Source organism: Monocercomonoides exilis (assembly GCF_001643675.1).
Source record: "Monocercomonoides exilis strain PA203 chromosome Unknown scaffold20-1493094, whole genome shotgun sequence".
Taxonomy (NCBI): domain Eukaryota; phylum Preaxostyla; order Oxymonadida; family Polymastigidae; genus Monocercomonoides; species Monocercomonoides exilis.
This window is the reverse complement of record NW_027150565.1, coordinates 1,268,675-1,373,312: the sequence shown is the minus strand read 5'-3', so window position 1 is coordinate 1,373,312 and position 104,638 is coordinate 1,268,675. Positions and strand designations below refer to the sequence as shown.

The window sequence follows — 104,638 nt, the reverse complement described above, 5'->3', positions numbered from 1 at the left end:
TCAACCATTCAATTTCACATTTATTCAATCCCTCATGAACTGTTTTCTCTTTTTCTTTTTCTTTTTCTTTTTCTTTTTCTTTTTCTTTCTCTTTTTCTTTCTCTTTCTCTTTCTCTTTCTCTTTCACTTTCACTTTTGAAATCGCTTCACATCATTGTGTTTCTCATTATGTTTTATCTCAAATGTTCGTTGGATGATTTCTTATTTTCTTTTTTTATTCATTCATTCAATTAATTGATCATTTGTTCATCACTTTATTCATCTATCCATTTGCACTTTCTTTTCTCTTTCTCCCTGATTTTCTTTTTCTCTCTCATTTTGTATTCTTAACATTTTGTTTTCATTCATCTTGTATATTTCCAATTAAGAAATTGATTTGAGATGGGTAATAGAAGGGAATGTGGGGAATGATAGTTAAAGAAAAATAATAATTAATAATGAAGGCAGGATAGAAAGTGAAGGGAAAGAGGAAAAAGTGAAAAGGAGAATTGAAAAAGAGGAGAGGAATGAATAAGTGAAGAGAAAAGAAGAGAAGGTGTGAAAAGAAAAGAGAAGAGGTTCTATGAATGAGAAATAGAAAAAGAGAAAAAGAGAAAAAGGAAAGAAAGAAAAAAAGAAAAGAAAATGAGATAAAGAAAAAGATAAAAAAAAGAAAATTAAAAATAGAAATAAAAATAGAAATAAAAATAAAAATAAAAATAAAAATAAAAATAAAAATAAAGATAAGAAAAAAGAAAAAAAGAGAAAAAATAATGAATAAGATGAAAAAGATGAAAAGAAAAGCTACAGCACTGGGTTTTTCCAGGCGGTCACCCATCCAAGTACTAACCCAGCGTTGGCCGCTTAACTTCGGAGGTCTGAAGGGATCCGGTGCGTATGACCAACTATGGCCGTAGCTCACACACACTTCCTCAACCATCCCTTTTATAATCTTCCCCATCTTCCCCATCTATCCTTCTTTTCTTTCTTTCTTTCTTTCTTTCTTTCTTTCTTTCTTTCTTTCTTTCTTTATTTCTTTATTTCTTTATTTCTTTCTTTTTCTTTCTCCCTCTTTTCAATTTCTTTCTCTTTCTCTTTCTCTTCAACTATAACTTTCTTCTCCTTTCTTTCACACATTCACATTCACACCCTCCCACTTTCTTTTAATTACCACTTCACTTTTTCTCCTTTCTTTCCCTCATTCCTTCTTTCCCACATTCTCATCCTCTCTCACTCTTTCACTTTCAAAGTTCATTCATTCATTCATTCACTCACTCACTCACTCACTCACTCAATTATTCATTTTATCAATTCAATCAATATTTCACAATTCTTTCAACCATTCAATTTCACATTTATTCAATCCCTCATGAACTGTTTTCTCTTTTTCTTTTTCTTTTTCTTTTTCTTTTTCTTTTTTCTTTTTCTTTTTCTCTTTCTCTTTCTCTTTCTCTTTCACTTTCACTTTTGAAATCGCTTCACATCATTGTGTTTCTCATTATGTTTTATCTCAAATGTTCGTTGGATGATTTCTTATTTTCTTTTTTATTCATTCATTCAATTAATTGATCATTTGTTCATCACTTTATTCATCTATCCATTTGCACTTTCTTTTCTCTTTCTCCCTGATTTTCTTTTTTCTCTCTCATTTTGTATTCTTAACATTTTGTTTTCATTCATCTTGTATATTTCCAATTAAGAAATTGATTTGAGATGGGTAATAGAAGGGAATGTGGGGAATGATAGTTAAAGAAAAATAATAATTAATAATGAAGGCAGGATAGAAAGTGAAGGGAAAGAGGAAAAAGTGAAAAGGAGAATTGAAAAAGAGGAGAGGAATGAATAAGTGAAGAGAAAAGAAGAGAAGGTGTGAAAAGAAAAGAGAAGAGGTTCTATGAATGAGAAATAGAAAAAGAGAAAAAGAGAAAAAGGAAAGAAAGAAAAAAAGAAAAGAAAATGAGATAAAGAAAAAGATAAAAAAAAGAAAATTAAAAATAGAAATAAAAATAGAAATAAAAATAAAAATAAAAATAAAAATAAAAATAAAGATAAGAAAAAAGAAAAAAGAGAAAAAATAATGAATAAGATGAAAAAGATGAAAAAGAAAAGCTACAGCACTGGGTTTTTCCAGGCGGTCACCCATCCAAGTACTAACCCAGCGTTGGCCGCTTAACTTCGGAGGTCTGAAGGGATCCGGTGCGTATGACCAACTATGGCCGTAGCTCACACACACTTCCTCAACCATCCCTTTTATAATCTTCCCCATCTTCCCCATCTATCCTTCTTTTCTTTCTTTCTTTCTTTCTTTCTTTCTTTCTTTCTTTCTTTCTTTCTTTATTTCTTTATTTCTTTATTTCTTTCTTTTTCTTTCTCCCTCTTTTCAATTTCTTTCTCTTTCTCTTTCTCTTCAACTATAACTTTCTTCTCCTTTCTTTCACACATTCACATTCACACCCTCCCACTTTCTTTTAATTACCACTTCACTTTTTCTCCTTTCTTTCCCTCATTCCTTCTTTCCCACATTCTCATCCTCTCTCACTCTTTCACTTTCAAAGTTCATTCATTCATTCATTCACTCACTCACTCACTCACTCACTCAATTATTCATTTTATCAATTCAATCAATATTTCACAATTCTTTCAACCATTCAATTTCACATTTATTCAATCCCTCATGAACTGTTTTCTCTTTTTCTTTTTCTTTTTCTTTTTCTTTTTCTTTTTCTTTCTCTTTTTCTTTCTCTTTCTCTTTCTCTTTCTCTTTCACTTTCACTTTTGAAATCGCTTCACATCATTGTGTTTCTCATTATGTTTTATCTCAAATGTTCGTTGGATGATTTCTTATTTTCTTTTTTTATTCATTCATTCAATTAATTGATCATTTGTTCATCACTTTATTCATCTATCCATTTGCACTTTCTTTTCTCTTTCTCCCTGATTTTCTTTTTCTCTCTCATTTTGTATTCTTAACATTTTGTTTTCATTCATCTTGTATATTTCCAATTAAGAAATTGATTTGAGATGGGTAATAGAAGGGAATGTGGGGAATGATAGTTAAAGAAAAATAATAATTAATAATGAAGGCAGGATAGAAAGTGAAGGGAAAGAGGAAAAAGTGAAAAGGAGAATTGAAAAAGAGGAGAGGAATGAATAAGTGAAGAGAAAAGAAGAGAAGGTGTGAAAAGAAAAGAGAAGAGGTTCTATGAATGAGAAATAGAAAAAGAGAAAAAAGAGAAAAAGGAAAGAAAGAAAAAAGAAAAGAAAATGAGATAAAGAAAAAGATAAAAAAAAGAAAATTAAAAATAGAAATAAAAATAGAAATAAAAATAAAAATAAAAATAAAAATAAAAAAAAATAAAAAAAAATAAAGATAAGAAAAAAGAAAAAAGAGAAAAAATAATGAATAAGATGAAAAAGATGAAAAGAAAAGCTACAGCACTGGGTTTTTCCAGGCGGTCACCCATCCAAGTACTAACCCAGCGTTGGCCGCTTAACTTCGGAGGTCTGAAGGGATCCGGTGCGTATGACCAACTATGGCCGTAGCTCACACACACTTCCTCAACCATCCCTTTTATAATCTTCCCCATCTTCCCCATCTATCCTTCTTTTCTTTCTTTCTTTCTTTCTTTCTTTCTTTCTTTCTTTCTTTCTTTCTTTATTTCTTTATTTCTTTATTTCTTTCTTTTTCTTTCTCCCTCTTTTCAATTTCTTTCTCTTTCTCTTTCTCTTCAACTATAACTTTCTTCTCCTTTCTTTCACACATTCACATTCACACCCTCCCACTTTCTTTTAATTACCACTTCACTTTTTCTCCTTTCTTTCCCTCATTCCTTCTTTCCCACATTCTCATCCTCTCTCACTCTTTCACTTTCAAAGTTCATTCATTCATTCATTCACTCACTCACTCACTCACTCACTCAATTATTCATTTTATCAATTCAATCAATATTTCACAATTCTTTCAACCATTCAATTTCACATTTATTCAATCCCTCATGAACTGTTTTCTCTTTTTTCTTTTTCTTTTTCTTTTTCTTTTTCTTTTTCTTTCTTTTTCTTTCTCTTTCTCTTTCTCTTTCTCTTTCACTTTCACTTTTGAAATCGCTTCACATCATTGTGTTTCTCATTATGTTTTATCTCAAATGTTCGTTGGATGATTTCTTATTTTCTTTTTTATTCATTCATTCAATTAATTGATCATTTGTTCATCACTTTATTCATCTATCCATTTGCACTTTCTTTTCTCTTTCTCCCTGATTTTCTTTTTCTCTCTCATTTTGTATTCTTAACATTTTGTTTTCATTCATCTTGTATATTTCCAATTAAGAAATTGATTTGAGATGGGTAATAGAAGGGAATGTGGGGAATGATAGTTAAAGAAAAATAATAATTAATAATGAAGGCAGGATAGAAAGTGAAGGGAAAGAGGAAAAAGTGAAAAGGAGAATTGAAAAGAGGAGAGGAATGAATAAGTGAAGAGAAAAGAAGAGAAGGTGTGAAAAGAAAAGAGAAGAGGTTCTATGAATGAGAAATAGAAAAAGAGAAAAAGAGAAAAAGGAAAGAAAGAAAAAAAAGAAAAAGAAAATGAGATAAAGAAAAAGATAAAAAAAGAAAATTAAAAATAGAAATAAAAATAGAAATAAAAATAAAAATAAAAATAAAAATAAAAATAAAAATAAAAATAAAGATAAGAAAAAAGAAAAAAAGAGAAAAAATAATGAATAAGATGAAAAAGATGAAAAAGAAAAGCTACAGCACTGGGTTTTTCCAGGCGGTCACCCATCCAAGTACTAACCCAGCGTTGGCCGCTTAACTTCGGAGGTCTGAAGGGATCCGGTGCGTATGACCAACTATGGCCGTAGCTCACACACACTTCCTCAACCATCCCTTTTATAATCTTCCCCATCTTCCCCATCTATCCTTCTTTTCTTTCTTTCTTTCTTTCTTTCTTTCTTTCTTTCTTTCTTTCTTTCTTTATTTCTTTATTTCTTTATTTCTTTCTTTTTCTTTCTCCCTCTTTTCAATTTCTTTCTCTTTCTCTTTCTCTTCAACTATAACTTTCTTCTCCTTTCTTTCACACATTCACATTCACACCCTCCCACTTTCTTTTAATTACCACTTCACTTTTTCTCCTTTCTTTCCCTCATTCCTTCTTTCCCACATTCTCATCCTCTCTCACTCTTTCACTTTCAAAGTTCATTCATTCATTCATTCACTCACTCACTCACTCACTCACTCAATTATTCATTTTATCAATTCAATCAATATTTCACAATTCTTTCAACCATTCAATTTCACATTTATTCAATCCCTCATGAACTGTTTTCTCTTTTTCTTTTTCTTTTTCTTTTTCTTTTTCTTTTTCTTTCTCTTTTTCTTTCTCTTTCTCTTTCTCTTTCTCTTTCACTTTCACTTTTGAAATCGCTTCACATCATTGTGTTTCTCATTATGTTTTATCTCAAATGTTCGTTGGATGATTTCTTATTTTCTTTTTTTATTCATTCATTCAATTAATTGATCATTTGTTCATCACTTTATTCATCTATCCATTTGCACTTTCTTTTCTCTTTCTCCCTGATTTTCTTTTTCTCTCTCATTTTGTATTCTTAACATTTTGTTTTCATTCATCTTGTATATTTCCAATTAAGAAATTGATTTGAGATGGGTAATAGAAGGGAATGTGGGGAATGATAGTTAAAGAAAAATAATAATTAATAATGAAGGCAGGATAGAAAGTGAAGGGAAAGAGGAAAAAGTGAAAAGGAGAATTGAAAAAGAGGAGAGGAATGAATAAGTGAAGAGAAAAGAAGAGAAGGTGTGAAAAGAAAAGAGAAGAGGTTCTATGAATGAGAAATAGAAAAAGAGAAAAAGAGAAAAAAGGAAAGAAAGAAAAAAAGAAAAGAAAATGAGATAAAGAAAAAGATAAAAAAAAGAAAATTAAAAATAGAAATAAAAATAGAAATAAAAATAAAAATAAAAATAAAAATAAAAATAAAGATAAGAAAAAAGAAAAAAGAGAAAAAATAATGAATAAGATGAAAAAGATGAAAAAGAAAAGCTACAGCACTGGGTTTTTCCAGGCGGTCACCCATCCAAGTACTAACCCAGCGTTGGCCGCTTAACTTCGGAGGTCTGAAGGGATCCGGTGCGTATGACCAACTATGGCCGTAGCTCACACACACTTCCTCAACCATCCCTTTTATAATCTTCCCCATCTTCCCCATCTATCCTTCTTTTCTTTCTTTCTTTCTTTCTTTCTTTCTTTCTTTCTTTCTTTCTTTCTTTATTTCTTTATTTCTTTATTTCTTTCTTTTTCTTTCTCCCTCTTTTTCAATTTCTTTCTCTTTCTCTTTCTCTTCAACTATAACTTTCTTCTCCTTTCTTTCACACATTCACATTCACACCCTCCCACTTTCTTTTAATTACCACTTCACTTTTTCTCCTTTCTTTCCCTCATTCCTTCTTTCCCACATTCTCATCCTCTCTCACTCTTTCACTTTCAAAGTTCATTCATTCATTCATTCACTCACTCACTCACTCACTCACTCAATTATTCATTTTATCAATTCAATCAATATTTCACAATTCTTTCAACCATTCAATTTCACATTTATTCAATCCCTCATGAACTGTTTTCTCTTTTTCTTTTTCTTTTTCTTTTTCTTTTTCTTTTTCTTTCTCTTTTTCTTTCTCTTTCTCTTTCTCTTTCTCTTTCACTTTTGAAATCGCTTCACATCATTGTGTTTCTCATTATGTTTTATCTCAAATGTTCGTTGGATGATTTCTTATTTTCTTTTTTTATTCATTCATTCAATTAATTGATCATTTGTTCATCACTTTATTCATCTATCCATTTGCACTTTCTTTTCTCTTTCTCCCTGATTTTCTTTTTCTCTCTCATTTTGTATTCTTAACATTTTGTTTTCATTCATCTTGTATATTTCCAATTAAGAAATTGATTTGAGATGGGTAATAGAAGGGAATGTGGGGAATGATAGTTAAAGAAAAATAATAATTAATAATGAAGGCAGGATAGAAAGTGAAGGGAAAGAGGAAAAAGTGAAAAGGAGAATTGAAAAAGAGGAGAGGAATGAATAAGTGAAGAGAAAAGAAGAGAAGGTGTGAAAAGAAAAGAGAAGAGGTTCTATGAATGAGAAATAGAAAAAGAGAAAAAGAGAAAAAGGAAAGAAAGAAAAAAAGAAAAGAAAATGAGATAAAGAAAAAGATAAAAAAAAGAAAATTAAAAATAGAAATAAAAATAGAAATAAAAATAAAAATAAAAATAAAAATAAAAATAAAGATAAGAAAAAAGAAAAAAGAGAAAAAATAATGAATAAGATGAAAAAGATGAAAAAGAAAAGCTACAGCACTGGGTTTTTCCAGGCGGTCACCCATCCAAGTACTAACCCAGCGTTGGCCGCTTAACTTCGGAGGTCTGAAGGGATCCGGTGCGTATGACCAACTATGGCCGTAGCTCACACACACTTCCTCAACCATCCCTTTTATAATCTTCCCCATCTTCCCCATCTATCCTTCTTTTCTTTCTTTCTTTCTTTCTTTCTTTCTTTCTTTCTTTCTTTCTTTCTTTATTTCTTTATTTCTTTATTTCTTTCTTTTTCTTTCTCCCTCTTTTTCAATTTCTTTCTCTTTCTCTTTCTCTTCAACTATAACTTTCTTCTCCTTTCTTTCACACATTCACATTCACACCCTCCCACTTTCTTTTAATTACCACTTCACTTTTTCTCCTTTCTTTCCCTCATTCCTTCTTTCCCACATTCTCATCCTCTCTCACTCTTTCACTTTCAAAGTTCATTCATTCATTCATTCACTCACTCACTCACTCACTCACTCAATTATTCATTTTATCAATTCAATCAATATTTCACAATTCTTTCAACCATTCAATTTCACATTTATTCAATCCCTCATGAACTGTTTTCTCTTTTTCTTTTTCTTTTTCTTTTTCTTTTTCTTTTTTCTTTCTCTTTTTTCTTTCTCTTTCTCTTTCTCTTTCTCTTTCACTTTCACTTTTGAAATCGCTTCACATCATTGTGTTTCTCATTATGTTTTATCTCAAATGTTCGTTGGATGATTTCTTATTTTCTTTTTTATTCATTCATTCAATTAATTGATCATTTGTTCATCACTTTATTCATCTATCCATTTGCACTTTCTTTTCTCTTTCTCCCTGATTTTCTTTTTCTCTCTCATTTTGTATTCTTAACATTTTGTTTTCATTCATCTTGTATATTTCCAATTAAGAAATTGATTTGAGATGGGTAATAGAAGGGAATGTGGGGAATGATAGTTAAAGAAAAATAATAATTAATAACGAAGGCAGGATAGAAAGTGAAGGGAAAGAGGAAAAAGTGAAAAGGAGAATTGAAAAAGAGGAGAGGAATGAATAAGTGAAGAGAAAAGAAGAGAAGGTGTGAAAAGAAAAGAGAAGAGGTTCTATGAATGAGAAATAGAAAAAGAGAAAAAAGAGAAAAAGGAAAGAAAGAAAAAAAGAAAAAGAAAATGAGATAAAGAAAAAGATAAAAAAAAGAAAAATTAAAAATAGAAATAAAAATAGAAATAAAAATAAAAATAAAAATAAAAATAAAAATAAAAATAAAAATAAAGATAAGAAAAAAAGAAAAAGAGAAAAAATAATGAATAAGATGAAAAAGATGAAAAAGAAAAGCTACAGCACTGGGTTTTTCCAGGCGGTCACCCATCCAAGTACTAACCCAGCGTTGGCCGCTTAACTTCGGAGGTCTGAAGGGATCCGGTGCGTATGACCAACTATGGCCGTAGCTCACACACACTTCCTCAACCATCCCTTTTATAATCTTCCCCATCTTCCCCATCTATCCTTCTTTTCTTTCTTTCTTTCTTTCTTTCTTTCTTTCTTTCTTTCTTTCTTTCTTTATTTCTTTATTTCTTTATTTCTTTCTTTTTCTTTCTCCCTCTTTTTCAATTTCTTTCTCTTTCTCTTTCTCTTCAACTATAACTTTCTTCTCCTTTCTTTCACACATTCACATTCACACCCTCCCACTTTCTTTTAATTACCACTTCACTTTTTCTCCTTTCTTTCCCTCATTCCTTCTTTCCCACATTCTCATCCTCTCTCACTCTTTCACTTTCAAAGTTCATTCATTCATTCATTCACTCACTCACTCACTCACTCACTCAATTATTCATTTTATCAATTCAATCAATATTTCACAATTCTTTCAACCATTCAATTTCACATTTATTCAATCCCTCATGAACTGTTTTCTCTTTTTCTTTTTCTTTTTCTTTTTCTTTTTCTTTTTCTTTCTCTTTTTCTTTCTCTTTCTCTTTCTCTTTCTCTTTCACTTTCACTTTTGAAATCGCTTCACATCATTGTGTTTCTCATTATGTTTTATCTCAAATGTTCGTTGGATGATTTCTTATTTTCTTTTTTTATTCATTCATTCAATTAATTGATCATTTGTTCATCACTTTATTCATCTATCCATTTGCACTTTCTTTTCTCTTTCTCCCTGATTTTCTTTTTCTCTCTCATTTTGTATTCTTAACATTTTGTTTTCATTCATCTTGTATATTTCCAATTAAGAAATTGATTTGAGATGGGTAATAGAAGGGAATGTGGGGAATGATAGTTAAAGAAAAATAATAATTAATAACGAAGGCAGGATAGAAAGTGAAGGGAAAGAGGAAAAAGTGAAAAGGAGAATTGAAAAAGAGGAGAGGAATGAATAAGTGAAGAGAAAAGAAGAGAAGGTGTGAAAAGAAAAGAGAAGAGGTTCTATGAATGAGAAATAGAAAAAGAGAAAAAGAGAAAAAGGAAAGAAAGAAAAAAAGAAAAGAAAATGAGATAAAGAAAAAAGATAAAAAAAGAAAATTAAAAATAGAAATAAAAATAGAAAATAAAAATAAAAATAAAAATAAAAATAAAAATAAAGATAAGAAAAAAGAAAAAAGAGAAAAAATAATGAATAAGATGAAAAAGATGAAAAAGAAAAGCTACAGCACTGGGTTTTTCCAGGCGGTCACCCATCCAAGTACTAACCCAGCGTTGGCCGCTTAACTTCGGAGGTCTGAAGGGATCCGGTGCGTATGACCAACTATGGCCGTAGCTCACACACACTTCCTCAACCATCCCTTTTATAATCTTCCCCATCTTCCCCATCTATCCTTCTTTTCTTTCTTTCTTTCTTTCTTTCTTTTCTTTCTTTCTTTCTTTCTTTCTTTATTTCTTTATTTCTTTATTTCTTTCTTTTTCTTTCTCCCTCTTTTTCAATTTCTTTCTCTTTCTCTTTCTCTTCAACTATAACTTTCTTCTCCTTTCTTTCACACATTCACATTCACACCCTCCCACTTTCTTTTAATTACCACTTCACTTTTTCTCCTTTCTTTCCCTCATTCCTTCTTTCCCACATTCTCATCCTCTCTCACTCTTTCACTTTCAAAGTTCATTCATTCATTCATTCACTCACTCACTCACTCACTCACTCAATTATTCATTTTATCAATTCAATCAATATTTCACAATTCTTTCAACCATTCAATTTCACATTTATTCAATCCCTCATGAACTGTTTTCTCTTTTCTTTTTCTTTTTCTTTTTCTTTTTCTTTTTTCTTTTCTTTTTCTTTCTCTTTCTCTTTCTCTTTCTCTTTCACTTTCACTTTTGAAATCGCTTCACATCATTGTGTTTCTCATTATGTTTTATCTCAAATGTTCGTTGGATGATTTCTTATTTTCTTTTTTTATTCATTCATTCAATTAATTGATCATTTGTTCATCACTTTATTCATCTATCCATTTGCACTTTCTTTTCTCTTTCTCCCTGATTTTCTTTTTCTCTCTCATTTTGTATTCTTAACATTTTGTTTTCATTCATCTTGTATATTTCCAATTAAGAAATTGATTTGAGATGGGTAATAGAAGGGAATGTGGGGAATGATAGTTAAAGAAAAATAATAATTAATAACGAAGGCAGGATAGAAAGTGAAGGGAAAGAGGAAAAAGTGAAAAGGAGAATTGAAAAAGAGGAGAGGAATGAATAAGTGAAGAGAAAAGAAGAGAAGGTGTGAAAAGAAAAGAGAAGAGGTTCTATGAATGAGAAATAGAAAAAGAGAAAAAGAGAAAAAGGAAAGAAAGAAAAAAAGAAAAGAAAATGAGATAAAGAAAAAGATAAAAAAAAGAAAATTAAAAATAGAAATAAAAATAGAAATAAAAATAAAAATAAAAATAAAAATAAAAATAAAAATAAAAATAAAGATAAGAAAAAAGAAAAAAGAGAAAAAATAATGAATAAGATGAAAAAGATGAAAAAGAAAAGCTACAGCACTGGGTTTTTCCAGGCGGTCACCCATCCAAGTACTAACCCAGCGTTGGCCGCTTAACTTCGGAGGTCTGAAGGGATCCGGTGCGTATGACCAACTATGGCCGTAGCTCACACACACTTCCTCAACCATCCCTTTTATAATCTTCCCCATCTTCCCCATCTATCCTTCTTTTCTTTCTTTCTTTCTTTCTTTCTTTCTTTCTTTCTTTCTTTCTTTCTTTATTTCTTTATTTCTTTATTTCTTTCTTTTTCTTTCTCCCTCTTTTTCAATTTCTTTCTCTTTCTCTTTCTCTTCAACTATAACTTTCTTCTCCTTTCTTTCACACATTCACATTCACACCCTCCCACTTTCTTTTAATTACCACTTCACTTTTTCTCCTTTCTTTCCCTCATTCCTTCTTTCCCACATTCTCATCCTCTCTCACTCTTTCACTTTCAAAGTTCATTCATTCATTCATTCACTCACTCACTCACTCACTCACTCAATTATTCATTTTATCAATTCAATCAATATTTCACAATTCTTTCAACCATTCAATTTCACATTTATTCAATCCCTCATGAACTGTTTTCTCTTTTTCTTTTTCTTTTTCTTTTTCTTTTTCTTTTTCTTTCTCTTTTTCTTTCTCTTTCTCTTTCTCTTTCTCTTTCACTTTCACTTTTGAAATCGCTTCACATCATTGTGTTTCTCATTATGTTTTATCTCAAATGTTCGTTGGATGATTTCTTATTTTCTTTTTTTATTCATTCATTCAATTAATTGATCATTTGTTCATCACTTTATTCATCTATCCATTTGCACTTTCTTTTCTCTTTCTCCCTGATTTTCTTTTTCTCTCTCATTTTGTATTCTTAACATTTTGTTTTCATTCATCTTGTATATTTCCAATTAAGAAATTGATTTGAGATGGGTAATAGAAGGGAATGTGGGGAATGATAGTTAAAGAAAAATAATAATTAATAATGAAGGCAGGATAGAAAGTGAAGGGAAAGAGGAAAAAGTGAAAAGGAGAATTGAAAAAGAGGAGAGGAATGAATAAGTGAAGAGAAAAGAAGAGAAGGTGTGAAAAGAAAAGAGAAGAGGTTCTATGAATGAGAAATAGAAAAAGAGAAAAAGAGAAAAAGGAAAGAAAGAAAAAAAAGAAAAGAAAATGAGATAAAGAAAAAGATAAAAAAAAGAAAATTAAAAATAGAAATAAAAATAGAAATAAAAATAAAAATAAAAATAAAAATAAAAATAAAAATAAAAATAAAGATAAGAAAAAAGAAAAAAGAGAAAAAATAATGAATAAGATGAAAAAGATGAAAAAGAAAAGCTACAGCACTGGGTTTTTCCAGGCGGTCACCCATCCAAGTACTAACCCAGCGTTGGCCGCTTAACTTCGGAGGTCTGAAGGGATCCGGTGCGTATGACCAACTATGGCCGTAGCTCACACACACTTCCTCAACCATCCCTTTTATAATCTTCCCCATCTTCCCCATCTATCCTTCTTTTCTTTCTTTCTTTCTTTCTTTCTTTCTTTCTTTCTTTCTTTCTTTCTTTATTTCTTTATTTCTTTATTTCTTTCTTTTTCTTTCTCCCTCTTTTTCAATTTCTTTCTCTTTCTCTTTCTCTTCAACTATAACTTTCTTCTCCTTTCTTTCACACATTCACATTCACACCCTCCCACTCTCTATTAATTACCACTTCACTCTTTCTACTTTCCTTCCCTCATTCCTTCTTTTCCACATTCTCATCCTCTCTCACTCTTTCACTTTCAAAGTTCATTCACTCACTCACTCACTCAATTATTTATTTTATCAATTCAATCAATAATTCACCATTCTTTCAACCATTCAATTTCACATTTATTCAATCCCTCATGAACTGTTTTCTCTTTTTCTTTCTCTTTCTCTTTTTATTTCACTTTCTCTTTCTCTTTCACTTTCTCTTTCTCTTTCTCTTTCTCTTTCACTTTCACTTTTGAAATCGCTTCACATCATTGTGTTTCTCATTATGTTTTATTTCAAATGTGCATCAGATGATTTCTTATTTTCGTTTTTTATTCATTCATTCAATTAATCATTTATTCATCTATTTATTTGCACTTTCTTTTCTCTCTCATTTTCTTTCACTTTTTTTATTTTGATTATTTTATTTGAAAAGTTTTTTTTTAATATTTGGTTATCTGGAACAGATATTTGATCAAACTGAACGATTCAAATTTCTGCTAGAATAATATTATCTTTTGTGATGTTTAAAAATTCATTTTTTATAACATCAAAGGAAATGAGTCAATATCCCTTTTGTATTAATTTTTAATAATGACACGTCCAAGTATGTGTAATTGTCCTCTTTTTCAAATGAAAAATAAACTGAAGCAACACTCAACATCTTTAAAATTAAAATTTTGTTGACAAATGAATAACTCTTTGAAAAGAAAAAATGACGATTCACACAACTAATAAACAATTTGTTCTTTTAATTTTGACAATTTTATTTGATCAAGTGATACAAAATTGGTAAAAATAGATAAAAACTTCAAAGCAAAGCGCCCCTAGACTAAATATATAACAATAATTTAAATAATTTTAAAAAGTCTTCTTGGGTGTTTATACGCAAAAATTTGTGAGGAAAGATGTATGAAAGCAAATATTTTCTAAAATATGCTCCAAATTTTGGAGTCAAAATGAAATAAATAAGCATAATGTCAAAAAATATCTCATAAGAACACGAATTTTTGACTATTCACATAAAGTTGTAATATTAAATAGCACAGCCTAATAATGTTCCAATATAAATCAATGAATATGTTTTGCATTATATTTTATGCAATCATGTTATTTCTGCACATTTTGCTTTTTCTGCCATGCTTTCATGACATTCTTCACCAAAATTTGAATCTGACATTTTTTTAATCGTTCAGGGAATCTCAAGAATTATTAATCTTTCTTTTTCAAATCCATTGAATCTTAGCTATTATTTCTTCAATTCTGATAAATTGTTTCGTTTTTTCCCCAAATGATATAATTCATCCACAATTGATAACTGATAATCATTCTGAAACACATTGTCATTTTCCACCTCTTGCATTCCTTGTTCAACACTCATTTTTCTTTCTTTAAATTTATTTCTTTTTATAATTTCAATCTTCTTCATTATCAAAAAAAGTTTTCAATTTTTCAATAATTTCATTCAGAAAAGGCCTATCGTTTTGTTCATCTGCCCACATATTTTCCAAGAACTCAACCAGCTCTTCTCCTTCAATTCCTTCTGTCAGCGGTCGCACCCCATCTCTCATCATCTCCTGCGCTTCCTCCGCGTCACACTCGCTCAAAGGCACTTCCCCTGTTGCCATTTCATGGAAAATCAGTCCAAGTGTGAAAACAACTGCTTTTTCAACTTCATCATCTTCCACTTCCTCATTTTCATCGCTTTCATCTCCCATTTCTGGAGCCTTCCATCGCCTCAGTTCATTATTTTGCTTTTCATCTTCCAATTCCTCTGTCAAAACAAATATTTCATTACTTCCTTCCTCAACAAAGATTGTATATGGACACAGCTGCCTTGCCATCATTTCCGCCCTTTCGTCTCCAACTGAAATCAAATGCTCAAACAGTTCTGCCACCGCCAAAACCACCTCCTTCCCATCAACAACATCCATCGCTCTTGTTCCCATTGTAAAATTACCTTGCACTGAATGAATCACTGAATGCAATGTTTTGATGTTCTTTTTCTCCTTTTCTCGAAATGGCTTCTTTGCTGATATAACACTTAATGAATGCGGTTGCAACACCCCAGAAACAGAAGCATCCTCAGACAATGGCAATGGAGATTCCAAATCTGGCAGATCATTTTCATTCAGAATTTCATCAGTCATTGATGGAGGCTCTGGAAGAATTTCATCATTGTCTATCAGAAGTGGAATTTGGCTCGTCATCCCTTCCAGAATCGTGGATGGCATCTCACTCATTTCAAAGCTTTTTCCATCGTTTTCCCTTCTCCTTTCTGCATTTTCATTTATTTGCTCGTATTCCGATCCTGTTTTCTTCGCTTTCTTTTCCGCTTCATTCAGTTTCTTTCGCAAAAGTACAATTACAACAACAAACATTACTGCAAAAATTAAAAGAACGACAACGCAACAAATAAAGGCAATAATGCCCCATTCAATTTTGTTTTCTCCTTTCACAACATTGCCATCTCCATTTTGTTCAGTTTCACTTTTGTTCTTCAAAATGAATGATTCAGTAGACGATGGATTGTAGGTATTCCCAAATAGAATGCACACAGATACTTCTGCTTCTTCTGGAGCTGAATCAACAAAGCCCGAATTAATAACAGAGAAGATTTTTGTCTCCGAAACGCAATCTTCGTCTTTGAAATGGAACGTTGAAATTGACTTTTCATTGTTAATGGTAGTCACAATTTGAAACAAAAGATTGCATGGAAGAAGCAAATTCCCCATAAAAATGATCTTCGTTGTGTTTTCTGTTTTTTCCATTTGTGCAGAATCCAAAACGGGTATGAAAAATGCTGATCCTCTTTCTCCTGCAATTCCTCCCAAGTTGCATTCCTCGTCCAAAATCCAAAGCGATGTGTTTGGTAATATCCCATCTCCACCTTTCAAGCTTACAACATCCAGCAGTCCTGAATCTGAACAGATGATGTTTCTCCTCGCTGAAGGATATCCTTCAATTGATGGCTTGTTGTTGTTGAACATTCCCATTTCAATTACCACATTTCCTCCACTCATCGAAAGTCCTCCCTCTTGTGAATTTGATATTGTTGTATCTTTCATCACCACTGAGCTATATTCTGTATCCACAAGAGATCCATTCCATTCACAAAGATCTGATTTAATCTCATTGTTGTTATTTTCTTTTGAATTTTCTAAATCCCCACTGAAAACGCATGAATCCATGAAAATTTCAGAGCAAGAAAGCAAGGATACAATTTTCCCTTTCTCAGCTTTTGACGAGGAATTGCCTATTTCACAATTTGATATATTCACATTTCTCCTGTTGCTGATACAAACAAGAGGCGTATCTCCTTTGCACGAAACATTCAAAATTGTACATTCATACAAAGCTGATTTCATTGTAACGCTCTGCGCTTTGTTCTCTGCTCCATCAAAACTGATGATGCTCTTTTGGCTTACTGCCTCACTAATCACCACTTCCTTCATCGAGATGTCTTCGCACAACACAACAAACAAATCCTGAAGTGACACAACATTCGCAATTGAAGCAGAACGTAATTGGACAATTCCTTTTTCGAAAGAGCATAACGAAATAGTTTCTATCTGTTCAATGGAAATTTTATCAAAGTCCAGCATCCCTCCTTTCATCCGAATAAGTTCATTAAAACCAACTTTTGAATTCGTATTCTCTGGCTTAAACGCAACATCGACGATCAGCATGCTGCCTTCATCAATTTCCAGAATTGCCTTGTGATCCGATGAAAATAAGTCTGCAAACAGGAATTCGATTGATTCCAGGCGATTTCTTCCTTTCGTTTTAATCAGAGCTGGGCCAACAGCAGGAATAGCTGATAACACAACCAGCTTTGCTTTTGCGAAGCTTTTCGACTGAATGGTGATATCGCTCAGCTCAATCTCCTTTTCAATCTCACTTTGCTCATCAATAGCCACAATTCTCAGGAAGTCACCAACAAGATGGCTGGCACCATATCCAACAGACAGACAGGGATGAGTGTTTGTGCCACACTGCCGATCGTTCGCTCCGCTATTCCCAAACACATTAGAGACAACAATCATGCTTGCCTGGAAGAATGTCATCACTTCAATCAAATCAACTGGCTCGGAGAGTGTTGGATCAATCCCATACATCGCATTCAGGCGAATAAAAGAGTCCGCTCTCAAATCCATCACAAACTGTGTCTCGTTGATTTGGTTCGAGATGTTTGTGCATTCAATGAAAATGTCTCGGCCAACAAATGCCTCATTGCCAGAAAATGTGATATTTTTGAAAAGAAAGTTCAATTCTCCTCTTTCCTTACACTCCAAGAATGCTCCTCCTCCTCTTCCGCTTGCAACAGAACAAGAGCATTGCGCTATTCGTGAATCTTCCACTTTCAGCGAGCCATCCAAACTCAGTACAAAGAAAAGAGAACCGCCTTTCTCAGACGAAAGAGCTTTGCACGATTCGATTGACGAATTTCTCACTATCATTTCAACACTTTCACTGCTGCAATTGCTGCTGCTAACACACGATCCATCATCCTTCCTTGAAACAGAAAAGAATGTCGATTCATTTATATTTATCATTGTTTTCATATTGCGTCTTGTTGTTTCTGCTGCATTCTTCACGTTAATTATGCTTCCGCTCTCAATTGTGGATGAAAGAACATTCATTTTGTTCATTCTGCATTCGCATTTGCCAAATACATTGAATACGCCTCGCTTCGTATGGATCCTTTCAACATTCAGTCCATCAACAATCAGCGTTCCTTTCCCCATTTCCGCAAACACATAGTTTTGTGCCATATTGCCCGTGCTTGTTGAAGAAAACCAGCACTCTTCAAACGTTAAAGTTCCATCTTCGTTTTTCACAATGGTTTCTTCTCCATTTTCATGTATAAACTCCACTGATAGAATTATCCACGAAAATGTCAGAGCCTTATTGTTTCTGATCAATCCTTTTCCTTCCACTGGTTCTTCTTGGCTCACAGCCAACATCGAATGGCTGGCTTCCACTTCAGATGTTGTTCCAGAGCATATCTTGAAGTCGGAAAGAACAAAGCTGTCCTTCAAAACTGTCGTGTCGTGAATTATTATCTCCTTTTTTGTCTCGCTTCCGTCAATCTGCTGCATCCCTTTCCAGAAAGAAAAGCACGGATCGTCTGGACTTCCACACCTCTTCACATCAAAGCCAAGTGAAGAAACGTCTATCTGGAAATTCGAATAACTCACAAGAAATCTGAAGAGGTTGGCATTGTTGAAGACATCGTCACTCCCCACAAACAGATTTGCTGCATTTTCCATTGAAGAATAATCAAACACGAATGAAGATGATGCCACAGTTACATTCAAATCAAACGACAAAATGTAAATATGCTCCCCAATTTTCGCTTCATTGGCTTCCAAAACAATTGCATCAAAAACAAAAGGAGTTCCGATTTCTGAGTTTGAGCAGTCAACATAAAGAAATCCACCTTTTCCAATTGTCTGTGAGCATTCACAATTTTTTCCTATTGTTTTGTTGATCATCAATTGCTGCTCTGCTTTCAACGTGATTCGAAGTGCTCCGCCTTCTGCCCCATTCTCTGTTTTGGCCCCAGAAATATTGCATGCTTCAATTACAGCCGAAGAAGAAGAAGCAGAAATCGGCGTGAAATCAAACTTCACATCTTCAATTGTACAACGAATCAGCGAAAATGTTCCTCCATTCACAGAAATCAGCGAAAACGAAATTGTGCCTTGTTGCCTCGCTGAAAATGCACAATCAATCAAATGAAGCATCCCATTTTCAGGAGAAGAAGATATCAGAACTTTACGATTGGTGCTGAATTCCAACGGCAACACGAAATCAACAAGGCAAAATTGAAGATTCTTCGAATTGACAATCAACGCTGAAGAAAAGTCGGAACGAATAATTTCAGAAGCAAAATCAAGCTTTGCATGTGCTTCAGAGACTGAAGATTTGACCTCGAAATTGGACAGATCATATTCATCTTGAATGATTGCGTTTGAGCCAATCCATATAATTCTATGCGAAGAATTCAAATTGGCATTATTCACACCCCTCCAGAAAGTGTTGCAGGGAAAATTCAAGCTGCCGCATCCCATCACTTCAATTCCATTTTGGTCAACAAACACCTCATTCGAATGGTATGTCACCAGAAATAGAAGCAGATCAACAGGTTCACCAAAAAATCTTTTATCAATTCCTTTCATATCCACAACAGAAACGCCATTTTCGTCTAATATGTTTAAAGAGAAGCTATGCCAGCTCGCTGTTTGATTCAAATCAGAACAGCTGATAAATAAATCCCTCCCGTACAAAGCTTTATTTTCAAAAAACACAATTTCTCTGAAATTTAAGTAGTTTGTGGAATCGTCGCTTAAACAAAGAAAAATGCCTCCTCCTCTTCCGCATGTCTCATTAGCTTCGCATTCACTTATTTCAACATTTTCTATGTCGAAACTATTCTTAAAGGCAAGCTCACATTCAACAACGCCTCCATCGCCATTGCGCGATATGCATCTCACAAATTCACATCCTCGAGAAATGGATGCCCGCTCCACGTTCCTCAGCACAAATATTCCTCCGCATGAAGCAGAGCAATCAGAAATATTCGCTGCATTGATTTCAAATCTTTCTCCTTCAATTTCCTGGATCAATCCATCTCCTTCTGATACAACATAAGATGCATTCAGATTGTTGATAGACATCTCTCCTCTCTCCAACCGAGCTATTCCGAAGCTCGACAAAAAAGTCAGATAAGAAAATGATACGCTCTCAAGCTGTGCCTTTCCTCTTTCTCCAACAACGATCCAAAGCTTTCCAGCTTCTTCAGAACCTTCGCTCCCTCCAAACTCACAATTCAGGATTGCCACTCGTCCCCCATTCATCCGAATAACGCCAACATTACCTTCTGCCGGAGAGGCAGGAAGTTTGAAAATCAGTCTGTTGAGAAGAAGCACTGTTGGCGTTAAACCATCAACCACATTGAAGAAACCGTTGCTTTCAACTCTCAGCTCGGATTTGTCAGCTACTCCGCGGATGGTCAGCCGCTTCCCATCTCTTCTCATCTCTCCAGAGACCCAGTTGTGGTTGTTGATCTGAACAGTCGTCTGGTTCTCTTTCAGGTTGCTGACACCAACCTCCAATCGATCGCATGGATTTGCATCGCTTCCACAGTTCGGCAACGTGCTTTTTCCTGCCTCAACAAAGATGATATCTCCTGTTCCAGAAAACAGATATTTCTTGATTGAATAGTCAATTTCTGTGCTTTCAACGGAGTCCATAACCCAGAAATTTGGCTCAGGTGTGCTCAATTCGTCAATTGTCCCAAACCACAGATCTTCTTTGATCAGCGTTTCTGGATTCCCGCAAAGCAGAAACAGATCACTTCCCTTTGAAGCAAGATTTCCTGTGAAAGTGTTTGACTTCATAGAATACTGAACATTCGCATCGAATTTCAGATGCAGTCCTCCTCCATATCCCTGTGCTCCCAGCGCAGTGCAGCTCTCCACTCTGTTCAGAGTGAATATCAGTTCTCCTCCATTCGACACATTGAATGCTCCCATTCCACCAAATGGAATCTCGCCTTGGCACATAGCTTTCGAAAACACACAGTTGCTGATCTCCACTCGCTTTCCCTGTCCAATAACGCCTGAAAAGACTGAGCCATTCCCGTTGTTGCGAGTCACGTTCGACAATTCACTTGAATGCATTTTCATTGCGCTTCCTTCCCCAAATGAAATAACGCTGCCACTTTCCAGTGATGAGCCATTGACTGTTAGCTTCTTGATGTCGGCTGAAGATTCTTCGGTCAAGTGAATCAGTCCATTATGTGTCAGACTTCCAACCGCTTCAAAAGTGCATCCTGCAACAGATAATGATGTTCCTTGTCCTCTCAGCTCAATTGCTGCAATATCTCCAAAATCAATTCTTTTCAGCTCAAATTCAGTCAAATGAACTTCGCCTCCTGTTGCACAAAGAATGCTGAATTCGATTGCCTCGCTTTCTATTTGCCTTGTTGCTGAGCAATTAGCAATGTTCAAAGTTGATTGCTGGCACAGAATCAGAAACAAACGAGGCGTTTCAACGAAGCTTGGAGGCAAGGAAAACGTAATATTCGAAATTGAAACATCTGCTTCTGTCTCGATCAAACCATCCCCTTCCCCGCTTCCGTTGCTGCAAACAAAAACAGAAGTATTTTTTGTTGTCGCCAAAATAGAAACAGAACACGAGGCAAGCCTTGTGCAGCTATCCAGCTGGAAAGATGGGAGTACTTCAACAACACCTTGCTGTTGCGCTGATCCAAATCTCAATTCAACAACTTTGCTGATTGTGTGGCAAGGCGCAAATGAAAATCCGCACCCTGAGTGATCATGTCCTCCATCTGCTTCGCCTCCAACATATCCGCTTCCAGAAAATGAAGTCAGAAATGCAGTTAAAGGAATCGCATAATCTCGATTGCAGGAGACTCGCTCATACCCCATCAAATCCATTTTATCCATTTCCCTCCAAGCTATTTGGAAGTTATCTGTTCGAACTGCTTCAGTTAAGTTGATGGCATCCACAAATATGTTGTTTCCTTTCCACGCTTTGCATTCAAAGAATATCAGATTTTTCAGTGAATAAACTCCATTATTATCTGAAATATGCAGATATATCCCTCCTCCTAATCCTCTTCCACTGTTTGATTCTTCGCTGCTTGGCACATTACAACTGCTGAATCTGGTGTTCTTCACAGCAACGTTCATATTCCCCTGTTTCTGGATAAACAAAGATCCGCCCTTCAGCTCGTTTCCGTCTTCACATGATGAACTTATTTGGCATCCGTCAATCACAATCCCACAGCTTTCTCTATTCCCATATGCACTGAACAGACCACCATTTCCGTTCTTCATGGTTATTCCGTTGATTTCACAGCTCTGTATCGTGAATGAACTTCCTCCCTCAAATAAAAATGGACTGGTTGAAAACGTAATTTGGTTTGTTTCTGCAACAACAACAAAATCATTTGCAACAAAAATCCCTCCGATTATTTTTGCAAAGATGAAATTGATTTCGTTGCTTTCTTCTGAATTAGTAATCGAAAATCCGCAACTGTTTAATGCTAGGCTATTTCCGTTACACTGAATCAAAGACGTTCTGGAGTTGAGCGATAATGGCAAAACAAAAGTGATATTCGTTATTGTCGCTGGCTGAGTGACTGTTATAAAAGAAGATGAATCTGTTGGAGGTGGTGGAGAAATCACAATTTTTGTGTTCTTTTGCGCACATTTCACTTTCCATTCGCAAACATTCATTTCTGTCTCTTCGCTCCAAATAAATGAAGGATCAAGCAAGATGTCTTTGTTCAACGAAGAAAAACGAAGATTGGCTGTGAACGCAATTGTTGAGCAAGGATAGCCCGAGTGGCCACATCCACTGAAGTCTCTCTTGTTGTTTCCTCCAACGACTGCTGGCAGAGGAAATGGAGCAATGAAATAGAGAGCCAGAGGAATTCCATAATCTTCATTGCCATTTTCGAAGCCCATTGCATCATCGTATTCTGCTGCATTTGTCGAGATCGTAACATCCACTTTTCCTGAATTCATCAAATCTGCCAAATTCCCCTCATCAAAAAACATGTTGCTTCCTCCTTTCGCTGCATAATTTTTTTCAACACCGCTCGTAAAGCTGAATGAAGAAACCGAATAATCATTGAACTGACCAGCAGCCTTCACAAACAGCCCACCACCAAATCCACATTGAGTTCTCGTATCACTTGCTCCACACTTTGAAAACGATGTGAGCGTTCCATCTTTTCCGATGCTCAGCTTTCCGCTTCCAGCAAACGAAGCATATATCCCTCCTCCACAACCAGAGCAAGCCAAACAGTTGTAAAATGTTGACTCTCTAATCTCAACAACATTTCCTGTATTCATCACAATATTCACTGCGCTTCCATTTCCATTTGCGAGTTCAATGGATTTCATGTTGATTTTTTCCACTTTCACTGTTTTCCCGTTTTCAATCGTTATGGCTGCCTTGCTGCTGCACTCAATTCCTTCCATTGTTGAATTCTGAAGAGTCAATGAACCTCCGTTTGTGCAATCAATTATTCCTTCGTTTGATGCGGAAGTTGTATTCGAAATGTTGCATAACTCAACGTTAAGCTGCCCGTTCGTGCGTGAAATCATCAGAGGTGCTTCTGTTAATTTGAATCCTTTCGCCACAAGTGATTTCACTGCGCTTGTTCCACCCATGCAAATAATAAAACTGAAAGACAATGTTGTGTCAGACATAAGCATCAGTGCACACTGCTCAGACAAGAAAGATCCTGACTGCACCAGAAATAGAGCTTCCCTTCCAGATAGCGAACTCGGCAGATAAAACTTGATGCTCGAAAAAGAAGTTGTTGCTCTGCTAACAATCATTCCATCTTGATTGTTGGTTAAATTATCGTTAATGATGAGCTGTGTCTGAGCTCTAATCCCTCGAACACTTGTAGTGCATTCATATAGAGATATCTCTCGTGAAAGAGTGGAGCTGCCATCAACAGCAATTGACACATCGCTTGATGTTTTGTGTTGCAAGAGAATATAATCAACAGTTGAGCATTGCTCGTCAGCAAATCCACACATGTGCCAATCTCGTTTGTTCGTATTTCCAACATAAAACTCGCTCGGTTTGCTTCGGAGATAAAGCACAAGAGGAATCGCAAACGAACGATCGCTATTTTCATATCCACACAGATCGGTAAGTGAATTCAGTTGAGGACTGAACTTCAACCGCTCTGCATTAATCACTTGGCTGAAGTTCGCCGCTTCAATAAAAATGTTGTTACCGAATTGCGAAGCACGGCAGTTGGTGAATGTCATTTTGTCGAAAACAAAATCATTGGCTGAATTTTCCAATTTCAGAAATATTGCCCCTCCAAATCCGTTGCTTCCAACTCCCTGTGCACCTCAATCAGCAAAAGTTAGCGAATCAATTTCTCCAAATCTCACTTTTGAGCCAGGTTGCATCATAATGGAAAGGCATCCTCCATTTCCACTTTCACATTTGCACCCATCAAACGAGATATTGTTCAATGATAATGATTCCTCATTTATCGGGTTGCATTCAATGACTCCTCCATTTCCAGAGCTTCGAATGACCTCTGTGAAGTTCGTGTTAGAAATTTCAGAAAATGAGGAAATTGGAGCCCTTATGAGCTGAGTGCTTGTTCTCAAAGAAGACACAATACAGGAATCAATTGAAATGCTTCCCAAAGCAATGTCAAATAATGGCTTGCTAAAAGAAGTGGGCTGAGCCCTAGACGAAGTGATAAGAAGATGCTTCAGGTTAGCTGTTCCAGATGAACCAGAAATAGATAATATTCCAACTGTTTCTGCTACAGCGTTGTGATCAATCTCCAAAGAAAATACACTCAAATCTCCGGCATTAATTGAAAACAGGGCTGCAGAGTTTGACAGCATGCTTGTTCTTACGACTGATTTGTCTGTTCCATTACCAATCACTTTGACTTTATTGCTGTTGATGGATAGCACAGAAGAAGGAGTAAAGACTGATTCAAGCAAAAATATTTTGCATTCAACATCGTACCTCATCTTTCCAAATGCGTGTTCAATCGTTTTGCATGGAATCGAGTCGTTCAATCCACAAAGCTCATCCGAATCGTTTCCATTCTCATGTACATATCGAGTCAGAAGCATTACCTTTACAGGAAGCCATCCATTGTATACTTCGCTATCAGCTGTGCCACCGTAAAACACTCGCTTTTCTGTTGTTGTTGAATATGATTCGAAAAATGGATTTGAAGTCACTCCACCTCCATTTATTCTCACATCATTTCCCATCCCATTTTTTGCTATGTTTCGATGGAAAAAGCAGTATCGTATAAATTGGGTCTGAACAGCTTGCTCCGAAAGTGCATCAAAGCACATTCCAGCTCCTCCGAAAACTGTTGAATTTGTAAATGTTCCATTCAACGTATTGAATATAAACGTATTTTCTGTGATCAAAAGTGTTAAAAGATTTGCATTCGATAAATATTCACTAAAAAATAGACAGCCAGAAGTGTTTTCTGCGTAATTATTCGCAAATTTACTGTTTGAAAAAACGAATGTTCCGGACGATTGAAGAAATTTTGGACGTAAGTAGCATGTCATTCCAAGAGAACCTGAAATGGAGCAATTTTCAAAAACAACATCTTTGTATTGTTCATTTTTCATATGATCAACGCTACAAATAGCTCCTCCATGATATGCGCAACACTTTCTGAAATTTGATGAATCAACATTAACATTTTCCAAATTTGAAAGAAATAAAGCACCTCCATGATTGAACTCTCCATTTTTAATTGTGCTAACACTGTCAAATAAACAATAACGAATGTTGATTGATGCCCCAGGGGTAGAAATGGCAATGGCACCCCCAAATCCTTGCTGGGGTGTATTTTTCCATTCACACCAAACAAATGAATGCTCTCCTTTACCCAAAACTTTCCTTTCCAGTGATAATGGATTCTCTTGCTTTCCAGAATATTGCTCATTGGACAAGTGATGACAAGATATGAAAGTACTGTTGAATGAAGAAAATGCAGCAAACGGCTGATTTATTGATTGAAGAAGCCCTCCATAATACACATCGCAAACTCTGGAGAACGAACAGCTGCATATAGTCGCTGTATGACAAAAAGCACGCGATTTTAAAGAACAATGAAGCATATCATAACAAATGGGATTTGACAAATTTTGGAATTTCGAATCTGTTACAGAAATGCAGGAACAAGTCTCGCTTTGAACGAAACATGGCATCACAACCATGTCTGAAAAATGGCATCCCGCAATTTCCAACGACCAGAATCCATAAGAATAAATTGAATTTCCTCTTGCAATTTGAGGAACTGCAGTTGAAGTGCTGATTGTCAGACTTGTGTTTTGAAGAATAATTACTCCATCGTCAGCTGTTATAGGGCTAATTGTCGATGTGCCAGGCATATAAAGCAAGCAACATGCGATAGACAACGATGATGAAGACGAGCAGATAAATAGAGGACTGTATTCGAGCTGACGAAGCTCGACAAAAACACACGATGATGAGGCATTATATAAATTGAATGTCGAAGAAATTGCGCAACCGTAGTGCATGCGCAAAAAATTTTCCCCCACAAAAATTGAATCATATGCGACATCATGAGTAAAATTCTCAAGAGGCTTGTAAATAACAGAGTTTTGCTTCCGTGCATTGTATGATGGATTTATGGTGTAATTGTATTGCATAAATTTTCGTTTCGTTACGATGCTGTTACAATAATCATATGAAAAAAGCAAATAACTCTCTATGAAACACAAAACAAAACGAACATCCATTTCCAAAAATAAATATTTAATTATACTTTTCGATAAAAGGATAAGAAAAAATTTTTTTGCTAAATTTGAATAAATTATATGGCGGACAGCTCAACAACACACGCACATATACACACACATACAAAAAAAAAAAAAAAAAAAAAAAAAAAACTAATAAATAATTATACATACTTTTTAAAGATTAATATCAAGAAATTTTTTTATCACAATTTCGACTTTTCTGTGATTTATTTTTTAAAAACAACATATTATTATTTAGTCATGAATATTCACCAACAATTTTTATTTCTCCCTGCATTTTAAATAAATTGTAATCTCGATAATACCCTTAATTCGTATTTTTGAATAAGTAAAAATTAGTGCATGGGACCAGGAGGAGCAAAGCAGTATACATTAACGCCTGAAGAATGCTCTACGATTAACAAAGAATTGACAAGAGTGCTTCAGCCCATTGGAAGAAGAATGAACGAAACTGTTCAATATTATGTTCTGTGGAGAAATATTCTTATTTTGAGGAGGAAACGAGAAGAGGCACCTTTGATGGTTGCGGGGAAATTGTCAGTCCCTATTCGACCATTTTGTGGATGGGTTGATAAAGAAGGAGGGGCTATTAAGACCTGGAAACGCAGATGGATGGTTTTAACCACCGACAGAGAGATGTATTATTACACTGACTTAGCAGCTAAAGACAGAGGGGAATCAAAAGGCAGTTTTTCTCTAGAAGGATATGAAATTGTCGAAGGTTTTCAGACTTTTTTTGAAACAAATAAATTATTATGATAAATATTTTTGCTTATTAAAATTAAGATCCAATTGCTGCACAAACGCAAAGAAATAGAAAAATTGCAGATATGGTTTGAATATACAATTTAATTTTTTAGGTTATTTCATTTTTACGATGAACAATAAAAATTTTTCTTTTAAGATTGGCTGGACAGATAGAACATCAATACCCCAGCCAACAAGATATCCTCCAAACACAATAGAATTGTATCATCATAAAGATCGTTTGTGGCATTTTGCCCCTCTTTCTTCTGCTGAAAAGAACGAGTGGGTTAAATGCCTAAGAAATGCACTTATTCAAGTCACTTGTGTGCTTGCATTTTCAATATTCAAATATCTTATTTTTGAAAATATTGGATTCTTATAATTATTTATCAAAATTTTGCGACTTCATTTTTTATTTTTTTTGGTATTTGTGTGAAAAGCATATAAATCTGATTTTGCTTATAGCACATGCTTCTATCGCGCAATGGCCCACTCTCTGGAAGCTGCAGACTGCAGGAACAAAATACCAATTTGGCAAGATGATTTTCGCCTGACAATATTCCAGTTTGCGACAGAGCAGATCGAGCCAGACTTGTTCTATGATAAGTACAAACGGCTGACTGGATCGTTTTTGGAGCAAGCTGCGCAGTATCAAGCAATCAGAGTCGAGTTCCATTCATACTGTATGTTTTCAAAACAATAAAAGAATATATTTATATATATTAATTTATTTATCCTTCCTTTTCAAAATGTGAACATAAATAAACGAATGTGTTATTATTATATTTTTAATTTTACGTAATGTTCTTTTTGAAAACGGATGCTTGCTTTTCTTTTCTTTTCTTTTCTTTTTCAATCATTCTATCTTTCTTTCAAATCCTTTGTCAAATGAAAGTGCGTGAACAAATTCGTACAGCAACCAACGACCTCCTCTTGCAGATCAAAGAGAAGAAGCGTGATACCGAGGCGCGCATCATTTCGAGGATATCTGAAATATCAGCGCTGCACAAGACAGTCAAAGAAGAAGTCGGAAAGGCCAACATCGATCTTATCAAGCGCTTTATTGCCTCGCATCTCGCACCAAACATTGAAACGACGTTCAATTTGATCGAGCAGCCCATCAAGCAATGCTTTGTCGAAGCTGATCGGCTGCTGAAGTCTCATTGCGAAGATCTGATGAACGAGCTGGAGAGAAAGACAAGAGACCGTGTGTTGATTTATTTATTTATTTATTTATTTAAAACAATAATTATTTATAAGGCCGCCTTCGAGAAGCCGCAGAGCTGATCGAGCCTCTCATCCAGACTGCTGTTGACTCTGCCTCTCTGTCTCCGCTGCTCCAGGCTTGCACCGAAGTCGGGCTGCGAATCGAGTCAATGAGGAAATCAATGACGTCGCATCTGAATGCGAAGGAAATAACACACACGCTTTCTCACCTGATGACGATATTTGTGGTGAGAGGGTTCACCACACTGGAAGTAGAGCTTTCGCTGTCGCTGTCATCTGACCCAACACGAGGAGAACCTGACAGACTGCCGAAGATTGTCGGAAAGATCTTGGACTCTGTATTTGATGTATGGAGGAGAAGAGAGAGGAGGAGTTGATTGTGATTTTTGTTATAGCTATTTACTAAAAATATTTTTTTTTTTTTTATTTTCTTTTTTTTATTTCGAATGTTATTTGCAAATGTTTTATTGTAATGTTCAATTATGCTATTTTCATTTATTATTATTATTATTATTATTTTATGATATTTCATCTCTCATCAACTCCTTTTACTTATTTATTTATTATTAATTTATTTATCATTTAATTTATTTTATTTATTAACACTCACAGCGGTTCAAATTCGATGCCCGTGTGATGACCCAGCGTATCACCTTGAATCTGATGCACGCCATCCTCGATCTGCCCTTCTTCCGCGCTGCTATGGCTGTGCTCGACGCTGCAAAGGGACAAATTAGAGAGATGGTGCCAACATCGATGATTGAAATCTTCAATGCGGATTGCGTTTGTGTTTTTAATTATATATGTTATGATATTAATTGAAATTATATTTGTCTTTTTCTTTTAACTTTGCTGTTTTATTCTTCTTTTCTTTTTGATCAACTCATTTTTGTATATGTTTTTATATAAATCTTCTTTCTTTCTTTCTTTCTTTCTTTCTTTCTTTCTTTCTCTCTCTCTCTTTCTCTTTCTCTTTCTCTTTCTCTTTCTCTTTCTCTTTCTTTCTTTCTTTCTTTCTTTCTCTTTCTCTTTCTCTTTCTCTTTCTCTTTCTCTTTCTCTTTCTCTTTCTCTATCTCTATCTCAATCTCTATTTATCTTTTGTGATATCATTTTATTTTTGCTTCATTAACATTCCAAACACATTCAGATTATGAATGACATTCTCTACACGTTCTCACACACCACAATTGTCCACACGATTGGCGCGAAGATGGCAAAGATACCAGCACGCCCTGATTTGCCTCCGCTTCCTCCGATTTCAAAGACAACTGAAGAAGATTGGCTCGAAACAAACTGCCTGCCTTTTGCATAAAAAAATAAAAGAGAGAGAAAGAGAGAAAGAGAGAGGCGGGAAGGGAAAGAGGGAGAGATTAAGAAACTGATGAGAAGAAAAGGGAAAAGGAACTTGGAGGAACAAAGAAAATTTTTTATTTTCTTTGGCTTTATGGAAGAGATGAAGAAGATAAAAAATAAATTGATTTTGAATAAATGTGAATGCTTCGAGAAAAGAGCCTGATTGAACAGGCAGAACCTGTACAATTATTATTGTAATGATCATTTTGTATAGCGAAATTCATGTTTTTGGCTTCATTCTCGTTTGTGTGATCCGAATAACTGAACATTTTTTTGTTTTCCTTTTTAAACTGAAATTAATTTTCAGATATTTTTTATTTAAATCTTTTAAGGAACATCTCTTTTCAAATGAATTTTTTTATTTTTAATTAATTTTCCTTTGAACAGTGAAAGATCTATTTATCACGTTTTTAAAACGAATAAAAAGGTTCACTCTTTTATTATTGCTATCTGCCTTTGAAAGCACTGCAAGGTGGGATTATTCATATCGATATTTAATGTTTTTTGTCTCACATTTTTATTTTATTTTTTATTTTTATTTCCTTTGATTCGAACCTTCTTCTGTTTTGTTGTTCTCCGTTTTGTTAAAGAAACTGTTTTCTATGTTTTTAGAAATTCAATTTTGGATTTTACTTCAAAATTTCCAATTTTTTTCAAAATCACTTCATGACGAATATTATCCTGATGAACAACACCTTTTACTCAATTACAACTCAAAATGATTTAGCATCTTAAGGAAAAACATATTGTAAGCTCTTTGAATGAAGAGAGAAAAGATGATTGTTGAAGAAGAAAGAAGAAGGGAAAAAAAATTATTCTTCGTTCATACAAATAAAATATCTTTATTGAGTTCAAAATTGTTTTACAAGCTTAATCGATCCCGTTTTTTTGAAGTGCGCACAAACTGTTAAAAATACAATGTTGCTATTAGTCATTCTCCTTTTAACATCAATAACAATTAATAAATGATTTTCTTCTTCTTTTTTTTTCTTGCTCAAATACAAACAAGAATGAATGATAAAATGGAAGTTTAATAAAAAAAATTTTTTTATTGAAATAAAATATATTTTTAAGGTGTAATAATAGTGCGGACACACACAAATACGAATACAAACACACACAAACACACACACATTCACTCACTCGCTCACAAAATCGAGTTTATAAGAAAATTTTCAAGTTCCTTCTCAGATTTTCGAGAGTAAAAAAAAAAAAAAAAAAAAAAAAAAAAAAAAAAAAAAAAAAAAAACAGAGAAAAGTTAAAGAAAAGAAAAGAAAAAATGATTAAAGTAATTTTCACTTGAAAACAACTTTTGTATTCTGTAATTAATTATGATTGATTGACTGACGTATGAACCAATGCGAAACAAGCTGTTCATCTTTTTGTTTTTCATTCGAGAAAAGCAAAATGAACTGCTTAAATATGAAAACCATTGGAACTATTAAAAAAAGAAATTGGCAGAAAGAAAAAATTTTAGTGATACAAGCAAACAAAAATTTTTGCAACATATTTCAAACTAGTTATTCTTCAAACTTTTCAATAACATTTCAAAAGACAACATTTGAGAATAAAAGCATGCTAACACACTAAAAATTGAATAAACAAAAAGAAAATCTTTAAAAAAAATATTTTTCATTTATATAAATAGCACATAAATACTCCAAGAACAAGAAACTTTCTTAGAAAGTGGAGACAACATTGCACACACACACAAACACACAAAGAAATAACAAAAAAAGGTAACATTTCATTAAACAATTCATCATCCATATCACATAAACACGATTAAACTATAAACACATTTCTTTGATGTGTTGAAAAGGAAAAAGATTTTATTTGTTTTGAATAAAATAGAAAATTTAACTGAACTTAAAATAAAAAAATCGATTAACATATAAACAGAAACAAGAAAGAAGAAGAATAAAAAGAAGGACAATTAGAAAATCATAGTAAATATCCGGGAAATCTGAGAACTCATAAATTAATACCATAAAAGCATTATACAAAGAGAGAAAGAAAGAAAAAGAAAAAGAGGGAAGAGAGAAAGAAGAAGAATAAAGAGATAGTTAGAAGTATAGAAATAACAAAAGAAAGATTTATACAAAGGCAATAAAAATCATTAAAAACTTAATAAAACAAAAAAGCTTAAAGTTCAAGAACAAAACCTAAAAAAAAAAAAAAAAAAAAAAAAAAAAGAAACGAAATATTTCTTTCTTTCTTTCTTTTCTTTTAAAAAAGATTCAAAAAAAAATAGGAAATGTCAAATTTTTTATCCATTAACATTTACCAGCCTGATGAAGAATCGATGGTGGAAGAGGAGGAGGACGTGAAGGAATAGCAGCAAAAGTTTGAGCACGCTGCCTTTGTGGAATATCTGAACGAGCAGGAAAAAAGGGAGAAGAGGAATTATAAGAAGAGAATGGAGAGGAAGAGAGGGGAGAAGAAGAAGAAGACGATGAAGATGAAGATGAAGGGGATAAAGAAGAATGAGAATTAGAAACAGAATTTAAATTACAAGAAGACGAAGACGAAGACGAAGACGAAGTAGCAGCAGTAGTAGTAGATGATGATGAAGGAGATGATGCAAAAGGTTGTGAAGTTGCCTCAAAAGGAGATGTTTCTGATGCCATTGGCGAAATCTTATCCAAAAATGGAGACTGATCTCTTGTTGAATCTGTTGTTTGTGTCAAATCATTGGAATTATTCAAATCATTAGAAGAGGAAGAGGAAGGAGAAGGAGAAGTAGAAGAAGAAGAAGAAGAAGATGGAGAAGAAGATGATGAAGTGACTTCTGTATTTGAATGTGATGTGGACGTTGTATCTGCTGCTGTGGGAAGGCGAGGCGGTGGACGAGGTGGTAACCTGGCAGGCAGAGGGAGAGGGAGAGGAAGAGAAGAAGAAGAAGAGGTTGAAGAAGAAGAAGAAGGTGAAGTGATGGGAAAAGAAGAAGAGGAAGAGGAAGAGGAAAAGGAGGAGGAGGAGGAAGAGGAAGAAGATGGTGATAATGGTGATGGTGCCGATGTTGAAGTATTAATTGAAGAAGAAACAGAAGAAGACATGTTGATGTCCATATTTGAAGTGTCTGCAGTGTTTGTGGTGGTATTCTCCTCTTCAGGAGAGCAGACATTTGAAAGCTTTGAATTCGAAACAGAAAAAAATGAATGTGTTTCAACGGGATTCAAGTTATTTCTTTCTTCTTTTCTTTCTTCTTTTCTTTCTCCTCCTCCTCTTTCTTCTTCTTCCTTTGAAGCGTTACTATCAGAAGAAGAAGAAGAAGAAGATAGAGAAGAAGGTAGAGAAGAAGAAAGAGAAGAAGAAGCACAAACAGAAGAAGAAAGAGGCTTTTTTGAAGGAACCGAAATAGAACCTAATTCCATGTTGAGTGAAGGCGGAGGAATTGGTGGTGGACGCTTGAGACGAGGAAAAGAAGCAGTTGGAGAAGAAGAAGAGGAAAAAGAGGAGGAGGAAGAAGAAGAAGAAGAATAAAATGGAGAGGAAGAAAATGAAGAAGAAAAAGAAGAAGAAGAACGACGATCAACAACAGTGAGTGAACGATGATGCTGCAGAAAAGAAGAAGGAAAAGAAGGTTTGTTGGAAGAAGAAGAAGAAGAAGAAGAAGAAGAAGAAGATTCAGAATGGAAGGAGGAAGGAATAGCTGAGTTATATGATGTACATATTGAAGTGGAACGAGAAGGTGAAGAGGAAGAAGAGGAGGAAGAAGAAGAAGAAGAAAAGGGTGAAGTGAAAGAAGAAGAAGAAAGAGAAGAAGCAGAAGAAGAAAGAGAAGAAGCAGAAGAAGAAGCAGAATTTTCACCAGAGCGACTGAAGATGATGTCATTCAATGGAACTGATTGTCTGACAGGCAGCAAGAACGAGGTGTGTTTTGAGCGGCGAAGAATTCGCAGGCCAATTCGATTGTGCGAAGGGAAGATGTGGAAGCGGCTCTGAGACATCTGACGGGACGAATGAGATGAAGAAGAGGAAGAAGAGGAAGAAGAGGAAGAAGAGGAAGAAGAGGAAGAAGAGGAAGAAGAGGAGGAAGAGGAGGAAGGAGAAGAGGAGGAAGGAGAAGAGGAGGAGGAGGAAGAAGAAGAAGATGTGTTAGAAGATGCATTTGGAGTATCAGAGAAAGAAGAACCAACCTCGCTTTCTTTGAACAAATAAGAGGAGGAGGAGGAAGAAGAAGATGATGATGATGATGATGATGAAGTCAATGAGGATGTGAATGAAGGCACAGAAGGAGGAGAAAGAGAAGAAGATGCAGCTGAATGATGATTAGGTGAGGTGCCAGGTGCAGAAGATGGGACGAATTGCAAAGGGAAGACAAACTGCCTCTCATTCTCGATGAGTGTGCTGTGTGATGATGAAACTGATGAAGATGAAAGAGAAGAAGAAGAGGAAGAGGAAGAAGGAGAAGGAGAAGGTAATGATGAAGATGTGGAAGAAGAAGATGATTCAGTTGTTGTTTCAATCGCATCCTTCATAGGAGAGGAAGAGGAAGAGGTAGAGGAAGGTGATGATGATGATGATGATGATGATGATGATGATGATGATGATGATGATGAATTTGAAGAAGATTCCGCCAAAGACGGAGAAGAAGGTGAAGACAAAGAGGAAGGAGAAGCAGGAGAAGAAGGTAAAGGAGGGGTGAGGGAGATGAAGAGATATTCAGAATCGAACGAAGATTGGGGTGAATGGCTGGCTGATGGAAGTTCAGAAGACATCAGCTTGGGAGAGGAAGAAGGAGAGGGAGAAGGAGAAGGAGATGAAGAAGAAGAAGAAGAAGATGATGATGATGATGATGATGATGAAATAGAAGAGGAAGAAGAAGATAAAGATAAAGAGGAAGAAGAAGAAGAAGAAGAAGGGGAAGGAGAGCGAAACGACGTTGACGAGCGAGACGAGGAAGGCTTCTGAGTGGTTTCCTGTCTGAACGACTCGTATATCTGGAACAGAGCAGGGGAGAAAGAAGAGGCGAGAGAAGCAGAGAAAGTCGGAGGGACATCTGGATTGAGCGGCATTGCCGGCACGCGCCGCTGGAAGGAGGTGATGAGGCGCTTGAAAAGGGGAATTTCGAGCAGCTCGCCGGCAGACGGGCGGTTTAAAGGATTCTGTGGTGGGAGAGTCGAAAAAAAAAAAATTATTTGTTTTATATTATATTTTTTTTTGAAAAATATAAAATTAGAAGGAAAAAGATAAATAAATGGGGAAAAGAAAGAAAGTTAGAAAGTTAGAAAGTTAGAAAGAAAGAAAGAAAGAAAAACCTCATTCAAAAGCGCATTGATGACGGCTGTGATGCTTTTTGATGCTGATGCAGGAAATTCGATGGGCTTATGGGAAATTACTGCCGCCACATCAACTGATCCATCGCTTCTTTGATAAGGCCAGCGCAGCGTGAGCATTTCATATGCTATGACGCCAACGCTCCACAAATCTACAGCTTTTGTGTAACTATTATGAATAAAATTTTTTGAGCATTGCATTTTTTGTTTATTTATTATTAAACATGATTTTTGTTCACAAAATAATGAAAATATGCCATTTTAAAAAATCATTAAATTTAATGTCAAGAAATAAGATTTGATTAGTAATTATAAAAAAAGCACACGGTTCTTTTTTTAATATTTCTGGTGCAATATAGGGACCTGTTCCGCAAAATGTGGTCATAGTGGAAGATGAGTGTTCAAGTTGCTTTGCAGTCCCAAAATCAGCTAAGCAACAACAATAGCCAAATGCACAAAATAAAAAATTAGTAGGCAAACTTATTCGGAGTGTTCCATCTTCATTAAATAAAAGATTTTCGGGTTTTAAGTCTCTATGGCAAACATTCTCGTGATGCAGTGCAGCAACTCCATGCAACAATTGACAAAGATAAAAGTACACTTCCTGTAAAAATGAACTCATTCGAATTTTTATGAAAATAGAAAATTAAAACAGATACTGGTTCAGAAAAAGGTCTTGGCTTTGAAGCTTTTCGTTTAAGCAGTTTGTCTCGAAGCGAACCCCCACCACAATAATCTAAAACAATGTATAAAGTATTAGCAGTAAATATGATATCGTGCATATGGACAAGAAATGGGGAGTTGTATTGCTTCTTTAGGAGTGTTGCTTCAGCTTCTTGATCTCGTTTCATTCGACCACGTTCCAAATGTGATTTCTTCCATGCAAATACTCTTTTATCAGATTTACGAATTACTCGAATAACAGTTCCCGAAGTTCCAGTTCCAAGAACAAGGTCTTCTTTATCTTTTTCAAAATATTATTTTCGAAAAAGCATTCAAAAATGAAATTGAGAAAGAAATGGCGAAATTTTAGGTTAAAAATATTTGAACAGCAAACAATCTCCCTTTGCCGCCATTAATCAGTTATTCGTGGTCGGAAATTAAATTAATAAGCACAAAATGTATTTGATCAAATGTTATATATTTAAAATTTCTTCGAAATATTTTGATAATGATAATTTCGAGACAAACAAAAAACTTAAACAACCACTTCAATAGCGCATGAGTGTCAGACTGAAAAATTCATTCAACAAAAAGAACAATTTTTAATTTTTTAAAATAACATTGAATATTTTTTTTTGCACTTGTTTAAGAAGTATTCAGGGAAATAATTATGTTTCGTTAATAAAATGGTCTCACATATAACTCATTGAAAAACAATTAAAATAATAAAAATTACTCATTAATAGTCTTTTTGATATTAAGTGATTACCTTTTATTCTTCAAATTATGTTCACTCTTCATATGGCTGATCCTTTTAGAAATCAGACTTTCGTTCGAGTTTAGAACAAATATTTAATCTCAATTGGATTTTTTTAAATTTTTGTTTCTGCAATAACAACATCAAAAACAACGTGTATTATCAGTTTCGTTCAATTTTTCAAAATCCCATTGAGATAAAATATTTGTTCAAAACTTGAAAAAAAGGATGCTTTCATAAAGGATCAGCCATATTAAATTTATCAAGTTAATAATTTTTCAACAAAATAATTTAGGTGAAATATTGGTTTTTGGCTGAATGTTAGAAAGCGATAAATATTATATCCAGTCAATATTCGAAATATAAATTAAAAATTGAACTTCCAATATAATTATTTGTCAATAAACATGAGTAATTCTTCATTTTCTGAAAAACATCATCATCCTGAAATCTTATTATTTTCAAATGTGTTCACCTCACGTTATTCAATATAGTTAGTGTTAATAATGGTGGACACTTTCAATAACTGTGGACAGTGGCTTTATCTCAACAACCGTTGATAGTTATATTTTGACAATTAACCAAATTATTCCCTCAATGTATATGAACTTATAAGACATACAGAAATGAAACAGTTTGCTCCGCAGAATTTTGAAAAAAAACATTTTCAATTTTCGGAGAAACCCAAAGAAATTAAATTCTCACAGTTTCTCCGAAAATTGAAAATGTTTTTTTCAAAATTCTGCGGAGCAAACTGTTTCATTTCTGTATGTCTTATAAGTTCATATACATTGAGGGAATAATTTGGTTAATTGTCAAAATATAACTATCAACGGTTGTTGAGATAAAGCCACTGTCCACAGTTATTGAAAGTGTCCACCATTATTAACACTAACTATAATGCATCTTTCAATCAAAGAAAATTATTAGAATAAAATTTTGGTTACAAGATCAACAAAAAATAAATGAAAAATTCTGAAAGCGCATCAAAAGATTTAATTAAATGAAACATATTTTGGTTTTTGAGTATTTTGTTTTGATGCAAATAATTTATTTTGAAAAAATAATTTGAAACCCAATAATGTGAGGTGATTTTATTAAAAAATAATTAGATTTCAATGATGGTGATTTTTTCTGAAAAAAACAGATGAGGAAATTGGTCTGAAACCACCGGTAAAAAAATTCCTGTGATAACGGTTTTATTTATATATTCAATATTCCATAAATTTTCGAACAGTTTCAACCTGATATAATCACATCAAATATAATCTACATCGGTAACAATATCATATTTATTTGCAAGAACATTTTCGCCCTTTATTTTCGTTCATTTTTATCAAACATAATCGCAGTGATAAATATCAATAATCACATTTTTTTCTCGATCGATTATCGTATCTGCGAAAAATCAAAATTTTGATCAAAATTTAAAATTTTCTCAAATGCATTCAAATAAGTTAATATTACATAAAAAATAACAAAAATAGTTATTTTTAAAGAAAGCAAAGTGTTCATGAATAATTTTTCAAAATAGAAATTTCTCCAAAAATAAATTATATTTTTTCTATTTTTTGTTTTTTATGTGTGAAGTGTAACTGCAAAAAAACACAATCGGATTTAATCACAAAATTTTGTGCAAAACTCGATGCGATAATTCCAATTTTGACTGTAATTGTGGGACAGATCAACTTATTTTTTCTAATTTATTCATAAATATCAAAATGTTTTTTCACTCCAAAATTCATTAATATGTGTCATTCTTTTTGATTCTAAAAATTTTCAATCTAAAATTTTGAATTGATAATTTGGATCAAACTCCAAGGAATCAATTAGAGATTTTCATTAAAATCATTTATGCATTTCTCTGTTTTTCAATGACAACATGCATTCGAAAGACAATAAAGAATGAATGCAAGCAACCATTTTTCAAAAATTCATTTGAAATTAACTGTGAATTTGAAAATAACACAAACCACCAATAAATATATGATTTCAAAAAAAATCACTCAAATAATAAGAGATGATAATGATAAATGAACTCACATCTGATTATTGTTTTAATGTCTTCTTTTCATATTAAAATTATACGGCATAATACACGTATTGATGGGAGATTTTTTTAAAAAAATTCTTTCTCAAGGATCAAAAAAAATTACAAAATACAAGTCCATGCAAATGATTAATTATTAAATATTCTTTTTGTTTATCACAACGTTTGAAAGAATAGTAAATGGTTGGACAAAAACATTCAATGAACCAGTTTCTGTTTTCTGTTCTTTTCGGAAAAATTGGCGACAATAATTTCTGAATGAAAATGAAACAAATGAAAGAAAATGTTTTTTCTTCGAATAATGAACATTTAATGTTGTTTTTTAGAGATTTCTATCACTTTTTATTTTTTAAAAAAGTCTTGTGTTTTGTAATTATATTTATCATAATAAATGCAATGTTATTGGTGAAAAGATTCTAAATTACAATTTGTCATTCGGAATAATTTCTGATAAAATTTTTCAAATAATCTCAAACTTTGAAAAAAAATGGAATTATATTATCATTGCACAACTTATTTGAAAAGTTTTTCACATAAATAAAAATAACTTTCATTTTTAATCCCAAAGCAAAGAAGAACAGAAAGAAAAATATAAACTTTTTTATTGGTTAGAAAAAAAAAAAAAAAAAAAAAAACAATGCGACTCAACTCAACTGAAACGTTATTTATTAAAAAGGCAACCTTATGTCTTAAAAACTTGTTTGATTATTAATTTCAAATTTTTATTTGCTATTTGAGAACTTTTTAATTTTTTTTTTTTTTTTTTTTTTTTTTATTTTTTTTTTTTTTTTTTTTTTACTTTTTTTTAATAAACTTTTAAATTATTAAACAAATTCATATTTACCTCAAACATCTCTTTTTCTTTTAAAAAAATGATGAAATAAATAAATAAATAAATAAATAAATAAAAAGTTGTGAAGTGTGAAAGGTTGTAAAAACACAAAATAGAAATGCCTAGCAATGTTTAGAAATCTTTTAAACTTCCAGAAAAACAAATTCGCTGAGAGACCAACACTTCAACGATCACGAAAATAAATCAAACAACACTTTGGCCTTATTGGGAGGAAAACTCAGGACAAGTTGAACAACTTTGAACAACCATTTCTGGTTGTTTTTCGCTGGCCACGTGTTGATACAAAGCCATAGCCAGCTGAAAAAAAAAAAAAAAGGAAGGTGTTGAAAAACAGGACAGAGAAAAAACGCAACCCTGGCAAAATGACCAAAAGGAGCGAAATTGTGATTTCAAAGAAATGAATTGAATGGATTGATGTGATTGGCATTCAAGCATAACAGATTTCAACAAATAGAAAGTGATTTTTGAAATAAAACAAAGTTGAATGAACCCATCAATCACCTCCTTGAAATGACAGCTGATGACTTGCACATGACACACTCTTTTTGCAAACAGACTGATCAAAATGAAAGATTCGCTGTTCCACATCAAAGTGCATTTCCAAACAAGATATCGCACAATGAAAATTAAAAGTTCAGAAAGAAAATTAGAAGGTGCAAAGCAAATTGAACAGTTCAAAAGGTGTGAAAGCAATATTTCGAAGAATCTTTTTTCGGTTTCAACAGAAAATCATTTGCTCGAAAAGCGACAAGGCAACAATCAAAAAATTTGAAGATAAAAAATTGATGATATTGTCTCAGCATAGTCGAAATGCAAAAACTTATTGCAATTGTTTCTGGAGATTTTTTCCTGTTGCAAGCTTGTGAAAGCAGCTGCAAGCATTGGACAAAATGTTCAATTCAAATTAGTTCACACAAAAATCATAATCAACTTCAAAAAAAAGTTTTCTTTCTTGGAAATTGACCAAATGGCACAGCTCCTTTAAAATGCATCAATCCCAACTTCATAGGCATCAATCTCCTCGACAGCTGGATTCTTCAACACTTCTTCTTCCTTTTTTTGTTTCTTCTTCCTCTTCTTTTTTCCTTTCTTCGTTTTCTGCTCTGTCTCAGCATTTATCGTTTCCAGATCGCGAATATATTCTTCAATGTTCGTTGCTCTCGCTTCTCTTTCTGCTTCATTAGCATCGTCTGAAAGACCTTGAACATCCATTTCCATGGATGGCTTTTCCTTTGTTTTTGGTGCATTCTTCAGTCCATGAACAGCTGCTGCTCCTTCATCTCTCGCTTCTCTTGGTGCCAGACTTGGCTCTTTCGAGTTGCAGCTCAACTCCTCGTTATCATTGCCAAAAGAAAAGGAAGATGCCCCTGAATTCACCAACAAACTCGGATCATCTCCATTCATCCGAAAACTCTCAATGCAATTTTCCCCAAGCGAATTCTCAACCACAAACTCAATTCTTCCTTCACTGCGCATCAAATCCCCTCCAACTGCTTTTGTCTCCCTTTCATTTCTTGTGCCCAATTCTTTCCATTTCTTCTTCTTCCTCTGCTTCCTTTTGCTGTCTGCTTCACTTTTCTTCGAATCAAATGAAATCTGATCGTTTGCAAAATCCTTTGTTGCATCTCCATCCTCTCGGTTGTTTGAATGCAACTCAATGGTTTGCACCTCCACAAAGTCTTTTGAAGAAATCACAATTGAGCTGTCTGACTCTTGCGTGCCTTCAATCATTATTCCTTTCCTGAGAGTCACAAGCGGAGGATTATTGCCATCCATCAAAAGTGGTGTTTGGCTTTGCATCTTTTCAAGCAATGGCGATGACACCTCGTCCATTTCAAAACTTTCATTTTTCTCTTCCTTGCTCAGCTCGCAGTTTTCAATCATTTTCATGTTTTCCAAATCTCCTTCCACAACTTTCTTTCCTGATCTCTTCTGCTTTTTGTTCAATATCAAAACAATCACAAGCACAAGCACAACAACAACAACTGCACAAGCCACAAATGCATAAATGCTCCACCCATTTCCCCCTTTCTCTGACTCCTTCACAACATCTTCTCGCAAATCATCCCTTCCAACTGTTCTGTTCTTCAGGATCAATGGCTCTGTCCATGAAGGAGAATTTGAATCTCCAAACAAAACTTGCACACTCACCTCGATTTCTTCTCCACAGCTGCTGATCAGATCTTTTCCCACGCTCCCTTCAACTTCTCTTTCAGATAAAAACTCATTTGAATCAAATTCATATTTTTCAATCTCTTTCTCTTCTCCCTTCCTCTTCACAACCGAGAACCACAGATTGCATGGAACAAAAAGCATTCCTTTGAATGTCAGCTTCATTCGATCTGTCTCTTCTTTTGCTTCCACACTCTCCAGAACAGGAATGAAGAATGATGAATCTCTCTCTGAAATAATCCCATCGAAACTGCACCCTTCATTCAATATCCAAAGTGAGGTGTTTGGCAAAACTCCATCTCCTCCTTTCAAACTCAGCACATTCAAAGATCCTGAATCTGAGCAAATGATATTTCTTCTCAATGATGGATATCCTTCAATCGATGGATTATTGTTTTCAAATAACCCCATTTCTATTATCACATTTCCTCCAGACATTGTTATTCCACCTTCTGGTGAATTCGAGATTGTTGTATCTTTCATCATAACCGAACTCTTCACAACATCCACAAGAGATCCATCCCATCTGCACATCTCTTCTTCTGTATTCAAATTCTGCCCCCTTCTTTCCTTTGAGCTTCCATCAAAAACGCAACTGTCCATTTTTATATCCAAACAATTCTCCAATTTCATTAATTTCCCTTTTGTATTGTTTGAACCGACTCCACCTATCGTGCAATTTGCCAATTGCATCATCTTTTTCAGTGAAAGGCAACATATCAATGATTCTTCATTTCCTTCAACTGTGATATTTTCTGAATGAAACTTTTCCATGTTTAATTGTCCACATTCATTTATATCAATCAGAGATTTTGAAACAGTTGAATTGCAAATCGTTAATGAATCAATTACAGATGGAAGTTGTGATGAAATAAATAATGCTGATTTTTGAAGAATGAGATTTGACACTGTGCATTCCATAAGTTGTAATTCTCCATTTACCATGTTAATAACGTGGAAATGAACATTTGCAAAAGCAGCATCTCCTTCTTCCATCAGTTGTTTTGAGCCAAATGAGCAATTCATTATCTCAAGAATCCCTCCTTCTGGTGACATCAGCGATTCATGCAAAGAGATGAAATCTGAATCAAACACGAAAATCACTCTCAATAATGAGACTGTTCCGGTTGTTATCAACAATGCCCCTCTTGTTCTTTCAATCCCCGATTCCACTTCAACTTTGCACATCTCTCTGTTCTTCGAGCTCAAACTCATCTCCTCCAGATTAATCTCTTCCCCAATCACACTCTCATCAACAACGAACATTTGACTGATGAAATCTGAAGTCAGATGCGCCAGGCCATGCTCAATCGAATAACATGGAAGTGTGTTTGTGCCGCATTGTCTCTCGTTCGATCCACTCACACTGCTCACAATGATCGTGTCGCTCTGATGAATCGTGATAAACTCAATCAGATCTGCATCGCTCGGGTAATCACACTCATCTCTCCCACATATCCCATTTATTCGAGTGTAATGATCTTCTCGAAGATCAAGCTCAAATTGGCTTTCATTGATCTGCGATCTGATCCTGTAACATTCAATGAAAATATCATTTCCCACTTTTGCTGTGTTTGCACTGAACTTCACCCTCACAAATGCAAAATCAAGATTCCCTCTTTCCTTTGTTGCCAGATACACTCCTCCTCCTTTTCCTGAACTGATGCTGCAGCTGCAATGGCTGATTGTTGAGTCAACCATCTTCATCGATCCTGATGCACCCAATGTGAAGAATATTGTCCCTCCTTTTTCACTTGCTTCTGCTTTGTCTTCTGTGATGTTGCTCGCATTCACAACCAAACAAATCCTTTTCTCACTTGCAGACTCCAAAATGCTCGCTCCATTGTCACTTCTCTTCACTCCTGAAAATGACGATTTGTCAATCTCGATATTCACACATTCTTCATTTATCTCCAATCCTGTTTCAGATTTCTTGATTGACATTAAGCATCCTCCGCTTTCATTCAACAATTTCACTCGAACATTCACAAAATGGCAAGAAATTCCAGAATCGTGAATGGTAAATAAACTGTTTCCAATATTGCACGATTCCATCAACAAATCATTCACTTCCACAGTTCCTCCAATCGCATCCACAAACACACAATCAAATCCATTGTTCACTCCTGCTTCTGAATGGAATGAGCATCCAGTTATCACCAAATCTCCATTTCTATTTGAAATAATCGTTTTGGCTGAATTGTCAAATCTAGATGTCAGCTGCAGTTGGATATTTGTCAATTCAAGATGAATATCATTTTCCATGAAATATTCCAGTTGACTTCCAATTGCCTTTTCAAAATTCAAAGTTGCTTTCACATTCTCTTTTCCCATCTTTACACTTTTTTTGATCTGATAATTGGACACATTGAATGAATCTTGAATGATAGTTGATCCTTCAATTTGAATCGTTTTCTTTCCAATCTCCTGTTTCATATTTTCCATCCCTTTCCACATCGTTTTGCATGGCTCTTCCTCACTTCCACAGCGTGCAACATCAAATCCTTCAGATGAGACAAATATCTCAAATGAGCTGTATGGAACGAGGAACATGAACAAATCTTTGTTTGAATGAAAATCATCACTTCCAATAAACAAATTGCAATCATTTATCATTGAGGAATAATCGAACTTGAATGAGTCATTTGTCACTGAACAATTAAAATCCCTTCCCAAAATGAACACATTCTTTCCAATGGTTGCTTTGTTGTTCTCAAAAGTTACACCAAAATCAAAAACAAATGGCTTCTCATTCAAACAATTTCGACAATCCAAATACAAGAATCCTCCTTTCCCATTGCTTGATGAAAGCGAACAAAATGAAGCATTTGTTGATACAATGGCCAATTCTTCATTCCCTTTCAATATCACTCTTGCAACACCTCCTTCACCGCTTCCAGTGTTCACAATATTTGAAAAGTTGCTGTTTTCGAACAAAACAGAAGAAGACATCACCAATGGAGATTTGGAAAATGAACATCCTGATAAACTGCATCCATTCAGTGTGCAACTTCCAGTGGTTGTGGTTATCAATGAGTATTGAACAGTATTTGTTGCTGATTGGATGTCAAATAAACAGTTTTCGAGTTGAAGAATATAACTTGAAGAGATCAAAGAATTCATGCTTGGCACAAATTGACATGGAATCTGTAACTTCAAAGATAACAAGCTGAGTGGCTGAATTGATGAAATAACAGATGAAGACGATGATGCAGAATCTCCATGGATTGTCTCTTCAAAATTGATAGGAATATGTTTGGTTTCATCTCCCTCATTCACACACCCATCAATCACAAGTGCATCTGTGAAGCAATAAATATCTTCAATTGTTCCTTCATCTTTCACTTTCACTTTCCTTTCACCTTCTGTCCAACTTTTGTCAATGTGGTCAATTCCACTTTTCATTGATTGGCATGGGAATATCTCTTCTCCACATCCCAAAGCGTCATCCCCACCAGTCGACACAGACACCTCCATCCACTTCAGAGAAACAAGAAATACTCGAAGATCCATTTCCCCATATTTTCCATCTTCCCCAACAAATGCATTCCCATCATCCACGTAATCTGTGTTAACAATTGCAAATCGCTCTGTGTTCACACTGTTCACCAGATTGCTGCTCTTCACAAACATGTTCTTCCCAACTGTTGCCCTGCACCCAGAAAATGATATCGATGAAAGTTGAAATGCTTCTTCATTCAGACTGCAATCCAGATAAATCCCTCCTCCTTTTCCTCCCTCACTCATATTCTCACAAACACATCCAGCAAATGAGCTCTCTTGAATTGTCATATATCCTCCTTCGCTCAATGCTATTTTCATCGCTCCTCCTTCTTTGCTCTTCTCTGACAATGCACCTTCAATTCTGCTTCCATTTATCGCCATCCCAACTCCAACGCTCTCTCCAAATACGGCTGCCTTTCCCTCCACTGCTGCTGTGCTATCAATCTCCAATCCTTCCAGTGTACAATTCAACAGTTTCACTTTGTATTCCTGTTCATTCACATTTGATGAGGAAAGCGAAAATGAAAATAACGAAACTGCTGATTTCACATCTGAAATTGTGACAGAGTCCAACTCAACCATCTTCCCTGTTGATTTTATCAAGAAAAATACTATCGTGTTTTGTTTCCCTTCTGCCACACTCATCTCACAGTTCTTCATGTGCAGCTCGCCATTTTGAGTGCTCGATTCAATCACAGATGTGATTGTTTTGTTAAAACTTGAAGGAACAACAATCCCAATGAACTCCAATTCTGTCAACGATGATGATTTCAACACACATTCTTCAGGTCCGTTAACTTCCCTTTGGCATTCAATATTTACAACAACCTCCTGTTTTGCCTTTATACACATCTTACTCACATCCACACATCCTGCCATCAACGTATTTGAAATAACAATAATCTCCTCTTTTGTGTTCTGTATTCTTTTCAAACGCTCCATTCCATTATTAATATTCTTACAAGGTGCCTTCTCCCGCCCACAATACACCTCCTCAACACCAGATATTCCATCAACATACACTGAGTCAGCAAAGTATCCATCGAAGAATATGAATAAATCGACATCCCAATTACCAAATGCTTCTGTTCTGTCATGTCCAACAACCGAGTTGTCTTTCTGAATGATGCTTCTCATGAAGGCAAACAAGGGTTCCTTTACAGAAGTGACAAATGATTCACACACAAAATACATATCTCTTCCAACACTCGCCTTGTTGGCTGAAAACACGATATTGGTGATGGAAAAGGAGGATTCTGACACTTGTGAGCCTTCATTGAACTCGATCATGAGAGCACCGCCTCTTCCTCCAGAACTTGTATCCTCGCTCACAGAGCATGTGGAGAAGATGGTGTTGCTCACCGAAAAGGAGTTGGCAGGGGCAGATGAGGCGAATGAGATGCACCCGCCATTGGTGGCAGTCTGTTGGCTCAACTGTTCTGAGTTGATGTTGGTGATGGTGCAGTTGGCGAGGGAGAGGGAGAGGGCAGGGGAGGTGGCAGAGGAGAGAACACAGCTGGTGGGGGTGGATGTGGAGGTGATGTGAGTGATGTTGGAGGAGTTGAGGGTGAGGGGATTTGTGAGGGATGTGAGGTGGAAGATGCTTTGGCTGTTGAGGGTGAGTTGGGTGATTGCTGTGTGGTTGAGGGCGAGGGAGCCAGCAGTGAGGAAGAAGAGGGGTGTTTTTATTGTTATGGAGGTTGTTCCGGTGATGGTGGTTGTGTTGAGGTTGAGGGAAGGGGAGTTTTGGGAGAGGTGGAAGAGGATGGGGGTGATTTGATTTGTGGAGTTGTGGACGACGGTGAGGGCAGAGACTGTGAGGGAGCCCTGAGTTTGCTGGAAGAGGGCAGAAGAGGCAGATGGATCTGGCGAAGAAAATGATGATGATGATAATGATGATGAAAACGATGAAAATGATGATGTTGATTGTGATGATTGTGAATGTGAGTTTGGTTGTTGGGGAATGCCACTTGATGCGATGGTGGTGGCAGTTGTGCCATTTCCAGTGATTTTTGTATCAGCTGCGCTGAATGTGAGTGTTTGAAGAGGAACAAATATTGAGGTTAGGAGAGTGAGGGAGGCGTCTTGGAGGATAGTGAAGCCATTGAGTGCATATTCGATGGTAGCACATGGAGTCTGTTGGGGTCTGCCACAGATTTCCATATCTGTTCCATTGTTTGCAACTATTTTGCTCGAAGGGATAAGAGGAAGCCAACTGTTGTACACAGCGTTATCAGCTGTTCCACAATTCCATACTCTTTTTGTTGGTGTTGTTGAGACGCAACTCTCGAATGGAGATTGAGTGATGCTGCTGCCATTGAAGAATACATCATTTCCTCTTCCATTTGCAGCTGTGTTTCCATCGAAGAAACAGAAAGTGATAAATTTTTGTCCACTCATCCAGGAATATGTCCTGGTGCAACACAACGCAGCACCACCGTAGGAGGATGTATTTTCGACTTTGTTGTTGATGAATTGGCAATCGTTGACTAAGAATTGATTTGGCTTTGTTCCTGGAGTGTAATGAAATGTTAGAGAACCAGCAGAATCACCACCAGAATTTGCAATGCACTTGCATTTCGTAAACAAGAATTGACCGCTTGATGGAAATTCATATATCGGGAAATACCAACAAGTTCCAATATTACTTGTTATTTTGCATCTTTCAACTTTGTTTTCTGAGAATGACCAAACAGAATTTGATTGCGGAGAACCAACATGGGCAGCTCCCCCATGAGCAGCTGAACAACTTGTGAAATTGGATTTAGTTATGTTCACATTTAATAAACCTTGGATGAATAAGGCTCCCCCAAAATCATTGGTAAAACATTTACTAAAAGAGCAAGTTGAAATTATAAGATTTGCATTTGCACAATATACATAAAGCGCACCTCCATGACTTGATCCGCCAGTTGAATCATTCCATTCGCACCATTCAAATTTATGGCTGTTTACATCGAATGAAGTCAGTCTTCCAGGAGTTTTTCTGTGAGTTTCATTTCCTACATATACAACAGCAGCATTGGCTGAAGAACGTGTTTGATGGATAAAGGAGGCGTTGAAGGTATAAAGAGAAGTGAATGGGTTGTTGATGTTGGGGAGAATGGCGCCATCGATGGGGTTGTGAGTGTGGAGGAAGAGGGTTGAGTGGATGGAGAGGGATGAGCGAAGGGAGAAAGAGGGGATTGTATTGGTGTTGGTGTTGGTGGAAGATAGAGAAGAGGAAGAGGTGGTTGGGATGAAAGGATTGAGTGAGCGAGAAGGAAGGGATGGAAGAGATCGAGGGGATTGGGGAGAGGAGATGTTGGAGAAGAGGGTGTTTGAGAGATGGAGATTGAGGTGGATTTGGAGGTGAGGATGGGATTGGCGATGTATATGGAGAGGGGAAGGGGAAGAGAAAGAGGAAATCGAAGGAGAAAATAGGAAGGGATTGCTGAGAGAAATGAAAGAGGAGAAAGAGGAGTGGGAGATGGAGAAGGAGGCAGGGATTGGGAAGTGGGCATCTTGGAGGTGATTGTTTGGGATGGAGAAGAGGGGGAAGGAGAGGATGGCTGGTTTAGATGTTGCGAGGGAGAAGTTTGTGAGGGCAAGGGATGCATGGCCAGAGAGGAAAAGTGGATTGTTTGTTGCTGGATGAATTTGGCAAGCGGAAGAGAAGATGGTGGCAGCTGAGTGGTGTTGGGCAGTGAGGAGTGGACAACCATTGGCAGAGATGATATTGAAATGGCTTACGCACAAGGAGGTGTTGCTGATGGAGATGCTCGTTTCAGCACACGCAAAATGACTGAATATTGCATTTCGAACGCTCACAGCCTGCCCATCGCTGACAGAAAATTCATTCGCACTGAGCACAACATGCATGCAAAACGTTATGGCCAACAAAAATAAAGCCATCGAGTTTCCTCTCATATTCCAAAAGAAAAACAATTTTCTAATATCTTTTTGAAATAAAATATAAATTACATAAATGATCCATTATTATTCATACTGTTTTTAATATCTTTTTTTGAATAGAAATTTTCATTTAAAAAGTTATTTTGTTTTTTCAATTATGGACATACTATTTGTCGTGAAAATGATAACAACGTTTTGAAGTATTTTTTTCTGGAGAAATATTTTTGAGAATTTCAAAAAATATTTCAATGCTTCTTATTTTAAACATTAAAATAGCATCTGAATAAATAAAAGAAACAAAAGAATTGCATTTCAAACGTAATCATCCAATTTTTTTCTTCATTAGCTAGAAACAAAAATCATCAAACATCACAAAAAACGGATAAAAAACTTTTTCATTTGTTAATAAGCATGCTTTGAAGGTCAAACAAGTTCAAAAGCAATAAAAATTCACTGCAAAAATTATAAATCTACTCAGAAAGAAATAAAACTTCAATTTTTCCCGTTGGAACAAAATCCAAATTTGAGTAAAGATGCTCAAAAATTGGAGGTGACGAAGAAGCAAAAGGAGTAAAAAAAGAAGCAAAAAGCGACGTGGACAAAGAAGAAGTTTCAGACACCCTGCGTGACGACTGAGGCAAACGCGAATGGCCAAGACGCATTTCAGACGGTGATGCGTGTCTCTCGTGTGCTGTTGGATAATTCAAAGAAGCATCCCAAATCGAAGTCTGCAACGGAGCTTTAGAGTCATGTTTGGATCTTTCGTCCACTGAGCCATGCGAAGGCAGAGACGAAGCAGAAGAAGAGGACGCAGACGAGAAGGTTGTCAGGCTGCAAGCCGAGCGTGGGGGTAGGTATATGCTCGAAGGCGATGACAAATGAAGAACTCTTGACGAATGAAGATGATAGCTGTACTCTTCTTTTGGGCTGTTGCTGCTTTTTTGAGAGTTGCGCGTGCGAGATGAGCGAGATGCAATGCTGTCGAAATGCGATGCTAATTCAGTGAAGGATGGTTTAGATGATAGAAAATTGGCTGAAGACAAAGAAGAAGCAGCAGAAGAAGAAGAGGCCGGAAGAGATAAATGTGATGGATTGGACAAATAAGAGTGATGAGAAGAAAGAGAAGATGGATTCATCGAAGCGTTCTGTTTATACGAAAGCTGAGAAAAACGAGTTGTTGAAAGTGTTGAAGTAGAAACAGTGTGGGAAACTGACGGAGATGTGTTTGAGACCGTCAAAGGAAAAGAATAAGACAAAGGTGATGATGATGAAGATTTGACAGACGGATTAATAGAAGATGCAATGGCAAACGCACCGCCTGGCGCAAATTGAGGCAGAGGCGGGTTGTTACGCGACGGATGGTCTTGAAATGAGGCTGGGGACGGGCGCTGCGCTTGAGCAATGCACTTCTGCGAAGCAGATGATGCCCCAGAAGGCCTGTACACATCTTGAAGGTTGACAAAGTGGAATTCATTGTGGATTTCTTCGTCTTCAGATGAATCCGGATCGTAAAAGTCGTAATCTCTTCGATTCATCTGATGCTTTTCCACGTGGTGGATAGTGTGAACCGCGAGCGGAGCTACTTTTTGCTGCTGAGAAAGAGTATCAGATGGCACAAGATGAGTATGAACACACATTGTGTGACTCAAAGGGAGATCAAAAACAGGATGTGAAGGAGAAACTTGAGAACATTGTTCAGAATTCATTTTTGAATCATAAATAGGCTTGTTCGCATCGTTTTCAAAATCACTGGCGTGTTTATTGATTTTCGTGCATTTTGACTTTTGACGAGCCGATTCGAGTTTTTTATAGATAGAATGAATGGAATCTGTCAAAAATTGTTTGTTGACATCAATTTTTGTATCTGAGCAGCACTTGTCGTTCTCTCCGTTTTCTTCCGTTTCTCCTTCTCTTTTCCCGTTTTGCAGCACCACGTTTGGCGCAGCTGACTGGATGTAGTTTGCTGCACTGATAAACGAAGCCACCCAGCATTCAGCTTGCCCCGTCCGTTGCGACCGCGGGATAAACGAGTTGATGAAAAACAGAATGGAATTTGGAGAGCTCACCAAAGAACGGCTGAGAATTGCAATGAGAAGAGGTAAAAATATGTCTGCTGTTACCTCTTTCTTCAGCTCCTCCCTCATCCTCTGCGCTTCTGTCGAACAGCTGCCCTGCGAATCCTTTGTGCCAGCACAATCAGAAAGAAGAGCTGACTCCATCTCCGAAGGAGAAGAGGGTAGCTGGGCTGAGGACGGAAGCGGTGTGTTGATTGCATTGCCGAGGATGGATGCAACATTGGAGCCGATGGATAAATGCGGGGAAGATGGAATAGGAAAAGAGGCTCCTTTGATAAGCAAAGATGAATCGGTTTCTGAGCAGTCCTGTGCTTTCTCACTAGCTGCTTCAGCCATTTTCTTTAAGTCAAAAGAGAAATTTACTGTACTTTCTCTTCGCTTTTCTGTTTGGCTGATTTTTGAGTGTTTGCTCATTGAATATACATCCGACTGCTTTGCAGCAAAAAGAGTGATAAACTGAGTGCCTGCAGAAATGTGAGAGTCGATTTCATCTGCAAAATCATCACTTTCACCAGAAGCGTCTGTCTCTCTGCTTTCGCAGTCAGACACACTGCAGATTCTGCTGGAGTGAGAGCAGCAATAGGAATCGTCTGGCTCTTTATGAGCGATTAATTCATTTTCATTTAAATATGAATTTAGACTTGATGAACTTTTTAAGGAAAAATGAGGGAGGGATAAGCATTCAACATCAGATTTGCAGCTTTCATGTGAAGTGGAGCTGCTGCGGGATGAAAATTCTGAGAGTGCAAAGTCAGGCAAAGACGGAAAAGACTGAAGAGATGAAAGAGATGAATGAGCTGAGAAAAATGAATGAATTGATTGGCAAGATGTCTTTGAAGAAGAATTTGTCTGTTGAAGAGAAGAGAAAGAAGGAAGAGAAGGAAAAGAATTGCGAGCTAATGAATCAGAACATTCAAACGAGAAAGTGGGCGAAAAATTAATTGATAAAGAAACAGAAGAAGATGAAGATGAATAAGAAGATTCTCCCTTAACACAACAGCTAAGAAGAGGAAGAGATTTGGAGCGAAGCAATGGAGCAAAGCGCTCCCCAGCATGAAACGAAGCGTAATCAGACGACGATTCAGAGAAAGAAGGAAGAGAAGGTAAAGAAGCTATTGAAGAAGAACTGTCAAGTGAAGAAGAAGAAGAATAAACTGAACTTTTTGTTCTTCTTTCGTATTCATCAGTTCGAAGAGATAAATCACATAACTGAGAAATTTTCGTTGAATCGAAACATGCTGAGTTAGAAAATGAACCTGCACAAATAGATGCAGAAGGCAAAGAGATCTGTTCATCTTTTGCTTCATTGTTTTCTTTATTGACAGCTTTTTCTTCTTCTTCTTCGGCTTTAATCACAAACTCTTGAAGAATGCAATCAGAACATTTCTGAGTCTGTTGAATTTCATGTGACAACACACTTTGGCTATCAATCATAGAATCAGTAACCAACTGTTGACCATAGTTGAAGTCTTCTTCTTTAGCATCTCTATCACAAGCGCTGTTGTCCCTGTATTTTTTATTTTTAGCTCTTTTTTCATTGAACAACAGAGCATCCGTTGCACCTTCGATGATCATCACAGACGCTGTGCAGATGGCAGAAAGAGAAAGATGAGGCGAGTCGAGAAAGCAGAGATCGTCCAGAATTGACGCGGCTGCTTCGTAAAACGGAGGAACATGAGATGAAGCAATCAGATGAAGAGGCGGCGGCTGAGAAGGAAATGGGGATAGATGGAAGCATTTCAGCTCATTTTGAAAAAGAGGAATGCTCTCGAAGGAAAAACGTACATACGAAGAAGAGCGAGAAGAAGATGAAAGCGATGATGACGCAGACCGATCAGACTTGCGAGAGTGATGAGAAAATCTCGAAGATCTTGAAAAAGGAACCCGTAATGGTGAAGGTGATAAGGAGGAATATGGAGATGGTGAAGGAGAGGGAGAAGGGGAAGGAGAAGGAGAAGGAGAATTTGAGCTAAATGCTTCTTCAGAGCTTTCTGAACTGTCGATATGAGGCTGTCGTGTGTTCAAAGTCTTTTCCTCGGTGTATGAGGAGGAACTGTATGATCTGCGGGCATGTGCTCTGTGAGCTGTCAGCTTTCGCGACTTTCTTTTGTGCGAGTTTTGCTTTGAGTTTCGAGTGGTTTTATCGTGCTTGTTTGAACTGTGGCGTCTACTGCTTTGTCTGTTTTTATATTTGGCTTTGTATTTTTCACGATCATCTTCGTCAGCATCTTTCCTTGATTCATCTGCAGAAGAAGTGCTTTCGTCCAAAAGATGGTCCATCAGCTCAAAATAGCCGTATCCATCGTCTTCGTCTGATGAATGCCGGTTTTCGTTGTCATTTTCAGGTGAAGAATCTCCTTCTTCAGACAAAACTTCAGAGTAAGTGGACGAATGCTTCTTTATCAATTTCCTGATGTGTTTGTCTTTTTTATTGCTTTTATGATGCTCTTTGACTTTACGTTTCGTGTCTCTCGCATTTCTGCTTTCTTCATAATCATCGCTAATTCTTCTGTATATTTCTACTTTTTCATCGCTCTCGGAAAACTCAGCTTGTTGAATTCGAAAAGCTCCGTTTGTGTTTTTCCTGTGTTTGCCTTGAGTGTAATCTTCTGATTCAAAAGAATAGTCTTCATTCCGCTTCATACATCTGTTCTTTTTGTCTGAAAAGTTGCCGGAATTGCGAGATTCGCTCTTTTCCGTTTCTTTTCCATTTCTTCTATTTTGTCTGTCATTCGTTTCATTTTTGTCTGAATCTCTTTTGATATCCGAATTTTGATTTAATGACTTCATTTGTGTCTCTTTCCATTCAAACCACTGAAGGCCATCCTTCCAATTCATCCACAACGGAACAAATGGAAAGAAACCACGAGAATCTGAATGAAGAGTTTTTGCTTCTTTGCCAGAGCAATCTTCTTGTGATGGATGATGCTTCTTTGATGGATTAATGCTAATGTCTTTATTCTTTTGATGACACCCTCGTGAATTGTGAGAACTCTTAGACTTGGCTGATGAGAACTGCATCAATTGCAACGATGCAAATGCTCCGATGTCCGGAGGAAATGTGTCTTGCATTGATTTTCTTTCACTTGACTCATCAGAATCATCATCAATCTGTTCAATTTGTTTGTAGTACTTTTGCGGTATTCCAAGAACATCCATCGGAACACACTGCATCCACATTGATTGAGCGGAGAACAAACTGTCAGCCTCTGCAGCTGCAATTGATGGAGATATGATAAGGCGTTGATCGCTGGAAGCAGTGTGTTCTTTCGAACTTTCATTCTTGTGTGCTAAATCCGGATCCTGTTCGTTGGAAGAAGAAGAAATTGATTTTTGAGAATCCGAAAGGGTATCCGATTGAGTGAAAGGAGGGCTGAGAAGAAAAGGAAGCAGAGAAATAGTAAGCATAAGGTTAGTCTGAGGAAAAGCTAAATTGAGAACCCCTTCATTCTTCGCTTTCTGAAGGCTTTTCGATGCTTTGAGTGTTGTTAACACAGTATGAGATAGCTCTTTAATTTTCTGCTGAATAAACTTCAGTATTCCACCTTCACCGTGCTTTAATGTATTTTCACTGTTTCTCTTCCTCCTCTTTTTCTTCTTCTCTTCAGATATCGTTTCTTGCGTTACGTTCTTTTTCTTTGAATCATCAAGCACTTCAGATGTGTGCTGTGTCAGAACGTATTCGTGCAGTTCTTCTTTCATTGTGCTGATGGTTTGCTTGAATGGGCTCTCGTCGTTGCACAGCAACTGAGCCAGCTCCTGGCATATGCACAAAGAAGAGCACACATCAAAGTCATTCAGTGTGATTTTCGATCGAAGCGTCGGGTAATTCATCGAGTCCTTCTCAATCAGCCTCCATTCATTTGTGACATCGTTCCAGTTGTTTTCTTGGATGATCGAAAATCCAGCTGGAAACGATTCGTCTGTCTGAAGGCACAAGATCAGTGCGGCGATGCGGAGGAGTAATTTTGCTTGAAAGTCATGAGAAGTTATGCCATGTTCAGGAGACGCCGACAAATAAAACTTGAGCGGAATAACTTCTTCAAGTGATGTTATTGTCAGGTTACTTGGAACTTGAGGAAATATAAAAGTTGTCGGTGAAGGATTGCTAAGCACAGAAGAGAGAAGAGATTCAAGAGTAACAGATGACAGTTTTTGTGTTTGAGACAGAAATATATAATCCTTTTTATTCTCTTTTTCTTGTTTTGCAAGTTTCTGTTTCAAATATGCTTCAATATCTTCGTTTGTCAAAAGAGAGCAAATAGAAAGCATCGTTTCAGTTGAATCTTCAGAAATTAAAAGACGAAAAAGCAGATTATCATTTGTTAAATCGGCCGCTCTAATAACCAATTGCCTACAATGCAAAAAAATAATAGACTTTATCAAACTCAATTGAATATGCAAGTCTGAGGAGAGTAATTCTTCCACCGATGGACAGTCATCTGCATTTATTCTCGAAGATTTTGAAAATTGCTCTTGAATTTGTCTATTCTTCTGTTCAAGTATTGCTGAACATGAGCACAAAATGTTAAGCTGAGATAAAAGAAATATTTTATGTATTTGCATTGCAGTTCTTACCGAGCGCTCTTGACGAAATTGATTTCGTTGATGAAGATAATGTAAAAGAGACGAAAATTCTTGATTAGAATGAGTTATTTCTTGTTTTATTTCGATGCCACAATTATTGAAGTCATCAATTGAATCAACAAGGGTATTAATATAATTATTTACTTCTTCTTTTAATAGAAATTTCTGTTTTCTTAAAAAATTTCGAAACTTCCCAGTCTTTTATGATGAATAAAACAGAAAACATAAAGCATAGCGAACACATAAGAAAATAATATTCAAAACATAAAATGTTACGAAAATGCAAATATGGATTGAAACAGACAATTGTTTGTGATCGTTTCTGTTTTTGTGTATTTTTGTTAAATGACATTCCAATCCGATATGGCCAGTCTGCTTATAAATATTATAATTATTCGATTAATTATTAAGGAAATTACGTTTCAAATGCATGAGCAAAGACTAGATTTAATTTGATCTTTTCCCGTCACTTTTAATACATATCCCATTGTAAAATACTGGATAAGAAGAAAAAAGAAAAATGTCCAGAGTAGCCAATTCAAGTGTTCGCATGAAACGCATGGTGGTTCGATATGGAGCAACAGGGGATGTTTGCATTTAAAAATATTGAATCAGCATTCATTTTGATAATGTCCATTTTCTTATCATTAACCAAGGATTCTCGCAAATCTGATCCTTATGCTTTGGCTGATTCGCGTTTCAAAGGCAAACAAATGGGAATTTCCCCGCCAAAAAAAGGAAGAACTGATGCTGTTCTTCTTCAGAAGGATTATAAACCACTTTTTGCTGTATGCTTCAAATGCGTATTTGGAAATATCATAAATATTTTTTATAGGATGACACATATATTGATCAAGAAGCCAGAGAACGTCATGAAAAATATATTGCTTCTAAATCTCTTCCTCAAGTTCCTTTTCGTCCTTCAAGTCCTCCGAAAAAAGCGTTTGCAAATCATTAACTTCATTCTTTTCGCGAATTGCAAGTCTCAACTTTTATAACCAATTTAAAATACAATTTTTAGGGAGGGAAAGGGAAGCATATATGGAACAATAAACCCTCCTCCATCTTATGAACCATCAGGAAGTTCAGAAGTGAAGAAAGGAGCGGTGAAAGAGCAGCCAAGGAACTTTCTCACCAGTCCTCCAAAAAGAGGAGGATTTGGGTTTTACCACACAACAATTGGGGGATCTGAATTTGAATATTTATCTGAACCTTATGGAGGAGTTCGTAAGAAATATGTTGGACTTCACGAAACACAACCTATCTCAAATCAAAGGTTTGTATCAATGTGCAAAGGCGGGGGTCTGTTTGACACCAAAATATATAGCGAAGAGAACCGAGCGCAAACTGCACCGCGCTACGGAATGCGGGCGCGCGGGCAGAAGCCGCCTGGTTTTGTGCAGTCGCAGCCATTTCGAGGGATGTCATCACGAGGCTCGTCTATTTGGCGCTTCCCAGAATACATCAGCCCAACTGCAGACGAGGAGCAGTGGAAGAGAGTGACCCGGCCAGACAGAAGAGGAGGCAGCAGCGCAGGGGCAGGCGACGACAGCGACGATGAGGTGCACATTCAGGACTGGAGATCGTCGCGATCGAGGTTGTATGCGCTTTCTCGTTCGGGAGCCAGCACGCGGCCTTCAACTTCTGCAACATCTTCTTCATCTTTCAGGTCTAACTATTCGGGCGCTCGTCAATCTGCTGTGCATTCTGTTTGTTGAAATCTTTTTTTTTTTTTTTTTTTTTTTTTTTTTTTTTTTTGCACTCAGAAATTCAAATATTTTATATAAAAATTTAATTCATTATTATTATTTTTTCAATATTATTAAATTTAATATATTTATTTTTATTTATTTTTTTTTTAATAATTTTTGCCCCAGAGAAGAAACTCGTCAATGTCGCAGTCCATGATTTTGTCTTCTTCCGCAAAATCTGAAAAGTCTTCTGTTTAACAAGTCGTCTCACTTCAAAAAAAATAATTATTGCCTTTTCTTTATTCAAATGTCTTTTTACATTCATTTTATCAGATTGTTTCTTTCTCTCTTTTTTTTTATTTATCATTCAATTTGTCTCTTATTTATCTTTTGAGGGACGTTTATGTTTTTTGACAAACTTTTTATTGTCTTTTTATTTTCATTTTTCATTTTTCATTTTTCATTTTTCATTTTCATGTATGTTTGTATGTAATGGAGCATTATGTAAAAAAGTGTGGACATTCATTTCATTTTTCAAAAATTACTATTTTTTCAATTGTTATTTTTGAAACGTCAATCTTAGAAAAGATTATTTTATTGCTTTCAATTCATTTCAATAAACAGGAATTCACATTTTCAATGTTATTTTTTCTAATGGAAAAATGAAATTAAATTAAATTAAAATTAAAAAAAATTCAATAAAGTTCACGAATTCAAGAAATGAAGGCATATCTCTTTGAAACTCACAAGATAAACAGAAATGTTCAACACTCAAAGGCAAAAATTCCATTTAATAATTGTTGAACCTATTTCAAAAAATCCCTAATTCTCATTGGATGAATCCTAGAGCAGATGCAGCAACAAAGTTTAAAAAATCGACTCACGCTTGCAAAAGAATCACCAAATGACAAAAAAATCGATTCAAGAGCATCTCATTTGTAATGTTCATCCAAATTACAAAAAACTTTGACGACTAAGATTGTATTTGCAATCACACAATGATGAAATGAATGAGTAACAAAACACAAACTTCAAAAAAAAAAAAAAAAAAAGGAAATTGATGTGCCATTCTCCAAGAAATATTAATTGGTGAAGGAAAGAAAGCATAAAGGAAACATCTTTTAGTAATCTATCAAATTTTCAAAGAGATGAAAATTACAAAAAACAACATTTCATTCCCATCTTTTCTCTATCTTTCGCTCAAACATAATAGGCTTAAAATCCAATCATAATAAGTTTCTTTTCTTTCAACAGAATTCGAGACAGTGATAATAACATAGAATGTGGCTCTCTGCAATTGAAAAATGTATTTCTAACTAACATTTTTTTTCTAATTGCAATCAAGTAATGCATTCAACATTTCACTTCAATTTGCAGAAGGGCAAGAAGCCGAAGAGGCCCACGACAAATATGAAATATAAAAATAAACTGAGCAAAAAAGCTAAAGCATCCATTAAAAAGCAAAAAAAGAAAAAGAAAACACTAATTTAACTAACTCATTTTCAGCTCACCATCCTCATCACAGAATGTGCGAATTCGAGTGCAGATACGTCGGATGCACCTGCTGCGACGTCGAGTGCATCTCCATCTCTCTCCCCATCTCCAGCACCGGTGCCGGCAAATACTGGCCCGACCCCATCTGCCCTGCCCTCTGCTGCTCCGGCACCTGCAGAAGCGCAGAAAACTGGCTGAAGAGGCGTGCTGGCGTCCCAAACATCGGATTGAAATGGGCGCCTCTGGAGTCAAGCGAGCCATTCAGCGAGCCCATCGAGCTTTTCTCTGCCATCGACGAGCGCCGGTAGGAAGAGCCCGACGACCGCTTCTGCATTCCATCAGAGGATCGCATAGATTCGCCCCGGCGGGAACTGGACATGGGAGAGTAGCGGTGGTGCGAGCCAGAGTGCCGATAAGGAGAGCGGCGGAGGGAGGAGGAGGAAGAGGAAGAGGAAGAAGAAGAGGAGGAGGATGATGATGAAGAGGAAGAAGATGAAGAAGAAGAGGAATTCATCGAAGAACTTCCGTGTGATGGAGAGCGGGAGCTTCTGGACGGGCTGGGCGATACCGATGAATGTCTTGAAGAACGTCTTCTGTATCTGACTGAGCTGTGGTGGTGCGACGAATGGGGCGAGTCTCGTGAGTCCCTCGATGATGTGCGGGGCGAAGGGCGCATAGAAAGCGGCTGGGGCTGCAGTGAAGGTGGCTGCAGATGAGAAGGAGGCGCATACTGCTGACTTGTGGGCATCATGTATGTGTGCCAGTTGGGAATAAGCTGAGACCGTGAGTTGTCGCGGGAAGAGAGAGTTGTTGTGGGAGGTTGGAGAGGCAAAGGCTGTGCTTGTAATTGAGACTGAATTTGTGGCTGGGATTGTGAGAGTGGCTGAGGTGGTGGCTGCATCTGAGGCTGGGGTGAAGCCTGGGAGAGCGACTGAGGCTGGGGCAGGCGGAAGGTGGAGGGCTGTTGTGACTGGAGAGAGGAAGAGAGAGAAGATGAGAGTGAAGAAGACAAAGTGGAAGTGAGTGAGGAAAGGGCAGAAGGCAAAGCAGAAGGGATGATTTGTGAAGTTGTCAGCTTGTTCTCCTTGTTGACGAGGGTGGAGAACGGGATTGTGTCGCTGACTGGGGGCAAGGTGCGTGGGTGGTCTGAGGAACTGAGGCTGCTGTTAACATTGATGCTGTTATTATTAATAGTATTATTACTATTACTGTTATTATTACTGCTGTTGTTGCTATTGCTGTTATTGCTGTTATTATTCCTCTCCTGAAGAGGAGTTGGCATTTGTGACTGGAAGAGCGAGTGTTGAGGAAAGAGGCTGGGCGAGTCGCGTGAAGTGGTGTCTGGATGAGAAGATGGAGAAGAGGAAGAGGAGGAGGAAGAAGAAGAAGAAGAAGATGATGATGATGATGATGATGATGGAGAAGTGAGATCTTGTTGAGAAAGACGACGTGTTTGCATTGTGTTGAACACATCTTGTTCTTTACGAGGGATAAAATGTGAATGAGAAGAAGAAGAAGACGAAGAAGAAGAACTGGAAGAAGCTGATGATGATGGATTGACAGGAGAAAGAGAAGGAGACAAAGAAGAAGCAATAGACAATGATAACGAAGGAGAAGGCAGCAGTAATGGAGTGGGTAACAAAGATTGTTGTGAAAACATTTGTTGTTGTTGTTGTTGTTGTTGAGCTGCTTTAAACAGAGAAGATTGCTGGGATGACAGTGCATCTGCCTCCGAACTGGAGGAATCGAATGAAGTTGGAGACATCGAAAGAGGAAGTGGGTTCAAAGAAGAAGAAGAAGAAGAATGCATCGAAGGAAATGAGTTGAACAAAGAGCGTTCTGAAATGTCTGCTTGTGTGTTCTGCTTCACATCCATTGCTGCCTTTGAGAACATGTCCCTTTGCGGTGTTAGCAGCATCGATGAAGAAGAAGAAGAAGGCAGAAAAGCAGGAGAATTTTCAGGTGTTTGTGAAGAAGAAGAAGAAGATGATGAAGATGAAGATGATGACGATGACGATGATGTGCCTGCAGTTATTCCGAATTCATCGCTGTAGAACTTGTTGAAGGAGGACTGCACGATGGGCGGGATGATTGACAAGAAGAGAGAAGAAAAGACGAACATCTGAGAAGATATGGAAGTGTCTGTGGGAGACAGAACATTGCAGATAGAGCGAAATGCTGATGCCAGCTGGGAATGGTCGGTTTGGATGGGATCTTTGGGATGAGGGGAAGAAGAAGAAGTAGAAGAATGAGAAGAAAATGTTGATGACTCAAGTTGTGAGGAAGATGAATATTCTGCTTGTTTAAAAGAGGAAGAAGAATCGTGTTTTTCGAGTGAAGGAGAAGAGGAAGGAGAAGAGGAAGAAGAAGAAGAAGCAAAAGGCTGGTGAGAAGAGAGAAACACAGAAACGAGGGAGGAGATGGATTCTTCGAGTTTTTGAATTGATTCAGATGTGATGGCAGAAATGTGAGAGGGAGAAGATGAAGAGGAGGAGGAGGAGGAGTTATCAGGTGATGAAGTGGCAGAAGTGAATGAAGAAGTAGATGATGATGATGATGATGAGCCATATTTCACATGATCCAGAAGTGCATTTGAGAGAGAATCTTCAAATACAGTTGGTGTAGATCCGTCTTTTGCCTTCGTAGTTGAAGAAGAAGAAGAAGGAAACGGAGCAAAAGCTGGGTCGATCTTTCTTCTCCCTCCTTTCTTTGGCTGTGCAGGCAGCGCCTTCTTGTCTAAGCGTGTGCTTGGCTTTGCTGTTTTCGGCCTGAGGTTCGCTTTCAAACTGTCAGAAACACCTTTTTCTTCGCTTTTGATATCTGACTTGGAAGAAGATGAAGAAGAAGAAGAATCCGTTTTCTCTGATGACGATGAAACAAATGAAGAATTCATTGCACTTGCTGCTGCTGCAGATGATGCTCCACTTCCCATTCCTCCTCCTCCTCCTCCTCCTCCAGCCCCTCCCCCTCCTCCAAACCCAGCGCTTTCTTCCCCTTGTCCCTTCCTCCCTTCTCTTTCGCCAAACACTTCTTCTCTCTCTGCACTCTCCGCTTTGATCTCATTTATCCGCTGCAGCAATTTCTCCGCTCTCCTCAGGCTCTCCTGCTTCTTCAGCTCTGTCAGTATCCTCAGCGTGTTTTGCTTCCTCTCATCTTCCCCCGCCTCCCACTTTTCTCTCTCTTCCCCACTCAGCATGCGCACATTGATCGGATCGTTGCCGAGTTTCGCGTTGTCAAACTGCCGAATAAACGCCTCTGCGTCTTTCTCTTTCCCGAAATACACTTTTGTGTGTGCGATGTCCCGCTGCAGCGCCACCACACCCGGCTGCGACGACCACAGCGAGAAAACTGGCTCGAAGATGTTCAGAGGGACGGTGATGATGCGGTGCGAGCACACAACAAGAATCGCCTTGGAGCGGTCGACGGGCTCATCTCCTGATGAAGAAGACAAAGATAAAGACAATGAAGAAGAAGAAGAAGAATGAGAAGAAGAGGAAGAGGAAGAAGAAGATTTTGATGAGTCTGATGAGTTTTCTTTGTGGTCGGCATTGCGAGTGGAAGAACGGGATTCCGATTTGCGGCGAGAGGGCGAATGAGCTTCTGAGTCAGACGTCATTTCGCCTTCTTCTTTCTCTTCTCTTTCTCTCTTCCTCTCTCTCCTTCCTCTCCCGCTTTTCTCCTCTTTCCCTCCTTTCCCTCCTTTTTCTCCTCTCCCTCTTTTCCCTTCTCCTTTCCCTCCTCCCTCTCCCTTTCCTTCTCCTCCTTCCTCCTCCTCCTCTTCATCATCATCATCATCATTATCCTCTTCCTCCTCCTCTTCCTCTTCCTCTGAGCTTGAATCTGCTGACTGCTTCGCGGGCTTCTTCGAGCGAGTGTTTGGGCTCTTCGTCGGCTTCCTCAGCAGCCCCATCGCGCTGCTCCTCGACGCCATTCTGGTCGGCCGCTGCCTCAGCTTCGGAACAGGCTTCGGCTTGGGCTTCGGTTTGAGTGAAAGAGCTTCAGTTTTGTCTTCCGTGGAATGCTCGGAAGGTGGTTTGAGCAAACCTCGCTTCTTGCTCCGAAGAGAGGAGGAGAAGGAGGATGGAGAAGTGCCTGAGGAGGAAGAAGAAGAGGAAGAAGAGGAAGAAGAAGAAGAAGAAGAAGAAGAAGAATTCGAAGAAGACGCTGCTGCAGCAGCAGCTATTGCCGCAGCCAGCCTTGCTTTCCCCTTCGGCTTCGCTGCGCTTGGGCTGTGTGACTTCGCCTTGCCTGCTTTCTCGTGGCTGAACGACTGGCTGAACAAGTCGGCAGTCAGCAGCTCAATCTGCGAGCGCCGCGACGGCTTCCGCTTCTCCCTCTTCAGCCGGCGCCTGTCTCGGCTTGTGCTCTGCGCAGCGGGGTCGGCTTTCTTTGGATCAGATTTGTCGGCTTTGTCTGTTTTGTCTGCTTTATCGTTTTTATCATTTTTGTCGCTTTTATCGCTTTTATCATTCTTTTCTGTTTTGTCTGCCTTTTCTGACTTGTCGGTTTTTTCTGTTTTTTCGGCTTTTTCAGTTTTGTCTGACTTTTCAGATTTATCAGATTTATCAGTTCTTCTTCGAGATTCGCTATTTCTTCTATCTTTTGATCGCTTTTCATTTTGATCTTTTTCTCTGTTTCTGTCTTTCTCTTTATCTTTATCTTTCTCGCTTTCCTTTTCCTTTTCCTTTTCCTTTTCCTTTTCTTTATCTTTATCTTTCTCCTTCTCTTTTTCTTTCTCCTTCTCCTTTTCGTTCTCTTTCTCTTTCTCTTTGCCTTTCTCTTTTCTTTCACCATCGTCTTTAACACTTTCTTTTTTCCCTTCAATTTCATTTCCACTTTTGCTTTCGATTTCGATTTCTTTCTTTTCTTCTTTTAGAAATTCTATTTCTTCTTCTTCTTTCTTCTCTTTTTCTTTTTCTTTTTCTTTTTCTTTTTCTTTTTCTTTTCCCTTCACGTTCTCATATTCCATCTTCATTTCCTTCTCAATTTCTGCCTTCTTTTTACTTTCTTTCTCTTCAGCTTCTTCTTTTTTGGCATTTTCTTTGTTTTCTTTCTCTTCCACAATCAGCAAGTTCTTCTCTTCCTTTTGCACTTTCAGTTCATCTTCTTCTTTCATTTCTTCCATTTTCACTTCTTTCGCTTCTTTTGCCGCTTCATCCATCATTTCTTGCTTCAAGCTCTTTTCTCCTTCTCTTTCTCCTCTTTCTCTTTCTCCTCTTTCCCTTTCCCTTTCCCTTTCCCTTTCTCCTCCTCCTCCTCCTTCTTCTTCTTCTTCTTCTTTCTTCTCGTCAAACAAATCTGCAGCTTCAGATTTGTGTTTGTATTCTCTGCTTTCTCCAAACTTTGCTTTTTCCTCTTCTTTCAACTCTTCCTTTTCATCAGCTTCTTCTTTAGCTTTCACAACTTCTTCAACTTCCTTTGGCTTTTCTTCTTCTTTTTCTTCTTTTTCTTCTTTAATTTCTTTTTCTTCTTTCTCTTCTTTCTCTTCTTTCTCTTCTTTGTGATCATTTGCTTCTTCTAACTCAACTTTTCTTTCTTCATCTTCTTTACTATCATTCACCAGTTTACCTTCATCATCATCATCATCATCATCAGTCTGTCGTTGTTGAACCTTCTCATCTTCTTCATTTCTTTCACTTTTTCTTTCACTTTCTTTTTCCTCTTGTTTTTCTGCTTTTTCCATTTCTTTATCGCCTTCTTCTGCCCCTCCAATACCTCCTTTTATTTCTCTCGTTTCTTCGCTTTTATCATTTCTATTATTTTCTTCTTGTTGTTTTCCTTCTCCTTCTCCTTCTCCTTCTCCTTCTCCTCTTTTTCCTTCCTCTTTTCCTTTTCCATATGCGCTTTTTTCTTCTTCCCTTTCTATTTCTTTTTCTTCCTTTTCTTCTTCTTCTTTTTCTTCTTTTTCTTCTTCCCTTTCTTTCTCTCTTTCTGACTCTTCAACTTCCACGCTTTCCTTTTCTTCCTTTTCTTCATCTTCACCTTCGTTTTCATTTTCATTTTCATCAACATTTTCATCTTCTTGTTTTTTTCTGTCTTCTCCTTCCTCTTCCATCGCTTCACTTTCTCCTTCTTCCCCTTCTTCCCCTTCTCCATCTTCCCCTTCTTCTTCTCCTCCTCCTTCTTCCTCTTGTTCTCCTTCCAGTTCTTTTCCTTGTTCTCCTTCCTTTTCTTCTTCCTTTTCATGTTCCTGTTCCTGTTCCTGTTCCTGCTTTTGCTCTTGCTCTTGTTCTTGCTCTTGCTCTTGCTCTTCTTCATCCTCGTGCTTCTTCTTCCTCCTCTCTTCATACTTCCGCAGCTCTTCCTTCAGCGTCGCCTCTCTCGCTTTCGCTCGCTCTTCATAATGCTTCTTCCTCTCTGCTGCCCTCAGCTCCTCCTCCTTTTTCTTTTCCTTCTCTTCCCTTTCTCTTTCCTTCTGCATCTCTTCTGCTGTTGGCTGCAGACGCCTCTTGCGCAGGTTTCCAAACGAAGTAAACATGCTCTCCTTTTCCGATGCACCGTCTGACTCAACGCTGCCTTCGCCGCTAAGCTCAGCCTTGCTATTCGCTCCTTCTTCTGCTGGCTTCGCATATGAGCGCCTCTCTTTCATTTCGTCTTTGCCGTCTTTGCCGTCTTTGCCGTCTTTAGCGTTCTCTTTCTCCTCGCTGCTTTCGTCGGTCTCTGTGTCCTTTCTCCTGTCCTTCTTCTCCGCAGGCGCATCTGCAGCCGAGTTTGTGCTCTTCTTCTGCCGGTCAGTCTGTCTGCTCTTCCGCGTGCCCCTTAAGCTGCTGCTGTCGCCTGCAGGCAGCGCCGGCGACCTCGCAGACGTTCGCAAGCGGGAGTTGGGCAGCTTTCTTGGCGAGGCAGCTCTGCCATCAGCCGAAGCGCCTCCACGCAGCGCTGATCCACGGAGAGTGTGAGGAAACGAGCGACTCGACACTTTCATCGTTTTCTTTTCTTCTGTCGTAAGCTCTTCCGTGAGCAAGCGATATTCGCGTTGCGTAATTCGCTGGTTGCGCTGTTTTTTCGCGGCTTTTGGATGCATTTGAAATTCTTCTTCAGAAAGTAATGATGGAAGTTCAGAATTTTGGTTGCAAATTTTTTCTGATTCTTTTGTCTTCGATTTATCGGTATTTGTTCCAAATTTTGCATTATCTTTTTCACTGATGCTGTGTTTAAGTACTTCGCCAGATCCATTTGGATTAAAAGTGAGATTTTCATTAATTGTTGATGATCCTTTGTCACCGTCAAGTTCAAGCTGTGATTTCGACTCCTTATCTTCTTTTTCTTTAAATTTCATCGTTTCATAATTTTTGTGAGCTTCCAAATTTTTGGAATTTTCCTCAATTTCTAATATGTTTTCATGAGAGTTATCTTTTAATATCATTTCAAAAATTGAAGCATTTTCAGCAGACAGCTTCTTAACATCTAAATTTTCATCACTCTTTCCGTCAAAAAGTATTTTTTGAGTTGAGAGATCCTTTCTTGTTGAATACTTATTTGTTTCAACAAATTCTCTTTCATCACTGTGGAAAGTTAATGCTGGTGATTGATCTATTTTTAAAAATCCGCAAATGAAAAATAAAATAATTAATTTGATATAATTTGTTCAAAAAAATGAAAAACCTTTTTCCTAATGAATATCAATAATATATTTTGAAAAATTATTCATAAAAACGTAATTAAATGTTATTAAAAATCTCAATATAAGCAAGCAATAATTTGCTAATATGCAATTGCACACAAGATGTTGAATATTTGTTGAATCGCTCATCAAAGCCAATAAACAATCTTGAAAATATTGGTTTTATAAGATATGGGTCGAAAAAAGAAAAATTAATAAGATATCCATTTTTTCCTGTATATTTTTGTTGTTAACGGGGAAAAACATTGAACAGAAAAATCATTTGGATTATTATTTTTTAAAGAACAAAAGTGTTTATCAGATTTTCGATAAATAATACTGTCTTCTAACAATTCGAACAAAATTTTCGAGTTTGTCAAAATGAGCTTGACAAAGCAATAAATTAAATAAATAAATAAATAAATGAGTAAATAAGTAAGTTCAATAATAAATAAATAAAAAATAAAAAAAAATAAAAAAAAAATTTAAAAGGATGTCATACTATCAAAAATTGCACATAGATAACTTGTTGTGATCTGGATTACATTTAGAAATAAAATTATATTTTCTTTGATTTCATTTTTAGTGTTAATTTGAGATTTATGTTTTTTAAAGAATTAATAGTAAAAAAATTGAACTGATAAAAACACAACCCAACCAATGAGAGAAAGATTATATGTTTTTTTAATGCAGAAAGCCCTTTTAAGCTGTATCAAGTATTGGACAAAATGTTCAATTCAAAATAGTTCACACAAAAATCATGATCAACTTCTAAAAAAAAAGGTTTTCTTTTTTGAAAGTTGACCAAATGGCACAGCTCCTTTAAGAAGCATCAATCCCAACTTCATTGGCTTCAATCTCCTCGACAGCTGGATTCTTCAACACTTCTTCTTCCTTTTTTTGTTTCTTCTTCTTCCTCTTCTTCTTTCCTTTCTTCGTTTTCTGCTCTGCCTCACCATTTATCGTTTCCAGATCGCGAATATATTCATCAATGTTTGTTGCTCTCGCTTCTCTTTCTGCTTCATTAACATCATCTGAAAGACCTTGAGCATCCATTTCCTTGGATGGCTTTTCCTTTGCTTTTGGTGCATTCTTCAGTCCATGAACAGCTGCTGCTCCTTCATCTCTCGCTTCTCTTGGTGCAAGACTTGGCTCTTTCGAGTGGCAGCTCAACTCCTCGTTATCATTGCCAAAAGAAAAGGAAGATGCCCCTGAATTCACCAACAAATTCGGTTCATCTCCATTCACCAGAAAGCTCTCAATGCAATTTTCTCCAAGCGAATTCTCAACCACAAACTCAATTCTTCCTTCACTGTGCATCAAATCCCCTCCAATTGCTTTTGTTTCTCTTTCATTCCTTGTGCCCGATTCTTTCCATTTCTTCTTCTTCCTCTGCTTCCTTTTGCTGTCTGTTCCACTTTTCTTCGAATCAAATGAAATCTGATCGTTTGCACCATTCTTTGTTGCGTCTCCATCCTCTCGGTTGTTTGAATGCAACTCAATGGTTTGCACCTCCACAAAGTCTTTTGAAGAAATCACAATTGAGCTGTCTGGCTCTTGCGTGCCTTCAATCATTATTCCTTTCCTGAGAGTCACAAGCGGAGGATTATTGCCATCCATCAAAAGTGGTGTTTGGCTTTGCATCTTTTCAAGCAATGGTGATGACACCTCGTCCATTTCAAAACTTTCATTTTTCTCTTCCTTGCTCAGCTCGCAGTTTTCAATCATTTTCATGTTTTCCAAATCTCCTTCCACAACTTTCTTTCCTGATCTCTTCTGCTTTTTGATCAATATCAAAACAATCACAACCACAAGCACAACAACAACAACTGCACATGCCACAAACGCATAAATGCTCCACCCATTTCCCCCTTTCTCCGACTCCTTCACAACATCTTCTCGCAAATCATCCCTTCCAACCGTTCTGTTCTTCAGGATCAATGGCTCTGTCGATGAAGGAGAATTTGAATCTCCAAACAAAACTTGCACACTCACCTCGATTTCTTCTCCACAGCTGCTGATCAGATCTTTTCCCACGCTCCCTTCAACTTCTCTTTCTGAAAGGAATCCATTTGAATCAAAATCATATTTTTCAATCTCTTTCTCTTCTCCCTTCTTCTTCACAACTGAAAATGACAGATTGCATGGGAAAAGAAGCAATCCTTTGAATGCCAGCTTCATTCTATTTGTCTCTTCTTTTGCTTCCACACTCTCCAGAACAGGAATGAAGAATGATGAATCTCTCTCTGAAATAATCCCATCGAAACTGCACCCTTCATTCAACATCCAAAGTGAGGTGTTTGGCAAAACTCCATCTCCTCCTTTCAAACTCATCACATTCAATGTTCCTGAATCTGAACAGAAGATATTTCTTCTCAAAGAAGGATATCCTTCAATTGATGGATTATTGTCAATGAACTCTCCTTTCTCAATTATCACGATTCCTCCACTCATTGTTATTCCACCTTCTGGTGAATTCGAGATTGTTGTGTCTTTCATCATCACAGAACTCTTCACAACATCCACAAGAGATCCATCCCATCTGCACATCTCTTCTTCCACATTGAATGAATGCTCATTTTTTTCCTTTGAACTCCCATCAAAGTCGCAACTGTCCATTTTCACATCCAAACAATCCTCCAATTTCATCAATTTCCCTTTTGCTTTGTTTGAACTGACCCCATCTGTTGTGCAATTTGTCAATTGAATTGTCCTTTTCATTGTCAAGCAAGATATCAATGATTCATCATTTCCTTCAACTGTGATATTTTCTGTTTTGAAATCCTTGATTGTCAATTGTCCGCATTCATTTATATCGATAAGAGACTTTGAAATTGTTGAATTGCAAATCGTTAATGAATCAATTACAGATGGAAGTTGTGATGAAATAAATAATGCTGATTTTTGAAGAATGAGATTTGACATTGTGCATTCCATAAGTTGTAATTCTCCATTTACCATGTTAATAACGTGGAATGGAATGTTTGCAAAAGCCACATCTCCTTCTTCCATCAGTTGCTTTGAGCAAATTGAGCAATTTATTATTTCGAGAATCCCTCCTTCTGGTGACATCAGTGATTCGTGTGAAGAGATGAGATTCAAATCAAACACGAAATTCACTCTCAATAATGAGACTGTTCCGGTTGTTATCAACAATGCCTCTCTTGTTCTTTCAGTCCCTGATTTCACTTCAACTTTGCACATCTCCCTGCTCTTTGAACTCAAACTCATCTCCTCCAGATTTATCTCTTCCCCAATCACACTCTCTTCAACAATGAGAATTTGACTTATCAGCTCTGATGTCAGATGCACCAGCCCATAATCGATTGAATCACATGGAAGAGCATTTGTTCCGCATTGTCTCTCATTCGATCCATTCACACTGCTCACAACAATCGTATCACTTTGATGAATCGTGATAAACTCAATCAGATCTGTATCGCTCGGGTAATCACACTCATCTCTCCCACATATCCCATTTATTCGAGTGTAATGATCTTCTCGAAGATCAAGCTCAAATTGCCTTTCATTGATCTGCGATTTGATCCTGTAACATTCAATGAAAATATCGTTCCCCACTTTTGCTGTGTTTGCACTGAACTTCACCCTCACAAATGCAAAATCAAGATTCCCTCTTTCCTTTGTTGCCAGATACACTCCTCCTCCTTTTCCTGAACTGATGCTGCAGCTACAATGGCTGATTGTTGAGTCAACCATCTTCATCGATCCTGATGCACCCAATGTGAAGAATATTGTCCCTCCTTTTTCACTTGCTTCTGCTTTGTCTTCTGTGATGTTGCTCGTATTCACAACCAAACATATCTTTTTCTCACTTGCAGACTCCAAAATGCTCGCTCCATTGTCACTTCTCTTCACTCCTGAAAATGACGATTTGTTAATCTCAATATTCACACATTCTTCATTTATCTCCAATCCTGTTTCAGATTTCTTGATTGACAAAATGCATCCTCCGCTTTCATTCAACAATTTCACTCGAACATTCACAAAATGACAAACAACTCCAGCATCGTGAATGGTAAATACACTATTTCCAATATTGCATGATTCCATTGACAAATCATTCACTTCCACACTTCCTCCAATCACATCCACAAACACACAATCAAATCCACTGTTCACTTCTGCCTCTGAATGGAATGAGCATCCAGTTATGGACAATTCTCCTCCTCTGTTTGAAATAATTGATTCTGCTGAATTGTCAAATCCAGATGTTAGTTGGAGCTGGATATTTGTCAATTCAAGATGAATATCATTTTCCATGAAATATTCCAGTTGACTTCCAATTGCCTTTTCAAAATTCAATATTGCTTTTTCATTCTCTTCTCCCATTGAGGAAGCCTTTTTGATCTGACAATTGGACATGCTGAATGAATCTTGAATAATTGTTGATCCTTCAATCTGAATTGTTTTATTTCCAATCTCTCTTTTCATGTTTTCCATCCCTTTCCACATTGTGAAGCATGGATCTTCTTCACTTCCACATCTTGCAACATCAAATCCACAAGATGAGATAAATATCTCAAACGAGCTGAATGGAATCAGAAACATGAACAAATCCTTTTCTTGATGATAGTCATCACTTCCCACAAACAGAGTTTTATCATCAATCATTGATGGGTAATCAAATCTGAATGTATTAGTTGTAACAGAACGATTAAAATCCTTTCCCAAAATGAACATATTCTTTCCGATGGTTGCATTGTTGTTCTCAAATGTTACTCCAACATCAAAAACAAATGGGTTTTCATTCAAACAATTTTGACAATCCAAATACAAGAATCCTCCTTTTCCATTGCCTGATGAAAACGAACATGATGACACATTTGTTGATTTCATCACCAATTCTTCATTCCCTTGCAATGTCACTTTTGCAACGCCTCCTTCTTCACCGCTGCCCTTGTTCACAATGTTTGAAAAGTTGTTGCTCTCAAATACAACAGAAGAAGCCATCACTAATGGTGATTTGACAAATGAAGACCCTTTTAAACTGCATCCATTCAATGTGCAACGTCCAGTGGTTGTGGTTATCAATGAGTATTGAACAGTATTTGTTGCTGATTGGATGTCAAATAAACAGTTTTCGAGTTGAATAATATAACTTGAAGAGATCAAAGAATTCATGCTTGGCACAAATTGACATGGAATCTGTAACTTCAAAGATAACAAGCTGAGTGGCTGAATTGATGAAATAACAGATGAAGACGATGATGCAGAATCCCCATTGATTCTCTCATTAAAATGAACAGCCTTGTGTTTAATGGCATCTCCCTCATTCACACACCCATCAATCATAAGTGCATCTGTGAAGCAATAAATATCTTCAATTGTCCCTTCGTCTTTCACTTTCACTTTCCTTTCTCCAACTGCTCCACTTCTGTCAATGTGGTCAATTCCACTTTTCATTGATTGGCATGGGAATATTTCACTTCCACATCCCAACGTGTCATGTCCACCAGTCGACACATACGTCTCCACCCACTTCAAAGAAACAAGAAACACTCGAAGATCCAATTCCCCATGTTCCCCATCTTCCCCAACAAATGCATTCCCATCATCCTCGTAATCTGTGTTAATAATTGCAAAACGCTCTATTTTCACACTGTTCACCAGATTGCTGCTCTTCACAAACATGTTCTTCCCAACTGTTGCTCTGCATCCTGAAAACGATATCGATGAGAGATGAAATCCTCCTTCGTTCAAACTGCAATCCAGATACATCCCTCCTCCTTTTCCTCCCTCACTCATATTCTCACAAACGCATCCAGTAAATGAACTCTCTTGAATTGTCATATATCCTCCTTCGCTCAATGCTATTTTCAGCGCTCCTCCGTCTTTGCTCTTCTTTGAAATTGCACCTTCTATCTTGGTATCATTTAACACCATTCCAACTCCCACATTCCCTCCAAATACTGCTGCCTCTGTAACTTCATCAATTTCCAATCCTTCCAGTGTGCAATCCAACAACTTCACTTTGTATTCCTGTTCATTCAAATTTGCTGAGGATAGTGAAATTGAAAACAACGAAACCGTTGATTTCACATCTGAAATCGTGACAGATTTTAGTTCAACAATCTTCCCTGTAGATCTGATCAAGAAAAATGTAATTGTGTTTTGCTTCCCTTCAACCACACTCATCTCACAGTTTTTCATGAACAGCTCCCCATTTTGGGTCCTTGATTCGATCACTGTTGAGATTGCTCTGCTAAAACTCGATGGAACAGCAATCCCAATGAACTCTAATTCTGTCAACGATGATGATTTCAACACACATTCTTCAGAGCCTCTCACTTCCCTTTTACATTCAATTTCCACAATTGCCTCAGTTTTTGCTTTCACGCACATCCCACCCACATCCACACATCCAGTCATTAATGTATTTGAAATTACAATAATCTCTTCTTTAACATTCAGTGTTTTCTTCAAATGCCCCATTCCGTAGTTCACATTCTTACAAGGTGCTTTTTCCAGACCGCAATACACCTCTTCCACTCCGGATGTTCCATCCACATATATTGTGTTATCAAAGAATCCATCGAAGAATATGAACAAGTCGACATCCCAATCGCCGAATGCTTCTGTTCTGTCATGTCCAACAACCGAGTTGTCTTTCTGAATGATGCTTCTCATGAAGGCAAACAATGGTTCCTTTACAGAAGTGACAAATGATTCACACACAAAATACATATCTCTTCCAACACTCGCCTTGTTGGCTGAAAACACGATATTTGTGATGGAAAAGGTTGTGGATGACACTTGTGAGCCTTCATTGAACTCGATCATGAGAGCACCGCCTCTTCCACCAGAACTTGTATCTTCGCTCACAGAGCAGGTGGAGAAGATGGTGTCACTCACCGAAAACGTATTGGCAGAGGCAGACGAAGCGAATGAGATGCATCCGCCATCTGTGGCAGTCTGTTGGCTCAACTGTTCTGAGTTGATACTGGTGATGGTGCAGTTGGCGAGGGAGATGGAGAGGGCAGGGGAGGTGGCAGAGGAGAGAACACAGCTGGTGGGGGTGGATGTGGAGGTGATGTGAGTGATGTTGGAGGAGTTGAGGGTGAGGGGATTTGTGAGGGATGTGAGGTGGAAGATGCTTTGGCTGTTGAGGGTGAGTTGGGTGATTGCTGTGTGGTTGAGGGCGAGGGAGCCAGCAGTGAGGAAGAAGAGGGGTGTTTTTATTGTTATGGAGGTTGTTCCGGTGATGGTGGTTGTGTTGAGGTTGAGGGAAGGGGAGTTATCGGAGAGGTGGAAGAGGATGGGGGTGATTTGATTTGTGGAGTTGTGGACGACGGTGAGGGCAGAGACTGTGAGGGAGCCCTGAGTTTGCTGGAAGAGGGCAGAAGAGGCAGATGGATCTGGCGAAGAAAATAATGATGATGATAATGATGATGAAAACGATGAAAATGATGATGTTGATTGTGATGACTGTGAATGTGAGTTTGGTTGTTGGGGAATGCCACTGGAGGCGATGGTGGTGGCAGTTGTGCCATTTCCAGTGACTTTTGTATCAGCTGCGCTGAAGGTGAGTGTTTGAAGAGGAACAAATATTGAGGTGAGGAGCGTGAGGGAGGCGTCTTGGAGGATAGTGAAGCCATTGAGTGCATATTCGATGGTAGCACATGGAGTCTGTTGGGGTCTGCCACAGATTTCCATATCTGTTCCATTGTTTGCAACTATTTTGCTCGAAGGGATAAGAGGAAGCCAACTGTTGTACACAGCGTTATCAGCTTGTCCATTATTCCACACTCTTTTTGTTGGAGTTGTTGAGCCACAATTCTCAAATGGAGATTGAGTGATGGAATTACCACTGAAGAACACATCATTTCCTCTTCCATTTGCAGCTGTATTACCATCAAAGAAACAGAAAGTGATAAATTTTTGTCCACTCATCCAGGAATATGTACTGGTGCAATGTATACCAGCTCCTCCACGAGTTGATGAACTTGCCAATTTGTTATTTAAAAATTGGCAATCATTAATTAAAAATTGACTCGGTTTGTTGATTGGAGGAGAATGAAATGTGAGCGAACCAGCAGAATCGCCACCAGAATTTGAAATGCACTTGCATTTGGTAAATAGGAATTTACAATTTGATGTCATGTTTTCCTGCCAGAAATACCAACCAGTTCCACACCAATCTGTTATTTTACAGTATTCAACTTTGTTTTCTGAGAATGTCCAAATAGAATTTGATTGTGGAGCATACACATATGCAGCTCCTCCATGAGCAGCTGAGCAGTTTGTGAAATTGGATTTTTTGATGTTGACATTTAACAAATACCAGCATATTAATGCTCCACCTTGACCTTTGTTTGATGAACATTTATTGAATGAACAAGAAGTGACTGTGAGATTTGCGTTTGTGCTATAAACATGAAGCGCGCCTCCCCATTCACCTCCACTGTTAGAATTTTCCCATTCGCACCATTCAAAGCGATGGCTGTTCAAATCGAATGATTCCAATCTTCCAAGTTTCTTTCTTTGAGATTCCGTTCCAATATGCACCACAGCAGCATTGGCTGAAGAACGTGTTTGATGTGCGAAGGATGCGTTGAAGGCAGAGAGAGAAGTGGATGGGCTGTTGAAGTTGGGGAGGATGGCGCCATCGATGGGATTGTGGGCGTGGAGGAAGATGGATGAGTGGATGGAGAGGGACGAGTGAAGAGAGAAGGAGGGGATTGTATTGGTGTTGGTGTTGGTGGAAGAGGAAGAAGAGGAAGAGGTGGTTGATGTGAATGGATAAAGTGAGTGTGAGGGAAGAGATGGAAGAGATGGATGGGAATGGGATGAGGAGATGTTGGAGAAGAGGGTGTTTGAGAGATGGAGATCGAGGTGGATTTGGAGGTGGGGATGATATTGGTGATGGATATGGAGAGGGGAAGGGGAAGAGGAAATGGAAAGAGAAGAGGAAGGGGAAGGGGTAGAAAAAGAAGATGATGAGAATGAGGATGAGAAAGATGAAGGAGAAGGGGAAATGGAAGGAGAAAATGAAGGGGGAGGGGAAGAAAAAGAAGAAGGAGAAAATAGGAAAGGCTGGATGAGGGAGATGAACGAGGAGAAAGAGGAGTGGGAGATGGAGAAGGAGACAGAGATTTGGGAGTGGGCATCTTGGAGGTGATTGTTTGGGATGGAGAAGAGGGGGAAGGAGATGATGGCTGGTTTAGATGTTGCGAGGGAGAAGTTTGTGAGGGCGATGGAGGCATGAACAGAGAGGAAAAGTGGAGATTTTGTTGCTGGATGAATTTGGCAAGCAGAAGAGAAGATGGTGGCAGCTGAATGGTATTTAGCAGTGAGGAGTGGACAACCATTGGCAAGGATGACACTGAGATGGCTTACGCACAAGGAGGTGTTGCTGATGGAGATGCTCGTTTCAGCACATGCGAAATCACTGAATATTGTATTTCGAACGCTCACAGCCTGCCCATCGCTGACAGAAAATTCATTCACACTGAGCATAGCGTGCATGCAAAACGCTGTGGCCAACAAAAATAAAGCCATTGAGTTTCCTCTCATATTCCAAAAGAAAAACAATTTCCAAATATCTATCAATAATTAAATATGTATAATGTATTAGATCAATTTTTTAAAAATTGATTATTTTATTTCTTTTGAATTGAATTTAAAGTATTAAAAAGTTATTTAATCATTTTTGTTTGCAATGAAAGGTTTATATTTATTTATTTTATATGAGAGCAAACGATAATATTAAACTATTTAATAAAATCAAAATTCAAATCAGATTTATGATTTGTAATGTTGTTAAATCTCCGATGTGTACAAAGATGATTTTGCTTCTGCGTTTTTCCATCTTTCCAATTCTATTTTCGTTATCATTGAAACATTCCATTTTGTTATTTTTTGCAAAGATCCAATATTTTTTTTTTGTAAGAATATATTTTTCTTCATCTTCACTAAATTATTTCTCAACAATTGCAGGCATAAATTGTATCATTCAAATCCTGTAATCATTTTATCCGTCATAAGAGTAACACAGTTTAAAAAATAGTTTTTCGCAATCAGTATTGAGTTGAAATATTTGCATATTTCAAAATCAATAAACGAATCAATTGAATATCTTTCTTCTTGTTCAGCTTCTTAGCAATCCTCTTATCACAATCAAAGTTGAAAAAGATAAATCAATTGCGATCACTTCAAAAAAATTTTTTATATTATAATTCTCATTCACATTGACATTTGTTCATCAACGTTTATCCAAGTATTAAATCTAAATAGTGGCGTTCATCAGTATGATAAATGCATCATATAAATTTGTTCAGATATTCTTTATCGGATAAATATACATCCATCTCAATCTGTCAGCGTCATCTTTGATTATCAAAACTTTCGCTATTGAATTATTTATGATTGTTTAAATAAAACTACGTGTTGATGGTCGAAATATTTATCTTTGAATTTTATCTTCACTATCGTTTCAATTTTTTCCCTCCACTTTCAACTGTTCAGCCTTTTGATAGGAAATAACTTTTTCTTATTTTTTGGAATTTTTCTTTCAAATTATAATTAAAAGTGGGGAAATGCATATGTAATTATCGAGTATATTTTTATTAAATATATGCTGTGTGAAGACATCAAGTATTTTGTATCTTTGATCATTAAGCGGCCTTTATTGTAATAATTATGTATTCCGACACTCAGTTTTATCCTTTTTAAAAATTGAACTTTAATGGCAACAAAAGAAGAACTTGCATGCGTTTATGCAGCTCTTATCCTCCACGACGACAAAATTGCAATCACAAAGGATGCTATCCAGGCAATTTTGACAGCTGCCAATGTTAAAGTTCCAGCATATCTTCCAGTGTTGTTTGCAAAGATGCTTGCAAACAAGAACATTGAGGACCTTTTGTTCTCAGGCGGAGCTGTTGCTGCTCCAGCTCCAGTTGCTGCAGCTGCATCCTCAGAACCATCTCACAAGGATGACAAAAAGAAAGGAGATGACAAAAAGAAGAAGGAGGAAGAAAAGAAGAAAGTTGAAGAAGAAGAAGAACAAGATCTTGGTGGACTCTTTGATTTCTGTTTGTTTTTTAAGATTGTTTCAATTTTTCAATTATTGATTGTAATTTATTTATTTGTTTTATATTTTAGAATGTTGCAAATTTCTTTCATCATTTTCCATTTTCTAAAATCATTTCTTATTTTAAAGAATAATATTACATTCTTTGAAAGAAGAGCAAATATTTCTTTTTAAAATCATATTTAGGAATCAAATGGAGAAAGGAAGCATACACAAAATATGTAAATTTTTTATTCAAACTTAATTCTTGAACTGATTTCTTAGTATACACAATCATTATGTTGTATTCTTAACTTATATGCAAAATGTTAAGATTTCTGTGATTTGCCAATAATAGACAGTAAAGATATTTAAATAGAAAGGTTGGAGTTCTTTTTTAATAAAATATACTTCAAGATATCCGAGTTTTTTGAAGAAAAAATTTTTCTTATTTAATGAGTACACATTTATTGGTAAAAATATTTCTTCAAAAACAAAAATTGAATACAATAGACCTATTCGAGAAATATTAAGTCATTTCGAAAAGAAGTGATCATTTTGAATTTAATTCAACTTTTCGCAAATGACTCAATCATTTTGAAAATAAGTCAATCTATTATTTGATCAATTAATAAAAGGTTATATGCCAATTTTGATCAAAAAATTTACAAGTTTGCTCTGGCTCCAGTGAACAAATTGTATGTTTTTATCTATTTTTAAATATACTGTTTATTATTTCATTTTCTATATATTCTCTGTATGTTTTTAATCTATCAATGTTAATAGGCCCCGATTTTTTGGAATTGGTTTTTATGTTTTAATCGCTTTTAACAATGCCAAGCGAATATTGTACTTTATTTTGCAACTATGAATGTTAAATCAACTCATATTCTGTGTATATTTTCATTCGCTTTCTTAAGAAAAATGTTCATACAATTGATTTATTGTTTTTGATTTGTTTTTTTTATGACAAGCAGTTTTTGTTTGTTACTTCTGCTCAATAAAAGCAAAATACATATGGAAAAGCATAATATTGCTCGATAAAGCACATTTATATTTTTCAAATGAATATTTTTTGGCTTTATTATCTTGATTTTTATTTTTTAAATCTGTTGTCATCATTCCATTGTGAAACTTCAATTCAATTAAATTTATTTAAAAGAATGAGATCTAGCCAACATTTCAGTGTTTTTATTGTTTGAACAGTTATAAATGATTGGCATTAAATTTTACGAATATTTATTTTTGTATATTTCGTCTTTTTCAGTTAAAATGAAAAAACAATGATTCAAATATTCTTGGAATGATAAATTTTTTGCAAAACTTTTGAAAAATTAGAAAAGAAAAAAACGTCAAAAACAATGATCGTAAACCCAGAAGATAATCAATTCGCAACGACTCAATCTTTTTGAAAAAGATCTGCACTTATTGAAATTTTGTTCAACTTTTTGGCTTCGGCTAAAGCTAATGCCAAATGATTCAAACTAACGAAAATAGGTCTAATAACAATTTTAACATCATTTTTTTCAATAACAGTTTTTTATACCCTTGAAAACTGTTCAAAAAATATGATGCTTCAACTTGTGTTGTTGACTAGCATTTGTGAATCATGAAATTAATAATTTTTAACGTTCAGACCAAGGAGAGTTTACTGCGAATGCAAATTTACAATTAAAATTTATTTAATAAATCTTGAAATAGAAAATTTTTGGGATTACTCCATTATTAAACTAATTTTTTGCTATTATTCACTTTATTATTTTGAGAATTTTTGAATGAAAATTTTTTGAGGCAAAACCAATTTTTTGTTGAACGTCAGAAAGTGTTTAAAGGACAGATTATGCAAAAAATACCGGACAAGATCGATTTCTCAATAACCGCAGGAGGAATAATTCTGACTATTTTCCTCAAAATATACACCATCAATACAAACTCAATTGATAAACGAGACTTTCAAAATAGTTTCATTTGTGCTCAGAGAAAATATATATCAAAATTTCGGAGAAATTGGATTTTGAGTTTCTCCGAAATTTTGATATATATTTTCTCTGAGCACAAATGAAACTATTTTGAAAGTCTCGTTTATCAATTGAGTTTGTATTGATGGTGTATATTTTGAGGAAAATAGTCAGAATTATTCCTCCTGCGGTTATTGAGAAATCGATCTTGTCCGGTATTTTTTGCGATGTCCGGTATTTTTTGCACAAACTGTATTTATGAAAAGTCGCTTCTCATTTTTATATGACAATAGAATGTTTGTGAATCAAAATACGCTCGGCGCTTGTTGTTCAGCAAAAACAGTTGATATATCTTATATATTACAATAGTCTCATTAAAAACTTTTCTTTGAAAAAATAATAACAAAAAAGCAAAAATGTGATTAAATTCTTTCGTTTATACCAGAACAACGATTTATTCCTGACTTTTTCTTCAATCAAATCATAAAAAGTGTAGCATTCTCAAGCGAAAATTATTTGGGAAAATCAAAAAATGAAAATAATTAAGAAATGAAGAATGGAACAAAATTCATTAAACAAAAAAATTTCATCGTAAATGATTTAAGTTATTTTCCAAATGTTGTCTTTGTGATCAGGCAAACAAAAAAGATTTTCCCTGAAATTGCATTTATTGTTCAATGTAATGTTTGCACCTGGAAAAGACGTTTAATTTATAATATATTTGTGAAATTTACATATCGAGAAGACAAGGTATCCCTCAATATTTATAATAATAATAATTGTGTTAATTTTGATCAAGACAGTTAAAATGAATCACAGTTTCCCTTTGAGATCAACAACAATTCTTTGTTTGAGAAAATTATATTTTCTGGAGAAAAAATGGAAGCCAGGAACATCTGCAGTTATTATTATTGCATTTTAGAGATTATGCCTTAATTAAATTCTAATGAAAATATTTGCGGATGAACATTTGTCATAATCATTTATGGTAATGACGGGAAGGTACAGTATTTCACTGGATTCCTTTATTTCTTCACAAAAATCGCCATCTCCGTTTCTTTTGCAAAGTTTGTCATTCTCCTTCACTGACATGAGGTTGATCCAAAAAAATGAATATTTATTCGTCCAGCCTCTTATTATCATCCGATTGCAACAATCTGATCAAGTTGAGAAACTCAATCATTACAGACCGGATATGCTATCGTTAGACTATTTCCTCTTGTCTGGAAAGTGGAAAAGCAACAGATTGGCGACTATTCTTTTCCAAGCTGTTCTTCTAGAAGTGATGGTGGAGCAGTTGATCTCCCTTTTGCAATAACTCAAAAGCGAAATCGGTGCTTTATCAATTCATTTTTTAAAGAACTGCCGTTGAAATCGATCGTCTTATTGTACAGGAAATGCCATTAAGCATAGGAATTACACAGATCAAGTTATTATATCCATTTGTCTATTTTGTTACTGCAATTTGGTTTTCGGAAGCGAAACAGTTTATATATAAATTTCTTGCTGTATCAACGGAACATTGTAATTTTTCTGATTTTTTGATAATAATACATGCCTTTAAGGAGAATATAATATTCAACGATGCAATTCTTTTCAAAATGGCATTGATCAAAACTGTTTTTCCACAAGGCAAACAGAAAATAGAGTTAGTCCAGATACAGTTTTTAATTGCAGATAAAAGCGAATATCTTTGAAGCTTCAGTGGAAGATTCAGATTTGTTTCTTCTTCTGAAACGCAATTAAATACAAAAGTCACGTTTACGAGTAAACAAGTTGAATGCCATCCATTCAACGTGATCAGTCACTGCCTCACTCAACAGATTGTTGATTCAGTGACTGATATTAAGATTCCAGCAGGAAAGATAAAGGAGACAACAAGTTTTGATTTCAGCAAAAATACAGTTTCGATTTTTAGTCAAAATTTATTTGGACAGACTATCCAAACAGAATAAGAAGCATCTTATTTATCACTTTCATCCGTATCGATGGTGTTCAATCTATTTGAGGCATTGCTATTTAACATGACTCAATCCACCTGAATGGTCATACCTTGAAGCTATTTGAAGCAACTGGAGCAAGAGAGACTATTTCAAACAGACAGAGCGTATCCGCTGGACGAGCTAGCTCAACAGAAACAACATTTTCTCCATTGAATTTTAAAATGTTTTTTTGATGGAGAATTGAAGAAGGATATTTTGAACAGGATTAAGACGATCTCTACAGATTCATTGTTATTGTTCTCTTCTTCAAACGAAATGTAATTTAAGCTATTTTAGAGAGTCTTTGATGAGACAGAAAGAACAATCACAAAGCTGCAAGTTGGAACAGGGAAGAGAAAGAGGAGAATATTTTTGCAATTCCAGGCAAAGCGGATGACAACAGAGGGGATTATCTCTTGATGAGTGTGCTGGCTGCATTTGTGAAAACTGATTGGCGTGCTGCACTCGAAAGAAGCCAGAAGCTTTGCAGTTCACAACAATTACACAAAAGATGAGGCACAAGAAAGCAGAGCGCTTGTTAGCAAATTGGCAGTACTGATGCGGTTAGAGGAGATAGTTTCGTGAGGCAATCTCGATGCCTCACCGAAGAAGATACAACATCAACTGGAATGCCAACAGCTACGCTGATGAAATCTCTTAAAAATCACCTTTACTCATCAAAAATTGTTCATTCTCCTCAACAAAAATGTGAATATCGTATGTCTTCCCCCTTTTCGCAATCAAAAACTGTGCAACTCGACTTCTTCTTCTCTCCAGAAATGCATTCAGTTTTATCAATGCATTTTTCATTACTTTCACAAGCAGTCTGTCTTGTCATCTTCCACATACATCTCTGTCAACTTTTTCAAAGCTTGAACGATGCAACGAAATCATAAGTTGCGTATCTGCATTCTGGATCTGCTCTTTTTCTTTTTTCTCCTCCTCATTTTCTTTTTCTTCTTATTCTTCTCACTTCTCCAGCACCGCCAGCGCAATGGCTGCTGGAGACAGAATCCCATCCCTCATCCTCAGCCCCTCCACATACAGCCTTCTTCTCCATTCTCTCATCTATCCTTCACACGCTGCAACCCCTCGCCCCATCACTTCGTAGTCCAGCTTCACCACCACATGCCTCGACTGTTGTAATCGCCATATCTGCATTGAAGGGCTAAACAGATCGAGATCGACGGGAACACATTCACATCTGCCGCTGCAAAGATCCGCTCACTCCCCGACTTCGTGCCCACCGACGCTGCAAGCGATGGAAGCGGTCCCACCAGCGGAACCGAAAGCATCACAGAAAGTGCAACAACATATCCCCGCAGCGTCTGCAGCACCCGCAGCGACAGCAGCAGCTGCAGCGACAGCTGCATGTGCTGCACATACACCTCAGCCGCCTCATGCACCACAATCCGCAGCCATCTCTCGATGTCGTTCATATCTACTACCGAAGTGTATGACGCTGCCACCACCGACGCATCCGAAGGGTCAATCGCAGGTGCTGATGACGAAGATGAAGATGATGGCCGATCATATCCTGCTGCCTTCTTCTCTTCGCTTCTCCGCCTCCGGAATGGTGAAGTTGAACGGCGTGCTGCTCCATGAGAGAAAGACAAAAACAAATGCGCTGGACGAAGAGACAACTGCCGCGCTGCCCCGGCCACAAGAAGCTTTTTCAGATAACCCACCACGTCTGCCGGCAGCTCCACAGGAGACACAAACGCATCCATATTCCGATTTGAAAGACCGACTAGAAACAAAAGCTCATTGATTTCGAGCGATAGAAACAAATGGAATTGATATTCTTAGACAAGGATTTAAAAATAGGTGAAGAAGAACATATTTTTGAAGGAGAAGAAGAAGCAGAAGCAAAAGAAGAAGCAAAAGAAGCAAAAGAAGAAGAAGAAGAAGAAGAAGAAGAAGAAGAAGAAGAAGAAGAAGAAGAAGAAGAAGAAGAAGAAGAAGAAGAGGAGGAGGAGGAGGAGGAGGAGGAGGAAAAAGAAGAAGAGAGAATAAACAAAAGGAATCTTTCTATTTCCGTCAGTACTGAGCGGTGGCTGAGACAGAAACACTTGCAAAAGATAAGAATCCCCATGCAGCTCCAAAAACCTGTTGGCAGAGCTGCTTTTGAACGACACTCTCAAAAATATCTTCTGGTCTGGCTTTATGAAGCCATCATCCCATTCTCAGTCTTCCTCTCACTCACCCAGCTTTCCACTCATCCCTCCATACAAATCCTACAGCTCTTCCGATTCACTAAACTTCTTCTTCTTCGACGACATCCGCCCTTCATGTACTTTTTCTCCTTCATTTGGCTCTTGCATCCCTAAAGGATACAAACGAAATGAATAGCCTTGCTTTGTCATTGCTCCCGTTGGTGCAAGCCCTTGAATTCCTTGAATCTCCTATGTTTGCACAGACTCCTGATGCACAAATCTCTTCTGAGAATACGATGGAACTGAGACTGAGCCAGAACTAAAAGAACAGCCAAAAGACGGATTCAACAAAGGAGGAAGTGACTCATTCACTCCGCTCGCTTCTTCTGCATCAGTCATCCTTCTTCCTTTAGCACTGCTGCTTCGCGACTCTCTCAGCGGACCCAAGTTCCCTTTGTTCTTTCTTGTTCATTTCATGGCGGACGTAGTTGGAGTGAGGTTGTACATCCCAAATGCCTCTCTCTTCTTCTCCTTCTGCAAAATCCTGATCTTTTGCTCCTCTTTTGCCTGTGCTGCTATCTTCTGCGCCTGCTTCGTGACCTCATTAAGCAGAATGCTGCTGACCGTTTTTCGCAATTGCAGCGTCAATGCAGCAGTTGCCGAAAGGAGATCAACAGACCGCCTCGCCAGCACCAACAGAAACGACTTCTCTTCGTCTCTCGCTTTTTCCAGGAAATGGTGGAATTGCTCAAATCTGGTGGCTATTTGAATGCCCCGCTTCTTCGTCATGCGCTCAATGACACACACTCTCGGTGGCTGTTTGCGGAAGCTTGGTTGATGAGGGGCAATTGCCAGTGAGGAGGAAGAAGAAGATTGAGAAGTCACAGGATACGAAGAAGAAGGAAGCCCTTTGATTTTTCCCAGTTGAGAGTGCTGCGTGGAGAGTGAGGCGATGATGGAGTGATCATAAATATTGCCTGAGCTTATGTTGGAAGCAACAACAGAAGATGAAGAAGAAGAAGAAGCATTCATAGAAGATGAGCTACGAGCTGAAGGGAAACGATAATACGAAAAGATCTGATTAACTTCTGAACTTGCTCCAACAGCATTAATTGAAGAAGACGATGAAGAATTCTGATTTTTAATTGGAGAATTTGAGATGGAGGAAGTGAAAATTGCATCTCTGATGTGGAATTGAAGTGAAGTGTCCACAACTTGTACAGCTATCGGTGCATGCAGCTCCACAACACACACATTTCTATCCTTCTGCAATTTTTCCTTTGATCGGCCGAATTGTCACAACCTGCGACATGATCAGCGGATGGCTCTCTTTCCAGTCATGCAGGATACCTCTCTTCTCTCTTCTCTCATTCGCCCTATTCCGCAGCGCCAGATGCGGTTTTGTGCGCGGACACACCAGACACACCAGCCTTCGCTCGATGCTCCCACATGCCACACTCCCAAAGCCAATTCGCTCAGTTGACAACAAGCACAGCTGCCCAGGCAGTGGAAAAAGAGGAGCTGGAATTGTTGTCTTTTTCTCGTCCACAAGTGGCTCTGCACCTTCCTTTGCGATAAAGCCTTCACCGTCCAGCAGCGCTTGCGGCACAATTTTTATGTGCGTGATGTCTTAGTTCCATCACTTCCTCTTCCCTCTGATACTCCTCCAGCACACTCACGCATCTCACTCATTGAGCAGTATCTGCTTACCAACTTGATCTAAATCCTCACCAAATAACCTCTCTGCATCAGTGGACGGAAGCGCCAGTATATCGTCTGCTTTCCATACGCAGGTACAATCCCTCTCGTGACAGGGCACTTAAACAGAGGGAAATCAGGCGCCGATTCATTTACTAGCTCCACATCAGTCAGGTCGAGTATGTGGTCGATATTCGTCCCGCCTTCGTTCCGCAGCACGAATGACTGCATCGGAGTATCCACCTCTCCGAGGGGAACCTGTTCCAAAAAGCGTATTTCCGTAGCTTCTTCTCCTCGCCCGCTCTCAAACACAACATATGCGTCAGTTAGGATCTGCATCTGGCTCGAGATCTCCAGCACCACTTACTTCCCAGCGGAGCAGCATACAAGCAGAAAGGAAGGTGCAGCAGATTCTGCAGAAAGCGCATGCCAGTCTCTGTGTTGAGTAGGCCATCGTAGTGGTTGAATGTATCGTTGGTTGGAGTGAGCTCGTGGACAAACGAGTGATTCGATTGGTTCAATGAAAGTTCTTTCTACAGAATCGCCTTATTTGTGTTGTGGCGGTGCACATCCACAACACACGCGGAGGGATGTACTTCAATCAAAATATGAGCAAACCATTTAATAAGTATGTTAATTGCTATGCGTTAGACTAAAATATGATCTGATCCAGAAATGTTGCCTTGCTGAAATTATGCTGCTATTTGATTGAATATTTTCATCAATCTAGACTATGAATGCATGGAAGGTGAAGGAGGTTTCTGTTTCATTTTTTGTTTGTTGGGATGAAAGAAGAAGAAGAAAAGGAAAAAGAAGCTGAATATACCAATGGATACAAAGGTAATGCTACAAGAAGTTCTTTTAAAGGAAAGTGGAGAACAGAGAATCCAATGGGAATACTAAACACGAAAGAGAAACAACCAAATTCTTCGATTTTTGAGCTGATAGAGACAATCTCTTCTTCTGTTTTCTCGCCAAATGCGTAGATTTATCAGGCTTCTTATTCCTTTTCACTCGATTCCTTCGGAGTCTTTGTTTCGAACAAAAGAAAATACAAGTTATTCTTCATTCTCATCTCATGCTTCTTCATTCATTCTCCAACCAGTTTGGTGAAATCGAAGAGCTTCGGTAGTCATATCAGTTGTGGTACTTCAACAGCTAAGCCACTGTCATCATCTTCAAATTTAACGTCTCAAGTCTCTGAACTTCAGCCACCTTTCAGCCATTGATACTGTTTCATTCATGGAATGATCTTCCCATGTTCAAAGAATACATACCTGATTGTGGTCTGACATGTTGGATATTCGTTCTTCTGCTGTTTTATCATCCTCTGGGACTGACTTCGTCTGACAAATGAGGAATGATGTAAAAGGTTACTGTGGAAGCTGACAATGAATTGAGGAAGATTTCGAATTTTGAACATTAAGATGTGGAAAAGGCAACTCACAAAACATGGATTGATGATTCTATTAAAATGCTCAAAGTGCAGAAAGTAATTTAACAGAAAAATTAATTTTGAAGTCAATTTCTTCATTCTGTTCATCAATCTGCTAACATGCTTTTGCAACTTCTCCTCTTTCTTTACAAACACAATTTCACTTTCACTGAAAATAAGCTTGCTGAATCCGTTTTATGGCTGAGCGATCAACAGATGTTTTACGATCTGTAACAAATGAGAATAAAATCAATAAAATGCATGATACGAATAGTTGAAAGAACTCCATACAAACATAAACATACGGCAAACGATTTGAGAAGAACTGTCGAGCCCTTTATCAACGACGCTCCAAAGAGAAGATAACTTAATCGCTTTTTGTAAAATCGATCTTTTCAAATTAATCTTATTTATTTCAATCATTTACCTTCTTTTTTAATGAAATCTGGAGTTTAAGACCATGCACATAATAACAACCGAAAAGGCAACTGACTCTTTTGTTACCCTTCGTCTTCTTGTTGATCAGCAACTCGGGCGCCTTCCACCTCAGGCACTCTTTATTGTGATAATCTTCATCTCAAATGCTGATGAAGGAAGAGAGTCTCTGTCATCATCATCGTCGTCATCGCTGGCAGATGTCACAACAGTTGACGAAGAGATGGAGGATGAGTCGGAATCGTCTGAAGATGAACAGTCGGAGTGGAGGGCAATGCAGATCACCATGTGCTCTGAGAACAGCACAATGTGGGGACTGAGATTGGCCAGTGAAGACAATCCATTTTCCATCTCGTCAAAGGAGTGGAGTGCCAGATTTGCCACCCAGAACAGGATTTGGGCAGCTGTTTGTTCTCTCTCCTTCAATGAGCCAATTGCCATCTCCTTCTTCTCGTTCCTTCCATGCAGCAACATGAACAGTGAATCCCTCAGATCCACAATCAGCTTCTCATGTGGAGAAGAACAGGTAATTGCATCCAAAAGATTCGACATAGATGAAGTGATTGGGCACAGATTTTTTGTTAGAACAAATATTGATGCTGTTTTTGCTGTTGAAGTTGATGAGATGGATGATAATGTATTCCTTGACTCTTCTTTATCATCAACCATATCCAACACTCAAAATAATAGTTTGAAAAAGATTGCAAATTATTATTGATTCTCGATCGCTCATCTTGCTTCTTTCATTTCTTCTGATTTCTTGAATGATTTTTTGAAAAAAAAAATCAATTTTACGATATCAGTTAATACTGTGAAATGGAAATGAATGGAAAAAAATATTATTTCATCTGAATCAATCAACTTTTGCATGTGGATATTACAATGAAAAAGAAAATCGACTTATTTGATGAATCTGAGAAATTAAAAATACAAAAAGTGAAATGATTCTTTCATTTGGACAGAAGGTATCAAAGCAATGAGAAAGCAAAAGGAGATATTCAAAAATGAGTGTTTTTTGAAGCATGTCCAAATATCCATGAAAAGAGTGAAAATCAATTCAAAAAAGAAAGAACATTCCAATATCAAGCATTTCATCTCATGAATGACAAAGGTTTTTGTTCAGACATGCAGTGAAATGTTGATTTGTTGAAGTTCAAGAAACGAATTTCATTTCCAAAGAGACACTTTTTTGCGGTTATATTGATTAATCTGTCTTCATCCATTCTGGTGGGTCAATTGTTAAATTGTTTTTCCAATAATCAACCATTGTATCTCCATCCTTATCGCAAACCGTGATGTCATGTCTCATCCATTCAGGAGGTTCAGTTTTGACATATTCAACCCATATCATGGCCATTGTTCGTTCCCAAATACCTCCTTTTTTTGTGATTCCATGCCTCATCCATGCTGGTGGATCTGTCTTCACATATTCAATCCAGAACATAGCCATTGTTCTTCCTTTGCTATCAACAAGAGTAATGTCATGCCTCATCCATTCTGGTGGATCTGTTTTCACAAATGTTATCCAGTACATGGACATTGTCCATCCTCTGCTATCAGCAAGCGTTTTGTCATGTCTCATCCATTCTGGTGGTTCTATCTTTACATATTTGATCCATGTCATTGCCATTGTTCTTTTATTCTTTTCGCCAAGAATAATATCATGCCTCATCCACTCTGGAGGTTCTGTTTGTACAAATTGAATCCAATGCATTGCCATTGTCCACCCATGTACATCACACAATGTAACTTTGTGTCTCATCCACTCCGGTGGCTCTGTTTTGATATATATTATCCATATCATTGCCATTGTCCATCCGTTATCATCAGTAAGAGTAACATCATGTCTCATCCTTTCTGGAGGTTCAGCTTTGGCGTTGATGATATATTGCATTGCCTTTGTTCTTCCATCATGATCGCCAAAAGTTCCACTATATCCTATCCACTTGTTCATTTCCAATCTGTCAGATACGCAATTACTCATCGAATCAATATCGTTTCTCATATGGATTTATGACGACTGTGAGACGTTGTTCGTTGCTCACGAACACCTTTTCCAATGTATATATCAGATCATTTTAAATCAAATGAAGTTGTGGGATAGGATTTCTGATTTAAGAACTATATGATCCGAAAATATCATCAACTTCAGTAAATAATGAAATTTTGTTTAGAACGAAAGTGCACGCAAAGTTTAAATGTTATGAAATTGCTGAATTTGAAAGAAAATAATTTTGAAAGGAAAATGTAATTTTATTATAGAGATTAGAAAGAGTGCGAATTAATTATTATGTTATTTATTGAATTTTTTTTTAACAATGAATGATCTCCACGTTCAAATGTTTTGTTTTAGTATATATATAACAAAGAAAATCATTTTTCTGTCACAAAAAAAAATTTTTTTTAATTAATAGGGTAGTTTTTTTTTATTAGGACTTTTTTTTAATCCGGACAAAAAGTTAAAATTTAAATATCTCAACAATTATTCAATATTAATTTCCAGCAATTTGCACAGTTGTATGTTAGCATATATGACATCGATTCATATACAAAATTTTCATAGCAGTGTTGTATAATTTTTGAAATAAATAATTTTTATTTTTGAAAATCCGACTTTTGATGAATTTTTCTATTTTAATAAGATGATTTGGTTCGTCTTTTATTCATAGTAATTAATTTTTCTATATTGAAAATTATTCTGGTTATTTTTTATTTTCCACAATTTGCTCTTTCTAATGGAATGAAAATCTGTCATTTTTGAAAAATTTTTGTTAATGGGACAACTTAAAAAATATTTTTCATTAAATGCAGGACCATCGAACAAAAACAAACACATACATTAATTAATATAACAGTTATATAAAATTACTGAGTAGTTGTCATTCAAAATGTTTCAATATTTATTTCAACAAATTGATTAACATCCATAAATGATAAATATCACAAATCGATTAGAAATTATTTCTATTTTTATTTGTTTTCAAAGACAAACATTGAAACATTTTGAATGACAACTACTCAGTAATTTTATATAACTGTTATATTAATTAATGTATGTGTTTGTTTTTGTTCGATGGTCCTGCATTTAATGAAAAATATTTTTTAAGTTGTCCCATTAACAAAAATTTTTCAAAAATGACAGATTTTCATTCCATTAGAAAGAGCAAATTGTGGAAAATAAAAAATAACCAGAATAATTTTCAATATAGAAAAATTAATTACTATGAATAAAAGACGAACCAAATCATCTTATTAAAATAGAAAAATTCATCAAAAGTCGGATTTTCAAAAATAAAAATTATTTATTTCAAAAATTATACAACACTGCTATGAAAATTTTGTATATGAATCGATGTCATATATGCTAACATACAACTGTGCAAATTGCTGGAAATTAATATTGAATAATTGTTGAGATATTTAAATTTTAACTTTTTGTCCGGATAAAAAAAATGTCCGGATAAAAAACTCCACTAAAAAAAAAAAAATAAATAAAATAAAATAAAATAAAATAAAACGAAACAAAACGAAACAAAACAAAATTATCATAATAATAATAATGAAATGCATGAAACGTAGTTTTCGATGAAATATGGGGAAAAATATGTCACTTCAAGCATTTTCATTGAAAATTATGCACTTTTTATAGTCTTATATTGATCAAAAAATCCAAGTAAATTTTCTTTCTTTTTTGTAATATTTGTGATGCCACAAAACATTGTGTCATGAAATCAATTATTCCTGTTTATGGATATCAGAATCCTTTTTATTTTGATATTTGAGAGAGTTTTGTTATGTTGTGAGTGAAACATTTTTTTGTGCTTTGCGCAAAAAAAGCTTGAAAGTTTATATTTCCCCCCATATATGGCTGTTCCTTTTTTAAATCATTCTTTCGTTCGAATTTTGATCAAAATTTTATTCTCAAAGGGATTTAGGATATAATTTATTTTCTTTGTAATATCATCATATGCTGAATGAATTAACTGTTGAAGTTCTTTTTTTCAAAATCCCATTGAGAATAGAATTTTGATCAAAACTCGAACAAAAGTATGATTTCAAAAAGGATCAGCCATATTATAAAAATGTGAAAGGCTTCAAAAAGAAATCTTATTGGCAAAAATTAAATTTTATTTTTATGTTATTTCAATAATGAAAAATCACATTGTTTTTTCCCAAATGTGCAATATATTTTGTGATGTGAATTGAAATAACTTTAAAATAGAAATGTAAAATTTTTTCTAAATGATAATTCACTGTTTTTCATTTTTGAGTTTAAAGTAATGTCCATTAAAATATGGAATCATAATAAACAGTACACATACAAATGAAATCACTATTAAATGCTTTTACGAAAATTTATTCATCGGAATCTGCGCTTGTAATTTCTGTAACGACAGCTTCAATGGTTGCTTTATGCTCAGAAAGAGGAATATCAAATTCGGCTTCCAGTCGTTTTCTTAATTGCTTCAAACTGATTTGCTCCAATTCTGGATCCTGAAAAACACAAAAAATAATTTTCAACAACAATAAACATACAATAATGAATCCCAACATGAATGAAATAAATAAATAAAATAAAATAAAATAAAATAAAATAAAATAAAAAGAAATCTTTTTCGGAAAATTGGTAGAGCAACAAAAAACGATCGATCAAAAATGCAGAAACAACTGAAGTTTACACAATTTTTATTTTTAATTTTCATCATACTTCATCCAAATATTGCTGTATCTTTTTTTTCATCATTTCTCGCGATGGAACTTTTCCTTTCACAATTTTCTCTTCTTTTTTTGAAGAACTTTTCGACGATTTGGTTTTGGCTTTATCTTTCCCCTTTTCTTTTTCTGCTTTCTTCTTCTTTGATGCCTCTTTTGCTTTTTTCTCCTCTTCTTCCATTTTCCTATCCCATTCTTTCTTTTTGTCACTTTTGTTGTATTCTTCCAGCTCTGCTTGGTACTTCTTTTTCTCTTCGTCAGCCAATTTTTGGTACTCCTCTTTCTCCGAGTCTGAAAGCGCTCTCCACAGCTCTCCAATCTTCGTCATGATATCTTTGGGAGCTACGTGTGCTGCATCATCACCGCCTTTCATTTCATCAATCACCTATATTTCCCACAAAATTAATGTTGCAATTATGTTATGTTATGATATTTATGTTATTTATTTATTTTCAAGAAGAAAATTTTCATTCAAAAGCAAATCATAAATATAACAAGAAATAGCAAATTATTATAAAGCATATAAAAATAATACTGGCACGCCTTTTGCCTCATTTTTGTGACGAAAATAATGTAAACGCTGTTTGGATGCTTTGGTGCATTTGGATCAACCAGTTTCTTTGATTTCTTCTTCTTTCCACCTTCTTCACCGTCTGAAGAATCATCTTGCTTTTCTTCTTCTGCCATCTTTTTTTTCCAAGCGGCTTCTTTTCCTGTTATGAATTTATTGCCAATTTACAATTGTTTCAAATGAAAGGTTAAAAAAAATGGGGAAAGAAAGAAAGAAAACGTGTTTATTAAATTTTTAGTTTTCTTAACATTTATTCACAAACCTGACTCAACATATGCTTTTTTCTCTTCCAAGTATTTCTGCTTCCTTTTTTCTGCATCTTCATTGTATGGTTTCTTTGACTCTTCGTCCAACTCCTTCCATCTTCGTGAAAGTTCTGATCCAACTTCAGCAATTTTTGGTTTCTCTCCTTTTTTTTCTGTAAGCTCAGCAACAACCTAAAAACAAAATAATAATAATAATAATAATTATAATAAAGAAATAAATCGTTACAAAATAATTATAAAAAAATAATAATAAAAGAATGAAGTATTACGAAAAACATAAAATAAAATATATAAAACCTTTTCTCTAATATCATTTCCAAAAAGGAAGAATGCACTAAGTGGATGAACGGGAGCTTCAGGATCCTTCTTCTTCTTTGTTCTTCTCTTTTTCTTTCCACCTTCACCTTCACCTTCCTCACTTGCTCCTCCTTCTTCTGACTCTTCTTCCTCCTCTTCGTCTCCAAGCCTCATCTTTTTGGTTTTTTCGCTTTGATTAGCTGATGAAGTTTCTTGAGTCGATTCTTTTGCTGGTTTTGCAGGAAGTTGCTTTAATTATTAATTTTATAAGTTATAACTTCATCAAACTAAGCAAAACAAAGCATTGCATACCACTTTTCCATCGATGGGAAATGACAAAAACTTCACAAGACGCTCAATTTGTTCTTCCTGAAAAAAATTTTTTTAATTTTTTGATAATTTTTTTTCCATCTTCAAGTTTAGAAATATAATAACTCGATTTTCACACTTTTGGTCCTCCGGAAACTTGGTTCACAAGTTTCAAGCAGTTTTTCAATTTATCTTGCTTGAACCCTTTCAGTCTGGTTTTTAAATCTGTTTCAAACTAAAAACAAAACATATGTGCATGAAATAATAATGAATATCTTTGAATCAAATGAAACGCTACCTTTGAATCAGCTTTAAATCCTTTAAAATCTGTGAGAGCAGTCCTAATTGCTTCAGTTGAGTGTTGTTGTCCAAATAAGGCTTCAGACAGATCGTGAAGAGTTTGCTGGTTTTCATCATTTTCAATATTTTGACTTATCTTTTCAATTTCGCCTGTCATACGCAGAAAAAATGAACAAAAAAGAATTGCCGTGAAAAAACAATTTTTAATAAAAAATGGCTATGTACCAAGCGTCTTGCCATTACCCTGAAATAAAGAAAATAAACGCAAAGATAATTTATTAACAAATTAAAATAATAATAAATAAATAAAATCGCATCGTAAAATATTATTAGAATATCGAAATAAATTTTAAAATAAAGCAGGTTTGCAAACCTTTGGTAGAACGATATCTTCATAAAACACACGCGAAAATAATTAAAAAATATATGTTGAATGCAAAAAATATATTTAATGCTCGATAATAATGTTAAATTAAAGGAAAACCTGCCATTGTAAAAATTTCAAATTAATATCAGATCAAACATGCCATTGGAAAAAACACAAAGTTCTATTTGGATGGGTGATAAGAAGAAAAATTAGAAAAAAAATATTCTGGAAGCCAAGCGTTGTTTGAATAAAAATAATGAAAAGTATAAATTGTACAAAAGCTAATACTAATTTAATTGACTGATAACATCTTCTCAAGAATTTTTTTTATTCAACAGAAAATGAGTCTCTCTAAATTAATTATTGATGATTTGACACAAAAGGAAAAAATGCGCAAAATAAAGATTCACCTTGAATGGTAAATTTCGCTTTCAAAAGGCTTTATTTTGTTTTAATTTTAAAATTCAGCAAGAAAACAAATCTCCACTTTCTGTTTTGCTACTGTTAAACTCTTTGGCTTTTCTTCGAACAATATAAAAAAGTGTTGAACATTAAACGTTTCATAAACAATGAGAAAAATCGATGTAAGTTTCTTTTTCGAATACAACTTGTGAGTATTTTTTGTTTTTTCGCATTCATTTTGAAAAAAATAAATAAATAATAACGATATGACTACAATGTTAAATTAGTTTGCGGTATTGAAAAATTTTTATAAGAAATTATGATAATTGCAAATTGCTATCGCATTCACGACTTTAAAAGATAAATATAAACGATAAGAATGAAACAAAAAAGTGAACATAAAATAATAAAGAAAATAAACTATGATAATATTATTATTATTATTAATATTAATAAATGAAAAAGAAATCACTTAGGTTTCTGAAAACGAAATAAAAGAACCATGAAATAAAAAAACAATAAAACTTTAAGAATAGCAACAAAGCAAACAATAAACACGAGTAAGTCTAATAACGTGCAAAGAAATAGTGCAATTCAACTTAACATAACGATAATAATATACTGATACTAAATCTCTCTGATGTGGAGCTTGCTTTTAAAACAAGATTGTAAAAAAACACGCAAGTAGGCAAAAGCCGGTCAAAACTATCGAGCGCATAAACGCATTCACAATCAACCATTCACTTATTCTTTCACACACACACACACACACCAATTCTCAAAATAGCAAAAAAAAAAAAATGTAAAATAAATAGGAATGATTAATAATATAATAACAAAACCACGTGCAACGCAACTCACCATCATCTTCGAGTGGAGGAATTTTTGTCTTGCTCCCAATTTGAGAAGTTGGTGCGGGGTGAATAATAAGTCTTTTGCTTCTTGAAACTATCTAACGGCGAAACAAAAGTGGTTGACAAGGTGCTGAAAGGTAAGTCCCGAACACTCACAGAAGGATATGAAACAGTCGAAGAAATCCGAGAAGTGTGTGAAGGCTGGAGAAGATGGTCAGCATACTGCGAGCGATAGCCACGGAGAGAAGATGTTGTGGCTGGTGTTTCTGAACGAAAAAGCGACTGCGCTTGAAGCGAGGCTGGACGAAGAGAGGGAGATCTTTGAAAACTTGATTCAGTATTAGACAATTGGGATTTTTCACGTGACGAAGAAGACAAAGCAGAGTTCAGCGCAGAAGAAGAGAAAGAAGAAGCTTGTGTTGTTGCTGTTAACATAGCTGTTGATGAGGAGGATGAAGATTGCAACGGCGAAGAAGGAAATGCTGAAGAGAAAGACATCGATGCAGATGCTGATTTTGATTTTGGTGTTGAAGTCTGTGCAGAAGAAGTTAAAGAGGAAGATGTCAATGCAGGTGATAGCGTGGATGAATTTGGTGCGCATAGCGTGAAAAGAGACGAAGAAACGGGAGAAGTGAAAGCAGAAGGTGAGCAGCAAGCAGAGGCAGGGCTTTCATGATTGGCGCTTTCAAGCATTTCGGAAGAGAACAGTTCATTCGAACCGTCAATAGGAAACGCAGACTCTTCTTGCACTTCCTTTGCTCTGTTATGAAGCAGAGATTCAGAATAAGTATCATTGCAATCTTCGTCTTTCAGCTGAGTGAAAGAAGGCGAAGAACATTCGTGAGGATTTAAGAAAGAACTAAAAGAAGTATTACAAGATTCAGAAGAAGATATAGAGAAAGAAGAAGAAGAGGAGGAGGAGGAGGAAGATGAAGAAGAAGGTAAAAGCTCGTTCTTTTGATTCTGCTTCGAGCTTATTGGAATGTATGTCCTTGCATCTGGCAGTTTTATTGGACGATGCACCTTAAGCTCATATGAGCTGCTGCTTTTACCGTGCGAATTTCCGTTTTTCCACCCACCAGCCCCACTGTATCCAAATCTGTTCTGCCCCATGCTTGCCCTTTCATTATTTCCTTCATATGAATAGCTTGCATCGCTGGCATAGCTGCTTCGTTCGTAAGCGCCCGAACTTCTGCTCGTGCTGTTTCCATTCGCCATCGAATTGAACATAAACATGTCGTACTGTGGTATGCTCACTCCACACTCAACAATAATCTTTCTTCCATACTGCGTCTTCTTCAATTCTTCATAATAGCCCGCAAATTGCAGCCCAAGTGCCAGCTTTTGCGGCTGTGTAGCCACTGCCACTGCAACCTGAATGACATAATTGCCAAACGAATGCATGCTCAGCTTGCCTGCCTGATCCGTCTGTATCAGCGCTTCAACAAGCTCCATGCGGTACTTGTCAGGCGCCGAATCCAGCGCTGTCTCGATCACATTCGACGAGTATTTGTCAACAGAGAATTCGTAAATGCCCGAAGAAAAATACTCAAACATGTTGTCCACCAGGATCTGATACGTCTCCATGTCCACAATTTCGTTCACTTTCACTCCTTCCGGCTTCTCTTTTCTCTTTTCTCGATTCGCAAAGCTTGATTTTTCACCAAAATAAACTTTCTCGCTCTGGTTTCTTTTGGTTATTGTCGAATTTTCTGTGCATCCTCCTTCTTTTTCACTTGCACCCTCATCCTCTTCATCTGCAACGGGTGCCATCACAAGCTGAAGGACATAATTACCGAAAGGACTATCAATCAGCGTGTCACAGCTGCTCAAAATGCCAAACACCAAATCCTCGTGCACTTTATTTGCAGCTGCATTCACCGCCTTCTGAAGCACCGTGCAGCCAAACCTGTCTCCTGCCACCAGCCCCAGATACTGCGCAATAGCAGCGCAGATAAACTGGACCATCTCTTCTTCAAAGTACAGCACCATCTTCTTCATCACGTGTGATGCATGCTCGTGACACACAAGCGCTATCACTGTCATCTCTCCAAACTGGATCCCTTCAGTCACATGTGCTGTGCTTGCGCCCACAGTTCTCCCTTTCACTGGCTTGAACTTCTTTTGCTTCGCGCGCTCAATCTGAGTAGCCAATAATTCATTCTTTCTCATCAACGGAGGCCCCAATGCCGTGCATTTGCGCTGGACTGCTTCGACAATCAGCTTCTGGTTGTCCAAATCTCCTTCGGACGCTTCAACGATTCTCTGCAGACAACGCATGCCCAGCGGGTGCATCGCAATGTCGCAAATGTCATCTGCTATTTCTGTGATCACAGCAGTCAGATGATCCCGATCGCACTGCTCAAGCACCTTCTGAGCCACATAGCTGCAGCAGTCGAGCGTCATCACACGCCTCATACGCCCTTTCGTTTCCTCCAAAAACAGAGCAGCGTTCTCATACGAAATAGACACAGACACCTGCTGCCACTCGTTCTGCCCAACAAAAGCGTTGCGGTCAATCTCCTTTTTGTACGTGTGGCCTACCTCAGGCTCACGCGAACTAAGCGCCACTTTTACCACCTCGCATCCTGACGCTGTCTCTAACAGCCCAGCAATGTGGCCGATCACTTCTGACCGGCGCGGCCGATGGCGCTTTGAAAGCAGTGTCATGACAACAGGATCTACAACTGGCTCACCGAACGCCTCTCTGTTGCGACGATATACAAGGCCAGTGCCGGGGAGAGCAGGATTAGGACGAACAGAAGAAAGAAAAGGAGAAGGAGGTACAGACGACAATTGAGGAGAGGACGACTGCGTGTTGCTCACGGATGAAAGCGAGGAGCGAGACTGTTGAGAAGGCATTTGAGAACGCAGAGGATAAGGTGAAGGACTTGGTGATGAACGAGGATAAGTCTGGAAAGGCGTTGAGCGTCCAGAAGCTGGGGTAACATTCGAAGCAGAAGAAGTTTTCATGCCAACACTTGCTATTGGCGAGTTCAAAGACTGGGGCTGAACAAATGGAATTTCAGATGTTGCCTGCGAATTATTCTGCAAAGGAGAAGGAAGCATCGGCGGAGCAGGAGATTTCAGCGATTGATTTTGAGATCCATAAAATGCATCGCTTTTTTGTTGGGAAGAAAAAACTGGATAAGTAGATTGCGACGTTTCGTCATGTGCATTTGAAGGATTGGACTTGTCTGTGTTGCTGCTTGAACTATAAGCTCTTCGTGCGAAGCTCAAGTTTCGTATTAAAGGTGGTAAAGAGGCATCAGAAAATGAATTAGAAAGATTTGTGTCTTGTTGAGAAAGAGAAGAAAGAGAAGAGGAGTTAAGAGAATACGGTTCAGAAGGAAAAGTTGATGCAGCTGCCGTTGAGCCGGAGGACAATAAAGAAGAAGAAGAGGATGAGGATGAGGAAGAAGAAGAGGAAGACGAACAAAGAGCTTCAAATGAAGCAGACGAATCAAAAGAATTGCTGTCCGAAGAAAGGGGAAGGAGCGGCGAAGAAGTTAAGTGAGAAAAAGAGACATTCTCCATCAACAGAGAATTACGTTTCGATTGAAGAGACATGGGAAATGAAGAAGACGGTGAAGAAGATGAAGATGAAGAGGAAGAAAGCGGAGAAGAAGCTTCGAGCTTTGGCGAAGGAAATGAACTTGATTGAGAAAGGCGGGAAGGAATTGCAGATTGATGGCGTTGTATGTTTGCAGCACGCTGAAATGGCTTTGATTGGCCAACTGGAGAAAAGATAGATGCAAGCTGAGGAGACGATGCAGATTCAAAAGGAGAAAAAGAAGGTGAAGAATAGTTCGATGCGGGAGATCCTGATGAAAAAGACAACAAAGGCGAAGGCATCGATGCATCAGTCATACTGCGCATCAAAATATTTGGTGATGAAAAAGCGGTAACTGCAGAATTTTGCGGAGGTTCTGAGGAAGCCAACAATGATTGCGAAAAAGACGAACCTGTTTGCACAAAGGGTTTATATGAAGTGGATGCAAGATCATTGCTGGATTTCGCAAAGTTTGAATAATTTGGTGTGGTAGATCTAAACGGTAAAGGTGTTGTTGGTCGACTGCCAGAAAATGATACTGTTCGAGAAGATGAAAATGTTGGGTTTTGCGGAGTTGAACTTCCTTGGACTTCAGATGCAGAAGACGGAGATGAAGATACCGATGGCGTGGAAAGAGAAGAAGAAGGAATTGAAGATGATGATGTTGACGATGAAGAGAAAGAAGGGAGACGTGAGAAATGTTGGTGCTTATCCGATGGAACAAACACAGGTGCATCCACTGCTTTTAGCAAAAGAGATTCACTTATGTCAAATGAAGGGGACGAGGAAGAAGTCAAAGGGGAAATTGATGATGATGATGTTGACGATGTCGATGATAGACTAAAGGTTGAAGAAGTCGGAGTTGAAATCGAAGATTGAAGCATTGGATTTGCTTGAGTCAAAATTTGTTGCGGTTGCACTGTTGATTGCATTGGCTGTATTGAATGATTGTCAGATTGGGACTCAGTTAAGGACGATGAAGCAGCAGGGGTCAAAGGATCGTGTTGAAGTGCAGCCTTTTCACTCATCCCTGTTTGAGAGTTTAAAGAGTAAACACTGGGGTGGACAATAACATTCGTTGCAGCATTCACAGAAGGATGAACAGAAGAAGTTGAAGAAGCAACTGCAAGTGAGTTTGATCCAAATGAATGAGGGTTCAAAAATGGCTCTGAAACACTTTCAGAGCTTGCAAGCAACTTTTCGTTTTGATGGAGACGTTGAAACTGAAGCGGCTCGAAGATATCGTGCACTTGCTGAGCCTGAAAAACAGGATGATGAGTGAAAGACATTGAGTGTTGAGCTTCGGCTCCTTTTTCATTTGCATTTTTGTAAGCAGGTGCGACAGCTGTTATGGAGTCATTGTAAATGCCACCTGAAGGAGCTGACGCATCAAAGGATGAAGATGAAGATGAAGATGAGGAAGAAGAAAGGAGAATAGAAGGAAAACATGAATCTATCGGAGAAAGACTATTTGCTCTTAAATCATTAGGCTGTGATGATTCAATATTTTTTGAGGCAAAAGGAACAGATGAATTTTCTGCAAAATGACCATTCACATCTGGTTGCCCTACAAATACTGAATGCGAAGAAGCTGTAAGCAAAGACGTGTTATATCTGGAATTGCTTGCCAAATCCGAATATGAGCCTGAAAAAGAAGGCGCAACTTGCATCGCTGACGAAGAAGTTGGAGAAGAAACCCGAAAAGGTGGAAGTGAGACTGTCTTTCCAGGATTACTTTGTCCTGTCAGTGGTACACCTTTTTGCCAACTTTGTTGCTGCTGCTGGAAATAAATATCTTTTGCCAAATTAGCTTCAAACTCTTTAGGCACGTTTGCATTTTTCTGGACAAAATTATTGTTCATTTGCTTGCTTATGTCTTGTATCGTTGATGCAGCGTGATCTTCATTTTCAGCCCAGGCAGATGATGAAAAGAGCGATGAAGTGTCAGATTGTGTGTCAGATGAATCAGAAGATGAAACAGAGGAGGAAGAGGATGAAGAAGAGGATGAAGAGGAAGAAGATGAGACGGTCGATGACTCTGAAGAAGAAGTTATCGATGGAGAAACTGAAACGCGAGCAGCTGATTCAAAAATCGAACCAGAAGAAGAAGAAGAAGAAGTATGAGATGACAAAGATGAAGAAACACCGGAAGATGTGGAGGAAACAGAAGCTGAATCTGACGTGATAGATGACTTCGATGAAGGTTTGTTAGCAGGAGACAAAGGCTCGATCAAGCTTTTGTGAAATGATTGCTTATCTTCCTGTTGCGATTGCTTGGTGCTTTTGTGAGTGTTGCGAGTGTTATGAGTGTTGTGAGTGTTGTGAGTGTTGTGAGTGTTGTGAGTGTTGTGAGTGTCATGCGTGGAGTGTGTGAAGTGTGTGAAGTGTGTGCTGGGATTGTGCTTGATATGGCTACCTCCCTTCTTGCAAGTGTCCTCTTCAATTGGTAGACGGTCCGTTAAAATGGTAGATGGCTTTATCGATTGAGAAGAAGAAGAAGAAGAAGAAGGAAGTGCATCTGCAGAAGTAGTAGCAGAAGCAGAAACAGTCACGTTAGGCGAACTCGTTTCAAGTGTTGGTGTTTGAGATGAAGGGCAGACATCAAGAGATGAACCAGAAGATAAGCATTCCGCAGAAGAGCTTCCGTGAAATGTGCAAAACGATGCTTCAGAAGAGCATTTTGCAAGAGAAATAACTCTGGAAACGCAAGTCAGTCCATTCTCGCTTTTGGTATCTTGATTTAATTGATAACTCTTCTTCTGTGACTTTTTCTTATCGTTCTCTGAAGGTGATGCTTGCAATCCGAATTGTGAACACTTTGAAGAAGTCGCAGACGGATCCAACTGTCCATCCGAGCGGGATGTGAGCTGTGAGCACATAGATTTCTTATCTCCTCTATTTCCGAATCCTTCAGATTTCGTATCATTGAAGGAACGATGATGAAGTGAGTTGTGGTGCTCAGATGAAGATTTGTGTGAGTATGATTCTCGTATTGCTTGCATCTCTTGGAGGAGACTATTTGCTTCAGACGAAGCAAATAGATTGCTCGTTGACTCACTTTTTCCCTCATGCGTTTTGCTTTTCTCTTGCCAATGAGGAAGAGAAGAAAATGTGTGTGAATTTTTTTCACTTCCAATTTTATGAGCAGGTATCCGATCTGCACAAAAAGCGGAATGAGTTCTTTCATGATGCCGATGACCATCGGCGAACATATCGAACGCTGCACATTTTTTACTGTCTTCCTGTTTCATAATTTGCTGCTCACCTGCCTCTCCACGTTCTGACATTTCATTTGCATAAAAGGGACTTTCCTCGTTGGGAAACAGTTTCCTTTCTTTTTGAATGTTAGCGCTGCTCATGGGATAATGTTGATTGCATTGTTTTTTATGTAAATAATTATGGTCATATTGTTCACTTCTGACATTGTCTGTATATGTGTGCTTTTCATTTTTGAAGTTGTCAATGCAAATATGATTATCGGTGCAAACACAGTTATCATTGCTACTGTGGTTGTTTGTGAACATACTGTTGCTTTGATTGAAGCCAGAAGAATCTAAAACCGGACACTTGCTCCCCTCAATATCACCGCAATGCATATTGCTCCTTCCACTGCAAACCCTGACTGAATCATCCTTTAAACCTGATTTGGAAGATGATGCCAAAGGAAAACATATGTGTAAAGGAAATTCCCCAGCTGAGTAAATGTCAACCAAACGAGCAGGAGCTGAAAGTGGGTGTTTTTTCACTTGTACTTTTTGGTTTCTTCGTCTTTTGTTTTCGATGACTAAATCTGTTTCTGCTTCGGAATTATTTTTGCTCACAATAGCGAGTTTATTTGCTGCATCCACTTTTTTCTCTTTTAAGTTATTATTTTCCTCGGCTGGAAGCCTTTCGTGATATGCTTGATTTGAAATTTTGTGGGATGCGGTATTCACCAAAGGAAATAACTCATTCAATTCAGCACAATCGTTACTTCCATCAGGAATTCGCACAGGCGCTGAAGAAGTACAAGATTTTTCCTTTTGTACAGCTTGACGGCATGAAGTGAAATATGGGATCAAAATTGAAGAATTGACTGAATTTTTTGAAGAATCATCTGGTTCGTCAAACAGATCTGTCCTCACGCTGCGCTTTACTTTGGTATTATCGAAATTAGACATTGAATTACAGCGAGTGATGATATCTTCTTGTTTTTCTTTGCTCCCAATTTCGCATACACTTCTGCTTTTTTCTTGTTCATTGTTTAAGTGTAAACATTCTAGAGAACTGTGTAGAAGCTTTGGAAGAGGTCCAGAAGAAGTTGTCTTTGAAGTGCGAAGAGAAAACGAATGTTGGTGAGAACAAGATCGTACCAACGAAGGAAACTGAACATTTTCTTTTTCACTCTTGCATCTTTTGCTATGTAAAGGCTTCGATAATGAACATCCTTTGGAAAAAGTCCAATTGTTTATTGAAAGTGGAAGCATGCTTGGAGAAAAAGATTTGCAGTCTCTTGTAGACGGTTTTCTGCACTGCTTTCCACTAGAAATGTGACCATTGAATGCGATTAATTCTGAAGAAACTCGTGAAAGGGAGAAAAACGATCCATTCAATGTATCCTTCCTATGAAAAATAGATGCATCATTGTGCCTTTTCTTCGCAGAAGACATTTGAGCTTGGATTTCGTCAATTTTATATTTACATCTAATTATATCATCTGTTTCAGAAAATTTTGAACATTTTTCATCTTCTTTACCATCACCCGTTAATTTTATTTTTTTATAAGAACGCATGGAAAGTAACAGATTCTTTTCACTATGGTGCTTTTTTGAGCCTGTCACAATATCAAAATGAAAAGAATTACTCCAATTTGGAGATTCAGAAAGGCTCTTTGATCTATGCACGTTTCCGATTGCATGTTGTTTATGATGAAAAGTAGGATTCTCATCAAAAATCTCTTTAAATGCAGGAGATACCGATGCGCTTTTATTTTGACATGAAACATTGTATTCAGATATTGACAACGATCGAGAAAGTTTAAACTCATTTTCACTATTTTCTACCTTATTTGAAAGTGATTCCTTTGCAAAAATGGAAGCGTTGCTTACAATTTCTTTCAAAATTATTCGAAAAACATTACAGTTCAAATTATTATAAAAATGTTATTTAAAACAAATAAAAATTCAAACTGGTTTTAGCACGTTCGTTCTTCGTTTTATCCTCATGATTATTGCAACAACAATCAAATTCGAACTTTGAATTTTGCTCGGTCAAAGAAGTGCACTTTAATAAAGAATTTTGTGTGCGATTCTTTATCGCATTATCTTTGCGTACAGAAATAATCATTTCAAATAAATAATAAATGTTTCTCAATTTATGATCGAGTTTAATGTCTATAGTGCTTGGTTCAGAGAAAACAGACATAAAAAGAACATTGTCTGATCGTTCTAACCTTTCTAATTTTTTCTATTTTTTGTTATTACATGAATGAACAATTATTACAAATATAAATGAAAACTTGACTCTTGAGCAAATTATTTTTTTGAAAGTTCCCATATTTAAATGTTTCAACACTAACTTTTATTCATTCGTATTCATTACGTGATATTGCTCTATGGGAAATGAAATTTGAAGAACTTTAACAATTAGTATAGCAACGCATATTTTTTAAAATAAAAGCTTGCATTTATAAATGTCTATAATTGTTTTTGGACATAATTTACTTAAAAGCAATTTTATTGTATCAGCATTAATAATATCTGCAATAAATTTTATTGGCTATGCTATAAATTCACGTAGATCAGTAAATTCGCAACTCATTTTTCTTCCTCTTTCTGTACTCGCTTCATTATGCTCCACTTTTAGCCTATCAATGTTTTTCCATGCAAGACAGGTTGGCTTAATTATATTAAATTTTATTCTTTTTCGCACTTTTTATTCTATTTTAAAGGTTTTGTTATTTGCTTTAACATCAACTTGGGCTGTTAGATTGCTTTCTCATTTTTCGTCGCGCCTTGCA

At 36.7% G+C, this 104,638-nt stretch overlaps 19 protein-coding genes across 19 annotated transcripts in view; 5 read left to right on the top strand and 14 right to left on the bottom strand.

The window, feature by feature from the left end:
* Positions 1-14,427: 14,427 nt before the first annotated feature.
* MONOS_2304 (uncharacterized protein) lies at positions 14,428-23,841 on the bottom strand (the record flags this gene model as incomplete). The annotated part of the gene is made up of 1 exon (XM_067872218.1): positions 14,428-23,841. The coding sequence occupies one exon, from the start codon at positions 23,839-23,841 to the stop codon at positions 14,428-14,430; it is 9,414 nt and encodes a 3,137-aa protein (XP_067728279.1).
* Positions 23,842-23,928: 87 nt separating this feature from the next.
* MONOS_2305 (uncharacterized protein) lies at positions 23,929-24,822 on the bottom strand (the record flags this gene model as incomplete). Its single annotated transcript, XM_067872219.1, has 1 exon — positions 23,929-24,822. The coding sequence occupies one exon, from the start codon at positions 24,820-24,822 to the stop codon at positions 23,929-23,931; it is 894 nt and encodes a 297-aa protein (XP_067728278.1).
* Positions 24,823-26,665: 1,843 nt separating this feature from the next.
* Positions 26,666-30,399, top strand: MONOS_2306 (putative PH domain). Its single transcript, XM_067872220.1, has 8 exons — positions 26,666-27,079; positions 27,145-27,191; positions 27,263-27,428; positions 27,546-27,788; positions 28,001-28,312; positions 28,366-28,679; positions 28,945-29,115; positions 29,481-30,399. Exons 1-8 carry the CDS (start codon positions 26,701-26,703, stop codon positions 29,643-29,645), a joined length of 1,797 nt encoding a protein of 598 aa, XP_067728277.1. The 5' UTR covers positions 26,666-26,700; the 3' UTR covers positions 29,646-30,399.
* Positions 30,400-31,963: 1,564 nt separating this feature from the next.
* On the bottom strand, positions 31,964-36,045 carry MONOS_2307 (putative Protein kinase domain; the record flags this gene model as incomplete). The annotated part of the gene is made up of 6 exons (XM_067872221.1): positions 31,964-34,798; positions 34,952-35,138; positions 35,296-35,398; positions 35,450-35,573; positions 35,629-35,933; positions 36,027-36,045. The coding sequence occupies 6 exons, from the start codon at positions 36,043-36,045 to the stop codon at positions 31,964-31,966; spliced, it is 3,573 nt and encodes a 1,190-aa protein (XP_067728276.1).
* Positions 36,046-40,273: 4,228 nt separating this feature from the next.
* Positions 40,274-47,787, bottom strand: MONOS_2308 (uncharacterized protein; the record flags this gene model as incomplete). Its single annotated transcript, XM_067872222.1, has 2 exons — positions 40,274-47,539; positions 47,758-47,787. 2 exons carry the CDS (start codon positions 47,785-47,787, stop codon positions 40,274-40,276), a joined length of 7,296 nt encoding a protein of 2,431 aa, XP_067728275.1.
* A 183-nt stretch (positions 47,788-47,970) lies between these two features.
* On the bottom strand, positions 47,971-48,672 carry MONOS_2309 (uncharacterized protein; the record flags this gene model as incomplete). The annotated part of the gene is made up of 1 exon (XM_067872223.1): positions 47,971-48,672. The coding sequence occupies one exon, from the start codon at positions 48,670-48,672 to the stop codon at positions 47,971-47,973; it is 702 nt and encodes a 233-aa protein (XP_067728274.1).
* Positions 48,673-49,172: 500 nt separating this feature from the next.
* On the bottom strand, positions 49,173-55,209 carry MONOS_2310 (Unclassified Vps9 domain-containing protein; the record flags this gene model as incomplete). The annotated part of the gene is made up of 1 exon (XM_067872225.1): positions 49,173-55,209. One exon carries the CDS (start codon positions 55,207-55,209, stop codon positions 49,333-49,335), a length of 5,877 nt encoding a protein of 1,958 aa, XP_067728273.1. The 3' UTR covers positions 49,173-49,332.
* Positions 55,210-56,010: 801 nt separating this feature from the next.
* On the top strand, positions 56,011-57,851 carry MONOS_2311 (putative protein of unknown function (DUF4586)). The gene is made up of 5 exons (XM_067872226.1): positions 56,011-56,113; positions 56,181-56,312; positions 56,360-56,466; positions 56,546-57,233; positions 57,402-57,851. The coding sequence occupies exons 1-5, from the start codon at positions 56,045-56,047 to the stop codon at positions 57,471-57,473; spliced, it is 1,068 nt and encodes a 355-aa protein (XP_067728272.1). The 5' UTR covers positions 56,011-56,044; the 3' UTR covers positions 57,474-57,851.
* Positions 57,852-58,189: 338 nt separating this feature from the next.
* MONOS_2312fu2313 (uncharacterized protein) lies at positions 58,190-65,988 on the bottom strand (the record flags this gene model as incomplete). Its single annotated transcript, XM_067872227.1, has 1 exon — positions 58,190-65,988. The coding sequence occupies one exon, from the start codon at positions 65,986-65,988 to the stop codon at positions 58,735-58,737; it is 7,254 nt and encodes a 2,417-aa protein (XP_067728271.1). The 3' UTR covers positions 58,190-58,734.
* An 888-nt stretch (positions 65,989-66,876) lies between these two features.
* MONOS_2314 (uncharacterized protein) lies at positions 66,877-74,223 on the bottom strand (the record flags this gene model as incomplete). The annotated part of the gene is made up of 1 exon (XM_067872228.1): positions 66,877-74,223. The coding sequence occupies one exon, from the start codon at positions 74,221-74,223 to the stop codon at positions 67,135-67,137; it is 7,089 nt and encodes a 2,362-aa protein (XP_067728270.1). The 3' UTR covers positions 66,877-67,134.
* Positions 74,224-75,226: 1,003 nt separating this feature from the next.
* On the top strand, positions 75,227-75,451 carry MONOS_2315 (uncharacterized protein; the record flags this gene model as incomplete). The annotated part of the gene is made up of 1 exon (XM_067872229.1): positions 75,227-75,451. The coding sequence occupies one exon, from the start codon at positions 75,227-75,229 to the stop codon at positions 75,449-75,451; it is 225 nt and encodes a 74-aa protein (XP_067728269.1).
* A 1,546-nt stretch (positions 75,452-76,997) lies between these two features.
* On the top strand, positions 76,998-77,539 carry MONOS_2316 (putative large subunit ribosomal protein LP1; the record flags this gene model as incomplete). Its single annotated transcript, XM_067872230.1, has 2 exons — positions 76,998-77,370; positions 77,437-77,539. The coding sequence occupies exons 1-2, from the start codon at positions 77,018-77,020 to the stop codon at positions 77,537-77,539; spliced, it is 456 nt and encodes a 151-aa protein (XP_067728268.1). The 5' UTR covers positions 76,998-77,017.
* Positions 77,540-82,402: 4,863 nt separating this feature from the next.
* MONOS_2317 (uncharacterized protein) lies at positions 82,403-83,014 on the bottom strand (the record flags this gene model as incomplete). The annotated part of the gene is made up of 1 exon (XM_067872231.1): positions 82,403-83,014. The coding sequence occupies one exon, from the start codon at positions 83,012-83,014 to the stop codon at positions 82,403-82,405; it is 612 nt and encodes a 203-aa protein (XP_067728267.1).
* An 894-nt stretch (positions 83,015-83,908) lies between these two features.
* MONOS_2318 (uncharacterized protein) lies at positions 83,909-85,477 on the bottom strand (the record flags this gene model as incomplete). Its single annotated transcript, XM_067872232.1, has 3 exons — positions 83,909-84,574; positions 84,744-85,039; positions 85,180-85,477. 3 exons carry the CDS (start codon positions 85,475-85,477, stop codon positions 83,909-83,911), a joined length of 1,260 nt encoding a protein of 419 aa, XP_067728266.1.
* A 1,642-nt stretch (positions 85,478-87,119) lies between these two features.
* Positions 87,120-87,677, bottom strand: MONOS_2319 (uncharacterized protein; the record flags this gene model as incomplete). Its single annotated transcript, XM_067872233.1, has 1 exon — positions 87,120-87,677. The coding sequence occupies one exon, from the start codon at positions 87,675-87,677 to the stop codon at positions 87,120-87,122; it is 558 nt and encodes a 185-aa protein (XP_067728265.1).
* A 535-nt stretch (positions 87,678-88,212) lies between these two features.
* Positions 88,213-89,013, bottom strand: MONOS_2320 (uncharacterized protein; the record flags this gene model as incomplete). The annotated part of the gene is made up of 1 exon (XM_067872235.1): positions 88,213-89,013. One exon carries the CDS (start codon positions 89,011-89,013, stop codon positions 88,213-88,215), a length of 801 nt encoding a protein of 266 aa, XP_067728264.1.
* Positions 89,014-91,173: 2,160 nt separating this feature from the next.
* MONOS_2321 (putative Sodium/hydrogen exchanger) lies at positions 91,174-93,996 on the bottom strand. Its single transcript, XM_067872236.1, has 11 exons — positions 93,949-93,996; positions 93,838-93,854; positions 93,690-93,708; positions 93,463-93,614; positions 93,304-93,399; positions 93,168-93,224; positions 92,856-93,104; positions 92,555-92,729; positions 92,265-92,434; positions 91,717-92,106; positions 91,174-91,502 (listed from the first exon to the last, which is right to left on the bottom strand). The coding sequence occupies exons 1-11, from the start codon at positions 93,953-93,955 to the stop codon at positions 91,365-91,367; spliced, it is 1,470 nt and encodes a 489-aa protein (XP_067728263.1). The 5' UTR covers positions 93,956-93,996; the 3' UTR covers positions 91,174-91,364.
* Positions 93,997-94,420: 424 nt separating this feature from the next.
* Positions 94,421-102,236, bottom strand: MONOS_2322 (uncharacterized protein; the record flags this gene model as incomplete). The annotated part of the gene is made up of 1 exon (XM_067872237.1): positions 94,421-102,236. One exon carries the CDS (start codon positions 102,234-102,236, stop codon positions 95,097-95,099), a length of 7,140 nt encoding a protein of 2,379 aa, XP_067728262.1. The 3' UTR covers positions 94,421-95,096.
* Positions 102,237-104,491: 2,255 nt separating this feature from the next.
* MONOS_2323 (putative steroid 5-alpha reductase) overlaps positions 104,492-104,638 on the top strand; it is a gene marked incomplete at both ends in the record, with an annotated part of 1,374 nt that continues 1,227 nt past the window's right edge. The window contains 2 exons of the mRNA XM_067872238.1: positions 104,492-104,512; positions 104,570-104,638. The exon at positions 104,570-104,638 is cut by the window's right edge and continues 1,227 nt beyond it. Coding sequence (XP_067728261.1) covers positions 104,492-104,512; positions 104,570-104,638 — 90 coding nt within the window. The remainder of the gene's footprint in view (positions 104,513-104,569) is intronic.

What these genes read in the sequence shown, in the direction of transcription:
- MONOS_2306 (XM_067872220.1), top strand. Translation starts at nt 26,701, where the DNA reads ATGGGACCAGGAGGAGCAAAGCAGTATACATTAACGCCTGAAGAATGC. An exon ending in ATAGAAAAATTGCAGATATG is followed by an intron (nt 27,192 to 27,262) that starts GTTTGAATATAC and finishes TTTTCTTTTAAG; the next exon opens with ATTGGCTGGACAGATAGAAC. An exon ending in AAATCTTCAATGCGGATTGC is followed by an intron (nt 29,116 to 29,480) that starts GTTTGTGTTTTT and finishes AAACACATTCAG; the next exon opens with ATTATGAATGACATTCTCTA.
- MONOS_2311 (XM_067872226.1), top strand. Translation starts at nt 56,045, where the DNA reads ATGTCCAGAGTAGCCAATTCAAGTGTTCGCATGAAACGCATGGTGGTT. An exon ending in GATATGGAGCAACAGGGGAT is followed by an intron (nt 56,114 to 56,180) that starts GTTTGCATTTAA and finishes TCATTAACCAAG; the next exon opens with GATTCTCGCAAATCTGATCC. An exon ending in ATTATAAACCACTTTTTGCT is followed by an intron (nt 56,313 to 56,359) that starts GTATGCTTCAAA and finishes TATTTTTTATAG; the next exon opens with GATGACACATATATTGATCA.
- MONOS_2321 (XM_067872236.1), bottom strand. An exon ending in GATTTAAAGCTGATTCAAAG is followed by an intron (nt 93,400 to 93,462) that starts GTAGCGTTTCAT and finishes TTTTGTTTTTAG; the next exon opens with TTTGAAACAGATTTAAAAAC. An exon ending in TTCCCATCGATGGAAAAGTG is followed by an intron (nt 93,105 to 93,167) that starts GTATGCAATGCT and finishes TAATAATTAAAG; the next exon opens with CAACTTCCTGCAAAACCAGC.